The sequence below is a fragment of the Pristis pectinata genome, chromosome 9 (genome assembly GCF_009764475.1).
Source record: "Pristis pectinata isolate sPriPec2 chromosome 9, sPriPec2.1.pri, whole genome shotgun sequence".
Taxonomy (NCBI): Eukaryota; Metazoa; Chordata; class Chondrichthyes; order Rhinopristiformes; family Pristidae; genus Pristis; species Pristis pectinata.
The window spans coordinates 66,889,529-67,033,707 of record NC_067413.1 but is presented as its reverse complement, the minus strand read 5'-3'; the positions used below and the strand labels follow the sequence as shown (position 1 = coordinate 67,033,707).

The 144,179-nt window shown below is 39.8% G+C and overlaps 1 protein-coding gene across 2 annotated transcripts; it reads left to right on the top strand.

Moving 5' to 3' along the window:
• The first annotated feature begins 38,909 nt into the window (after positions 1-38,909).
• Positions 38,910-136,489, top strand: adcy8 (adenylate cyclase 8 (brain)). 2 transcript variants are annotated; one of them, XM_052023381.1, is made up of 18 exons: positions 38,910-40,290; positions 42,067-42,216; positions 53,662-53,792; positions 54,339-54,450; positions 64,968-65,095; positions 70,735-70,893; positions 71,028-71,298; positions 95,735-95,932; positions 96,428-96,528; positions 101,108-101,309; positions 106,538-106,627; positions 114,476-114,648; positions 116,293-116,374; positions 124,240-124,398; positions 126,606-126,752; positions 129,608-129,700; positions 129,797-129,911; positions 136,002-136,489. In XM_052023381.1, the coding sequence occupies exons 1-18, from the start codon at positions 39,433-39,435 to the stop codon at positions 136,487-136,489; spliced, it is 3,657 nt and encodes a 1,218-aa protein (XP_051879341.1). In that variant the 5' UTR covers positions 38,910-39,432. The 2 variants fall into 2 exon arrangements, with proteins under 2 accessions (XP_051879341.1, XP_051879342.1); XM_052023382.1 differs by lacking the exon at positions 95,735-95,932.
• Positions 136,490-144,179: the final 7,690 nt, after the last annotated feature.

The following is a 144,179-nucleotide window of genomic DNA, read 5'->3' as shown; positions in this document are numbered from 1 at the left end:
CCTCCAGTTACAAAACACCTCTCCCCTATCTCCACTTTATTCATCAAGACTTCCAACACATTTTTCAATACTCTTGGTTCTCAATCTCTCCTACGTCATGTCATGAGTCTTTTGGCAGGCTGCAATCATGTCCATAATAAGCACTGCCACCTACTGCAGCCGCAACACACACCACCCCTTTAGAAAACATAGTCAGGCATCAAGCAATGTAGGCTAGAATGAACTAGTAATAGTCACCCGCAAAACTGGGATGATTTCTCGTATTCATATTTCATAATGACAGAGGCCATTTGGTCCATTGAGTCTTTGCTGGCTGTGAGATCATTTTCATTAATTCTACTGCCCCACTTATTGTCCCTGTACCCTATTCTCTCTCAGATTCCCGTCAACTCTCCTCAATTCTCATGGCACCTACCAACTATAGTGATAATTTACAGTATTCTATTAACCTATCTGCACGTCTTTGGGATGTGGGAAGAAACCAGAGCCACCCTGGGGAAATACATGGCAGTCACAGGGATAACGTGCAAACTCTATACAGGCAACAGTGAAGTCAGGAGTGGAACCCGGACTCTGGAGCCTTATGGCAGTAGCACTAACTGCTCTGTCACTGTGTGTGATAATGCAAATAGAATTGTAGATAGCATTGATTGGACGCTAAAATCATTGCAATGAACAGACAGCAAAAATGTGTTGTGCTCTCTGCAACAGGTTAAGGAGACACAGTTTAATTGTTAATCATGATCCCTATATCCATTGGGGCCTACCCATTATGATCGTCACCATGTCAAGACCACTGTCAATGACCTAACTAAAACAACAGATGCAGTATGTTGTCACGTTGCTTCGATTTAAAAGACAGTGCTTCACATTACAATTCTTACCGATATTAACAAGCATTAGAAGTTGTTGCTATACACTATTTATATAAACATCGGTTCCAGTTTGAGAGCTAATGGTCCAGGGTATTGCAACTGCTAATCTAAAAAAGTACAATATATAAATCCATTTTTAATATTAGGTAACTAAGTAACATGTGCAGCTGGTGACAACTGTAAAAGGGCAATACCTCATGAATTTGACCTAGCTCAATCTGGAAGGAATGAGAGTAATTATCCTGGATCCCCATAGATTCACTTCCAGACATGCTTTATTGCTGTATTTCATAAATGGATCAATTATGTACAGTTCCAGTAAAGATTATTTTACAGCATCACACATTTAACTTGGTCAAATGTTAGCTTAACACAGGGCCAAATGAACATTGCAGAATTTTTGAATTAGTGTTCAACTCCACAATTTATGATTTGCAATATGAACTGTGCATAAGCTTCAAATCACCATCTTTCAACTTGGCATGCGAGAGTGGTATAAAAAAACAGAAATAACACCTCATTATCAAGCAACAGCTGAGCATCAGAAATTGAGTGTGAAATATACAGCGATTGACTGCAATTCTACGGTTAGTGTTGCGTTATGAATGTCTGGAGGAGATTAAACCTGTTGTGCATACTCCTGGTGCCATTTCCCCCATGGGTCTATAGTTTTTCCAGTCACTTTTAATTATGAGGCATCTGACCTATTTTTTCATTCCTCATTGTGGAGACATAATTTGAATTAACAGGTGTCAAGTATTTATGTATTAGTCATATTGATTTTTTTGACACTTTAGAAAGTACAGAAACCTCTTTGCATGTTTCACATTGACACAGTTAGAAAATAATAAGCCTGCACTTAAAAAATGAAAACAAACTTTAATGTAGAAAGCTATTTCAATGGTGTTAGAGATTCATACCCAAGACTTTATGAAATAAAAAGATATATTTTGGTTGTTGCTTTCTTAAGCTTCATCTTTGAGGTAAATAGATCTTAGCATTCCTCCAATTAACATCATTTCTTGTCCACTGGTGATTTTTTTTCATCTTTAACATTAATATTAATGCAAACTTATCTATGATGATGTCAGTTTCCCATCTCTCAAATGACTTAATTGCTGCTTAGCTAATGATGGTACTAACAGTCAATGTTAGCACAGCAGAGGACAGCACAGCTTCAGGGCTGTGAAATTTCTAAGAGTAGCATTCAAACTTATTTTACAGACAGGTCATGATTGGCGTTTGTTTGCTGATGAAATCCCACTCCAAGGTCAATCCCATGGATAAAACAGCAATTTCAGTGTATCTGCATTCACTAAGACAGAATATTTGCTTCTTTCATGTTCTGCCATCAAGAATATCACATTGGCTCTTATTTATGATGCTCCATATACTTTCTTCGCAGGTGAAGGATTAAGAAATCTGGAGACCAACCATGCCCAGGAACAAAAAGTTTTCCCACACAGAGACACCATCTGAACTAGTTAGCCATGTATCAGAGGCATTCATGTGGAGAGAATAACAGGCAAGGGGAGTAAAATTGTTCAGAAGCCACCACTGAAATGCTTCAGCAAGTGGACCTCTCAGCGCAAAAGATTGATGGAATTTTGGACATTAAGGGAATCATCAGGTATGTAGTACAAGAAAGTGGTGCTGAGGTAAAAGATCTCGATCTTATTTCATGGTAGAGTAGGCACAAGAGGCCAAACAGCCGATTCCTGCTTTTCCTTCTTATGTTCCTTTGTTCATAAGCTCAAACAGAAAAGGTTAGTCCATTCATAAATAAACACTGTATGGCTACTCAATTTTACACCGAAACAAGACTTTAAATCAACTGAGGATAATTCCATTCTAACCTGCCCAGATCAAGTTTTACTCACTGCTTGATTTTACTTTCCATCAAATGGGGAGGGTCAACATAATATGGACAGCTAATTCAATCCAATCCAATCAGTTTCTTGCCTCACTGTATCCCAGATCCAATGCAGTTTAATGACGCAACTAAAGGCATTGTGAATATGAGTTCTAAGGGACAGTAAATGTTACAAATACCACTTATAACAGCTTCAGAAGCCCAGTGCCTGCATTTCATATGCTGCAGTAGAAGCTTGGCATAAAACAGTGAGTGTCGTCAACCATTCTCCAGAGCTCAACTGTAGACTAGTCTTCCAGAGTAATTAGATGACCTCTTACAGTTGCATTGTTCTTTGTGCATCCTTACCTAGCCTATGCTTGATAGAACGATACATAACTGCAATCAGGGGTTGACAACTGACCTTCATGTTGAGGTAAGCAAGTGTCAATGGAATAGACTTCTGAAACATTGGACGTATGACATATTGCTTTCAAGAAGTTTCTGGGCTGATGCTTGCAATATGCCAAGAATCTCATTGGGGTAGTTCACAGCACAGGCCTCCGCACCAGCCACTGGTGGTAGATTGAAGACTCAGCACCAGTAAGCCCACAAGAAAGAGAAAGACTTGCATGTATTACTAACTTTCACATCATTGCAAAGCTCTTTATAACCAATGAATTACTTTTGACATGTAGTCACTAATGTAATACAGGAAACAAAGCAGCCAATTTGTGCCCAGCTAAGTTCCACAAACAGCAATGTATTTATGATCTGATAATCTGTTTAAGTAACATGGATTGACTAGGTCTTCAGAAATAACCTGTGCTCTTCTTCAAATTTGTGCCACAGGTTCTTTCACATCCAATTCAGACAGCAGACAGGGCTCATTAACATTCATTTTAAAGATAGCAGATCCAACAGTGCCCCACTCAGTACTGCGTTGTATTGTTAGCCCAGATTCTTGTGCTCAAGTCTCTAGATTTGGGCTTCTGACTCACTGAGGCAGAACCACTGAACCACTGAACCACAGCAGACACTTGTCCACATGTGCCACAGAAACTCTGCACACAAAAAAAAAACAACCTTTTAGATCAGCACAGTTCTGCACATTCAGTCTTTAATAGTAATAGGCACAGTAAGTACAGACATCTGCACAGTAATGCATAATAAATGTTGCCACTAATTGAAATATCATGCTGTCTGAGCCTGTGCTGTGGAGGCCAAGTGATATCAGCACATACTCATTAGTGACCATAATGGTTCAGATGTAAAGCAGCAATAATTACAGCAGTTATGTTCACCAGAAGGATATTTACCTTTGCCATTGATAAACTAACAGAGCAAGAGGACTGTTGAAAGTTCACTTCACCCAAAGGAATACAGCTTCAGACAGTGCTAGTGGCTCTGGACAACCATTTAATTAGTATTAATTAACAGTGGGTGATAAATTAGCAGCAGAACATTCCAGGGTTCCTGAAGTAAATTGTCACGGTACAAAAACAAGTGATAGGGCCACAACTTCAGCTGCTGCAGCCATCATTATTTCTACAAGAACTCGCTTACAATTTCAATGGAAATATAAGAACAGATGAAATCTTCTCTAACATATTTACCATGCTGCTAACACTCAGTCAGAGGACTGCTCACTCTAATCAGTGGTTTTGTTAGCATTGAGTGGACTTCAGGTTCAAGTGGCCTCACAGTGCAATGAGACTGCTTGTCTGTTCACAGTATTGGTTTAATTTTGTTCTCCATTTTAGGCAGTCCCGCAGAATCAAAGACGAATTCCTTCCACTCCAGTTCAGTGGGTTCTGAGCTGGCTGACGGAACTAATATGAGATCCTCAGACCCTGCCGTGGGTGAGGCAGGAGATGCTTGATGCAGTAGGTGAGTGGTAGTTTGGGGTGGTGAATTCCTTCTACCATTTAAGCTGGTCTTCTGGGTATTCCCAATGTATGACTCAAGATTCTCAGAGCTCCTTCACCATTTTCACTGATCACGAGCTTCCTACAAAGGATTCCCATGAGTCAGTGGGGATTTTGCACTTTTCCCAAGGAGGCTTTAAGGACACCATGAACCTTTTCCAGTGTCTGCCTGGTAATCACCTGCCGTGACAGAGCTTGGAATAGAGTGACTGCTTCGGCACTCTGGTATTCGGTACGTGATGATGTGGCCTGCCCAATGGAACCACTTGAGTGTAAATAGAGCTTCAGTGGCAGGATCTTGGCTGGGTGGAGGACACTTATCCTGCCAATGGATTAACAGGATTTTGCAGAGAGAGAATTGGTGGTCCCTCTTCACTGTTTCGAGGAGCCTGATGCTGGTATTCCAAATCTCAAAAGGATATAGGAGGGTGAGGATTATTACTGCCCAGTAGATGATGAACTTTGTGCCAGGTTTGAGGTCTTGATCTTCAAGCAAACACTTTTTTACCTCACATGGCCAAAGGCAATGCTAGTGCATTGAAGCCAAAAGTGAATCATAACAGTCTGTCTTCAGTGAGAAATGGCTCCAGGGATATGGGCATAAGTTCACTGCCTCCAAGGTGTCATTGTGGACTATCATAAAGCAATGTTGCACAGCGGGCCAGGGCCCAGGTTGTTAAAGGACGTCTGCTTTAGGCAGATGGTAAGAGTAAAACCAACTCTCTAATGTGCTTCAGTGATGAGTTGACAATGACTTGGAACTCAGCCTTTCAACATGTGAGCCAGAGGGGAGACGTCCAGGTAACCCTGTTCGAGGGCGAAGGGAATTCAGCGAGTGCGACCAAAAGTGTTTTGGCACTGCAGCACAGTGACTGAAGTTGGAGTGACCAAGAGTTGACGTAGGTTAAACAGTTGCTCATTTGTCCCGTGGATTAACTTCACTACAGTTTGTTGGAGGTGAGGTGTAGGGCTGAAGCAAAAGAGGTTGTAAATAGTTTTAGGGCATTGACACAGTCTTGCTTGACACTAGTCTGCACTGAGATTGGATCTTCTGTGAATGTGTTGGTTAAAATCACAAGTTGCACACCATCATGAAGCAGATACAGGTGGGAATGAATTTCTGCAGACAGCCAACTTTGAGAAGGATGCTCCCGATTGAAGGAGTTAAAGGCTTTACTGTGGTCATAATTGACCATGGAGAGTGGTTGGGGCCTCTCCCTGCAATGCTCTTGGAATTGACAGTGGTGACAATCATGAACATTGTACTTCTAGATGGACGAAATCCATACTGTGATTCAAAAAGAAGCTGTTCAATCAATGGGAGGAGGCAGTTGAGGAGGACCCTGGTGATGACTTCCCCTGTGGCAGAAGCTTCTGTAGTTAATCGGATCGTCATGTCCATGGTGTCACTGAGATCCCTTAGCATGTCCTCGTCTTCCCAGACCTGAGAGATGAGGTTGTAGATTTGTGACTGAAGTGTCCTTCTGACAAGTTTTAGAATTTTAGCAGGTGTACTGATGGCACCCAAAACTATGATTTTCGATTGCAATTTGGCCACTTAATTTAATATTATTCACAATGATTTCTACCACTGTTATTACTTATTCTCTAAATTGCACTAAATGACAACATCGTCAGGTGTAATTTAATTTTTCTGTGGATATATTGCCATGGATATGAAGCCTTACGGATGTTGGCTCCAGTATAGTCACAAATCTAAATAGTGATCTGACTTCTGAGCTGAACTGCAGATTTTAAATCAGTGTGCATCCATTGAAACAAGCCCAAAGCCCAAATACCCAAAGCCTCATAGTTGCCCCAAAGATTCCATTCCACTAACACTCCAGATTATACCTCACTGAAATATTAAACTGGATTTTCCTGAAAAACGCCAGCAGTTCATATGAAACTGTCGTGTCAGGAATTCAAGATTTCCGCACAAATCCTGAAGACTCATTCATGCTGATATGGTTTCAATGAAATATTGATGCTGAATCAGCTTAACCTACTGTCAAATAATTCTAAACTCAGCATGCCTTGAGAATTACATCTGGAAGGCCCCGCACTGTGCAAGATCTCCCTGATGAAGATCAAGGTAGCTTCTACTGGACGTTTGACACCAGACAATCCCTGCAAAGGAAATGCAAGTGGTATGCATTTGCCAAGAAATTATGGTCTGTTGTTCCCTTTTACTGTAAACAAAAATCTAGGCTTTGCATTTAGGTATTTAATGTGTGTTGCCCTGCACACACAACTACAGTTATGTCTTCCACAAAACCACAGAAATTGTCTAAGAACAGCAGCTCTCTCAGTAAACAAACTACAAATGTTATACTTATGAAGATCATCAAAGTTTGGATTAAGACGCTGTACTTTACTAACCATTTTTCTCCTCAGATTCTAAAATGGAGTATATTATTTCATTAGTTGTGATCAGAACAAAGCTAAGAAAACAACATGAAATAAAATGAAATTGAACAGTGAGGTTTCCCTTTGTGAAACAATTTTTAAATGACTTCACTAAATCTCATTTACATGCTTGTGTATTGTGCCATCATTATCATTTGCCTTTGCTGGGTGAATCCATGTGTAATGAAGTAATCTTTATATTCACATCTTGAAGTCCTCCCAAGATGCATGCAGTTATGCCACAGAGGCTTCAATACAGCAATAGTAAATAGATGCAAAGTTAATTTAGAATTGAAGATTGAGTCAGATACATGAATGTCTCACTTGTGCTACATCCCTATTGTTTCAAAGTAATAAATAACATCTGCTTTATTAAAACCAAAACAATTTGATAATGAATAATTACAGCTTTAACCTAACAAGGCCACAACTTGAGATCAAATATCAACCATTACCACCACTTTATTCCAAACTTCCATAGCAACCTTGCAGACACTCTTAGAAACTTGAATACAGTTTCATCTTCCAGATTCTTTACTTAATTAATGCAATATTTGGAAGTGATCCATACAAAATAAATTTGTGTTGGTTGGTAAGTATGAGGGCAGCTGGCAAACATGCTGATCTTTCACCCAAGTCCTGACACTGATTCCAGAACAGACTGGTGGCATAAATTTGCATCATGCTTAGTTTATAAATGAACTGAATTTGATACCATCTCATCTCAGTTTCTAGTGGGTGTAAATCAATGCCAGAGCTCCCCACCATTGAGCTCTTATGGTTTTCTCTATCTTTTCTACTTCTAGTTCCCAAAACATTCAAAACATCTCAGTCTTTTTCAGGTGTATTAATATAATTATTCATCATGAAAAATCTCACATGTTCTGCTGGTAACAATCTTACGCTGTATTTCAAGAGAAATATCATTGAAAAAGAGGAAGGGTGAAAGTAAAGGCATGAAAGGCAAATGCCTGAATTCTCAATATTTTCTTCAAGTGACCAAAACCTAGGTTTAGGAATGCAAGTTCACAAACTTGCCCCTGATGTTGCAAATATGACACGATAGTTGAAATGAATCTATAAAAATTCAATAGGTATGTAGAGCCTTTCATTTACAAACTATTCAACCATAAATCATCATAAATATACCCATAGAGAAAATAATAAGTATTTAATAAGAGAGGTGACTTTCAGTAACTTAAGGACAAATTTTATATGGACAAGAAATATGTAGACCCATTGTCATTCAAATCCTGCATTTTAAACAATAGAAATAAACATACATACATTGAACATAATTTGAGTGATTGGATTTAGAAATCGTAAATTCTCTGGAGGTTAAATTAGATAACTCCCTCCAAAACAGGCAGATGCATGGTTAACCAAACCCATTTGCCCTGTTCCAGGAACCAGATTTGTGCTGCCTGATTATTAGAATGATCTCAATAAATAGCTGGCACAAACTATGCTGCTCATTGATTTATTGAAGAGTTGCACAATGCTTTTATGAGGAAGACTAGATTTGTAATCCAGGCCACTTTTCAGACCAAAATAAACCTCGGGCTATCAGTCCATTTCATGAGAAAGAGGTTTTACATTAACCATATGTAACTGAGTAATCACATTTAAAGGCACAAAAGCCATAGTTCTCTACTCTGGGCATTGCCTCCTTGCTTCCTTATTGTTCACTTGCCATCTCCTCAGCGTCACTTCATTTGCTGCCACTTTATCATCCTCTCTCTCTTCCTTCTTGTTCCACTCAATATATCACTGGTGTTCCTTTCCATCTTCCCAATGACACCAGAATCTCCATGATCTTTTCAAAGTGCTTAAACCTCCCTCTAATATATATTGAGCAAGTTTTTTATCTGAATAGTCCAATCACAAATCGGCAGTCACTAGGACCTTGAGCTCCCAAGTCTATGTGTTGTATGCACTACAATTTCACAGTGATAGCACCTCCTCCTGATTGGATCGCTCAGTGGAACTCATCCTTCAACCAATCAAGATTGAAAAGTTAACACCATAATATTAGGCAGAGGCAACCAATATAGCAAGTGCAGGCAGGCATCCAAGTGGATCAGAAGCAAACTTCACTAGGCTGTAGGGATGGTGAGGATGATTAGAGCAGGGAGGGCCAGACCAACCTTTTCCATAGCCCTATGCCCCTGAGGCATATAGCCTCAGCAGGGGATTCAGGATTGTACTACTAACTCCAGAAGTGGGTATCCTAGTGTCGTTGTAGCAGGTGATCTTATGAGCTCTGGAACTGAACCTGGACTGGAGTAACATGGCAGTTCACAAAGGAGGATGGACTCCACAGCTTTCCACTGCTGAGCTGGAAGTCTTGGTGGAGGAAGAGAGCAAAAGAAATGTTCTGATTCCACATGAAGTCCCTCCAGATACAAACAGGAGACAATGAGAGGAGATATAGTTAATGTCATGAGTCAAGTCCTAAGGACCTGGAGAGCATGTCAGATGAGGTTAATTGATCTCACATGCTTTGTTAAGCTCAGTCTTTGAATCTTCAAAGGCCATACCCCACCAACTATACCATGAGCCTTACAAAGTTCTCATTGCACTGCACCCATTGCTCAGCCACTAGCAATTTACATTATCAGAGAAGGCAATTCCAATGTTGTATATTCACTTTGAAACACAATGCATTGTCAGATAGCCAATATCTCAGCTTTCAATGCAACACAAAGTTGTGATGTTGCAATGGAATCTCGGGCTGCTGCCATCAGAATTGTTGATACCAGTGCTCAGTGAAACGTATAGGATGTCACAGCAGTACAGCAATCCATCCTCCAGCAGACTACTAGAATTTCTAAGGTTTCATCCCAAGGAAGTGTCTCCATGGAGCGTGAACCTGTTGTCCTCTGTCAAGATCACATTATTCCACCATTCCACCAGCACCTGGGAGCTAGACTACGTTGTTGCCATCATGCCACAAAGATGCAATCCTTCTGCACCCATAGTTGCCCTGCAATACCACCTTCTGTATCCTCTACTGTATCTCAGCAGCCAGCCAGAATCCATGCTATATCCAGTGGTGTCATACAGTAAAGAAAAACTAGGATGGGCAAGGATGAGAGGAAGACAGAGTGATAAGTTAATGTTTGCATGCATCTCATCAAGTTTTGATATATAAATTTGTTTTGGAATCTTTATTTTGTTCAGTCCTTTAATTTGCCTTTTGGGAAGTAGATGTGGCCTTGGTCCACATCTGATATTACAACATAGAACATTACAGCACAGTACAGGACCTTCGGCCCGCGATGTACCAACATTTTATCCTGCTCTAATATCTATCTAACCCTCCCCTCCCAATTGGTGCCCCATTTCTCTATCATTCATGTGGCTATCTAAGAGTCTCTTAAGTCCCTAACGTATCTGCCTCCACAACCTCAACGGGTAGTGCGTTCCACGCACCCACCACTTGCTGTGTGTAAAAAACTTTCCTCTGACATCCCCCTTATACCTTCCTCCCATCACCTTAAAATTATGCCCCCTCATGTTAGCCATTTTCATCCTGGGAAAATGTCTCTGACTGTCCACTTGATCTATGCCTCTTATCATCTTGTACACCTCTATCAAGTCACCTCTCATCTTCCTTCTCTCCAATGAGAAAAGCCCTAGCTCACTCAACCTATCCTCATGAGACATGCTCTCCAATCCAGGCAACATCCTGGTAAATCTCCTCTGCACCCTCTCTAAAGCTTCCACATCCTTCCTATAATGAGGCGACCAGAACTGAACACAATATTCTAAGTGTGGTCCACCCAGAGTTCTATAGAGCTGCAACATTACCTCACAGCTCTTGAACTCAGTCCCCTGACTAATGAAGGCCAACACACCATATGCCTTCTTAACAACCCTATTGACCTGCGCGGCAACTGATATTTGAGATCCACTCTGCCAAGCACTGCTGGACTCCTGCAAAGAGGCCTACCAATGAAATCTAGCACCCTAACGTTCATTGCTTACACATTACTCACCTGTTCATGGGTTGGATTATCGAGTCAAGACCCATGTCATTAGAAAGATACCCCTTATCACCCAGTGTGATGATATTGAGTGTGTCCGTTCTGGAGTCCTAAACTTAAGCCAAGACCTTAAGTCTTATAGTTATAGGTCTCTATCAGTATCCTCACTTTAGGGAGATTATACTGTATCAACTTACAGTTCAAAGACTAATTTACTTTAGTCTTTTTTCTGAAGGGGTTTAGCTGTCAATAATTGCCATTTCGAGCAGTGAGACCCCTTCCCAAACAGCTAACGAAACCGATTAAACATAGTTATTTTATTTTAAATGAAGCACCTTTATTTTGAGGGGTAGTTTCTAACAGAGATTATAATTCTACAAAGGATTTCCAAACACAAGTACAATTCTTACAAACTAGAAATACCAATAAGTTGCAAATGAACAAGTCGTCCATCACAGAAAGAAGGCTCTGGGAAGAGGTCCTTCTTGGGTCGAGGCCGAGGAGCGGACTCCATGTCTTCACCTCTGTAACTCCGCCCCACCCTTACTGTCTTCTAATATTTATATATATTTTTTTGCCAGTCATCTAGTGATGACCTCATCTGCATGAGATGTTTTCACAACTGCAATGATCAGGTCAGATGGCAGGAGCCTTAGGTTAACACAGACCATGTTGTTTTTTCTGATTAGGTTTCAGTTTCATATAGTCAACAATGGGCTTCCTAAGCCTGGACAGTATTGTTTCTCAAGAAGATAGGTAAATAGTACTAATTAAAGATTAACAGGAACATCTTGAACCTTAGACAGTTTCTTCTGCTGTGCTAAAAAGCTGAGTATAGCAAAAAGCATCCTGACCCTAGATAGTGAATATCCATCACACCAGTAGATCCCTGTTTAATTGGGATGGCTTAATTGCAGATAGCAGAGTGGTTTACTGCAGAAGGTAGGCACATATTCACACTCCAGATGAATAACATCAAGCTCGAATCCTTTCTGAACATGATACATCTTCAAGTTGACATGTGGTGCCAACAAAGTGCATGCAGCAAATAATATACTGCATCATGGGGAAGCCTACAATTGTCAAAAAGCCATATAATCATTCTTTTGGCTGGCTTCAGGCAAGAGGGGGTGAAATATACTCAGCACTCATGCAATAGAGCTTCTTAGATGACTGCATTCAGGAGTATCATTCCTGGTTAATGCAGAATGACATTTGGCTGTCTTTGTTCACACACTAAATGCAGACCACACCATCACCTAATGGGCACAATAATCCCCTGGATCAAGCTACCCAAGTAACTTTCCACCTCCCAATAGTTGAAGGGATGTTTCCATTGTTGAAGAAGTCCAGGGTTGTAAATATGTAAATATAATAAATCTAATTTAAAAAAATAAGGGAAACCTTCTGCCCAGAGAGTGATTGGGTGGAGTCAAAACAAAGATGCAACCAAAGCAAATAGCAGAAATCCCTTACTGAGCAAACTACAGGAGGTAAAAAATAATTGAAGGATGCACAATATGGATGAATAGCTAGGGTGGAAGGAGGCACGAGCAGGAACACAAACCACTTGGGGCATTTGGCCAGTTTCCATTCTATATAGTCTCTGTAATTGCATGTAAAAATCTCTTTATTTCATAAGAATAGTTTACTACATAATATTAGAATTCCAGCAAGACATTAATTGGCACCAACATTAGTATCAGCTTGAGAAACACTGGTTGGTGTGAGCCTGACATAAAGCTAAGAAATCAAATAACAAAATGAAATCAACTCATCAATCAGCAGCCACACAAATGCCAGTGCCTGTGCTAATGAATGAATTCAAACAATCCCAGTCAGATCAGCTTTACAAAGGTTAAAACAGATCCACAGAATATTTCATTACAGTTGTCAAGAAGCACAAATTATGTTGTATCTTCTGCTTTGCAATATTAAAAATCTAATAAGAGAGTAAAAGGACAATTAAGCCTGAGGATTTTTTCTCCTTTCTCATGCACTCCTCATTTTCTCCTGAAGGTGTCAACCTACTGCTGGAGTATGACCCCAGTAGGTCAGTCCTCCTCGAGTATCTCACCCGAGTGCAATGAAAGCCAGCAACCTCTTCAACTTTCGGAGGCGCAAAAGAGAGGCTGAAAGCTGTTCTTTGGCAACGTCATTCTTGGCAACATCTATATATTTCCAGAAGAATTGGTGATCAGAAGCATGAATCCTAACTGATTTCCCTCCCTTATTTAGGGTTGAGGTCATCTGCAATTTCTCTGCTGATATCCTGGCTGAGATTACTGATTTTAGCACAAACTGGAAGTTGAATTTGGGAACTTGTCTGCAGACAGAAGTGGAGATTGTACTCCAATGAAGAAAATTATACCAGTTTAACAAATTATAGTGGATTGGCAACATTAGGGTGAGTGATATTTGCTTTGGAGCTTGGCAGGGAAGAGGGAGGGAATTCTCAATTAAGCAAGTGTGCTGGGGATTAGTAAATAGTATTATTCTGGAATACTGCTCCAAGATTTCCCATGAGGAGATTAGAGGGAGTAGCTTTCTCGATAGATTAGATTATACAACACTGATAGAGAGAGTGGGTCAAACAGGGCAATGAGCTTTACTCATTTCTAATGGTTTTATGAGAAACAAATTTGCTGCTATTTTAAGCCAAGAAGTAAATTTGACATTGTATCAATGTTCTGGGTTCAATATTAAAGTACTTTAACCTTGTAAATCTCAGACTGTTCCCAAAGCTCCTACCAAAAATATTCTGTTGAAAACATTCTGACGTTTGGGGACTTTTCCTCTGCTGACAATTCAGGCAAATTTCTAAAAGTCCTATATTTTCTAAACAATTATAATGGATTTGGCCCAAACAAGAATAAACCAAATAAATTATCTGACATATGTTGCCATGTGAAAAGCACTTTCTGCAGCACTTCCAAGATCAGATGAGCACTAGTTTGGATAATCCATGTTTGTAATTTAGTATGCTTCAAAGGATTAAAATCTGTGACTTTGTCATGTTCCCCAGTTCACTGACTGTGCCACATAAAAAGAGAACTCTGCACATCTGAGGGTTTACATAATCCTGAATGCACTTTTGTCATAATCTCTCCAGTGTGATTTGTGTTTTATCTTTTTAAGCCTCTGGACAGGCTTGCATACAACATTTTTCTATGAAATCCTCTCTTCAGTGTTAATGGAAATTACAATTGACTGCAAGCAGTGCAATAAATTCAATAACCAATTCAACGTGTATTAAGTGAAGGAAATCCCATGCCAATCAATTTTTATTTGATATAACACAGTTCTTTTCTAATACGGCTCTTATCGCTGTTTCATTTTTTAAAATGATTTTATGGTGAATGAAATATAGGGATAGATGTGCATCTTAACGAATGGGTATTAATTTTTACAGAGCAAAAAAAACAACTGTTATAAAGCCTACCCACCACTTGTACCATGAGTCTTAGTTTGGTTTCTGTATTTGTCTGGTACCAATGAGAAAGCACTTCATTCTTCTGCTGTTTTCATCCTTTACAGCAGAGCCACTGTCTTGGTCATTAGCACCTTGTCACCTTGTATAAAATTTGCTGCTTCACCTTCTCCTCTGGGCACTAATCTTGGCTCAGTGGTAGAATTCTTGCTTCAGAGTCTGAATAATATGGGTTCAAGCCTTACTCTAAAGATTGAAACACCTATCCCAGCTGAGTTCAGTTCATCAATGGCTGTTATCCAATCCTACTTTAGGATAGTGACCCAGATCACTATTTCTTGCTCTGCCCTCCAATTCATCCACTTCTTCATCTTCATCTGTAGCCAATAATAACGATCCTCTTTGCAGGGCAAGGTTATGCAGGATGCAGCACACCAGCATTACCTAGGACACTCTTCAGGTCTTTGCTCTGGAGAAATCTCAAATCAGGCTAGGCAGTAAAATCATTGGGCAGATTGTAGGTTGCATAAAGGGACAGAGGTCCTCTAATTTTTCTTTTGTTAAGTTCCCACTATCAGCCTGATTGTCAGATGGAAAGCAAGATTCACAAGACCATCACTTGCAAGGGTACATCGGTGGGGGTGAGAGAGAGATCACCGAGAGGAGGGATGATTTTGAAATATATGAGAGGCTCCGTTTCCGTTGGTTCAGGAATTCTCAATATTGGGGTGCAGTAGCTATTTCCCAGTGTTTGTGCCTCAATTAACAAGTGTAGGGAAAGCTCTGATCAGTCAATTGTAATTTCTGTTAACACTGAAGAACTGTAGGGAAAGTTCCATCTTTAAAGGTGGAAGGACAGCATACAGTGGCATGTAAAAGTTTGGGCACCCCTGGTCAAAATTTCTGTTACTGTGAATAGCTAAGCGAGTAAAAGATCACCAGATTTCCAAAAGGCATAAAGTTAAAGATGACACATTTCTTCAATACTTTAAGCAAGATTACTTTTTTATTTCCACCTTTTACAGTTTCAAAATAACAAAAAAGGAAAAGGGCCCAAAGCAAAAGTTTGGGCACCCTGCATGGTCAGTACTTAGTAACACCCCCTTTGGCAAGTATCACAGCTTGTAAACACTTTCTGTAGCCAGCTAAGAGTCTTTCGATTCTTATTTGGGGGATTTTCGCCCATTCTTCCTTGCAAAAGGCTTCTAGTTCTGTGAGATTCTTGGGCCGTCTTGCATGCACTGCTCTTTTGAGGTCTATCCACAGATTTTCTATGATGTTTAGGTTGGGAGACTGTGAGGCCCATGGCAAAACCTTCAGCTTGTGCCTCTTGAGATAGTCCATTGTGGATTTTGAGGTGTGTTTAGGATCATTATCCTGTTGTAGAAGCCATCTTCTTTTCATCTTCAGCTTTTTTACAGATGGTGTGATGTTTGCTTCCAGAATTTGCTGGTATTTAATTGAATTCATTCTTCCCTCTACCAGTGAAATGTTCCCCGTGCCACTGGCTGCAACACAAGCCTAAAGCATGATCGATCCACCCCTGTGCTTAACAGTTGGAGAGGTGTTCTTTTCATGAAATTCTGCACCCTTTTTTTTCTCCAAACATACCTTTGCTCACTGCGGCCAAAAAGTTCTATTTTAACTTCATCAGTCCACAGGACTTGTTTCCAAAATGCATCAGGCTTGTTTATTTGTTCCTTTGCAAACTTCTGACGCTGAATTTTGTGGTGAAGGTGCAGGAAAGGTTTTCTTCTGATGACTCTTCCATGAAGGTCATATTTATGCAGGTGTCGCTGCACAGTAGAACAGTGCACCACTACTCCAGAGTCTGCTAAATCTTCCTGAAGGTCTTTTGCAGTCAGACGGGGGTTTTGATTTGCCTTTCTAGCAATTCTACGAGTAGTTCTCTCGGAAAGTTTTCTTGGTCTTCCAGACCTCAACTTGACTTCCACTGTTCCTGTTAACTGCCATTTCTTAATTACATTATGAACTGAGGAAATAGCTACCTGAAAACACTTTGCTATCTTCTTATAGCCTTCTCCTGCTTTGTGAGCATCATTTATTTTAATTTTCAGAGTACTAGACAGCTGCTTAGAGGAGTCCATGGCTGCTGATTGTTGGGACAAGGTTTGAGGAGTCAGGGTATTTATAAAGCTTTGAAATTTGCATCACCTGGCCTTTCCTAATGATGACTGTGAACAAACCATAGCCCTAACAAGCTAATGAAGGTCTGAGACCTTGGTAAAAGTTATCTGAGAGCTCAAATCTCTTGGGGGTGCCCAAATTTTTGCATGGTGCTCCTTTCCTTTTTTCACTCTAAAATTGTACAAAACAAAAATAATACACTAATCTTGCTTAAAATGTTGAAAAGAATGTTTCATCTTTAACTTTATGACTTTTGGAGATCAGTTCATCTTCTACTCACTTAACTATTCACAGTAACAGAAATTTTGACCAGGGGTGCCCAAATTTTTGCATGCCACTGTATGATAAAGGGGCTTTCCAGTTACTAAAGAAACAAAGGACTGCAGATGCTGGAATCTAGATCATCTAGATTCATCTAGGTGAATTTTTTCATCTAGATTCCAGCATCTGCAGTCCTTTCTTTCTCCAGTACTACTGCTCTACTGTGAAGTCTCTTCAAGGATGCCCATTTTGAAGAAGTTTTCTTCCAGTCCTGAAGAAGGGTCCTGACCCGAAACGTTAACTGCCTGCTTTTCTCCACAGATGCTGCCTGGCCTGCTGAGTTCCTCCAGCATCATCATGTTTTCCTAGTTACTACATGTGTGCAATGATTCTGGGGAGTGCTGGAAGGGGGTGGGTTTTAATGGCGGAGGGTGCATGATGGTCGGAGTGAAGGGATAGGTTATGGGATTCTCATCGTGACTGAGGCGACCAGACACATGATGAATGATGGATTACTGGGTAATGCTGGGCTTGGTAGAAGTATACTTGAGGTCTCAGAATAGGCAACTGGCAGGTGTGGGAGTGAAGGGCGGCCAGCAATGTTCACAGTTACAAAGTGGATTTAGGAGGTCGCCAGTCCTCAGCCTCCCCCAACTCACAAGGTGCCAAAAACAACTTCTTAATCCTTTCACCCTGCCAACTTCCCACCACTGGGTTTTCATTTCCTAGAAAAGCAAAACTACTTTCACCCTAATTGGGTTCTCAATGAACAGTTATCACCATCCCATACTTGCCCTCAATCACAAGCCTTCACATTACATAGCTTGGTGAAAAAAAATGAAGGACTCCAGTGAACTTGTTTGAAATGTTGAAAATATTTGCAGCTTTCTTTGTGATGAGATAATTATTGCAATGGTGCAACCAGCTTTACAGCCAAAGTTTTTAAATGTATAGCTGAGTGCTATAAAAGTTTCCACTTGTTATTAATTTACCATTGCTCGCCTTCGTATGTTATTCTTTTTGCTCTGAGCCATTTATTATGACAAGAAAAATAGTTCAAATAACCATCATTAAATCTGACCAGTTACCCTGTGATGCACATGGCAACTAATCATGATTCAAATGAAACCATTTCAATTGGTTTTTATGAATGAAAATCAAAATATCCAATTTCATTCTTTTCCCACAGTGTAATATTTGTCTTACAAAGTGAAGCTTTCGTTCATCCTTTCATCTTCCTGTCACAGCCTGCCGATGCCATTTTAGTTTCACAATTACAGTGCCATCCACTTATTTCAATCTCACATAAATTGAGATCCGACCATTGTCCACCACACCATAAAATCTCAATCCATCTCTCCAACCACCTTTACAATTTTTACACCTCGCTTTCTCAATGTCAATGTAGGTAATCTGAAAGGTCAACAAGAAGTCTTTGTACTGGCCCAATATGGTAATAACAAGCACACTTCAACATCTTACACACATAATGTTTCATCCCATGAAGTTATTACAGTTGTAGTAGGCATTGAATATGTGGAATAGGCTTGGGTGCTTGGGGTAATTTCAATAGAATGCATTAGTGTCAGCTTCAGTTTACATAAGCCAAGTATTTCAGGGAGCTACAGAGTTATCCCTTAAAGTCTACTTGAAAATTATGTCTAACCATGGTGAAAAAACTATTTGTTCTTCCAAGAACTGGAAACCAAGTACAAGGCATTGAAGGCTTGTGATGAAAGAAGAACACACAAAGAAATAACAGCCAAATGTGGTCAAATATAATACACAATAGTCCCTGGATAAATAAAAACACTGAAAAAAGTTAAAAAAAAAGAATGCAATGCTAATACCAAAGAGACGTGACTCACAAAAGAAGTGGGATTGGAGAAAGTCTTTCTTGCTTGGTCTGATCTATACAGTCAAAGCCAACCCAAGCATTACTTTAACAAAGGAAGATTTTGAGGAGAAAGACAAACATTTTGCAAAGGAAATAGATGTTGATAATTTTAGTCACAGTAAGAGCTGGTTTTTACAGTTTAAATTGCAACATAATTTTCTCTACAAGCAGCTTTGTGGAAGGTTTGTCCACAGACCCTTCAGACACAGCATGTTCAAGTATTTATTCAAGAATTTAATACAGGTAAAACTGCCTTATTCCACTAATGCAGAACCAGAGAACCATTCCTATTCACCTTGTCCAGACACCCCACAGTTCTGCTTTGTTTGAAAGAAAACCCAGGACAGATAGTCTCTCCTTATAGCTATAATTCTCTAACCTTGGTAACAGCCTCATCAATTTGCTCTTCACCATATCCTTCAGGTAGTTTGGTGACCAGAACAGTACACAGTACAAAAACTTCATACAGTTCTAGAATGACCTTCCTATTCTGAGGTTTTATTTGGTCCATTTGCTTTATTCATCATTTTATCAACCTGACTGATAATTCCAAGGTTATTTGGAGATGCACACCAAGACCCCTCTATTTCTCCGTATTTCCTGGTATCCTCCCAGCCATCATCTATTCCCTTGTTTTGTTTGTCTTCCCAGATTCATTATCTAATATTTTCCAAATTTGATTCTAATTGCCATATTTACATCCCCAGGGAAACTTGGCTGTATGGATTCAGAATTGGCTCACCCATAGAAGACAGAGAGTGGTGGTAGATGGAGCATATTCTGCTTGGAGGTCAGTGACCAGTGGTATTCTGCAGGGATCTGTTCTGGGACTCCTGTTCTTTGTGATTTTTATAAATAACCGATGAGGATGTGGAAGGGTGGGTTAGTAAATTTGTTGATGACGCGAAGGTTGGTGATGTTGTGGATAATGTAGAAGGTTGCTGTAGGTTACAAAAGGACATTGACAAGGTGCAGAGCTGGGCTGAGAAGTGGCAGATGGAGTTCAACCCAGAAAAGTGTGAAGGGATACACTTTGGAAAATCAAATTTGAAAGCAGAATACAAAGTTAATGGCAGGACTCTTAGCAGTGTGAAGGAACAGAGGGATCTTGGGGTCAACATCCATAGGTCCTTCAAGGTTGCCACACAGGTTGATAGGGTCGTTAAGAAGGCATATGGTATGTTGGCCTTCATCAGTGGGGGTATTGAGTTCAAGAGCCACGAGGTAACATTGCAGCTCTATAAAACTCTAGTTAGACCACACTTGGAGTATTGTGTTCAGTTCTGGTCACCTCATTATAGGAAGGATGTGGAAGCTTTAGAGAGGGTGCAGAGGAGATTTACCAGGATGCTGCCCAGATTGGAGAGCATGTCTAATGAGGATAGGTTGAGTGAGCTAGGGCTTTTCTCATTGGAGAGAAGGAGGATGAGAGGTGACATGATAGAGTTGTACAAGATGATAAGAGGAATGGATTGAGTGGACAGTCAAAGACTTTTTCCCAGGCCAAAAATGGCTAACATGAGGGGGCGTAATTTTAAGGTGATTGGAGGAATGTATAGTGGGGATGTCAGAGGTAAGTCTTTTACACAGAGAGTGGTGGGTGCATGGAACGCACTGCCAGCAGAGGTTGTGAAGGCAGATACAGTAGGGACATTTAAGAGACTCTTAGATAGTCACATGAATGACAAGAAAATGGAGGACTATGTGGGAGGGAAGGGTTAGATAGATCTTAGAGCAGAATAAAATGTCAGCACAACATCGTGGGCTAAAGGGCCTTTCCTGTGCTGTAATGTTCTATGTTCTAACCAATCCATTGATACCTTTATGAAGATTAGAACTTTCTTCATCGCTGTCAACCAAACTGCCAATTTTGGTATCATTAACAATTTTATAATTATGGCCACTGCACTTGCCAAATCATTGAATTTTAGTACAAAAAGCAGGACCCTGCACAGAGTCCCTCAGTCACTAAAGTTCCCATTGACTCGAATCCTTTCTTTCCTCCCATTAAGCCAATTTTAGACTAATTTGCCACTTCTGTGTGGATCCCAGGGCTTTTATTTTCTAGATCAATCTGCCATTGAGACCTTGTCAAATACCTTGCTAAAACCCAGATATGTTACATTAATGTACTAGCCTCATCAACGTTCTTTGTTTGAAAAATTCACTTATATTAACAATCTTCCCAAAGACATGATTAAACTGGAAAGAGTGCAGAGAAGATATACAAGGATGCTGCCAGGTCTCGAGGAACTGAGTTATAGGGAGAGGTTAGGCAGGCTAGGACTTTATTCTTTGGAACATAGGAGATTAAGGGGTGACCTTATAGAGGTGTATAAAATCATGAGGGGTATAGATAGGGTGAACACAGTCTTTTTTCCCAGGAAAAGGGAACTAAAAACTAGAGGTTTAAGGTGAGAGGTTAAAGATTTAAAAGGGACCTGAGGGGCAACTTCTTCACACAGAGGATGGTTCAAATATGGAATGAGCTGCCAGGGAACGTAGTTGAGGCAGGTACAATAACAACATTTAAAAAACATTTGGATAAGTACATTGTTAGGAGAGGTTAAGAGGGATATAGGCCAAATGCAATCAACTGGGAGTAGCTTGGGACTAGCGCCATGGTCAGCATGGACAAATTGCGCTGAAGGGACCGTTCCGATGTTGTGTTACTCTATGACTCTATCAGGTTTTTGTTGACTGTACTTGATTACTCCATGCCTCTGAAAGCAGACTTTTATCATTTCTCAGAATTTTTTCCAACATTTTTCCTACTGTTGATGTTAAGTTGAATAGTATGTAGTTTATCTATCCCTTTCTCCCTCTTTAAACAACAGTATAACATCAGCAAGCTTCAAGTCCTCTGGCACCACCTGCAGCTAAAGACAACTGGAAAATTATATTCAGAGCCTGAGCTACTTCTTCCTTTGTTCTTTTAAGAGCCTAGAGTATGTTTCATCCAGGCCTGGTGACATATCCATTTTTAAAGCAGTGTATCCTTCTGTGTTAACCATTTCCAGCATTTTGCATTCATCCTCCTTGATGTCTATGCCTATATTATCCCCATTGATAGATGACAGATGCAACGAATAAATTCAGAACATTACACAAATCTTCTGCCTCCATTCTCAGATTATGGTTTTAAAATCTAATATGATCTATTCTTTCCATTCTAGTAATTTTAGATCACTTTGGGGAGAGGGGGGTTTCCTGGAATTTGCCTGCCAATAGTATCTCCTCTGCTACCTTGTCTTCCTACTTTCCTTCTTAATTGTTCCCCTGAACCTTCTATACTCCACCAGGCTGCCTGTATCATTGGACCCTTAGTATCTGCCATTTGCTTCCCATTTTTGCTGTTTCCTGTCCTGTAAATTCCTCGACATCTGTGGGGCTCTGAAACAGGGAACTCTTGTTTTCTTTTAATGGGAACATACTAGTTCTGAACCCAGACTATCTCCTTGAATATCCTCCTCTCTTCTGACACTGATTTACCTTCGAATAATGTTATATTAACTGACCTTTTGTTTTAATTATTTTCCACAGATTCAGTCTCCCAGACCACTCCTGTAGGGGAGTCTTTGTTGATGTGGAGTGCACCTCTTTCTGCTCAATAATTTGTGGTGATTTCAAGAAGAAAACAGAAAATCTCCATTGCTGTATTTCAGCAGCTGGCATACCGTGTGCCGGCACATGATTTCCTTTGACCTTGCAGAATGGTAAAGTATACACCTTGCCAGAATGCGGCTTAGGCTAAAAACTGCAAGCAGGTTTACTAAATAATAAATGGATGTGAACTAAACTGATGACACATTGAAGATCCTGGCTTAACTAACCCTCTTTGTAGAAAGAGAAAACAACAGAGTTGTACCAATTACACTGAACTGCAAAGCAAACTCAACTTATCATATTGGCCTCAAAATGCCCTGGAGGACAGTCGCAATGGTTGCTCTAAGATCATGCTGACAAAGGCCTTCTGATATTGATGCTCACCAGAGTCAGCAGGTCCAGTACAAGCAACTGGCAAGAGCATGTTCTTTTTCTGATTCTTATCAACCCCACAGGTGAGGAAATAAGGGTAGCTTCACTGCCCAAAAAGTGCCCTTCTGCTTCAAGTGTTGAAGGTTTTAACAATAGCTGCTTGAGGCCCACATCTAATAAGCTTGACTCACTGTAAAGTAGGCAGGAAGGACCTGGAAAATAGGATCTTTTATGCGCTGGCTCCAAAAGTCCTCAAATATTCTACCAAATTTCCTCTGAAATTCTGGCAAAGGCCCAGCACAAACCAGCAGAGAACAGAGGAGCAAACTTGATGGATCAGGCACAATGGCAAAAATAACCCATCCTTGTTACAAGATTCCCATAACATTTCATCAGCTAGCAACAGAATTCAAATTTAATGTTCTCATAACAAAACAAGAAAAATAACACAACATGCAGGTTTAGCAGTTAAGAATTCAGACATGATTTTCCTAGCAGATACATATAAGAGGGCTGTGGGGTCATGGCAGGGTCAGGGAGAGATAGTGAAATGTGGGGACCCTCCCCCCCCCCCCCTCTTTGTGGTTCAAAGATCAGATTTTCAGTTTGCATGGGGCAGATGACAGCAGAAATGGACAGAGCCACCTGCTCTGTAGGAATTAAGTCCCTTTCCACAGACTTTGTAAACTGCATTTAAAATTGGATGTGGCTGTAGGACTTTTTCATTTACTTCCACTGGAATCCATGAGTGGTGTACCTTACATTCTTTAATACCAGGGAGTTAATACCATTAACCTGAAAGGAGGTTAGTCATAAAAATAGCAATGTTCTCTTGGGATCCTCTTTGTCCTAGGACCATTCTGCATTTATGGCTTTCAATTGCTCCCCCCAGTGACAGCTTCAAAGTTGTCTTTCTAAACTATTTTTTAATTAAAAGCTGAAAAGCATTGAAATTATATGCAAAAATTCCCAAAGTAAACTCCCTGTAGGCATTAGTCCTTACTCGGAGCACTTCTCAACCAAATTATCTCTGAAATGTGTTAACGCTTGTGGAGATCGAGCAAGTAATTTAAATAAAAGTTCCCCCGTGGCTCCTTTGGTTTCTCTCTGTAACTCTGGGAAAAGAGCAAGAAAGACCCAATGGAAAACAGTAACACACTGAGCAAAACAAAATCCAGTTGGCTGAGCAGGATCTTCAGATGGGTAGGAATTTCAAACCTTTTTGTATATGGAACAATGAGATGACAAAAATCCATTACCTTCCTTATCTTGAATTGCAGGAGACTGAAAAAGAACAAGAGGAGGTAGAACCTAAAAGAATGAAGTGTCTGCTTCTCTAGCATTCCACTGTTGGTCTCTCCCTTTCCCTTCACACCTCTCTAAAGTTTCAGTTCAGTTTTCTTATTTCCTCCTCATTTCTGATTCTCTCCATTGTGTGGTGGAAGATTCTTCTTTTTCTTATATCCGTGCAATCTTAATTTTGTTTTCTTTGTTTACATTTTATATCTATTTTCTTTATAACACGCACCCTTTTACTTCTTCATGTATCTCAAAGAAAAGATAATTATTTTCAATCCTAATTTACCCTTTCTCCCAATCGCAGTTCTTTTCTTGAGCTGGCAAAATCCCTGGTCTTAATATTCCCAGATTCCTGTTCATCCAGAAGTGCATCCTCCTCCTTTTCACTATCCTTTGTTCTGGCCCCTCTGCAAGGATTCACTTCTGTTCTGGCTTATCTTTCTCCTTTGATGGTAGCTCAGTTTCTGCTAGATCACCTCATATGAAAGCAACCTGCCCCTGCCACGGAAGGCGTAACACCTCTCCTTTCACCTCCCTCTTCACCATCATCCAGGGACATAAACAGCCCTTCCAGGTGAACCAAAGGTCCACCTGCACTTCTTCTAACCTGGTCCACTGTATTCGGTGCTCGCAATGTGGCCTCCTCTAAGTTGGTGAAACCGTGCATAGACTAGGGAAACAAAGGACTGTAGATGCTGGAATCTAGATGAAAAACACTATGATGCTGGAGGAACTCAGCAGGCCAGGCAGCCTCTGTGGAGAAAAGCAGGCGGTCAATGTTTCGGGCCAGGACCCTTCCTCAGGACTGAAGGTAGGAAAAGGGGAAGCCCAATATATAGGAGGGGAAATCAGAGCACTGATAGGTGGACAAAAGAGGGGAGGCGGGGTGGGCACAAGGTGGTGATAGGTGGATGCAGGTGAGAGATAGTGGTAAGAGATCTTACCTTTTACCCATCACCCGGTGGATCTGCTCTCCCCTCCCCCACAGTGGCCTATCACTATCTCTTACCTGCATCTACCTACCACCTCCCTGTGCCCACCCCGCCTCCCCTCTTTTGTCCACCTATCACTGCTCTGCTTTTCCCTCCTATATATTGGGCTTCCCCTTTTCCTATCTTTAGCCCTGAGGAAGGGTCCTGGCCCAAAACGTTGACCACCTGCTTTTCTCCACGGCTGCTGCCTGGCCTGCTGAATTCCTCCAGCTTCATAGTGTTTTTCATGCATAGACTAGGCAACCATTTTCCAGAGCACCTATGCTCTGTCCACAATTGCTATCTTGAGCTTCAAATGGCATGTCATTTTAATTCCACTTCCTATTTCCACACCGACATACCTGTCTTTGGCCTTCCCCATTGCTGCAGAGAGGCCTAACACAAATTAGAAGAACAATATCTCATATTCTGCTTGGGTACCTTTCAATCCTATGATATGAATATTGAATTTTCCAGTTTCAGGTAAGCCACACCCCTGGGATTCTCCTCCCACACACACTCACCTGTCCACCTAGATTTCTTCTCTCTTTGTTCATCCCTCCATTCCCCACCCACCCACCCACCCCCCCCCAACCTGGTTCCATGTACCCATCATCCCCTCCCCATCTGGTTCCACCTGTCATCTACTAGACTCCATCCCAGTCCCCTAGGTACTGCTATATACTGGCAATCTTTGCTCTTCCTCCTCAGTCCTGATACAGCATCTTGACCCGAAACATTGAAACATAGAACCATAGAACAGTACAGCACAATACAGGCCCTTTGGCTCACCATGTTGTGCTGGCCTTTAAACCACGCCTCAGACTATCTAACCTCTTCCTCCCACATATCCCTCTATTTTAAATTCCTCCATATGCTTATCTAACAATCTCTTGAATTTGACCAACGTAACTGCCTCCACCATTACCCCAGGCAGCGCACTCCATGTACCAACCACTCTCTGGGTGAAAAACCTCCCTCTGATCTCTCCCTGGAACTTCCCACCCATTACTTTAAAGCCATGCCCTCTTGTATTGAGCATTGGTGCCCTGGGAAAGAGGCGCTTATACCTTTTGCCACTGCAGATGCTGCCTGATCCTGGATTCTTCCAGCATTTTGTTATTGTTGTTAAAGCAACTAGTGTTGAGGTCTGGCTACCTCAGCCCTGGACAGTTTCTCTCTAAGAACATTCAACTCAACAGAGGACTTCTTCTATAAAAAAAATGAGCCAAATCATGTCACTGGGTTGAGAATGAAAAATGCTTTATGTCTCTCTATTGATCTTTTTTTTAATACTGAAACAATGACAACATTGATTTTCTTACCAGACTAACTACTTGGTTTCATTGGAAAGCACCTGTACAGACCACAATACAATAATAGTAGATTGGTCCTGGAATGGACATATAAAGAGAACTCCATTAATTGTATGGTCGTTCCTAAAGCATGAAAAGTAGCTGCAATGATGAGTCAGCAAGTTCATCCCTAAATGCCTGAACCATGAAAGAAAGGAATGTCCCAAAGTTGATATCCCTTTCATCCATCTAAGATAACTTATCTGGTCCAAATACAGACATACTGTATATGTGGGGTCCTTTCAAATATGGTGATCCCTGGCTGAGGCACACTTAGTCACATTGGAAGGTTTTGTCTGTAAGGTGGCATCAAAATAGTTGTTAGAGTCTGTGACCATAAAATGGAGGTAGAGAAGTTAAAGGAGAGATGGATTAGAAATGGACTATGTGAAGATGACTGAAGGATGGAAGTTGACAGCAAAAGTGATGAAATATTTTATTTTAATGCAAGAGTAGACAGTGGCACCAATATCGTCCTCAATGCACCATAAAATGAATAAACATCTCCAGGGTATATCCAAGAACACTGTGGGAGGCTAGAGAAGAAATTGCGGGAGCCCTGGCTGTGATTTTTACGCCATCATTAGCCAAGAGTGAGGTGCCGGTAGACAGGAGGATAGTAAATGTTGTGCCTTTATTTAAGAAGGGCAGCAAAGAAAAACCTGGGAACTATAGGCGAGTAAATCTAACATCTGTGGTAGGTAAGTAACTGGAGAGGATTCTGAGGATAAGATTTACATACATCTGGAAAGACAGGGGTTGACTAGGGTTAGTTGGCAGGGCTTTGTGAGTGGGTGATTATGTCTTACGAACGATTGAGTTTTTTGATGATGTGGCCAAGAAAGTTGATGAGGAGAGGGCAACAGACATGGTTTATGTGGACTTCAGTAAGGCCTGTGATAAGGTTCCACATGGTAGGTTGCTCTGGAAGGTTAGATCATAGGGAATCCTGGGAGAGCTACCTAACTGGATACACAATTGGTTTGATGGTACAAAGCAGAGGGTGATAGTGGAAGGTTGCTTCTCGGACTGGAGGCCCGTGACTGGCGATGTGCCTCAGGGGTCAGTGCTGGGCCCATTGTTGTTTGTCATCTATATCAACAATTTGGATAAAAATGTATAAGGCATGATTAGTAAGTTTGCAGATATCATGAAAATAGGTGGTCTGGTGGACAATGAAGAAGGTTATCAAAAATTACAGGGGGATCTTGACCAGCTGAATAAGTGGGCCCAGGAATGGCAAATTGAGTTTAATTCAGTTAAGTGCGAGGTGTTGCATTTTGGAAAGTCAAATCCAGGTAGGACTTTCGCAATGAACAGCAGGGCCCTGTGGAGTGTTGTAGAACAGAGGGACCTTGGAGTACAAGTACGTGGTTCACTGAAAGTGAAGTCACAGGTAGGTAGGGTGATGAAGAAGGCTTTTGGCACACTGGCCTTCATAAGTCAGGGCATTGAGTATAAAAGTTGGGAGGTCATGGTGCAGTGGTACAGGATGCTGGTGAGGCCACACTTGGAGTATTGTGTTCATTTTTCATCATCCTTCTACAGGAAAGATGTTATTAAACTGGAAAGAGTGCAGAAAATATTTACAAGGATGTTACCAGGACTTGAAGGACTGAGTTATAGGGAGAGGTTGGACAGGCTAGGACTTTATTCTTTGGAGTGTTGAAGACTGAGAGGTGATCTTATAGAAGGTTATAAAATCATGAGGGGCATAGTTAGTGCGAATGTGCTCAGTCTTTTTCCCAGGGTTGAGAATCAAGAACTAGAGGGCATAGGTTTAATGTGAGAGGTTTAAAGTAAGAAGATTTAAGAGGAACTTGAGGGGCAACTTTTTTACACAAAGGGTGGTATCTATGTGGAATCAGCTGCCAAAGGAAGTGGTTGAGGAAGGTACAATATGGAGGTACATGGAGGTCCTCTCCATGGACTCTGTCCATACCTCTCGCTGCCTTGGTGAAGCAGCCAGCATAATCAAAGACCCCACCCACCCGGATCATTCTCTCTTCTCTCCTCTCCCATCAGGCAGAAGATACAGGACCCTGAGGGAACATACCACCAGGCTCAAGGACAGTTTCTATCCCACCTTGATAAGACTATTCAACGGTTCCCTTATACAATGAGATGGACTCTTGACCTCACAATCTACCTTGTTTGACCTTGCACCTTATTGTCTACCTGCAATGCACTTCCCTGTAGCTGTAACACTTTACTCTGTATTCTGCTATTGTTTTTACCCTGTACTACCTCAATGCTCTCTGTACTACCTCAATACACTGTGTAATGAATTGATCTGTACAAATGGTATACAAGTTTTTTTTACTGTACCTCGGTACAAGTGACAATAATAAACCAATACCAATACCAATAACAACACTTAAAAGCCAGTTGCACAGGTACATAGACAGAAAGGTTCAGAAGGTTATGGGCCAAATGCTGGCAGATGGGATGAGCTTGGATGGGGCATTTTGTTCGGCATGGAGCAGTTGGGCTGAAGGGTCTGTTTCCGTGCTGTATAACTCTATCACTCTATCTGGTGTTGAGTAAAGGAGAGTGTTGGTTGTCATAATGGCTTTTAATCTGTTGACTGGAGAAAGGAACTTGGTCATGGTTCCCAGTCTCTAATAACCACTAAGAGCAGAATTTAGTTGGCATCAGGAGCACTGGAATTAGAAACAGGTCCAGGGCATACAGCACCTCCAGCCAATTCCACAATTTAACTGGATCTGTAACTCCATCTCCATACCATCTCCTCACAACCATTCACACTCTTGCCTGACAAAATTCATTTAATCTCAGTTCTGAAATGCTTAAATGACCTAGCATTAACAGCATTTTGGAGGAAGCAGTAGGAGATGTCTCAGCCTCTCATGTGAAGAAAGGTTTTATGAAATCACTCCTAGGTGGCCAAGCTGCAATTTTAAGGTTAACCCTTGTTCTTGATTCTCCCACAAAAGGAAATAGTTTTTCTCTACCTAGTCCATTAAATCCTTTAATCACCTTAAGCACCTCAATTAGATCAGCCCTTAATCCTCTACATTCAAGAGAATACAAGCCTACTCAAGGCAACCTGTCCTCATAATTTAACTCATTTAGCACTAGTATCATTCTACTGAATCTATGTCATGTGCACACCAAGATTTATATTTCCTTCTTAAGGAATGGTGCCCAGAGCTGAATGCAATATTCAAGGTGTGGTCTAACCAGAGCTCCAGACAACTGTAACATAATTTTATATTTTTGAGATGAATTACTGCAGTCCATTAGGTTTTGAATGAATTAAGACAAATCTTCACTCTCTTTTAATGATTTCTGTATTTGACTTTTAAAATTTCTATGCTCATTCACGGTTCCCAACTTCTCTACCTTTAGAAAATACTATACCTACAGTACACTCCAAGTTCCACAAATTTACCCTCTCACTATAGGTAGAGAAAGGGGTGAAGTCTGCAGAGTGAATATAGGGAGCTAAGGAAGAAGTTAAAAAGCAGGACCTTGAGGGTAGTAACCTCTGGATTATTTCCAGTGCCATGTGTTAGTGAGGGTAAGAATAGGAGGAGATGGCAAATGAATGCATAGCTGAAGAGTTGGTGCAGGGAGAAATGATTCAGATTTTTGGACCATTGGGATCTCTTCTGGGGCAGAGGTGACCTGTACAAGAGGGACAAGTTGCACCTGAACTGGAGGGAGACCAATATCCATGAAATCCAGGGAGAGTTGCCTAATTGGATACCCAATTAGCTTGATGGTAGAAAGCAGAGGGTGATGGTGGAAGGTTGTTTCTCAGTCTGGAGGCCCATGACTAATGGTGTGCCTCAGGGGTCAGTGCTGGGCCCATTGTTGCTTGTCATCTATATCAATAATTTGGATAAGAATGTATAAGGCATGGTTAGTAAGCCTGCAGATAACACAAAAATAAGTGGTAGAGTGGACAATGAAGAAGGTTATCAAAAATTAAAGGGGGATCTTGATCAGCTGAGTAAGTGGGCCCAGGAATGACAAATGGAATTTAATTCAGATAAGTGCAAGGTGTTGCATTTTGGAAAGTCAAATCCAGGTAGGACTTTCACAATGAACAGCAGGGCCCTGGGGAGTGTTGTAGAACAGAGGGACCTTGGAGTACAAATACATGGTTTACTGAAAGTGGAGTCACAGGTAGACAGGATGGTGAAGAAGGCTTTTGCCACACTGGCTTCATGTCAGGGCATTGAGTATAAAAGTTGGGAGGTCATGGTGCAGTCGTACAGGATGCTGGTGAGGCCGCACTTGGAGAATTGTGTTCAGTTTTGGTCACCCTTTATAGGAAAGATGTTATTAAACTGGAAAGAGTGCAGAAAAGATTTACAGGGATGTTACCAGGACTTGAAGGACTGTGTTATAGGGAGAGTTTAGACAGGCTAGGACTTAATCCTTTGGAGTGTAGGAGACAAGGTGATCTTATAGGGGGTATAAAATCATGAGTGGCATAGATTGGGTGAATGCACTCAGTCTTTTTCCCAGGGTTTGGGGAATCAAGAACTAGAGGGCATAGGTTTAAAGTGAGAGGGGAAAGATTTAATAAGAACTTAAGAGGCAACTTTTTTACATAAAGGGTGGTGTGTTTGTCGAATAAGCTGCCAGAGGAAGTGGTTGAGGCAGGTACAATAACAACTTTTAAAATAAGTTGGACAGGTATATTTATTGGAAAGATTTAGAAGGCTATGGGTCAAACACTGGCAAATGGGACGAGCTTGGATGGGCCATTTTTTTCGGCATGGACCAGTTGGGCCAATGGGCCTGTTTCTGTGCTGTATAACTGTGTGAAATCGGTGTTCCTTTGCAACACTCTGCCCCATCTACACTATTTGCTGTGACAAGCCACTGAGAGTAAACTTAGATACATAGTTTTCTATTCCTTCATTAGAGTCATTTATAAATATGGTGAAATGCCAAGGCTACTGGGAGACACCATACATCATGTTCCATCACTTTGAATTGATACCTAATTCTCCTTCTACCTCCTAGCTAACTTCCTTACCAAGCTAATAGGTTGTCTCCAATTCCATACCTTCTCTTTTATGCTACAAGCTCATATGTTGAAGCTTGCCAGATATCTTCTGGATGTCCATGTAAATAATCCCCATTATGCTTCCTTCTCTTCCTTGAATGTTAATTCTTCAAAGATTTGGTTTATTAGACATGTTATCCCTTATAAGTCCACGCTGGCTCTCTCTAGTTAAAATACCGATCCAAATGCTCAATCATTTGTCATTTTGACAGATTGTACCAAATACTGATGTTAGACAAATGGCCTATGATATCCTAGATTATTTCCTCTTCTCTGAAAGATTACCGATCTGAGTACCCAGTGCCCTCCCACCTGCCCATGGTTGAATTGATTTTTTATACTCTCACAGTTCAATTTGATTAATGATTAGTTTGTCAAGGTGCTGAGTGGTTTTTGAATTCTACTTAAAATCTCATTCCCATTTTGATTATTGCTTTATCTCCAGAGCTTGTATCAGGCAGAATCTTGCCTTAGTAAAATTAACCCTTAAGACACAAGTACAAACTGGTCTTTGATTATTTTAGCTGGTAATCTCTGTACTATTCTGCGCTGTGCTGCTCTGCTCTGCTCTGCTTCTGAGCTCAAGCTAATTTAGATGTTTAAAACAGCTCTGTGCGATTCCTTTAAATAATTCATTAATATTCCTAGTCTCAAGATATTTACCAAACACTTTCAATGACTAAAACTGCTGCCCAGAATAAGTTTAAAGTGTCATATCTGATCCCATATATGGTAACTCCTATCATTTGAGCATTCTGTTAAAGGCTGGGGCATTTTATTTTAATTGACAATTTGGAAGCACTGCCAATAGTGTCACTGCACAATATGTCCATCAACTGTAATTCAAATTCTAACATTTTTACATTCTACACTAATACTCATAAAAGTCAAACAATTAAGGAACTGAAAGATTAGAAAGTACATTCCTCCTGAAGGAGCCTTTAAGTTCACTTAAATAGTCACACCTGCATTTTTGCAGCATCTTATAGCATAGAATGATCTCAGAGGTCTCCAACAAAATGTCTATTTCTTGAAGCATAGTGATTGTAACACTTGGTAACAATTCACAACTAACAGTGAGGTTGTTTTGTTTTTGGGCCCTGGGGAGATAATGGGAAAACAATCACACTGCAACTACTACACTCCATTAGCACGAACAGATTAGGTTGCTAAACTTCCTAGCAGGTGTCACCTCCTGTCTCCTTGATCAGGCTTTATAAATTTTAAACATAGCAGATCACTGGCAATGATTAACAAACTCTGAAAATCCACATAAATCCCTCTAACCCCTAACTTGTTACTATTACATATGGGGACCTGTCCCAAGCCTTTGCAGTCCCAGCAGGACCACTAACAGCTTTCCGTCAACCTTAGGTAACATTTCAAATCTGTTAAAACCTTTACATTGCTTGTGTTGTTTCGTCCAGCCTTATTTCAGGAACTACTGTTCAGTCAAATATTTCTTTAAAGAATTCAATGAATTGAAACAAATCTCTTTATATTACAATGAAAGGAACCCCAGGAGAAATATCTTCATCTGAATTAAGCATTAGCTTGGCCTACTGTTAGTACTTTGCCCTTTATGTTAGGAAGTTGCGGATTCAGAACCCCACTCCAATAAGGACAGTTGGGGCTGACAGTTCAGTGTAGTACTGAAGGAGTCCTGCATTATCAGAAGTGCCATCTTTTAGATGAGAAGTTAACCTGATACTACACACTCTCCATTTGTGTGTGCAAAAGATTCCATGACAGTAATTTTGAAAAAGAGGAAGGAGTTCTCCAAGCAAAGGCCAATATTCATCCTACAACTAACTGTACCAAAAGAAGTAAAATTGGTCATTAGTTCTCTTCTTTTTTCATGGTTCTTTCTTTTAACAATTGGTTGGCATACTTATCCAGAGAATAATAATGGCATGATTGTGGTGGATCCATTAAGGTGCAACAAGGCCTAAGCAACAAACAAGCATCAGGGGGTTGTATCGTTGAAGTCCCACCACCAGGGCACCCTAATAGCTCTTAAAAGGAGGCAAAGCAGGAGCAGGGTTTTCTCTTGACAGAGCCTCTTAAGGTATTGTAAAAGTTTAAAACGTCTCACATACTTAGAGACATTTAAAAACTATCAAGGTTTCTTCAAAAGAAATTTTAAAATATAAAAAACTAAAATAAAGCTCATTAAAACCATGAATTAATTAAAATATTGAAATGAATAAAAGATAATATCTGAACTTGCTTTACTCACCTTTTCCCAAACTCTCTACAGGGGCAGGAATCACCGTCTAAGTCAATTGGATTGCTGATGCTATGTCAGGTCTAGCTGATGTAGGATAGGAGTGGGTGCAGATTCACTGGCATAATGCGGGGGAATCCCAGCTCCACCACTGAAGCTCAGCAACAGACTGGAGTGACAGATGTACCAGCAGCTGTCACTCAATATATCCCACATTTAGCGTAGGTGTGTGCAAGTCTAGGACCTACTCACCTGGGAACAGCTGAACATCCAGAGTTTTGAGGGCAGCCTGATTTGGCCCAGTGCCTGCATGTCAAAAATACTTAAGTGCTTATTAGTCATTTAGAACAGTATGAGATGTGAAAAGTGCTCTATAATTGCAAGTCTTCTTCTATTACAGCCTGATTGGTTAAAGTAAAACAAAAATTATGATCAGCTGACATTGAAAAGTGTTGCTTGCACCATGTATTCTTATATTTGATTCCATTCTTAACAATATTCTTTTTGTCATTAAATAATAACTAGCTCCTGTATGTTTCAGAAGTGTTGACCTTTCTTGGTCCTATGCTTATCCATGGTTTTGATTAATCGAGTCATTGTGGCTTGTATTGTTATTGTTACAACATCCACATATTCAATACATGAAGTGCAATTTGAAGAATACTTGCATAAGTGAACTGGCCTGGCACCTTTGTTTGACACTGTTATGAATGTTCATAAATTGAAGTAATCTCTATAATTAGAAATATGCCCCCAGTCCTATATTGTATATTGTCATTTCAAGCACCAGCTTTGTTCTTACACCCATAAATTATCTTCTATTTATTTTCAGGTTGATGAGCAAAGCGACTTGTATTTTACATGGTGCACAGTAATTTGTACACAGTTATGTTAAAGTGGCATCCAGAGCAATTATGTTGTCAAACAATCTCTGCATGTCAACATCTAAATATTGCAAAAGCAGTAAAATAGATTAATACAGAAAAGAAACATGGTGCTCTCAGGTTCACATACACACAACACATTTTCCTGTTTGGATTAAGAAGATGTTTGCTGTCAAGTCTGAAAACAGATAGTACTCTCTAGGCTATTCAACACTATTGTTTATAGTTGTTCTATATTGCTCTATAAAATTGTCATTTATGCAGAAAACCAGTGCATTTTTTTTATTTCTTGTTATCTTTAGGGCACAATTTGTAGAAAAGGGTAAAAATGCTAAAAGTTTACCTCTACTGCATATTGCAATAAAGGGAGTCATCAATTCTGCTCATTTTTAATACTTAAGTTCATTACAATATTTTTAATATTTTTCCTCATCAATTATCCATCATCCTTTCTGAAATACAACTTCATAGATATGAGATACCTTGCAGTTCTTCACCCAAGGTAACATTATTCGTAAGTGTGCCTTAATGATAGGTGTGGGCTGGCCATTTGATATCTATTGCATTCTTCAACCATTCCTCTGTGCAAGCACATTTTCAGTAGCAACAGGTAGACAGCTGGAATTGAATCTTGAGCTTTGAAACACCAAGGCCAATTGATGTCGTTGGTGACATAAATGTGAATTAACTAACCAACACTGTTGATTAAACATGAAACTGTCCTACACTGAGTCATCACATAAATTCACAGAGGCACCAGGGAGAGCGGCACAGATCATTTCTCTCTGAAATTTAGGCTGACCTAGTGCAGACAGTCAAACTTTTATTCGAGTCTTTATCAGAGCTAGTATGGTCAAGCACCTTGAACCTGTTTTGCCTTGCAGTTAGGTGACAACTGATCTACACCTTATCATATTTGCCTGCATTTGACATGTTTACTAAGAACGAACTATTAGTTTCAATCTTGAAAAATTTCAAGTGACTTAATGTCCAGTCTTTTGGGGAGATTCTGGCTTTCTGCATGGAAAATCACACCTCACAAATCTGCTTGAGTTTTTTGAAGAGGTGACCAAGACAATAGACAAGGGCAGAGTGGTGGATGTCATTCACATGGACTTTAGCAAGATCTTTGATTATGTACCACATCATAAGTTGGTTCAGAAAGTTAGATCACATGGGATCCAGGGTGAACTAGCCAATTGGATACAAAATTGGCTTGGTGTTAGGAGGCAAAGGGTGGTAGTGGAGGGTTGTTTTTTTTAAATTGGAGGCCTGTGACCAGTGTTATGCCACAGGGATCGGTGTTGGGTCTCCTGTTATTTGTCATACTTGTTAATGATTTAGATGAGAATGTAGGGGCATGATTAGTAAGTTTGGCGATAACACCAAAATGGCGGCACAGTGGACAATGGAGAAGATTGTCTGAGGTTACAATAGGATTTAGATCCAAGTGGGCAGATGAAATTTAACTCAGACAAGCACAACGTGATGCATTTTGGGAAGTTTAACTAGGGCAGGACATACAAAGTAAATGGCATAGAAAGGATGGCATTAAGCTGAACAGCTTGCAAAAAGGACTCACAAGGATATTGCTGGGACTGGATGCCTTGAGATTTAAGGAGAGACTGGATAGGCTGTGGGTGTTTTGCCTGGAATGAAGGGGGCCTTGTAGAGCTTTATAAAATCATGGGGGCCATAGATAGGGTAGACAGTCATGGGCTTTTCTCCCGGGTTGGGGAGTCTAAAATCAGAATCAGAATCAGGCTTATTATCACTGACATATGTGGTGAAATGCGTTGTTTTGGGGCAGCAGTACAGTGCAAGACATGAAGACATAAAAATTACCATAAGTTATGAAAATAAATAAGAAATACAAAAGAGAAATAACGAAGTAATATTCCAGAGGGAATAAAACTGGAGGCACTAAGCCTAAGGTGAGAAGGGAAAGATTTAAATGGGAGCTGGGGGACAGGTTTTCACATAGAGGGTGGTGTTTACATGGAACAAGAAGCAAGAGGAGGTGATAGAGACGGGTACAATTACAATATTTAAAAGACACTTGGACAGGTACGAAGATGGGAAAAGTTGCCCGCAAATTGGAATGGCTCAGGAAGGCACCTTAGTTGGCATGAACGAGTTGGGCTGAAGGGCCTATTTCTAATTATCTAATCATCACTTTGATGTTTGTCCGACTTTACTATGGGAAAATTGATTGATGTAATCCTTTATGTGCAACGGCAAGAATATTTCAAACGTATTTTGTTGGACGTGATATGCCTTGCTTTAGATGTGAACCATGCGTAAATGCATTCTTTTAATTGCTGGATTGCAGCATTTGGTGTCTACCAACCAGGGTCAAGATATCGTTCGAAGGTTTCACTTCACATGCCTGCGAGGAGCAATTAGCTTGCCATGTTATGGATTCAAATTACTGTCCATATCCTAGAAGCAAAAGCTGATTTTGATGCAGAGCTCAAAGTCCGCTCTTTGGAAACAAAATAATCGATACTGAGAGCTGAGGTGACATCGTGACGTCAATTGATACATTCAACTACAAACTGCTACCTTTTGTTAATATGTATTTGCGGAAATTTTATCAAGAAAACGCGTCATCTTTGGAAGTTAAAGAATAAACCGCCTTCGATGAAATCTCTCCATTCATCCTGTGCCGGGTTTGCTTCTGATGAAGCTTCCTCTGATGAAATAGTTGGCCTGAAATTGCAGGCATCTTACTGAACCTTTCGCAACTGATCTGCTTTGGAAAATGTTCAGTGTGTGTCTCAGTTGTCGAATCAGTGACCCTGGAAAGATTGATGAACGACCTTTACTGAATCAGGTTTTCAGAGCCTGGAAAATACTGTTGATAAGAGCTTTCCAATTTTCGTGCACCCGCGTTATTTTTTTGTGAAGTACCTAAAGGCAGCTTCGTGAAGCTTGTTTCCCATTAAGACAACAATCCTGTCACCTATCATTTGCTCCCATTGTATGAGACCGCCAACCTTTCACACCACAGAGAAGGGAAAGAGGTTGGAAACACCAATAAATATAGCCACTGATGTTTGAGTGCTTGATTGAATCCAAGTACGTTAATGGCCTGCACAATGTAAAAACAACTGCGTGAACAAGGCCATGATGCTTAAATATATTCATATTAATCTGTGCGTACAGTAGATACGCAAATGCACTTACTTTGTAATTGTGCGACGAGCTGAAGGTATATGTGCCATATGTATGCTCACAATCCAAAAGTGAACTTTCTCTCTTTGTAAGTACCCGTGCAATGTGTTTAAAATGCTTATATGTCACGAAAACATATAAGTACACTACAAATATGCACTGAACGCCCAAGTAGATAAAAACGCTTAGAACACACGCGCACGCATTTTCTATATAATTACCTATTTAGTATACATAATTATACATATACAAACATACATGTAATTTTAAACGCAAATGCCTGGCCATTGTCATATCGGTAAACATATGCACCATATATACACAATTGCCTATTAAGAATATAATTCAAATGCAAGTGTTTATCCTTTTTTCAATGCCCCCTCTAAACCATGGTTCTCTCTGGTTTCCACTGTCTTACCGATTTAATACTGCCCCTTGTTTCTGTCTCAGACTGCGGGAGATCACACTCTGGGTTTACATTCCCATTACGTTTATCTTTTCACTTGCCCTCACTCTCTCGCTCTTTCTTGTTCAACGCCTCAGCTCTTTCCCCGTTCTTCCCCTTAACCCTTTCTGTATCACTCCACCTCTCCACTTACCTCTCCGGTGCAATTTAGAACCCCCTCCTGGCCGGAACCTTCCGTCATCCTTTGATCTCTCCCTCTGCTCTCAAGTATTACCCGGGCGCTCTCATTCTGTTTCACCTCCACTCGTCTCCTCCCGCTTTCCCCCCCTACTCCCCAACCCATATCTAACGTTTATCCTGTTCATTCACAACTCGATTTAAATGCAAACTCTACAGCCCTGTGCCATGTGCTGGTGACTCCCCATGTCTGCCCCTCTCCCCACCACACTCTAACTTCCAGTGCCATCGTCAGTTTAGCCCCTCTCCGGATCTTCCGCCGTCCCTCTCTTCGGGACCCTGGTTTCCCTGTTTCTCTCTGTCACTGCATCCGCCACTTACTCTGTATTTCCCTCCCATTCGCCTGCCTATTTGTAGCCGCTGCTATATTTCTTTAACGTCTTTAACTCCTACTCCACATTTGCCTCCTCTCCTCTCTCTCTTTGCTGCTTCACACACCTTCCACCCCCACCCCCTTGTACATTTGCTGAGAGCAGTTGACGTCATCACCCCCCCCCCCCACACACACACACACACAATCCCAGCGTTTCTCTGTCAGCCTGTGTACGCGATTTAATCCATTCTATAACCGGCACCGATACCAGCAGCAAGACAGATGCCAGCAGTAAGACTCGCACGGACCGCTCGGCTGCCTGCGCTCGCTCGCTGTTGTCAGCCCGCTTGCCCACTGGAGACGAGGCTCGGCTCCAACAGAAAACTCCTTGATCCCGGGCACTTTTATCACCGTCCTGACCTCGTGGGATGCCTGCCCCTTTTGTGCTTTGTTTCATTTGCTCCTGATGGGAATCCAGCTTCTCTCATGATCCGCAGTCAGGCGGAGGCGAGAACCGAGAAGTGAAGCTCCCCATCCCACACTCTACTCTCCGGGTTCGAGCTATCTGGGCTCCAGACTGAAGGATGCGATAGTTAAATGCAAGGAAAGCAGCTATCGTGAGTATGCTCGTGAGGCGTACAAGCTTTGACTACTGGCTAATCTCTGTTGCAAAGTATTCTTGGCTAAATATGGAAGATGAAAGGACGCTCCAGGTAATATTATAGCGCAGTGTTACTAAGAAGGAAATCATGGAATTATCGGAGGTTAGGTGTTCCAGCGCCAGCGATGAACTCTATACCATTAACAAGACTCCAGGAACTAGACCTAAAAGACTACTTTGGCAAAATGCTGTTCGGCACATCACCGAGCAGAGGTTCATGAACGAGCAAACCAGCGCCAAAACCATCTCATCCTCGGAAGACTCATGGAGCCCCAACAGAAGGAAGCAATCTGCTGGCAAGACCTCTATAAGTGGGCATAACAACGGGAGCACCAAGGTGTTCCCTGAGCGCACCAGCAACGATCTGGGATTCCTGCACCTTGACTGCGCTCCCAGTAATTCCGACTTCTTTCTCAACTGGGGCTACACCTACCGAGGGGTGATCTTTCCAACTCTGAAGAACTCCTTCAAGTCCCGGGATTTGGAGCGACTCTACCAGCGCTATTTCCTGGGTCAGAGGCGCAAGTCGGTGGTGGTGATGAACATCCTGGACGTGCTGACTAAACTGACCGTTCTGATCCTGCACCTGACCTTGGCTTCCACCCCCATGGACCTAGTCAAAGGCATCTTGCTGGGACTTTTCACCGGCATCGAAGTGGTCATCTGTGCCTTAGTGGTGGTGAAGAAGGACACGACTTCGCACAGTTACCTGCAGTACAGCGGCTTGGTGACTTGGGTTGTCATGGCCACTCAGATTCTGGCCACTGGCCTCGGCCACGGACTCTTGGGAGATGGCATCGGTTACGTGCTTTTTACGCTTTTTGCCACTTACAGCATGCTTCCTCTGCCCTTGATCTGGGCGATCTTGGCCGGCTTCCTGACCTCCGCCCTTCACGTTGTGGTACAGTTACTCATTCCCCGAGCTGCAACCCCAACCACCAACCAGGTAGACACGTAGATCTTTACCGGGCAGCATGTGAACCAACTCATACAATGCGGCACCACACTTCGGACAGACCAATCCAGCAGGAGGATTTGTAATTTCGATGTAGAATAAACATAGTCAAACATATTTTGTTTAGTCTCGTTTACCCCGTCAATCCACGCTCCCCCTTTTGACGTGGTTTTGTTTATTCGTATTTGTAAAGTGAGGTGTTTACGTAGCTGTACCTGAAATTAACTGGAACTGCCTTTAGATCCATAATCTCTCATCTTTCCACACATATCGTCAGCGGTCTTTGTCTTCATCTTTGCTTCACCCGGTTCTGATATCTGACTAATGTAACTGACGGTGATAAATGATGGTGTGGTGGTGTGGTAGTGTGTAATGGTAGCTGGACGTTGTGGGGATTATGTCTCCTCGGGTCACCGTGTAGCATTTCATTCAGGTCTGACGGGTTAAAGATGTACCTGCAAATTCCGAGCACCAGCCGTTGGCAACCTGCCATTCCGATGGCAGTGCCTCGTACACAAGTTCATAAGCAATTTACATGGAGTTTTGTTTTAATTTAATTGCTGATTTTGCGCAGTGTGGACATTGCACTGCGGTAGCGCAGTCCGTCTCACTTTTCGACTGGAAGTTGGCGAGGTGGTGGGCTCAGGTATCCCAAAGTTGCTCAGTCGATAAGCAAGGCTGTATTGCTGATAAAAGTCCTTGCAGTCAAAAGGAAAACGTTTTTTTTTACTTCCCGCACCGTCACCATTTTAATGAGGATGGAATAAGGGTCTCATGAAAGCCAATTCCCAGCCTCTTACCCCAGGGTTTTTCTTTCACCGCCGCACAGTCGAAGCCCAACCTTCAAACGGAGGCTGTTGGTCAGACCGCTGGGACTAAGCTCCCTCTAGCGACGGGGCTCACATTTCAAGACTCCTAGTTTTCCCAACGCATGTCCCGAAAACCGTCCAAGGGGCGTCTGTAAAGAATGTTCTTATCGCTGGGGATGGAATTTAATTGTGATCCTCAAAACAATCGAAGTTTACTGCTTTCCAACCAGTCAGATTGGTTATAACCCAATAAATCTAAATCGTGTCACTAAATTGTTCCGACGCATGAACTCTGCAAGGAAGTCCAAGATTTTAAGGGTCTTTGGTATTTGCTTTACTCTGCAGTAATTCCTCTGGAGTTGAGTGGTCGGGCGTTTTGGAGAGGAGCCACTTGCAATTAATGCTCGGCAGGTCTGACCATACATCATTCCAGCACAGTAAATCCATAAACAGTGACCACTTGCTATTGTACCTTGAAGTCATTTTAAGTCTGTCAACTACTTGACATGTTGCTACAGATCACCCTAACGTATAATAGGAATGGAACAAAACATCAAATACGTTACTATATCAGTATTTTTGCATTAAACTGTTATATTTAGATAATTGCAACGTAATTGAAAATGAATTTGAATTATGTGATAAATTAGTGGAGGTATTTTCGAATAAGGCACGTTAAGAAGATGTATGTTGAGCATCTGATTATTCTGAGGAGGCGTCTTGGCGTTAAGACATTGCCCTGCCGTTTCTCTTTAAAAATATTGACCAACATATATTTCCGGCAAGTTTAAGTGGCTGTAATAGAAATGCGAATCGATAGTTTCTTCTCTAAAGATAACAATAGTATTGATCAGACTGGTCATTTTGAGGTGGTATTATCTTGCATAAACTAGACGGCGCCGAAGAATAATGAAATAATTCTGGAGGGAAAATGAAGTGTTGGTCTTTACCGTTTCAGGTGATAGCCCAGTCGGTATTATTCATGTGCATGAACACGGCTGGGATATTTATCAGTTACCTGGCTGACCGAGCGCAGCGCCAGGCGTTCCTGGAAACCAGGAGATGTATAGAAGCCAGACTTCGACTGGAAACCGAGAATCAGAGGCAGGTAAGGACAGATTTTGAGACACAGGTGGAACTGGGTTGAGAACCGTAACGAAATCCATTACTAATAGTATTTTTAAAAAATTAAGTTGTAAGTGAAAGCATATATAAAAAGTTTCTTGCCACATAAAATTTATACTTTAAGCACTACCGTATCAGTAACTACTGCTTTAACTTTGAACTTTCTTGGACAGCAGGAGGGCACATTAATATTGTCCCAAATAACTAGTCTTCACATGGAATGAAAGGAGCAAACAGTGCTGCAAATTCAAACTGAAGTATATTGGCATAGCGGCCAAAACTGAGGTGTGACTATTAAATGGCAGGACTGTGAGTTAAAACACCAGATTTTAAATTGTACAGGAAAGCTAGGGAAATGGGAGAGGAGTACAAATCTTGGTGTAGTTAAGGATAAAATTACATCAGTGACTAAAAAGAGAATAGAACATGAGGTAAGCAGGGGATGGAGAATTTATGCTAGAATTAAGAAAATGAAGCAGCACTTAAAGTTGTGATGAGAGTTGTGTTTAAGCCTCTTAATCTTAACTATGGATGCTTGTATGTGAGACTAAAGAGGCCAGGAACAGATGCAGCAAAGACAATGAATGCATTTTCAGCAGGAGATTTAACACAGATTGGGAAATGAAAACCCAGCTCATGTCCGAAAGGTGTTAAGTTTCCTGAGTGTGTTCAGAGTATTCCTATGTGTCCTAAAGACAAAAAGCAGCAGACCATTATGTATTTAGTAATAGGTAATAAGGCAGATTTAGTGAATAGCGTATTGTTGCATGAACGTTAATTTTGATATTCAAAAGGGATGAGTGCAAAACAATTACTAAAACTTTAGATTGCGAAGAAGTTGACTATCATGCAATGTGGCACTGATAACCTGGGTGAATCAATGGGTAAAACAAAAGGAAATAAGTGGACAGCCTTTAGAAATTAATGTGATATCGAACAAGGGAAGAGAGTTCTGCCTCTCAAAAATAACCATGCAAGTAAATTTGAAAGAGACAAAATAAAATTGCAAAAGCATTCAAACAGGAGAAAGCTGGCAATGGTCTTAGGGAGAGGAGAAATACAAAGACAGCAAAAGGTGAAAGAACAGACAGTAAGAGCTATAAAACTAGAATATGAAAATAACTTGTAAGATATGACAATATCAATGCAAAAACCTATAAAAATTGTGTCTAGGAAAAGAGGCTGATTGGAGACATGTGAGCCCTTCAAAACTGATAGGTGTGAGTTTATAAATGAAGGCAAGGAAATGACAGCGGTCAAATAAGTACTTTGTGTCAGTATTTAGTGCAGAGAAACAAAACAGCATGCCAAATATTCTAAGAAAATTAAAATTGAATTAGGGATGGGGAACTCGGAAGCAGTGTAAATGGGAACATTATAAGCAAAGTCAAATTAATGAAGAAAGTAATGACACTAAATAATGACAAATAGCCATTACCAAATGTTTCCCATTTCAGAGTTTTAAAGGAAGTAGATGAAGAGATTTTAGTTGAACTAACTACTATATCACAAAATCCTCTTGATTCAGGAATCATTCCTTTAGAATGGAAAGTGATGCCTTCCCTTGCTTTTTGAAGAAGCTGAGAGAGAAATAAAATAAGCAATCTTACGGCTGTTAATGTAAAATCTTTTGGTGAGGTATTACTGAATGCTATTTGAAAAAGGCCCCACATGAATTTTTGCCAGCTAAATTGAAAGTCATAGAACAAAGGGGATAAATTGGAATTGGTTTACTATTGACACATGTACTGAGGTACAGTGAAAAACGTGTCTTGCATGCCATCCATGCAGATCAATTCATTACAACAGTGCATTGAGGTAGTACAAGGACAATAACAAAACACAGAATAAAGTGTTACAGTTACAGAGAAAGTGCAGTGCAAGTAGACAGTAGGCTACAAGGCCGTAACAAGGTAAATTGTGAGATCAGGAGTCCATCTTATAGTACTAGGGGATCGTTCAATAGTTTTAAAACAGTGGGATAGAAGCTGTCCTTGAGCCTGGTGGTACTTGCTTTCAGGCTTTTGTATCCTCTGCCTGATGGCAGGGGGGAGAAGAGAGAATGTCCGGGTTGGGTGGGGTCTTTGACTATGCTGGCTGCTTTACCAAAGCTGCGAGAAGTATAGACAGCTCCATGGAGGGGAGTCTGATTTCCGTAATGTGCTGAGCTGTGTCCACAACTCTCTGAAGTTTCTTGCGGTCACAGGCAGAGCAGTTGCCAAACCAAGCCATGATTCATCCAGATAAGATGCTTTCTAGGGTGCATCAATAATAATTGGTGAGGGTCAAATGGGACATGCCAAATTTCTTTAACCCCTGAGGAAGTAAAGGCGCTGGTGAGCTTTCTTGGCCATGGCATCTACGTGCTGGATCAGGACAGGCTATTGGTGATGATAATATTGACCTGGTTGGGATATTGGTTGAGTGGCAGAAAGCAAATAATAGGCAGGTACTTAAATTGGAAAGTTGTGATTAGTGCATATTCCAAGGAACTCTGTTGTGTCCACATCTATGCACTAACTCTATAAACCTCATAGGTGATGGATTAGAGAGCCACATGGATAGGCAGTATTGTATGTAATGTAAATGGAAACATGAAATTATGGACTATTATTAATAGATTAAGCACCTGAGTGAAACTGTACAGAAAATATTATAATACTGGCAGATGTGCATCTAAAAATAGTATAACAAAGTACTGATTAAACAGCAAAAAAGTTAGAAGTACTGGATATCCAAAGAGATTTAGGAAAGCATTCACATGGATCATTAAAATATTTATCCCTTGAAAGCTAGATACCAGGAGATTTGAGTAATGTTATATAAAGCAGTAGGATTTCCAACTTAGAAAGAATATATTGGCCCTGGAGGGGAGTACAGCCAAGATTTACCAGAATGACAGTTGGATTTTAATTATATAGAGCAATTACACCAACTAGGTTTGAATTCCTTGGAGTTAGGGGATAAAGATTTAAGGTAAAATTTGTTCAAAGTTTTTTTTTAAATGTTAGGAGAAACTGGTAAAGTTAATGGAGAGATTTCTGCTGGTTGGGAGTCTATGATTTACATTAGAGCTAGACATTTCAGCAAGTTCTGTAACTTCAGAATGATTATGAAATAGAGGAATCTGTCGGTGTATAGACATTATTACAATATCCTTTATGAGCACTTCAACATTGCATTCATGGGCACTCTTGTCAGTATTATATAAAATTGTAACTTAATTTGATATAATATATTTCAACCATCCTCATTGACGTTTCTGAAACTAAGGACGCTGCATTTTTTTTAATAAAACTACAATTAGATAATGGCAGACAAAACCAGACATCAATAAATGCCAGAAGTGAATTACTTTATTCACTAAATAAATATTTATTTTTCAATTAGCACTTAATCAAAAATTATAAAAATACAATTAACAGAAATACTAATTTCAATCCTATTATTCAGCAGTACAATAAGTTCCTGGTCTTTTGCCATTTACATGGGAAGTGTAAATTATATGTATGTAATAACTACTTGATTCTCCTTGTCTTACTCATGCTTTCTGATATATTCCTATCATGACTTCTCAAAAATATTGTGTTATTATTTTGTTTCTAAATTTTATAAGAAGATTAATTTACTCTTTGTGGTATTTGCCGAAGAGATTTCATTGAATTCTGCCTTTCAGAAAACCATCTTCCATTCAATTGTCACAAATATATGACGAGCACTAATTTCCCTTCAAAACATTTCCAGGTGTATAGAAAACAAAAAAATAGTGGTCTAAAGTCTTGATCCACTTTTGTAAGAGAGCTGACTGAACTTCCAATCCCATACTTTGAGGATGTTCTCAAATTCATTGCACAATAATTTTGTATTAATCAAGCAACAATAAAATTACACAGAAGTTAATTGTATATACTAGGTATCAGTGTTTCCGAGTCAAGTTTTGATTCTGAAACTCATAACCCAATCTGTGCATAGTATCACAAACTTGGTCTTTAAAATATTAGTAAAATTCAGCTTTTCATTTAAACGTTTGGCAATATTTACACTTCAGAGTTTTTTTAATCTGAAATTGGAGTTGAATAAATCCAATCCCAGAATGTGCAGATGTTTTCTGACTTTGTCTTAAACACCAGTAGAGTGCTTAAATAATAAAAGGGTTTCCTAGTTCATAAATGGTTTACTTTAATAGCTTAGCACTGCAAGCTCAGCAGAAGATTTTACACTGAGAAATAGAGTAAGAATAGAATGCAATACTATGTCAAAATGTGTGGCGTCACAAACATTTAATAATTGGCTCTTTCTCTATCAAAGCATCATTTTGAGTTTTTCAGAACAAAATGGCTGGTTTTACAAACTCTCCAAAGTTATTGCTGATATCTTTATATGGTACCTTTCAGGAATTACATGCTGTATGTATGTCAACAATGGAATGGAAGCAGGTTAATAAGCAAAATATCCTGTGATCATATCCCTAAAACTGCTTCCCTAAATCTATTCTCTGACATTCTATGTGACATTCTGTGTATCACATGGAACCCCTTTCCCACACAGCTAGAGAAATTATGCATGAATGATTTCTAATAAGCAACATTCAATTATGCTGTGTTTGAAAAGCTCCTTTAACATGGTATTCCTGTCCAAATAATGTTAAGCAGCCTGCTTTAAATAAAGCCTTTTTATTTTGGGCAGCGTCTTTAATGCCTTTTCAGTGATATGAACAATTTTCTGGCTGAAAGGGTCATAGGCAAACTGCTCACAGCCTTCTGCTGATATCTGCAGGCTCAACAACAAAATATGCTTTGCATCATCAGGAAATTGCTGAGTGCAAAATTGTAATCTATAATTCTGCCACATAATGTGTTGTACTAATCCCAGTACTGAAGGTACCAATACTCAAGGGGAGAATTGTTTCAGTTTTTGGAGGAATGATTCTAATTATATTTATTCTATGTTCTGTTTTACTTGGAAATTAGAAATTAGGAATTCTTATCCCATCTGCTTTAGCAGAATACAGTGGTGAAGAGATAGTGAGTGTAAATTGGAATATAATTTCATGTTGACTGGTTGTATAAATTGAGAGGTAATGAATTAGGAGCCCATTTCACTCTTATTTTAGCTTAGTTTGTTGCTTACATTGAAAGCAATGGAATAGAAATGAGATCAAATTTAGTATTTTGTATGACTACCCAAGCTATACCCTGTTGTTCTAACGCACTGTATCACCCAGTTCACAGTTATTTTGCTCCAGGCTTTCGTTTTTATTCAAACTGAAAATAAAACATACTGTAAATTATATCACACATATAAAGATATAAATAGGCAGTGCGCATTAGGCAAACAAATGTTTTGAATAAGGACTTGTAGCTGCAAATTTCTCTGGTACCCTTTGGAAGAGGCTTCCATGGTGCACTATTCTTGTGCGTAGAGGAAAATCGATATCATTGCCAAAGATCTGTGTATGGGTCATGGGGAGAGAGAGTCCAGAGGTGACAGGGCTGGTGGTGAATGATTGGGATGTCAATGTGGGGAGACCATTCTCTCAAGGGTCAGGTCTTCTGGTGTGTCAGGCAAGGAGTATGGGAGTGAGTGGGGATTGGGTTAGAGGTTGATTAGCGGTTGAATGAGTGACCAGTGGCAGCGGGCAAGAGATCAACAGAAGGCTCAGGAGAGAGTTTATGGGCGATTAGGGGAGGGGGTGCAGTTGAAGGACTGATAATGGGGTCAAAGAGAATCATCTGGGGGGGGCAGGGTTCGGCAAGATTGTGAGGGGGAAGTTGGGAAAATGATTGGATCCACTGGAGTTAGATTAGGGAGAGTTCATTGATGGGGTTGGCTAAGGGAGGTCATGGTAGCAGGAAGAGGACGAGAGAAATATTGAGAGTAGTTGGACAAGGGATTATGGGGAGATCAAGATGAAGTTCAGTGGAGATTGATTGAAGGGGTCAGGTGAGAGATTATAGGGATTTGGCCAAGACATTGCTTGGAGGGCGGTGGGAACGTGACTGGAAGGATTGGTTGCACAGTGCATGGGAGAATTTCACTTAAATCCGAACTCAACAGCTGAGACCTCTTCTGGCAACTCTCCCTTGTGAAAGACTTTTTTAAAAATGCAATTAAATCTCATGGTGCGTTAATGTATCGCTCTCACAATCCAATTTCTAGGCCATGAAATATTGAGGTGCTTTATGGCATTAGCACTACTCAAAAGTTGATATTTTCAAATGCAAATGAATGAAAAAAGATGACGTAATCTCGTCACCAGATGTCATTAACATTTGCAGATAGAAACCTCTTAAAAATGATCTGTAATTTGTGAAGGTCAAATAAAAGTGTATCTGTTATATTTTGTGGCTGAAAAGATAAATTCACTGCTGGTGCTCGCATATTCTTCTCTCTAATCACACCAGATGTAGATGCATTCATAAGGTACATCAGAGTTAATGAGGCATTCTGCTGAATCTATTTTGTCTTCAATTAAAATTGCAGCAAAATATAAGGATAAGAAGTCTACATATTTTATTGGAAGTACAACTGTGCTTTTCTTCTCATTTAATCTATAATGCAAGGAGAATTATTTAGCTGAGATACGATCAATACTATCTTCACTTTGAAATGCAAATTGATGTGCATATTGGTGTATTAAGAACTTTATTTATGGAAGCTACATGTCAATAGCAAATCCATTCATTTCTACCTCTGTTACACTGCCTCTCTTAGCCTCTGTCTAAGCTCATCAGATATGATGAAATCCTCATCTATATCTTTGTTACTTCTAGATTTGACTATTCCAACTCATTTCTGGCTTTTAACTCTTTATCCTCTGTAAACTTGAGATCTTCAAATTTCTGCTGTCCAAGTTTTAGCTCACACTCATTCCCAATCACTCCTTCACTCATTACCCATGTTTGCTGACCTCCATTAGACCCCTGTGAGGCATACATCAGTTTTAATATTCTCATCCCTGTTTTCAAATCCCTGCATGGTTTCACCTCTCTTTTTCTCACTAAGCTCTGCCAGTCCTCTGTGGGCAGCACAGCGGCACAATTAGCAGAGCTACTGCCTCACAGTGACCAGGGTTCAATCCTGACCATCTGTGTAGAGTTTGCGTGTTCCCCCTCTGACTGCATGGTTTTCCCCAGGGGGGCTTTAGTTTCTTCCCACATTCCAAAGATGTATGGGTCGGTAGGTCAATTAACCACTGCAAGTTGTCTCCAGTGTATGGGTGAGGATGGTGTAGTGGTATTAGTATAAATTAGGGTCAGTAGGGGGGTGGTTGATGGGATAAAATGGAATTAGTGCAGGATTAATGTAAATGGCTGCATGATAGTTGACCTGTACTTGATGGGCCATGAGCCAAAGGGCCTTTTCCCATGCTGTATAACTCTAAGGCACCTCCATTTGTCCAAAATTTTTGCTCCTCCAATTCTGACCTGCAGAGCAGCCCAGTTCGAATTGCTTTGCAATTGATGGCCAAAACTTCAGCTACCAAATTTCTGAAATTACCTCTCTGAGCTTCACCATCTCTTTACCTCCATTCCCTCCTACAAGCCCTCCAATCCCACTCCACAACCTATTTTTCTGATCAAACCTTTGATTATCTCCCTTAATTTTATCTGATAATTATCCAATGAAGTGGGATATCTTACTGTATCAAAGTTACTAAGTAAGAGAATTTTAAAGAAGTAGCATCAGGATATACTGCAACTTAGCCTATTTTATAATATTCTACAGTATTAACAATAACACTCTTAATCCAGGGAAGGTGGATGCTATTTTTGATCCCAAATAGGAACCATAAGACCCACAATGCATCATTTACAAATAATTCTGGATAAGAACATGCTGGAATAGTGATGTAGTAGCATAAATAATAGATACAGAGCATCTTGACCTGAGTGATATAGAATTGCCAATAACTGCACAGAATATAAAACAGTACAGCACAGGAACAGTCCCTTCAGTTCAGCATGTCTATGCCGACTACAATCCCATATCCCTCCATTCCCTGTAATATTGTGTATGTCACTATTGCACCCCATGATCTCTTTTTACATCAATGGTCCTAAGGGTCCTGACATTTGCTGTACACTTTCCCTTAACATGTGACCTCCCAAAGTGCAACACCTTGCACTTGTCTGGACTAAACATCATCTGCCATACCCATATCTCCAACTAATAACTGCTAGGTTCTTTGACAACCTTCTTCACTATCCAGAACTCCCCTTAAATATCCCTATTGTAATCCACTTCCACCAATTCCTCTCCTAATTCTCCCTAATCCTGGTGAACCTCTTCTGCATCTGCTCCAAAGCCTCCACATCCTTCCTGTAATGGGGTAATCAGAATTGGACACAGCTCTCCAAAAGTGGTCTAACCAAAGTTTTTAAAAGCTGCAACTTGATTTCCCGACTTTTTTACTCATTGCCCCAACTAATAAAGGCAAGTATGCCATATGCCCTCTTTACCATCATATGTTGTGACTTTCATGGAGCTATGGACTTGCATTCCAAGATCCTTCTGTACATCAATGCTCCTAAGGGCCCTGCCATTTACTGTGTACTTTCCTTTTACATTTGACAAGCTTCTTCGCTATCCAGAACTCCACTAATTTTTGTGTCATCTGCAAGCTTACTAATCAGCCCATCTACATTTTTGTTCAAATCATTTATACATATCACAAACAACAGAGATCCCAGCATTGATCCTTGCAGAATACCACCGGTGATTGCAGCCTACAATGAATGTTACTATTTAACATCCCCAATTTCACATTATTGTCTAAAATTACTTTATCTTAATCCATGTGGAAGTCAAAGGCTTTCCTATAATGCGGGATGACACTAAGCACTTAATCACAATTATAACAGCATCTCTTTCTTTTCTACAAGGAAATATCAAGGCTTGGGTTACCAAAAGAGAGCAAGAGAGACACCATGTTAACAAAGCAAGTGGTGATTAAAATGGAATCAATCATTGTGTAGTAAACTGAAAATTGTGGAAATACTCAGCAGGTTAGGCAGCATTGGTGAAGAAAGAGGCAGAATTAATGCTTCAGGTTAATGTCCTTTGAATGGAAAGGAAAAGACTTTGAAATTAAATATTGGAATATTAAATTAAATAATGAAAAAAAAATCAGGTTGCAGAGAAGCGGAAGGATGGAAACCAGGAAAGAATGAGTGCCACAAGTGATGTGGTGCTGGCTGAGGGAGGTGGAGAGGACTTGTTAATCACCACAGCTCTGTCTGGAGCAGATATAGATAGGAACAAAATTAGTACAGAAAAGGAGAAAGGAAAAGTGCTATACCTATGAGATACAAAACACTGCAGATGCTGGAAATTTGAAATAAAGCAAATAGGTTTGAAATGCTCAGCACGTAAAGCCAGTTCTGGTACAAACCGACAAGGTTGGTTATCTGAAATTGTTGAATTCAGTGTTCAGTCCTGAGGGGTGTAATGTGCCTAGTCAGAAGGTGAGATGCTGTTCCTTGAGGTTATGCTATGCTTTGTTGGAACAGTGAAGGAGGACAGAGAGCACGCGGTCAGAGTGGGAGTGGAATGGAGAATGAAAGTGAAAGGCAATTAAAGGCTCAGAGTCATCTTACAGACTGAACAATGGTGTTGTGCAAAACAGCATCCAATGTATGTTTGGTTTCTCCAATGTGGAGGAGCCCACTGAGTACAGTAAACTAAATAGTAAGAAATGTAAGTCAATCAATGGTTCTCTCAGAAAAAAGTAGTTGAGTAGTGGGAAGAGGCGAAAAATGATGTGCTGCACATTTTGAAATTCATGGAGTAACACAGAAAATGCTGAAACCACTCAGGTGATCATGTCAGTCCTGTTCAATTCTGGAGAGGCAGAATGGATGTACAGTGAGAAGGGGGGTGGGTCTCAGTGGTGACTGAAGAGTGAATCAGGGAATCATGGAGGAAGCAATTTTTTTAGAATACTAAGGGTGGGGGGAAGATGTGGCTGGTGATGGCAACACATTGAAAGTAGCAAAATTGCTGAGGATGGTCCTTTGACTATTGAACCTAGTGGAGGGTGGGGGTCGGAATGTGAACACAAGGAGAATTCTTACTCTGAGTCTGAGGGAAGGGGATGAGAGCAGATGGAGCAAACACATTTAAAAGTCCTGTCAACTACAGTGGTGGGGAAGCTGAGCTTGAGGAAACAGGAAAATAACTTGGAAGTCTGGATGTGGAAGGTGTAATCATCAGAATAGATACAACAGAGCTGGGAAAATTGGAAGAATGAGGAGCTGGAGGAAGTTTGGTCATAACTGCTAAGGTCGCCTGTGGGCTTGTGAAGGATATTGTTTGCTAATCCAACCCTTGTGATAAAGTTAAAGAAGTTGAGAGAAGGAAAGGAAGAATTGGAGACCAGGTGAAACTGAGAATGGGGTGGAAATTTGCAGCAAAGGCACTGAAATGTTTGGGTTTTATATGCGAGCAGGAAGCAGCACCAATGAATTGAGGGAGGAGGCCTGACTAGAACTGAAACAAGGACTGTTCTACAGGGATAAGCATAGCTTGTGTGTTCCCATGGCCATACTTGCAAGTTGAAGGAAATGAGTGAGCTAAAGAAGTTGGTCAATGTGGGAACAAGTTCAGCCAGTGAAAAGAAGGTGATGGTAGAGACGGATTTGTTGGGCCTCTGTTCAAGAATAAAGAAAATGATCCTCAAGAAATCCTGGTGCAGTAAAGGGATTGAGCATTCATGATCAGGATGCACCATTTGGTACCAGGTAACTGTCAAAGGGGTGAAGGCATCAGAAGTGTCACTGATTTTCAAGGGGAGAAATGAGAATCAAGGCAGAAAGTAAATTGTCAATGTTTGTCTCATAGTTCGAGTGTTTGTTTCTTTTCTCCTGTTTTTTTCATTCATCTTCCACTTGCATCTCCTCCAGGTAGATCAGCTATGATTAACAAGCAATCACTACCCTCTCTCAGCTGGCACCATTAGCACTTACTCTCTCTTGTTCTATCATCCATCCTATCACACACATTCCCTTTGTTCTCTCCATTCCTCCCTCTTCTCTGTAATTAAGACATATTTGATTTCCAACCTATTCAGGTTTGGATTAAATGTCATCAACCTGAAACTTTAGATCTTTTGTCTCTCTACAGATTTTCTATGTGACTTGCTGAGTATTTTCAGCAGCTTCTGTTTTGATTTCAGATTTCCAGCATCTTTGTTTTTTGTTTACTGAAATTATCAGATTTATCTTGAGTGAAAGAAAAGCAGAGTTTAATCATTGTAAGAAAGTTCAAGAAACAGCCTTTTGAGCCAAAATTAACTTTCAGGAAAAAGGGTAGCGAAATATTAATGTGGACGTAGCTAGTACATTTCCTCCAAATCTAAAGGATCCACCTTGAATATATTGCCTACTATTGCTAATGATATCCACATGTTCTTTTTTACATAATTAAGGAGAGGCTGGTTCTTTCAGTTTTGCCACGGTTTGTTGTATTGGAGATGATTAATGACATGTCAAATGTGGAAGATGAACATTTACAGCACCAGTTTCATAAAATCTACATACATCGATATGAAAATGTAAGGTGAGAAATCTATTTGCTATTAATATCTTTGATAAAACAAATCTTGCCCCAAAGAAGTCATCTTCTATTCAGGAATATAATTAGAAATTTTTGTTCATTTACCTTTTAAAATGATCCACAAAGGAGTTGAAATGCTTCAAAGATGGTCAGACTTTTAATATCTGTCAAATATATCATTGAAACTTGCATGACTTGGATGATACTTTATTTTCCAGACTTGCTTAAACAGTTAAGTAGGCCTGTCAATGTGATGGAAATTGTTGCTCTTTGTTCTCTTCACTTTAATTATGCAATGAATGATAAAACCTGCAAACCCAGTTACCAGCTCTGCCAGCTGTATGTTCACACCAATAGAGATAGAATTCTCTAGAATAAAAGCAAATTTTGAGACGGATGCAGTTTTGAAAGGAAACTCTGAGAAAATTGAAATGCTGCCTGGTGGTAACAAAATGTGAATACAATAAGCAGACAGTATTAAATGTTGAAATGTAGCACCTGTAACTGAACAAAGAAATATTAATGCAATATTTTCCATATTTTATTTAGCATTCTCTTTGCAGACGTGAAAGGTTTTACCAACCTCTCTACAACCCTGTCTGCACAGGAACTAGTGGGGATGCTGAATGAACTGTTTGCAAGATTTGATCGGCTTGCACATGTAAGTTAAGCTAAGCACGTATACAATGGGTAGACTGTGTAATTGAATTTGACAGGTAAAACCTGACACCACATTGATTTAGAAAAATTAAGGGCTTAAGCCCATAATAATATTCTGCCAGAAGTAATAAAGCGCATTCTGATTATTGTCTTCAAGTAGGTATGCTTCATTTTTATTGCATTTGTCCTCACTTCATTACAATTATTTCTTAATTGATGGATAGTTTAAAATGATAGATGGCATGAAAGTTTCGTGAATGGTGCTGTTTTCTAAATAAACTGAGTATACTTACATGCCAGGGATGTTTTTACAGTAATGCAGAATTCACTCTGATGATTAAATGTAGCAAAGAAGTCGAGTTCATAATGTGCTGAATTTATTGTATGTCTAACAGAAATGAAAAAGTTCCCTATATGAATGAAGTTATATATTAACTGTTGAGACCATGTTTATATTTAAGTCTGAAGATAAAGAATAGAGGAGAAATTTTCAATGGCAAACTGCCTCCAAAAACAGGGGCTGGCAGGAGAAAATCCGAGAAGTGTCTAGACTGTACTATTGATAGCCAAAGCTTAACTTATGCAAGTTTCAAATGGAGCTTTCAATGGGCAACAGTCCAATGTCCACCTGAAACAATGTAAGGCTGTTTAAGTATGTAAATTAGGTTCCCACACCGATGGTCATTTTTAAGTGTAATGCCACCGCCCCACTTGCCTTCCCCCCCACCCTGCCCCCCCCCCCCCCCACCTCCACAACCACAGGTCCAACCTTCCAACTTGCTCTTTGATGGAACCAATCTTTCTGCTAGCTTGATCAAGCATGATTTGAATTTCCCAACAGTAGTTTCAGGAAGCTGGATTCATGCCAACTGTGGATGAAAGGCCATTTACCCTTCCCTGTACATTCAATTATTTAAAATCTTTGAGAAACTTAAACAAAATTTATAAATGCTGGAAATTTGAACAAAAAGAAAAGATACTGAAAATACAGAGTGGGCAAGTCAATGCCTGAAAAGGGAAGACAGATGAACATATTCTAGATATGATGAAAATTAAAGTGAAGTTGCCAATGGTCAATGAAATGCAGTTGGTTACTTTAACAAGTGAGGATATTGTATCAGACTGCATCAGGTGTATAGCTAAAAGCTGAAAATCAATTAGTTAGTTCAGTGATAGCATTTTATGCTCCTCAGTTTAAGCTTCACTGCATGACCAGGGTATATTTTCCAGACTTAGATTTCAATGAAATACAGAGAGATTACTGTATTTTCAGAGTTCTATCAATCTAGTCTTGAATATAATTCAACAGCTGTGGTTGCTCTGTCATTGAATACATTCCAGATGGAGAGCGATAGATTTTTGAACATTAAGAGAATTAAGGGATATGGGGATCAGGCAGCCAAGTGGACGTGAGGTGAAGGATCAGTTATGCTCTTATTGAAATGTAGAGCAGGCTTACAACCAACTCCTGCTTCAACTTATAACATTCTCATGTTCTTATTCAGATGAGACTTTAAATCCATCTGCTTGCCTACTCAAGCACAAAATACCCTGTGTCCTTTTTCCCAATTTCCTGGCCAAATTTGTGTAAAACCAAAATCAAGTCATCTGCTATTTTTCCATTGTTGCATTTGTGTGTTTGTTACATCCTCAAAGAGGTCTAGTAAATTTGCCAAACATCATTTTCCTTTCATTAAGCCATATTGACTCTGCTTGATTGACAAATTGTTTTCTGAGTTATCTTCTATTACTGCTTTAATTATGCATGCCAAGATTTTTCCAATGACAGATGGTAGGTTAATCAGCTTAAAGTTTCCTGCTTTCTGACTTCTTCCTTCCTTGAATAATAGTGTTACATTTTCAGTTTTCTGATCCTCTGGGCACTCTCCAGGATCATTGGTCGATGATATCCAATGCATCCACCATCTCTGCAGCCCCTTCCAAGACCCTAGGATGTTGATCTCTGGTTTGCCTTTTTCTGCAGCTATACAGATTGTTTTAAGTTCCTCTTTCCCTATACCCTCTTGATTTACTATTATTTTTGGAATATTTTCTGTGTCTTCTACTGTGAAGACTGATCCAAGATAATTGTTTAGAATCTCTGCTACTTTTCTACCTTCCTTTTGATGTAACTATAGAAGTTCTTGCTATCTGAATTTACATTATTTGCTTGTTTATTCTCAAACTCTTCTCCCTCTTTATAATTTTTATAATCTTTCTATCTGATTTCTAAAATTGGACCAAGTTCATTGTATGATTTTCCTTTCAATTCACTCCCATTCTTAACTTATTTAGTCAGCTATGGAAGATGCTTCTTTCCTACTTTCCTTCTTTCTCACTGGTATATACCTTTGTTGATATCTATGAAAAATATCCTTAAATGTCTGCCGTTACTGATCTACAATTTTAGCCTTTAATCTAAGCTTCTGGTCTATGTTAGCCAACTCTTTCCTCATGAGATTATGGCCAATCTCCCATCTTCCATCTGGCATGAAATTCAGCTCTTCCAAAACTCTGTTGTCAGTATCCTAACATAGATCAAGTCCAGATCACCCATCATCCTTGTGCCAGATGCCTGCAGGAGGTCCCAATCTGATAATACCTTGAACTTAAAATTCTCACCCCAACATTCAAATTCCCTCATGACTTCATCTCTCCCAACTCTGTAACTTCCTCGTGCCCTACAATGCAGAGATCTCTTCTCTCCAGTTCTGGGCTCATATCCATCCCTGCTTTATCCATTGCCCCATTATCGGCAGCCAGGCCTTCTGTAGCTTAGGCTCTAGGTTCTGGATTTGCCACCACCTCCTGCTCCAACCCCCAAACTTCTCCATCCCTCTCTCCTCCTTTAAACTTCACCTAAAACCTATACCAGCCACATTTCCTAATGTCCCTTTATGCCACTTGACTTCAGATTTTATTCAATAGTACTTGGTTCAGGCCAATAAAGGCAAAATAGAAAGACAGTTCTTGTTGTTAGTTTTAACATTGAGATTTGAGCTAATAAAGTACATGCATGTTCAAACTCATTGAACTTTCCATTGTATCATTGAAGCAAAGTGGTTTCAATTATTTATAGCCATAACAAGGCCCACATAATTGTAAGATCAATTCATACTCCAGAGATTACTTCAATGAAATGGAAGGACTCCAGATCCCTCATAAGCTATTACTTTTTATTTTGGCTTGGTAGAATGTGATGCAAAGCTCTGTTCAAAAAGTATTTAGATTATCTGTTGGACTCGTGGGCACAATTAGTACTAACCGCAATGTCTTTTGACTTCTATAAAAAAGCATATGTCTCTGCCTGCATTCTCAAAACATACCAGTAGAGAGACTGTATCCCTATGAAAGCAAGTGTACACAGATTTCATACACAACATATACTATGTATTGCTCAAGCGTGAGTAGTTTCTGGTGATGAAGGAAAAGGCTTGATGAGGGCTGTGCAGTTCGTGTTATGTTGATGTACACATAAACTTTCAAAAGCCTTCTGATAAAATATCACTTAATGGGCTTTTTAACAACTTTGAATCCAAGCGATTAAAGGCTATACGGATACAAAAATAGTTAAGGGCCAGAAAACAGAGAGTAGTGGTGAATAGTTCTTTATTGCTCAGAAGAGTGGAGTGGATGGGTCTACAACTCTTTTTGATACTAACAACCTCCAAACTGAGGAGCATAATCTCAAAATCTGATGACATAAAAGAATTTTAAGGCACAGCAAGGAGGATGGTTTACAACTTTATTCGTAGATGAACAGAAGCTGAGATAATGTTTCAGGATAATTATTCTCAGAAGATCCTTCACCTGAAACGCTAACCCTGGTTCTTTCTCCACAGGTTCCGCCTAACCTACAGAGTATTCCTAGTGTTTTCTGTTTTTGTTTCAGATTTCCAGCATCTGGATTTTTTTTGTTATGCTATATTAGCTAGAACCCAGCTGTAATGCTGTATCCATTTTGTGCACCAAACCTTTGGAAGTTTATCTTACAGGGATGCAAAGGAGTTTGGCAGAAGGAATAAAATCATTTTTCTGGAAAAAAACAGGATTGTTCTCAGAAGAGGTGATGCCATAAAAGTATAGCAAGGGCTTGGAGGGAGGAAGTTAGTAGAAATTGCTTTCACTCAGCTAATCCCCACAAGGAAAAAATTCTTAGCTTTTAATAATAGCTTTTATGCGAATATATTTTGATAGTGCTTCATAATTGCTGTATATAATTTTAACAGATTACTTCAAGATTGAAATTCAGTTCACAGTTATCTGAGAATGACATCAAATAGGAAGAGTGGTAAATACCATGAAGTATCATTACAAATTCAGAAAATTAATTGGTTTATGGAAAATATGTAAATAAAATGATGAGATCAGGCAAGAAACATGGATTTATATACTCATTGGGAAGACAACAGATAGATCAGAGCCAGAAGAAAATCTCAGAATATTGGTGGAGTTCAGAAACATAATTAACCTTGTATTTTGAGATTAAAAAGAAAATAAACAAAGTTCTTGGCTAAGAGCAAAGGAATTAACATTTATGTTAAAAAAAATACCTCTATTAAAATGCTTCCTTAAAGTGATATTATTTGAAGTATTGTAAAGAAGTCTTATCAATTACAAGGGTTCAAAATGGACAATATCAGATCAATCACCAATCATGCATAGAACATAGAACAGTACAGCACAGGAACAGGCCCTTCAGCCCATGATGTTGTGCTGAACTAAGTAAACTAGTAATTAACTAGAGATGCACTCTTGGAAGTTTCTGCACTGACTTCAGTGGAAAGAAAACTCAGGAGATATGGTGGCTGAATTTCAAAGTACCTAAAAGTCTGTGTGGGTCAAAATTGATACCGCATTATTAGAAAGGTTTCAGCAAAGACTGCAAGTTTGTTAGAAGCAATTTGATGGGAGTATTTTAAGGGTTAATTGATATTAGTGTAGCTGTTGATCATGGTCACCTTATAATCTGGAAGGACATATTTAACTGTCACAGTCCTCTAATCATTAAATAAATAAACAAATAGCCAATGGATGTCTTAAAAAGGTAATGGAACTAATGTAACAATTACTTTGAAAGGTAATGAAAGTTAAGTTAATTAACATGACATTTATAGCCAAACGTTGCAAAATATATATTATTCAGCTGGAATTCATGCAGATAATTACCAAAGTAGATAATTAAACTGCTTGAGATTTAAAAAAAACAAATTTCATTAATATAGTACCTTTAACATTACAAAATATACCTGGTTACTTCACAAAATGTTAGCAATTATTATTATATATATAATATATGCATGTGTGTGTCTATATATATATGAACAGTATGCAAGATACGTTTTCCACTGTACCTTGGTACATGTGACAATAATAAACCAATTTACAAACCTGAAATGGATATTTGAACAGTTGGTCAATGAGGTGAGCTTCAAGGAATATGTTAAAGGAGGAAAGAGAAGTAGAGATGACCAAAATATTTGCTAAAATATGCAACACAGATAGGAACACCAGCTGGTCCACCAAACAAGCTGGATTTTGACACAGTGCAAGTTCCATTCCCATTCCCCCTCAGCCCCAATACATATTCCCACAGCCATGTAAACTTCTATGAAAGCAAATACAACTCAACATCCCATATCCTTAGATGACCTCACCTCCTCCCAACTGTCCAAGAAAGAATGCTTCGGCTTAATCAGAAAAAAAAGTGTGCAATTTGTCTCTGCACTTTGAAATTGATCAAACATGTTCCTGGAGACTAAAATGATTGTGTAACAAACTTCCAGTAACCCACCTTCCTTCTATTTGTAGGCACATTAGACACTCTTGGGAACTCAGCCAGCATCCTTTTTAATATTTCAGGCAAATCTCCACTTACTGCCTGTGTTGGGAATTATTCTAGAGGTCAATGAGTCTGCCAAGAGAAATAACTCTGAACAACTAACCCTGTATCTATGCTTTAAAACCTTGTGCATTTTCTCTGCTGCACTCTACCTAATAATTCAAATAATTTAGTTTTTCACTATATTTCAGTTACTAATGGCCCCTAGTCTGTCTATTAATTCAATGGCCTTTATCTGACCCTTTTCATTGCTTTCTGTCCCTATGTTGCCAACTATTAATAGTCCTGGTAAGACATCCTAATGCCCTGTTGGTCTGTATAATAGTCTTGTGGCACTGGTCACAAACCCTCACTGACCCAAGCTATCTAACCCATTGTACTTTCCAAGCTCTGCAGCTTTGAGCAAGCCCATCCAGTATGATGTACATATGTTACTCAAGTTCCTGATATTCCATTCATCGATATTAAAAGACATCACGAGTCTATTCCTCCTATTGCATCTGTATTAGCCTCATCTATTTTCATTACCTATGGTCTTTGCACCTCCAATTGTCTTCCTGTCATATGTGGTATCATGAAAAGTTTTGTTATGCAGAATCCTGATCATTGTTAAAGATGGATAATAACAGATGAATTGGTCAAAGGCTCTTCAAAAATCTAAATATGTTGAGGCTTAAAATATATAGTACTGTAAAGTATGCCTTTGGATCATAATGTGGAATTTGGTCTGTGCCTGTTCAACTATGAAATCTGTGCTACCTGCTTATTAACTGGATTTCAACTGTTCCATTACCTTAATAAATCACAGTAGCATCCACTTCATCAATGGCTGGTATCAGTTGAAACTAGCTTGAACTGATCAAAGCCAGTCTGCTCCCTTTAAAGAGTAACTGTATTGTAGCTGGTACAAGGTGGTGAAGGACATTCCAAAGGTCTTTGCACCTTGCTAGAAGAGGTCACAGAACACCAGTGAGAGCAGGTACCACAATTTTAATGCAGCATTGGAGGCCTTGATTGATGAGGTGAAAAGGCAAGAAGTATTCGCTCTGCGAGGGGTCAGTAGGCTCTCTGAAGTGGCAATGGGAGGAGACAGAAATGGTGTATGTAAGGACCTGGACATAATGCACCCAAAGTTTAATGTGCTCACTCAAGTTCAGTGAATACATTTTTAAAATGCCATGTCCTATTAGTCTCACTGCCACACCAGCCTCACATGGTATTCACCTCCCAAGAATGTCTCTAATCCAGGAAAGGAGCCTAACTCTCAATTGTCCCACCATACCCTGGCTGAATCTGCATGTGGTGAATCGTCAGGCACAAGTGGACTGCAGCCAGGGCAGGGGAAGAGTAGTACAGGAGCCAGCTTCTTGAGGATACAAATGGTCCAGCCAGCAAGAAAAGATAGTTGGGTCTGCACAATGAAAAGCTTAGTGCAGTGCATTGGCAGCCCTGCCTTAAATCTTTTGTACATCCAGAAGTGAGGCAGCATCCAGCTCCAAACTTCTGCAAATATTTATGCAGATTTTAGAAACCATCATTTCCAATTTGGAAGCTGTAGCTAACTCCACCTCAGTGTTTGTGGACCCATCCTCTGCAGCACCTGAAGGCAGCTTTCACTGCAGTATAACCAGAAACTGTTTAGCAGTTCAGCACTGCAGTGAAAGCTCAGACAGCTACCATTACAATTGTCGGTACCAAGGCTTGCAGAGATTCAGAGCAACACAGCACTTCACAAGAATCTGTCCTCCAGCAGATGATTAGGATCATTGAGGCATTATCCTGTAGTAGAGGCAGTGACTTTGTGAAGCACAAATCTGCTCCTATCTTTCAAGGTGACAGTATATATGATGTCATCGCTGTAATTACCTCAGTGCCCTTGCCGACCTGTCAATCAGACAGCTCTGATTACTGCCCTACATGGTGAGAATATGCAGTCCGAAGCTTGGCTGTCTAGGCCTGGAATTTCTCAAGTCATCCTCCAATGCCATCTCCAATCTTTTTCAATGAAAGGCAACAGCTTTACACAGCCTATGGTGCAACCACTGAGAGTAATGAATACAGGCACACGTGTGAAGGTTAGGCATTAAGGGATTCAATATGGGTGATTAGTTCATTTTTCTATAAATTTTGTCATGGTTGGATACTCTTATCATTATAATCTTATGGTCGTTGTAGTGATCTGAATCAGAGGAAACATAAGATCAAGACTATTGTGGGATAGAGAATTGGAACTGTACTCATTGAAAGTTGAGTCTGATGTGTTGGTCTATGCCAGGCCAGGAATGTGCCTCTTTCTTCTCCTCTCATTCCTATTTTCCCTCTTTCTCCCCTTCCCTATTAGCTTCCTGCTCCTTCCTTTATACCGCAATGCCTGGCAAGAGATGAGCCCAAACAATTGCCGGGTAGTGCAACATGAAACAAACAAACCACAAGGAATTTTAAGATCCATTCCACCGCACAATGCAAGGCATCTTGAGGATTACTTGAGGATTACTGCTGCACAATGCAGGGCATCTTGAGGAGTACATCTCAAGTATTACTTGAGGATGTGAGTTTGTTAGTGACAGCATAGCTTTCATTATTGACACATTACCCTTTTGCACAATGAATTTAGAAATCAGGTGGTTAAGGGATAGCTATTGCCTGCCATGAGCTCTAGTATGCTTTGGTGTGGTGGGTCATAAACAGAGAATGCAACAAACCGTGGTGAATGAATGTTTCACAACCATTTCTTGGCACTGACCATCATGCTTCAGTGGCCTCAGATGCAGCCAGCTGACTGTTCAGGGAGTGAGAAAAATCGCCTGTTCTTATAGTATATCTAGAATTCATACTTGGTACTCTCAAAGCATCATAACTGTGGTCAATGTCACTCTGCACTATCAGGAAGCTCAAACTCCTCTGGAATCCATGTGCTCACAGTGCCTGCTGTTCTTTGACAATGCAGAATAAAACAAAGTGCACTGTCTTAGAGCAAAGTGTCTCTGTAACCTCCATCACACAACAGTGTGCAGCAAGCCGCAAAGTATTGTAGATGTAATCAGAAGCAATAAGACTGATGACCACCATGACCTTAACAGCCACCGGCAACATGTTCCTGATCCTGCTCTGTAACAGTAGAAACGGTAACAGCACTTTAGTTAGGAGAATGCTAACAATGCGGTAGCTGTGGGTCAATGTTTAGTGCTTCTGAATGGGGGAAAACCACAACATGATATTTTTTTAAAGCACGTATGTTCCAATTTTGTGATTATTTGGTTAACTCCCAATAAATTATCCTTCAACTTAATCAGGAAGTTATTTAGTGTTTTTTTTACCTGAAACCTCTCTGTTAATCATGGGACTTGCATTATTTCAGCTAGGGATGTTCTTTTAAAAGGATTCCATTTGTTTTCTTTCTTTTTCAGTAGAATCGCTTGATGAATTTTACTCAAGTTATTTCCCATCAATGTAAATTTCAACTTTTTTTTATAATCCAATTGCAGATTAATTTTCAGATGGCTTGTTTAAATGTTTTCATTCTATTATGATGACTGTAACTCAGGTGTCTTTTTATTACTAGTTTTCAATTGCCATGTTTAATCAGAAAACAATTGCTTATATTATCCATAGATTTTTCAGCTTTTTGACATGTAGTAAATAATCATTTTCTTTGCCTTTTCATACCAATTTATTCATAGCATTTTGCATCACTGACTAGGATACATACCATTTCTGAAGCTAATTGGATCATATTGTATCCTTTAGAACTCAACAACTCAGCATAAGGAGACACAAACGTCACATAATATTTTATGCAGTGCTATTTTCTGGGGAGAATGATAAGATAAAATATAAGATATTTATTTATTAGTCACATGTACACCGAAACACACAGTGAAATGCATCTTTTTGCGTTACTGAGGATGAGCTGGGGGCAGTCCACAAGTGTCGCCATGCTTCCAGCACCAACATAGCATGCTTACAACTCCTAACCTGTACGTCTTTTGGAATGTGGGAGGAAACCGGAGAACCCAGAGGAAACCCACGCAAGCACACAGGGAGAATGCACAAACTCCTTACAGGCAGAGGCGGGAATTGAACCCGGGTCGCTGGTGCTGTAATAACGTTACGCTAACCGCTACACTACCGCTGTGGTGTGCTATTACACCACATTGTTCAACAAAGTATTAAATATAAACCAGATCCAGACGAAGGGTTTCGACCCAAAACGTTGACTGTCCATTTGCCTCTACAGACGCTGCCATCATCTGTTGTGTTACTCCAGCATCTTGTTTGTTGCTCTAGATTCCAGCATCTGCAGTATCATGTGTCTCCTATTAAGTATATACATATTTTAAGTGCATATGTGCCCAATAATTCTAGACATGCTTTGATATTTAACATATTCTTGAGCTTGCCTATTAAAAATGCCCCAAATGTTTTCCCAGACACTAATCTTCTAAGGGAAATGGCTATTTTGTGTTTCCCCAACAAATATAATTGTCAGAAGTTTCAATAAATATGAAACTATGAAAAGCAACAATATTTACTTCATTATAAATGTACAGCAAATAGCAGTTATATTTCTTTGTGTATAGCAGTGAATATTTTGTTGAATTCGGCATGCAGAAGGTTCCATCTAATACAATTATCAAAGTCAGTATATTAATTAATGTATTTTAATAATGTTTTAGGAACATCACTGTCTTAGAATTAAGATCCTGGGAGATTGCTATTACTGCGTATCTGGACTCCCTGAGCCACGTCAAGACCATGCACACTGCTGTGTTGAAATGGGCCTTAGCATGATCAAGACAATAAGGTAAACTCATCACTACTCTGCGAGTGTGCCTCAGCTCATTAAAAATCTAACTTTAAAACAGTAAGCGTACATAATACACTTAAAATTATACATTTAATAATTAAAATTAAAACCATTAAGCATACTAATTATGAATATTATTGCCAGAGATTGAAATGGATTTTTTTCTTTTTTCAGAAGCTGTGTCTTCATTAACTTTTATGAATCATTCTGTTTGTAATGAAACTGGTATGTGGTATTGTTTAAATACAAGGTCAATCCTGAACAACTTTTGTTCCCTTGTTTTACATTCCTAAGCAGAATATGTCAGGGGCAAATTTAGTTGCAATTCCCAATTGTTACTTTATGAAAGAAACACCAAGATTTGTTTCTATGACATAAGGTTATTGGACCAATAAAACTTGCTTTACTGCCTTTCACATATATCTATATTTATTGTAGGTTTTTGTTCCTAATTCAGAAGACTGGAGATTTAAGCCCATCCTTGATATTTCAGTGCAATACTGAGATTAAGATATGTCAAAGCAATACTGAGGCTTTGCTGTACTGTTGAACTTAATGCTTTTTGTCTGAGGTATTAATCAACCTGTCCTCACAGGCTGATATAAAATATCCCTCTGTATCACTTGAAGACAATCATGGAAGCTCTCCCAATACTGGACCCAACATTTATTCCTCATCCAAAATCACTGAAACAAAAAACTGATTCTTTGGTTGTTTTTCTCATTGTTGTTGGTGAGGTTTTGCAAGTTGATTAATGGATTTCCCACCAACATGACAGTATTTGAGGTTTCAGTTTCAATGAAACACTTCAAAATATCTTAGAATCATAAAAAACACATTACATTTGAAAATATATCTAACAATTTTATGAAGTTTCACTGGATGTGTAAGCAAAATTAGTAAGCATTCATAGTGTGCTATCCTTGGTTATTGAAATTGAGTTTTAATGAACACTAGCTTTAAAGTTTATTTTAACCAACTGCGATTTTTATATTCCAAGACATTAAGTTATTTAGTTTATGAGGTTTATTTTGCATCTACCTACAGCTTTGTTTCTTTAAAGCCTGTTGAACCTAACAAGAACTGCCAAACAGGTACTCTCCTATATTCCTAACCCAAGTCTATCTGCATTGTCAGGAATTTTCTGGACTGGGCCTCTTGGTTTGAGAAATGAATAATGTTTCAGACCTTGAAATTTTGAAATTTTGTTTTCAAAAGTATTATTTCTCATTATTTTGATTATCAGGTGCTCAAGTTAAGCTTTTGGCTGGCTATATATGTATATCATCTACTTGTTTCTCCTGTCCTTCCAATACCTATGCTACAGAATCTTCGCCAATCTTGCCCTTATTTTCTGCAACTCCCTGCCTGACAGGATTTCGCACATGACCTTTCTTCTCCAACATTTTCTCCAGGACTCAGTGTCCATTATTTTCTTTCTGTATGAATTACAGGGATTTTCTTTGGTGTTTAAAGATAGTTTGTACAAGTAAGTTACAAAGAAAAAACTAGAAAGGCCTCAATAACATGGGTAACCATCTGAGTTACCATCTGAGCTCTGAGACTGGAAATTGCTTAAGTAAATGATAAACTATTGGTTGTATGGATAGCATGCTCCAATTTAGGCAAAGGAAAATTAATTGACAGATGTTAAATATTTTTTATTCCAGTTTTATCCTCTGGTATCATCACTAAAGCCTTATTTATGCATAATCTGTGCAAAGGTTCACCAATTTTTTTGCTGTGCCCCAATTTAAAGAATTTATTTTGTTCTGGTCCCCATCCCATCTTACCCTATTCTCCCCCCCCCCACAGTCCCAACCAAAACCCCATTATTCTCCACTCTGATTCTAAACAATGCATAAAAACTATTTTTATAATTGTGTCTCCTTCTAAACTGTCAGCCAAACGTTGGTTTGAATTTCTGCATCCTGCTGTTAACAATGTCCTGTAGTGCACTAGTCCACTCTCCAAACATTTAGACAATTGCTGTTAATTATTCTTCAGGTTCAACTAATAGATATTTCTGCAGAGTTTACTTTCACCAAACTTGACCACACCTTTGTCACTTTTATCAAAGACTGAATATGTGCTTCTGAGCAGCTGGTGCTGTGATTGTTTGATTAACAGTGGGTGGGGGGGGAACGCGTAGGGGGTGCTGGACACCAGGTTGGGTGTACTGGTGAGTCATGGCAGTTGTCTTGAACATGTTCTTTATAGGGTTTATTGTTTGACTTGTAGCCATGTTCTCTTGAGAAAGGTTTTGCACTTAACATGCAGTAAAATGCTTGTTGGATGAAAGTTCCTTTGAAAGATAATTGACTTGTGTTTAGTTACATGTGTGGACATATTGCAACACTGTTTTTAGATAAGATAAGATATCTTTATTAGTCACATGTACATGAAAACACCAGTGAAACGCATCTTTTGCGTAGACTGTTTAGGGGGCAGCCTGCAAGTGTCGCCACGCTTCCGGAACCAACATAGCATGCCCACAACTTCCTAACCCCTACCTCTTTGGAATGTGGGAGGAAATTGGAGCACCCAGAGGAAAACCACACAGTAACGGGGAGAACATACAAACTCCTTAGAGACAGTGGCCGGAATTGAACCTGGGTCGCTGACACTGTAATAGCGTTACACTAACCGCTACACTACCGTGCTTGCCCTAAAAATCAGCCTTAGAGTAAGGTGATGTTGCCTGCTTCATAATAATGCAGCATTGACTGGAACAACATGTATACAGGTTAAGAGTTCTACCTTGCAAATAAAATGCAACTTTCTTTTATCTGCCTATACTATAATGTGAAAACATTACAAATTGCAGAAAGGATGGGATCTCAGGTAGTTTTTCTTCAGGGTCATTGAAGGACACTAATTGCCCTCACTTGACAAGTTTTGTAGCACCAGAATCAATTCTTTTCCATAATTTTCCAATAACACTTGCATGGAATCTTGTTTACCATAGCCATCCATAATGTACCAACGAGAGCACATAGGACAGCAAACCACAGTGGCAGGGGACAGTGATATTAGTTTAGCACTGGACTATCATACACCAAACTGCCTGTGTCACAGTTGAAAAGGATTGTGTCATGATTTCTCTGACAGGCTACATAGGGACCCTCAGGATTTATAACAAAGGTCATGAACTGTTCAGCTTATACATTGAATGAATGGATATGTTCTTCAAAACAAATAATATTCTAGAGGTTACAGGAGAAAATCATATCATGAGACCCGAAAAACTTGAGTTATGCAAGCATAATAAAGTAACACTCTTGACAGAAATTGGGCCAGAAGCATGCAGAACATTGGTATATCCTCCTGTGAAAAATGTCTTGTTCAGTGATGTACAGAAACTTCAATACAAGGCCCCTAGTACTTGCTGATAGCTGCATATGTTGAAAAAGGAGACAGAAGAAGAGCAAGATCATTATGAATATGTTGTTTCATTAATGAATTCATCCTTGCATTACAATTGTCCTGCATTTTCAGATAGTACCAACATTATAAGTTTGTATGTCAACTCATAGATGAAGAAATTCAATCAAAGCTTTCATACAGGCAAAACCAGTCACTCAAACTTGCACGTAAATTGTTGTGGCAATGGAAATAGCATCTAAGAATGTTTGGAAAATTTCATCCACCATAAACAACTGACATGGCTGAAATCCACAGATGGAGAGCCATACCAAAGTCTGAAACTACAAAATGGAATCTTAAACATATCATTTGAGTCAGCTGTTGTTCCAATGGTAAACATGCACCAGTGTCTTGTCAGGTTAGAACAACCAGGTGTTTCAGTTGTCAAAAGGTGGCTCACGTTTTGACAGCCTCCAGATTCAGTGCTAAGACAAGCCACAGCAGCAATTTCCATTGGAGTTCAAAGTGAAAACAGAAAGCAAAGTTTAATTATTTGTAAATCCATTCAGACAATGAAGAACATCAGTTGTACTGCATCTATGCATCAAGTAGTAATTGCAGCAAACAGACAGATTTTCAAGTAAAGGTATTCATTAATGAACATGTGTGAGTTGGTATTTCCACAGACTGTTTAATAATAGCTCAAGACATTTCATCCAGCAATTTTAACAAGATTTCATTGACAGAAAGCACCATAAAAGTGAAAACCTTCTCTGGTGATGTTTCACCCTTATTAGAGCACATGGAGTAAACAGTGCATCGCAGCAGAAAGTGAATACAATTCCCATTATTGTAGCCAATAATGAAAACAAGCTGACTTAAATGTAGAGGAACTGGCTGATACAGATCAAGCCATTCTGGAAGAATGTTTTCAGCATTGCCACTTCAAAGTCAGCATTAACACATTGCTGGAAAGCGATGGCAATATGTTCAAAGACAGCTCCAATGCCATAACAGGAGCACAATGTGCACATTCTCATCAAACCAGATGCAAAGAAGATTTATTACAAGCCTAGACCATCCTCTGCAGAGTTGGGAAATGGACAGGCTAGAAAAAAAGTGTGCTTATACAAGAAACAACAGCAGATGGGCCATGCCAATAGTGGCTGTGCTTAAGGCAGACAAAACAATGCAGTTGTATGGAGACTACAAGGCCATACTGAACTAAACTGTAGATGATGAACAATATTCACTCTTCATTTCAAAAGAATTGCATGCAGAGTTAGCAGAATCAAAGGATTCGCAAAATTGGACACCACACATACTTACGCACATTTAAATGCTGACCAAGATAATCAGCTGATCAACAACATGCATGCAGGATCATTCTTGTAAACAAGGAATCCCATGGAATCAAGACCTTGCCCAAGAGTTTCCTGGCCATAAAGGATAAAATCTTGCAGGTGTGGACCACTGCTTGTGTATCCAAATTGATTTGTTGATTTTCATGAACATAGAAGAAAGTCCAGTTTTGGAGGAATTGCTCAGGAGATTGGAGGAACACAATGCAAGGTTGAAGTGATGTAATGTGCATTTTTGCAATGAAAATGAGAGTCCCTGGCTTAAAGTTCACTGTCTGTCAACCAATGAAGGAAAATGCAGTGGCCATCACAAATGTGCCAAAACCTTAAAGTATAACAGACCTCAGGTTGCTCCCAGAGATGATGCAATACTACACATGAATCCTTCCATTCTTCTTGCAAAAATACTCGGCCCTATTACATCACTTGTTGAAAAGGGATATGGAGCAAGGAGCAGCAAAGTGTAAATTACATGTGCAAGAAAAGCTAAGCAAATAAAGCTCTCCTTATTCAGAGTGATGCTACATGCCAGTTGAAGGTGGCCTATAATGCATGAAGCTATGGTGTAAATATTACGCACTTTTTAATATGCCTTTTTAATGTTTTTTTTAAAAAGAGAAACATACCTTCAAAATAACTGGAGTTAAGTGTAAATGTTATGCTGCTGTGTTTCCCATGGTATTCAAATGGGGTATATTCCTACTGGATGGAATGTAAACTGGGAAATCACAATGGAGTCAGAACTATGCTGTGTGAATATTAGCACATTAAAACTTAAAATATCCCTCTAACCTTTCTTTTAATGAAGATGTTAACCTGTTTCTATTTGCACAATATCTTATGACAATTACAACAAGCAGCAAGTCTTAATGTTTGAAAACCCGTAATGATTGTTTTTTTTCCTGATAGATATGTGAGAGTACATACAAAACATGAGATTGACATGCGTATAGGTATCCACTCTGGATCTGTACTTTGTGGAGTGCTCGGGCTTCGGAAATGGCAATTTGACGTCTGGTCCTGGGATGTTGATATTGCAAACAAACTGGAGTCTGGTGGAATCCCTGGGTAAATATCTTGACCTTTACACAAGCCATAAGCAATTTAATCTTCATCTGATGATAAATTCAAAACAAATGCCCTTGTTATTAAGGTTTCTGGGGGAGCTATTCCATGAACATGTTTTATTTGGTGTTTTGCAGGAGGATTCACATTTCCAAGGCAACACTAGATTGTCTAAATGATGATTATGAGGTGGAAGAAGGGCACGGAAAAGAGAGAAATGAGTTTCTGAGAAAACATAACATTGAAACATATCTGATAAAACAGCCAGAAGAAAGCCTACTAACTCTTCCTGAAGACATTATGAAAGAATCCAGTACATCCTGTGACACAAAAAATACCACTGCAACATTTACCGAAGGTTCCTGGAGTCCCGAGCTTCCTTTTGATAATATTGTTGGAAAACAGAACGTAAGACAACTTTTATCTGATGAAATTTCTCAGGTGTTATGGTTTATTGCAATTCATGTATTATAGTTGTTTGCAGATCATAAAAGCAAAACCTTTCTCTTGAAATCCTGCAACCTTCATTTGCTTGTCTATTGTGCAAAGACTTGCGCACCTTATCGCTTGTCACTGCTTCGAGATTGAGACCTGACTTTGCCCATAAAAACATTTTCTTCTGCACTTTCTGCAGTCCCTTTATTACACATATTTTAGGTGGAGATGGACACTAAGGAATGCATTGCTGAGAAATTGGATCAAGTAGCACTGGGTTCCTGTGCAATATGAAATTTCACTTCAATGAAAAATAAAAAGGAAAATCAGGGATTTACAGCAAACTGCTTAGTCCATGGTTCTTATCCTGGGTCTCCTGTGTGTCAGAGAAGTGAACACACAGGGGAATCTGAATATGTGGAGGGACCTTCACTAGTGTGCCAGAACACCATTTCCCTGCTGCTCACCCCACCTACACACCACATGTGATGCCCATGGGCACTAATCTGGAAGCTTGTGAGGCTGGATCCAACTTTACTTGAAGGCAACTTGCCTAGAATCTAGCACAGGGAACCCGACTCAGGTAGCCTTCCACTATGAGCCCTGACCTCTGAGGTCATAACTATCACCCTCCCCACCCCACAATCACCGATCTAACTGCCACCATGACCACAGATCCTGCCGCCTTACCACAATCCCCAGCAGCAGACCCAAACCTGAACTCTTCTAACAATTCCCTACCCCTCTCTACCTTTATCCTTCTGAATCAGGCTCAACCCTTCTAATGATCTTGGCCTTACCCTACTGTTTTGATCCTAGCCTAAACCCCACACTTCCAATCCATGTCTGGTGACCATTTTTCTGATCCCTGACCCTCCCCACAATCATGGACCTCTCCTATGGACCTCTCCTATGGACCTCTCCTATGGACCTCTCCTATGGCACTTTACCTTTGATGACCATTGTGTGTTCTGGAATAGCGTCTGAAAGAAAGGCCTTTTACTGATGTTAGGCCTATTCATTGACACCTTGAGTCTGAAAAACTGGATATCTCCACAGCAGTTCAATGCATCTAAACTGGTCCATTCAATTTCCAGGTATATATGCTGTGGTGCACAAGGCATTGTCAAGAGGCATAAGCTGGATGGGCTGCAGGACCTTTAACTATCTATTGGTGTCATACATTCCTGTGACATTTCCCTTACAGTCCAGCGCAGGCTTGTAATGCAAGTTTCACTGAAGACCCCTTCACTGGAGCACATGGACAAATATGAGGTGTCAATGTTCAGTATAGGCATAATTCTCCTCACGATCTCTAGGAAAACTTTGAAACATTAGGGCAATGTAAAAGGATACAAAGCCAAGGCAGAATATACTGTATGTCTGTGGAATTATCAGCAGGAACTTTTCCACTCGTTTTCAAGGAAATATCTCCAGAAAACAAAGCAATAAAGAACCCTGATTAAATTGTAGAATTGCCATAATGGCCTTGTACGTAATCATTCAATATTATGGGTGGACACAGCTGTGGAGCTTGACAATTTAACCTTCAGGAAAATTGGAGAAATAGGTTTTCACCAGGTACTGCAAACTTTATTAGCGGGATATGATAAACACTTGTCATCTCCCTATCTGAATGACTATGAGGTGAACAAGTCCATGACCCCAAACCCCAGTGTGTACCACAGGTTGTACAGAGGGATCAGAAAAGCCATGGTGGATGAAGATCAGAGGCTGTGGTTGAGGAGGAAATTGGAGATGGATGTCTTTGAAGAATGGAGGCTGCTGCCAGAGGCTGCGGGGAGGACTGTGAGTGGGTGAGGTGGTGGAAATTGAGAGGAAGGTAGAAAGGGAAGGACCTTCTGAGGGGTGGTATCAATAATGGAGCAGCAGTAAAGAGATTTTGAGGAAATCTGAGGTCACAACCAGGTAGCACAGAAGAAGGTGATAGGCATGAAGATAAGATAGACTGGGTGGGGTAATCAAAGGCCAGATTAGGAGGATAACATGGCTCCAGAGAGAATGCACAGCAGTGAGTGAAAGTCCGTTATGGGGAAGCAGGTTAGCTTGGAGAGTCAGAGCTAAACTTTCCCCTTCCAGGCACACAAGTAATGTTGGAAAAGCAATACCCTATCAATGCTGCCTCCCTTTGTCTTTGGGGTTTCTTGTTGGCCAGGTCTAAATCAGAAAGGGAGGGAAAAAATAACTGACACGTGCAGATGCAATAAAATATTTAAATAGGGTCCATGCCTTTTATGAGTGGATCAGCAGCCCATCCCAACCATTCTGTCATCATTAAAACCAAAAGGAGGAGTGAGATTGAAGATTGTTTGGGCTCTAATCTGAAAACATCATTTTACTATCCCACCAAACCATGACCACTTGGTTTTGACTCCGGTAACATTGATAGATATCAAGTTTAATGTGGATAAATGTTAATCGATTAGAACTGAAAATTAACAAGCTGTAGATGCTGAAAATCTAAAAACAGAAAATGCTGGAAACACTCAGCAGGTCAGGCAGTCTATGTGGAGAGAGAAATAGAGTTAATGTTTCATGTCAGAACTTTAACTCTGCTTCTCTTTCCACCAATGCTGTCTGACCTGCTGAGTGTTTCCAGCCTTTCCTATTTGGTAGATTATGATTCAGCTTTCTTGTGCCTATTAACCAAATCAAAACTAAGCATTTTATTCTTGAAAATGGCATATGGCCAGTAAACTCTATGAAGAAACTTGTGACCCTGGAGCATCTGCTAGTTACTCTGCTTCCAAAACTGTTACCTAAGAAAGAATTTGCGTGTGAATACACATAGTGAAGGGCACTGAGGTTTTGTTCCCAGGTTTGACTGATTTAAGTTTCCACAGTGAGTGGTAGGAGTTCTCATCTCAGCTACCTGGAATTTCGGAAAGGAAAATGAGTTGTAATTGGGTCATTTCCCAAATCCAGATCTACTTTCTGGCAGATCAACTATGATTTCCCCATCCTATGAAAGTGTAAAGTAGATAAGATCATAATAATGAATAACTTGAGTAGAGAAAACAGAAGGAATATATACAAGAAAAAGAGTGGCTTAGCAGTAATAAGCTAGAAATTATTCATATTTAAGTTGATCATTTGAGATGACATATTAATTTGAAAAATATATGGAGGCTCTGTCATTATTCCCAAACAGAGAAAACTCATAAAAACCTGGAAGCTATTTTGAAGAAAGTCCTTGTCAAGTTACAATTAAATTGACTGCACAGGAGAATATTTGTGGATATGATATTAATGTTAAAATAACTATCGACGATGTACTACGCTCTGTAATGACCTCATTTGTGTATTTATATCACATATATAACTTTCACATAATAAGAAGATTCAAAGAAAATTATAGATGGAGGGCTCCATTTGTCTCATCTAGCTCAATGTTTCCTTGAAACCGGGTGACTCACAACTTTGTGTCCAGCTGCATCTAAGGCATTCCATTTGATATGTTATATAAAAGTGAAAAACGTGCAAGTAGTTAACAATTGAAGGATCTTAGCTGAAGAGATATTTCCAAAATGATCCCCAACGTTGCAATCTTTCATCTTCCAAAATTTGAAAATCTGATTTTTATATGGTCAAAATTAATTAAGATGAACAATTTTTTTCCTACTTACTGGTTAAAATTGCTGCTGCCATTATGTGTATATAACAGAAATCAACATGTTCACTATTGGTGACAGAAATCCACTGAACTAGTGATTCATAGAGTTAAACAGCATGGAAACGGGTCCTTCAGCCCAACTTGTCCATGTCTACTGAGATGTCTTTCTGAGCCAGTCCTAGTTGCCTGTGTTTGGCCCATTTCCTCCCCAAGCCTTTTCTATTCTGCCTCTACAGCTTCCTCTTGCAACTTGTTCCATATACCCACCCCACCCTCTGTGTGAAAAAGGTGCCTTTTAAATCTTTCCCCTCTCACCTTAAATCTGTGTCCTCTGGTTTTAGACCCACCCACCCTGGGAGAAAGACTGTGACCATCCACCTTTTCTACAGCCTTCATGACTTTATATACACAGTCACCAAGAAGTCCCAGCCTATCCAGCCTCTCCTTATAATTTAAGTCTTCCAATCCCTGTAACATCCCTGTGAATCTTTCCTCTCCAGCTTAATGACATCCTTCCTATAGCTGGGTGACCAAACTGCACACAATACTCCATGTGTGGTCTCACCAAAGACTTGTAAAGCTGTAACGTGACCTCACAATCCCTGTATGCAATGCCCTGACCAATGAAGGCGGGTGTACCAACCACCTTCTTTGCCACCCTGTCTACCTGTGTTGCCACTTTCAGGGGACTATGTACTCTGTATCCCTTGGTCTCTCTGTTCTACAACACTCCCCTGGGCCCTACCATTTACTGTGTAATTCCTGCCCTGGTTTAACTGACCAAAATGCAACACCTCGCACTTCTCCGAGTTAAATTCCATCTGCCATTCCTTGGCCCACTTCCCCAGATCATCCAGATCCTGTTGTAGTCTTAGATATCCTTCTTCATTGTCCACTACATCACCAATTTTGGTGTCATCCACAAACTTAATACCCACGTTAACAAGATTATCATCCAAACCGTTAATATAGATAACAAACAACTGTGGACCCAGCACCGATCCCTGCAGCACACCAGTGGTTACAGGCCTCCAATCCGAATAACAATCCTCCACTACCACTCTCTGTCTCCTTCCTCCAAAGCAATTTTCAGGTCAATGGCTTTTCACTAGAACTGGAAAAGTAAGAGAACAACCATGTTTAAATTGTAGAGAAGGAGGAGGGTGGAGAGCACAGGGAATGTCTGCAATGAGGTGGAGACCAGGAGAATCCGGAAGAGGCAAATGTTGTTGGTGCCACCTAAGACAGGGTCATGAATGCTTACTAACTCTAGTGAATCTACCTGGAGGTGTTGTAAACAGAGGGAGATGAATGAGGGCAGAGGGAAGGGAAAAAAGCAAACAAACAATGCTGGAACTAGGAGACAGAGGCACAGCCTTTGCTGGAAATCTGAAATAAAAGAGAAGGGCAATACTCAGCAGGTCAGGTATCATCTGTGGTTAAAGAAATATGAAGGTATCTCAAAAACACCAGTGTAGAAATCTCATTGTCAGAACAGATACAACAGAGCCAGAGTACCTAGAAAATGGAGTCCTTACAGGAAGCAGCGAATAGAAGATGTAGGCAAGATGGCTGTGGGAGTTGGTAGGCTTGTAATTGATATTAGTGCTTACCTGTTCCCTGAAATCGAGAGAGGGAGGTCAAAAAAGAGAAGGGAAGACTCAGCGATGAACCATGTGAACTTGTCAATTCATTCGTAAAACTATGATAGTGTTCCTGTAATAATGTGAGTTGGTCTGTTATCTTTGACAAGCAATCTTACCAATGGATGAATAAGAGGATAATACAGCTTTGTAAATAGATTTTCTTACAAAAAAAGCAAGTTCTTTTTCAAGTGATGAGTAATTCAGTGTAAAATTTCACCCATTCTTAGAACTAGCTTGTATCTATTACCCTTCACTTGTTACACAACAGAAGCTACACTCCAATGTATCACACCTTGTTACAAAAAGAAAGCAAGCCTTTGACTTGCAGCTTAAAATCTGCAAGCAATTTACTGATCTCTAGTTAACTCACCTCTGACTGCCTAGAATTACAAAACGTTATAATTACCTGATTATCCTTGAAATTTAAAACATAAAAATATGTACTTTCTGTCATCTTTTGCTTTTATAAATTGCTATTCCATATTTATAATGCAAACCCCAGCCAAACTGCAATTGCACCCTCCAGCCATTGGCAGTACATCATCTAAGTTTTGGGTCTCCTGATTCCAAAGCCTGTGCTACAGAAGAGAACCTTTGCTGTAATCAACTATTTGTCTGATTCCCACATTACTGTAAGCCTTACTATTTCACTGTGAGGTGGATTTTCCTTCACCAGCAAATCTAACGGGAAATAGATGGGCTCATGGCTCAGTGTTACCTTGGAGCTATTTTGCACACCTCTAACTCTGTTCTCTACTTATGTTCTCTAAGCTTAATCTTCAAGTTAGATGGTGCTAATGATTATTCAACCACAAAGCCTTGTAGGTCCATCTCTGGGATAGATGGAGCTATGGTGCTCCTTGCATCCTTCCTGTTGCCTATCTCCTGCAATTACCACCTACCAATATAGTCCTTACCACAACTGAGAATTGATTCAATGTTTAAAGTCAGTACAGTTAACTTCAAACCAGAGGAAATAAATAATACAGGCTTCTAAAATTTATTGCACAGGAAATAAATTCTACCCCTCCTCGAACTCAACTATCCCAAATAAGTATCTTTTGTCTCTCCGCTCTCTTCTGGTACCTCTCATTGGTCCCATCCTCACACCAAACACCATGTGTTTCTATTGCCAGTGTTCCCTGAGATCACCTGCAACCCTTCTTTGTAATGCTCTTCCTAATTGTCCCAGTCACTGCCAGATCCTTCCCAGTGCTCCAGGGTCTGAGGCTTGGCTCCCACTCCAACCATACCCCAGGATACTATCACACATTCCCTCCCCACCAATTATTATTCAGGTCACATCCAGTTCTCAGAGCTGTCAATCATCACAACATTTCCAAGCACTTTCTTATGCCCAGAAGTCTGCACACAAACCACAGGACCACACTCCTACTTTTTTTTAAAGTTTGACCTTGAGATGCCGATGTTACAGGCCAAGCTATATGTATGGCTAATTTCATCGGGGCATAATTTCAAAGTATATGACCTCTCTCGTAAGACAGAAATGAGGAGAAATTTCTTTTCTTAGAAGGACATGAACATTTGGAGTTCTTTACTCCTCAAGTTAAAGTCATTGAAAATATCCAATATTGAGATGGATTCTTGGAATCAAGAATTATGAGGAACAGGCAGGAAGGTGGAGTTGAGGTCATGATCAGACCAGCCATGGTCTTACTGAATAGTGGAGTAGTCTCAACAGGTCAAATGACCTGTTTCTGCTCCCATTCTTTGGTACTTAATTGTCCTGAGAGTGAATGATGATTTTTTTTCCTGAAAGCCTGCAGTCATTGAAGTGAAGTTGGTTAGCGATTTGCAGAATGCTGATCCAATGAAAATGAAAGAATCACAGAGTCTAGGTTTGGAATATGTGTAACTTGGAAGTAGCGGTGTTATGGAAGAAGTTATGATCACCGTTGTCAAGACTAATAGGTTCTTGAGGATAAAAAAATATACAGCCAGAGTCTATTGCTCACATGCAGTAAATAAGCCATATACTAGTGGCTGGCATTATAATCCAGTTCCAAAATCTAGTGCTATTGATCTCAAAAGAACCCAATTTTAAATGCAGAGGACAATGTGTTTGTACTGCCACATCACGTATTTAGTGCATGGAGCTAGGAATTAGCTTAATCCTTTGTAATCTAGGATCAATTATTTCAATGTCCTCAGACAAGAGCCTTCTTTTTCTTCTAAAACTTCCTTTTGAATTTCTCTCCATTCCTTATCTTGATAATCTTGGGTTTCATCTTCAGTTTTCTGTTGGCACAATTTCTCAACTTGAACATTGCAACTAGTGGCTACTTATCACTGTTGTTTTCTGAACGATAACAGTGGGCCAGCTTTGGCATGAACTGGCCAGCAGTATGAGAGAGCATCATAGAAATCAAGATTCCAATAGCTTAGATCTCAGCCCAGGCTTTGAGTTTTTAACAGGACCTAGTTGGAGCAGAATAGCTAGCAATCCTAAACATGATCCATTATGTCAGAGAAGGCATGGCAGAAGAATTTAATTATAAATTGGAATATTTAACTCTATTATAAAATAATAGCATTAAACATTCCAATTAATAATTAAATGTAATAATTCATTAAAGTAATTTTAATATATATTTGAAGTTGTAACAAAATTATTGAAAACAATTAATAATACATTGTTTAATACAACTTATTAATAAAAAAAGAGTCCATATTCTAAGAATTGTCAAAGGATTCAGCAGGATATAAACCAGTTGGAAACTTGGGCAGAGAAATGTCAGATGGAGTTTAATCCAGAGAAGTGTGAGGTGTTGCACTTTGGGAGGTCAAATGTTAGAGGCAAGTATACAATAACTGGCAGGACCCTTAGAAGCATTGATGTACAGAGAGATCTTGGGAATGCAAGTCTATATCTCCATGCAAGTTGAAACACAAGTAGATAGGTTGGTAAAGAAGGCATACAGCATGCTTGCCTTCGTCAGTTGGGTGTTGAGTATAAAAGACGGGAAGTCATGCTGCAGCTGTATAAAACCTTAGACAGGCCTCTTTACGGTATAGTGTGTGCAACCCTGCATTACAGGAAGGATGCGGAGGCTTTGGAGAGTGTGCAGAAGAGGTTCACCAGGATGTTGCCTGGATTAGGGAGTATTAGCTATAAGGAGAGGTTGGACAAACTTAGATTGTTTGCGCTGGAGCATTGGAGACTGATTGGAGACCTGATAGAAGTATATAAAATTATGAGAGATGCAGACAGGGTAAAGAGTCAGAGTCGTTTCCCAGGGTGGAAATGTCAAATACTAGAGGGCATAGATTTAACATGAGAGGAGGAAAGATTAAAGGAAATTTACATGGCAAGTTTTTTTATACAGCAAGTGGTAACTGCCTGGAACGTGCTGCCAGGGAAAGTGGTAGAAGCAGATATGATAGCAACATTTAAAAGGCATTTAGACAGGCACATGAACAGGCAGGGAATTGAGGGGTATAGGCCTTGTTCAGGCAGAAGTGCAATTTAAATTGGCATTATGGCCAGCACAGATATCGTAGGCCGACAGGTCTGTTCCTGTGCTGTACTGTTCTACGTTCTATGTTCTATGTAACATTAAATATTTTGATTGCCCAGATTGCCTTATATAAGATCTGATGTTTATTTTGTGTATTGTAATTCAAGTAATGGAATCTTCAAAGCAATTCAATAGATGATCAATTAGCAAAATTTGATAGACAATGGCAAGAAGCAAAAGAAATCAGACAAGGGAATGACGGGAAGATTTCAAAATGTGAAGCACAGTAGCAATCAGGAATAGAAACATAGAAAACCTACAGCACATTTCAGGCCCTTAGGCCCACAAAGCTGTGCCGAGCATGTCCCTACCTCAGAAATTACAAGGCTTGCCTATAGCCCTCTATTTTTCTCAGCTCCATGTACCTATCCAAAAGTCTCTTAAAAGACCCTATCATTTCCACCTCCACCACCGTTGCCGGCAGCCCATTCCACGCACTCACCACTCTCTGAGTAAAAAACTTACCCCTGACATCTCCTCTATACCTACTCCCCAGCACCTTAAACCTGTGTCCTCTTGTGGTAACCATTTCAGCCCTGGGGAACAGCCTCTGACTATCTACCCGATCAATGCCTCTCATCATCTTATACACCTCCAACAGGTCCCCTCGCATCCTCCGTCGCTCCAAGGAGAAAAGGCCAAGTTCCCTCAACCTGCTTTCATAAGGCATGCTCCGCATTCCAGGCAGCATCCTTGTAAATCTCCTCTGCACCCTTTCTATGGCTTCCACATCCTTCCTGTAGTGAGGCAACCAGAACTGAGCACAGTACTCCAAGTGGGGTCTGACCAGGGTCCTATATAGCTGCAACAATACCTCTTGGCTCCTAAATGCAATTCCCCGATTGATGAAGGACAATACACCATATGCCTTCTTAACCCCAGAGTCAACCTTGCAGCTGCTTTGAGCGTCCTATGGACTCGGACCCCAAGATCCCTCTGATCCTCCACACTGCCAAGAGTCCTACCATTAATATTATACTCTGCCATCATATTTGACCTACCAAACTGAACCACTTCACACTTATCTGGGTTGAACTGCATCTGCCACTCCTCAGCCCAACTTTGCATCCTATCTATGTCCCACTGTAACCTCTGACAGCCCTCTATACTATCCACTACACATCCAACTTTTGTGTCATCTGCAAACTTACTAACCCATCCCTCCACTTTCTCATCCAGGGCGTTTATAAAAATCACAAAGAGTAAGGGTCCCAGGACAGATCCCTGAGGTACACCACTGGTCACCGATGACCACGCAGAATACGACCCTTCAACAACCACTCGATGATGCAAAGATCATCGCCAGAGGCTCCACAATCTCCTCCCTCACCTCCCACAGCAGCCTGGGGTACATCTCATCTGGTCCCGGCGACTTGTCCAACTTGATGCTTTCCAAAAGTTCTAGCAACTCCTCTTTCCTAATATCTACATGCTCAGGCTTTTCAGCCTGCTGCAAGTCCTCACAACACTCGCCCAGATCTTTTTCCATAGTGAATACTGATGTAAAGTATTCATTAAGTACCTCCGCTATTTCTTCCGAATCCATACACACTTTCCCACTGCTGCACTTGATAGGCCCTATTCTTTCACATCTTATCCTCTTGCCCTTCACCTACTTGTAGAATGCCTTGGGGTTTTCCTTAATCCTGCCCACCAAGGCCTTCTCATGTCCCCTTCTGGCTCTCCTAATTTCCTTCTTAAGCTCCTTCCTGTTATCCTTATACTCTTCCAGATCTCTAACATTACCTAGTTCTCTGTACCTTTTGTAAGCTTTTCTTTTTGACTAGATTTATTATAGCCTTTGTAGACCACAGTTCCTGTATCCTCTCATGACTCCCCTGTCTCATTGGATCGTGCCTATGCAGAACTCCACCCAAATATCCCCTGAATATTTGCCACGTTTCTTTCGTACTTTTCCCTGAGAACATCTGTTCCCAATTTAAGCTTCCAATTTCCTGCCTGAGAGCCTCTTAATTCCCTTTAATCTAAGTAAACAACTTTCTAGTCTGTCTGTTCCTATCTCTCTCCAATGCTATCGTAAAGGAGATAGAATTATGATCACTATCTCCAAAATGCTCTCCCACTGAGAGATCTGACACCTGACCAGGTTCATTTCCCAATACCAAATCAAGCACAGCCTCTCCTCTTGTAGGCTTATCTATATATTGTGTCAAGAATCCTTCCTGAACACACTTACACTCAAACCCATCTACGCCCCTCACTGTATGGAGATGCCAATCAACGTTTTGGAAATTAAAGTCTCCCATCACAACAACTCTGTTATTATCACACTTTCTAGGATCTGCTTTCTTATCTGCTCCTCAATATCCCTGTTACTACTGGGCGGCCTATAAAAAACACCCAGTAAAGTTATTGACCCCTTCCTGTTCCTAACCTCCACCCACAGAGACTCTGTAGACAGTCCCTCCATGACATCCACCTTTTCTGCAGCTGTGACACTATCTCTGATCAAGAGTGCCATTCCCCCACCTCTTTTGCCTCCCTCCCTGTCCTTTCTGAAACATCTAAAACCTGGCACTTGAAGTAACCATTCCAGTCCCTGAGCCATCTAAGTCTCTGTAATGGCCACCACATCATATTTCCAAGTATTTATCCAAGCTCTAAGCTCACCCGCCTTGTCCACAATACTCCTTGCATTAAAATAGACACATCTCAAACCGGTCTGAACACGTCCCTTCTCTGTCACCTGCCTATCCTCCCTCTTGTACCTACTACTAGCTTTCTCTATTTGAGAGCCAAACACCTCTTCCCCAGTCTCTCCAGTTTGAATCCCACTCCCCAACAATTCTAGTTTAAACTCCCCACAGTAGCCTTAGCAAACCTCCCCACCAGGCTATTGGTCCCCCTGGGATTCAAGTACAACCAGTCCTCTTTGTACAGGTCATACCTGCCCCAAAAGAGGCCCCAATGATCCAGAAATCAGGATAATTTGCTGAATAATAGAAGTACAACAAGTCAGGATGTTAGGATACAGAATGTTAGGATAGGGGATGAGGTATATAGGAACATGTCTAAGGTAGTATGTAGTGAAGATGGTAAGAAGGATAGACAGGTGTAAAGCCAGGATAATCTGCTGAACAATAGAAGTACAACAAAATTAATAGCAGATACCGAACTAAACGTACTGTATTTAAATGCACGTAGCATTAGGAATAAAGTAGATGACCTAGTGGCACAACTACAGGTTAATAAATACGACATTGTGGCAATCACCGAGTCATGGCTTTATGACGGATGTGATTGGGAACTGAATGTCCAGGGGTACACAGGGGTGTATAGGAAGGATAGGCGGGTAGGCAGAGGGGGGAGGTGTGGCCATGATGGTTAGTAGTGATATAAAATCGATAGAAAGGAAGGATATTGGGTCAGAGGAGGTGGAATCCTTGTGGGTGGAGCTAAGGAATAGCAAGGGTAAAAGGACAATAGTAGCAGTCATATATAGGCCCCCTAATAGCAGTCAGCAAGTGGACCATAAGTTGCAGTTTGAGATAGAAAAAGCATGCCAGAGTGACAATGTGAAGATAATTATGGGGGATTTTAACATGAAGGTGGATTGGGAAATCCAGAATGGCGGTAGTACTCAGGAGAGGGAGTTTGTGGAATGTCTAAGGAATGTTTTTCTAGAGCAACTTGTTGAAGAGCCCACCAGGGGATCGGCTGTTTTGGATTGGGTGCTGTGTAATGAACCAGAGGTGATTAGGGAACTAAAGGTAAAGGAACCACTGGGAACCAGTGATCACAATATGATTGAGTTCAGTTTCAAGTTTGAGAAGGAGAAACTGATAACTGGTGTTTCGATATTTCAGTGGAACAAAGGAAATTACAATGGTATGAGAGAGGAGTTGGCCCTAATTGATTGGAAGAGTAAGCTGGCTGGAGGGACAGCAGAGGAGAAATGGAAGGAATTTCTACAGGAAATAAGGAAATTGCAGGATAGATATATTCCAAGAAAAAAGGTTTTTAATGGAAAGAAGGCACAAATGTGGATAACGAGAGAGGTAAAGGCTAAAATAAAAGCAAAAGGGGCGGCGTACAAAGAAGCAAAAATTAGTGGGAAAACAGAAGACTGGGAATCTTTTAAAAACCTGCAGAGAGAAACTAAGAAGGTCATTAGGAAAGAAAAGATGAATTATGAAAGGAAGTTGGAGGATAACATTCGAAAGGATACTAAGAGTTTTTTTAAATACATAAGGTGTAAAAGAGAGACACGGGTTGATATAGGACCAATTGATAACGGTGCAGGAGCTATTATAATGGACGATAGAGAGATGGCAGAGGAATTGAATGAATATTTTGCATCGGTCTTCACCATGGAGGACATCAGCAATGTGCCGGTTAGTCAGGAGTCTCACGAAATGGAATTGAGTTCAGTTAAGATTACTAGGGAGAAGGTGCTAGGAAAACTAAATGGACTAAAGACTGATAAGTCTCCCGGACCGGATGAGGTGCATCCCCGGGTTCTGAAGGAGGTGGCTTTAGAGATAGCGGAGGCATTGGCGATTATTTTCCAGAAATCGATAGATTCCGGCAAGGTTCCGGAGGACTGGAGGGTCGCAAATGTAGTTCCGTTGTATAAGAAAGGTGGGAGGCAGCATAAAGGAAATTACAGACCTATTAGTCTGACGTCAGTGGTGGGAAAGTTATTGGAATCTATCCTCAAAGACGGGGTTACGGAATACCTAGAGGCGCAGGGCAGGTTAGGTCCTAGCCAACATGGTTTTGTGAAGGGAAGATCCTGCCTGACCAACCTATTGGAGTTTTTTGAAGAAATCACAGGTAAGGTGGATAAGGGAGAGGCGGTAGATGTTGTGTATTTAGACTTTCAAAAGGCCTTTGATAAGGTGCCTCACAAGAGACTGATTAATAAGATGAGAGGTCATGGAATTACGGGTAGGATAACAGAATGGGTGGAGCATTGGCTGGTTGACAGGAAGCAAAGAGTGGAAATAAAAGGATCTCGTTCTGGTTGGTTACCGGTTACTAGTGGTGTGCCGCAGGGGTCGGTGTTGGGACCGCTCCTTTTTACCTTGTACATTAATGCTTTGGATGATGGAATAAATGGTTTTGTGGCTAAGTTTGCGGATGACACCAAGATAGGTGGAGGAGTAGGGAGTATTGAAGAGATAGGAAGGTTGCAGAGGGACCTAGACAGTTTAGGAGAATGGGCAAGGAAATGGCAGATGAGATTCAATGTAGGGAAATGTGCAGTTGTACACTTTGGAAGCAGAAATAAGCGGGCAGATTATTATCTAGGAGGAGAGAAAATCCAAAGCACGGAAGTACAATGGGACTTGGGGGTACTCGTGCAGGATACCTTAAAGGTTAACCACCAGGTCGGATCGGTGGTAAAGAAAACGAATGCTATGTTGGCATTCATTTCGAGAGGTATAGTGTATAAAAGTAAGGAAGTGTTGATGAGGCTCTACGGGGCACTAGTGAGGCCTCATTTGGAATATTGTGCGCCGTTTTGGGCCCCACATCTTAGGAAGGATGTGTTGACGTTGGAGAGGGTTTAGAGGAGATTTACGAGGATGATTCCAGGAATGAAAGGGCTTACGTATGAGGAGCGTTTGTCGGCTCTTGGACTGTACTCGCTGGAGTACAGAAGGATGAGAGGGGACCTCATAGCGACATTTAAAATATTGATAGGAAAGGACAGAGTAAATGTGGCTAGGCTGTTTCCCTTGGTGGGTGAGTCCAGGACCAGAGGGCACAATCTTAGAATTAGAGGGTACAGTTTCAAAACAGAGATGAGGAAAAATTTCTTTAGCCAGAGGGTGGTGAATTTGTGGAACTCCTTGCCACGTACAGCAGTGGAAGCCAGATCAGTGGGGGCGTTCAAGGAGGAGATAGATAGATATCTAAATAGTCAGGATATCAAGGGATATGGGGATAAGGCCGGTAATTGGGATTAGAGTAGTTTTTTTTTTCTTCTTCTTCCCCCATTTCTCATTTCTATTTCCCTTTCCTTGGAGCAGACTCGATGGGCCGAATGGCCTGCTTCTGCTCCCTTGTCTTGTGATCTTGTGAATCTGAATCCCTGCCCCTTACTCCAATCCCTCAGCCACGCATTTAACCTCCACCTCATTCTATTCCTATACCCACTGTCACGTGGCACCGGCAGTAATCCTGAAATTACTACCTTTGGGATCCTGCTTCTCATCTTCCTTCCTAACTCCCTATAGTCTTTTTTCAGGACTTCATCCCTTTTCCTACCTATGTCATTGGTACCAATATGTACCACGACCTCTGGCTGTTCTCCCTCCCTCTGCAGGATATCTTGGACACGATCTGAAACATCCCAGACCCTGGCACCTAGGAGGCAAACTACCATCCGAGTTTCTTTCCTGCATCCACAGAATCGCTTGTCTGCCCACATAACTATAGAGTCCCCTATCACTACTGCCCTCCTCTCCCCTTCCCTACCCTTCTGAGCCACAGAGCCGGACTCTGTGCCAGAGACACCGCCACTGTTGCTTCCCCCAGGTAGGCTGTCTCCCCCAACAGCACTCAAGCAGGAGTACTTATTGTCAAGGGGCACAGCCACAGGGGTACTCTCTAGTACCTGACTCTTCCCCTTCCCCCTCCTGACTGTGACCCACTTGCCTGACTCCCATGGCCCCGGTGTGACCACCTGCCTATAACTCCTGTCTATCACCTCCTCATTCTCCCTGACCATGAGTTCAGGTTCTCTAACACGGTCCCTTAGGAGCTGCAGCTCGACACACCAGGTGCAGGTGTAGCCCTCCCGGAGGCAGGGAGACTCCGGGAACTCCCACATCTGACACCGAGCACAGAAAACCGCACTCATACTCTTTCCTTTACTCAAAACACCTACCTCTCCTCGCTCCTTTACGCCTAAGTCCCTTGAGCCAATGGTTGGGAATACTCCATGAGGATGTCCCTGGTTACTGAGCAAAGACCTAAGCCATTTAGCTGAATAATCCTGGGACAGTAATACCAAACCACAAAGGCATAGAGTTACACAGCGTGGAAAGAGGCTCTTTGGCTCAACTCGTCCATGCCGACCAAATTGCCTACCTGAGCTAGTCCCATTTGCCTGCATTTGCCCCATATCTCCAAACCTTTCCTACCCATATACCTGTCTAAATGTCTTTTAAACATTGTAATTGTACGTGCCTCTACCGCTTCCTCTGGCAGCCCATTCCACATACCCATCATCATTTGTGTGAAAAAGTTGCCCCTCAGGTCCCCTTTAAATCTTTCCCCTCTCATTTGAAATCTATGCCCTCTGGTTTTAGACTCCCCTACCCTTGGAAAATGATTGTAATCATTCACCTCATCTCTGCCCCTCATGACATTATATACCTCTAACAGGTCACCCCTCAGCCTCCCACCCTCCAGAGAAAATAGCCCCAGCCTATCCTGTCTCTCCTTATAACTCAAGCCCTCCAGTCCCAGTAATAGCCTTGTGAATCTTTTCAGCACCCTTTTCAGCTTAATAACATCCTTTCATGGCCGGGCAACCAGAACTGCACACAATACCCCCTGTGGTTTCACCAATGTCTTTTACAGTTGTAACATGATGTGCCAACTCTTACACTCAATGCCCTGACTGATGAAGGCAAGCATACCATACATCTACCGGTGTTGTCATTTTCAGGGAACCATGTACTTGTACCCTTAGGTCCCTCCAGTCTACAACATTCTCCAGCGTTCTCTTCAACTCCAATTGCAGAGTTGAATTGCTTCCATCCCATATTCACTGATGGAGCGGGCTGATGTTCACCCATACTAACAGCAAAAGTGGCTCGGACCTTGAGGGTCTGGACTCAGTTGAAATGAGCTGAGGAGCCGCTGCTGTCAAGTATGAACATCATATAACACAGTGCTCTTTGGTCTCAGGAATGACGACTCGTGCAACCTGGGCAGATATTCCGTGCGTAGCTGCTGGGAATGCGGGTGGGACACGGAATGGATTTTTCTCCTTTTGGTGAGCGTGGAGTGGGGGTGGAAGGGTGGGGGTAATTCAGAATGGACTCTTCTCATAAACCAAAACCTGCGGATGATTGAAATCTGAAATCAAAACAGAAAGTGCGGAAATACTCAGCAGGTCAGGCAGTATGTTTGGAGAGAGAACCAGAATGTTTCAGATCAATGACCCTTTTCCTTTGGTTTCATTTCCTTGGAGTGAAGAAGTAGCACAAAACCAACTCTCCTAGACTCCTCAGTCCTTCCAAGGTTCTCTTCTGTTTACTACTTGTGCATTGTCCTTAACCAGTTTATCGAATATTTTGAAATTTCCTCTTTATAGGTGCCAACCTTACATCACCTTCAAATACTAAACCTGCCTTCCTTCTTCCCCGCAATGGAAAATAAATTTTCTACAGTCCTACTAATAAGAGTGCTCCTGAAAAAGATCTCCGAGGTTCAGTCATCCATTCCCCACAATTTATTTATTCTGGCTCTTTATAATCATGCATCAGTTCCTTTTACTGATAGATGAGTTTACACATCCTGCTTCCTCTGAAGTACATTAGATGATGTATTGGAAGCGGCTGTCATTTCTTGTCAAGCCACTGGCATCATCACATGTATTCAGGTTTTATCTTACCAGCACAAACCTTAAATCACAATTCATTCCACATTCGGAATATTCTTCACCCATTGGCACTTTCTGAGTTGACACCCTTGTCACCATTTTGTTACTTACGGCCTGCTTATGAGATGATTTCCCTCCAGGTATCTCTCCCTTCCCAGTTCATCCAGACATCCATTGACTGTTCTTGCCCTATGTGCATTTTCCCCTCTTTGAAATGCCTCTCCCTTTCCTCCCAATCCCCTGTATCTCCCTCCCTCTCTCATCCACCCCTTTCCGCTTTTTCCTTTTTCTCTTTCCCTTTCCTATTTCCTTTTCGTCTTGGACTGTCTCTTCACACCCTCCCCTCCTCTCTTCCTTTGTTCTTTCCTCCTTTCTTATTTCTATTCACCTGCCCTCTGCTACCTCTTCACCCCACCCTTCCCCTTGTCCTCTTTTGTCATCTTTCCCTCTCTCCCTTCCTTTCTTCCCATTTCCTCTTCCTGCTTCAGCCAGAATCAGTCACAAAAGTAACGTTCACTGAGTCAACATGATACTTTGGATTTTAGCAGGACTAGATGAAAGCATATTAATTTCTGAGACATGCATTTTTTTTCTAGCAAATGATCCTTACAGTTCTTGCATCTTAAATCCTGCAGTGGATTTAATCCTCTGAGAACCAAAGAATCCCAGGGACTTGGTGGTGATAGAATGAGAGGTTTTTAGCAATTACTGATTCATCTACCCTGTTTCACCTACCAAACTGATTTACAGAAATGTTTTCCAGTAGCTGTTGTGTCTGTAAATGAAGAAAGAGAGGGGAAAATGACTTTAACCTTTTGCTGAAAACTACAGGCAGTGGCTATTTTGCTATTATTACAAGCAGTCTATTATTTCCATGTAATCAAGTCAAATATACTGTCAGAGTGCCATAAGCAGATTAAAAGCAGCTCTTTGGTGATTGGCATTAAAGTATAAGACCTTTTTATTCTTCAGTCCTGAGGTACTCTTTCTGAATGCTGTTCAAATAATTTAGACAGGGTTATTCACTTACAATTCAGCTGCTGATATATTCACTCAATCAACATTAATTTCCCATCTGACATTTGATAATGTCAAAACATGGTCATAATAAAAGAAAAACTGCAAGTGCTAAAATCTAAAATAGAAGATATCTGAAGTGTGCCAATCAAGCAGCAACTTAAAGGGATTTTAAAAATGGAATTTGGATGGGCACTCATTAGTCGGTAGAATAGAATCTAGGTTGTGGGGCTGTATTATTGGGTGACTATGGAAGTATGCTGCAGAATAATAACAGAAGTATGTTGCAAAGCTAACTACCTTTGTTAATGAGGGTGAAGTACTAATTATGTGTGACATCAAAACTTGCATTAAGCTGTTATATTCCATGGTATTTTTCTGAAGGGAGGGTTAATTTGAGTTATAAGGAGGAAAAGAAGAAATAATTGAAAAGAGAGCAGAATTTCAGTTCATATTGCTCATGATAGTTTGATCATAAAGCAGTGTCAGTACTGCATGTGAAGATACACAGTATTAGCATGCTGGTCTCTGTTTAGAAGGATACAGCTCGATACAGTTCCTGCTTTTTTAACATGGCCATGCACATGTACCATTTTCAGTAAATATAATTGGTCAATAATCAATCAGCTACGTATAATGAATGAAATATCTGCATTGTTTATAATTCTGCATGTCTTTGAGTTTATTATTTCTGTTATATAGTGCCTGACACTGTACAACTATGCAATTGATTATTACAACAGTAAGAATAATCATCTAGTGATGCATGTCTACAAAATTATCAACAATGAACAATATTATGTAGTAGTGATAATTAACATAAATGTACCCTGTAGAAATTTTAAGTTGGCTTGTTATATGGGCATTATACTTTTTGTAAGAAGTTTTTAAAGGACGTGAACAACTGCATTATCTCTTTTGTTGCTGTTTGCAAAGTGGTTTATGAGTAACGCCATTTTAAACTCATACTTGATTAGTTAGTCTATCCTTGTCAAGCATTTTTTGCAAGAAAAATGGAGCTTAAGTGCCAAGGGTGAGGTAGTTCTCTCCTTTATAATTCCTGTGAATATTTCTCAGCTATGTAGCACTCCTCTGATCACAGTTCTCCATGATCAATTGAACATTAAACTAGCTCTTTATTATTTAACAAAACAAAACACTGACAGTTAAAGTGTGGGCTGCTGAATCATATTTTCCTTTCATCTTACAGGCTTGGGTTTGACTTCCTTGTAATGTTATTAAAGTGCAGGAAATCACCCTTGACTTATGAATTGTAATTAGCCCATTAATGGCATTTGATAACACACTCTACCTCTTGGATTTCTATCTCCTGTGGAATCCCTGCCCCATGGATTTACTCTTATTAAGTGATTAAAGTGATGTCATTCTGACTCTACACAGGATCTGTTGTGACACTTAACCATAGTCCATAGCAAGAAAACAATATCCTAGAAATACAGGTAATCTAAATAAGTGGTCATACAGTGCATCTATCAGAAGGATAAGAATCAGCTGAGAAACATTCACAATAATCAAATGGAGAGCAACGGGAGTAATTTAATAAAAGGAATGACTTCACCACTGGAGCTTTATTCCACCTTGGTAAGTTTTCTGTTGCCTTAATATTTTGTTACATTTCTACTCCCCCATGTAATGTTTCATAATTAAACTTCACACTTGGTAAACCACACTGCAAGACCTGCCATGTCACTGGTTAAATAGCCTCGATCCATAGTTTCTTCCCTCCAATAGCATGTCCCATTTTTAACTTCAGAAAGACTTTTACTTCAGTAGAATTACACTTTCATTCCCACACTCTCTCTGTTTTTATCACTTCTGAACAAGACTACTGGATGAACTTAAAAGAAATCTAGATCTGAAACCATTTTTATGCCTTGGGTATATTATCCACAAGAAGTTCAATTTAGATTCAGTTAAGGTAGTCTGCAGCAGCCAAATGGGCAGTTTTTGCTGGACTGGAATCAAACACAAAGCCTGGAGATGAAATGATTTTGTTCTGCTTTATCAGCCTCTAGAGATGTCACAGCATTTGTATATCCTAGAGATTATGGTAGTCTCCATCTTTCACAGGTGCTGTAGAACGTTTAACCAGCAAACCCATTTCTACAAACCCGTGAAAAGGGATATTGCAGCTTCAACCTTTAGTTTATGTTCCACAATTTGCAGACATAACTAAGTTTGTAAAGTGCATGTTTGCTAAACATTGTAACATGCTTAAAGGTCATTTGACAAGGTTTTCCACTGGTAATCTGAATTTTTGAAGGGGGGCTCTGTGTGCGCGTGCTTGTGTGAGGGTGTGTCTGCTCTTATCCTCTTGACCATAAATTAAGCAAAGCTACTTTGGAAAAAGAGAAATGAATATATTTTCATTTTCTTTCTGTCTTACTCCATTGAGGATATGGCCAATGTTGTACATTATCGGAGATTTAACTCCTTGCTGTTAAATACATGGCATTTAGTGTTTGGCTTTATTGATGTAAAAGAAAGTCATTGGTCTGGACCAGTCAAAATGCTAGGTTCACATCAACATTACAAGTAATTCACTAAAATGTTTAATTTTAATACTGAAGTATAATTACAAAGTAAATCTAAAGGAGGAGGCAGTGCTTAATATTACTTTATTTTAATAATGGGAGGGCAGGAACATAGGGTTAATTGACCATGAAGTATTAATTCCTCCTTTTTACAAAGCTGCAACATAACTTCCTGACTTTTGAACTCAGTTCCTCAACTAGTAAAGGCAAGCATGCCATATGCCTTCTTTACCACCCTATCAACCTGTGTAGCCGCTTTCAGGGAGCTATGGACTTGGACCCCAAGATCCTGCTGCACATCAACACTGTTAAGGGTCTTGCCATTAACAGTGTCCTGTCCCTTTACATTTGATCTCCCAAAATACACTTCACATTTGGCCGGGTTAAACTCCACCTGCCATTTCTCCACCCAAATCTGCAACTGATCTATATCTTGCTGTGTCCTTTGCCAGTCTTCTACACTATCCACAACACCACCAATCTTCGTATCATCTGCAAACTTACTAACCCACCCATCTACATTTTTATCCAGGTTATTTATATACAACACAAACACAGAGATCCCTGTATGGATCACTGTGGAACACCACTAGTCACGGACCTCCAGCCAGAATAAGTCCCATCGACCAATCCCTCTGTCTTCTATGAGCAAGCCAGTTCTGAATCCAAATGGCCAAGTCACCGTGGATCCCATGCATCTTAATCTTCTGAATGAGCCTCCCATGAGGCACCTTGTCAAATGCCTTACTAAAACCCATGTAGACAATATCCACAGCTCCACCTTCATCAATTACCCTTGTCACCTCGTCAAAAATCTCAATCAAGTTAGTAAGATATGTTTTGCCCTGCATAAAGCCGTGCTGACTGTCCCTAATTAGGCCATGGTTTTCCAAATGCTCATAAATCCAATTCCAGTAACTTCCTTACCGCTGACATGAGACTCACCGGTCTATAGTTTCCAGGATAATCCCTATTTATTTTCCTGAATAATGGAACAATATTAGCTACTCGTCAGTCCTCAGGGACCTCACCTGTGGCTAGAGAAGATACAAAGATATCGGTCAAGTCCCCAGCAATCTCATCTCTAGACTCTCTCAATAACCTGGGGTATAGCTCATCAGGCCCTGGGGACTCATTCACCTTAATGTTCTTTAAGAGACCCAACACTACCTCCTTCTTTATCTCGAAATGCCCTAGAATATTAGTATGCTCCACACTGATCTCCTTATCTTCCATGTCCTTCTCCTTGGTAAATACTGATGCAAAGTACTGATTTAGGACCTTTCCCATATCCTCTGCCTCCAAGCACAGGTTCCCTCCTTTATCCTTGAGTAGTCCTACCTTCTCCCTAGTTATCCTCTTGCACTCAATGTATGTGTAGAATGCCTTGGATTTCTCTTTAATCCTACTTGCGAAGGACTTTTCATGGCCCCTCCTGGCTCTCCTAATTCCCTTCTTGAGTTCTTTCCAGGCTTCTTTATAATCCTCAAGGGCTCTGTTTGATTTCCTTTTCCTTCTTAACTAAATTCACTACCTCCCTCATCATCCAATGTTCCCTTACCTTGCTCTCCTTGCCCTTCCTTCTTACTGGAACACATCTGTCCTGTACTCTGTGCATGCAGTTTGTCTTTAAACACTCTCCACATGTCAGATGTGGACTTGCCCAAAAACAGCTGTTCCCAATTAATTCTCCCCAGTTCCTGCCTAATACTCTGATAATTTGGCCTGCTCCAATTTAATACTCTCCTGCAAGATCCAAACTCATCCTTATCTATGGCTATCTTAAAACTTAGGGAGTTGTGGTCACTGTTCCATAACTGTTCTCCCATTGACAGGTCAGTCACCTGGCCAGACTCATTACCCAACAACAGGATCGGTATGGCCCCTCCTCTTGTTGGACTATCGACATATTGATTTAAGAAACCCTCCTGGACGCACCTAACAAATTCTACCCTGTCTAAACCTCTTGCACTAAGGATGTCCCAGTCTATATTAGGGTAGCTGAAGTCACCCACTACAGTAGGTTGTTTTTACACCTTTCCCTATTCTGCCTGCGTATCTGTTCCTCAATGTCCCGATGGCTACTGGGGGGATCTGTAGTATAATCCCATCAGAGTGATTGCACCTTTCTTATTTTTGAGTTCTACCCATATAGACTCAGTGGATGAGTCCTCCCTTATGTCCCCTCTGAATGCAGCTGTGATATTGTCCCTGATTAATAGCGCAACTCCCCCCTCTTTTACCTCCTTCTCTTTCTTTTCTAAAACATCGGTACCCTGTCTCTTTTGCTGTCTTTGAAAATAGTGATGAGAAAAGTAAATGATTTCAACCAGAGAGCATAAAGGAAAAGAAAAGGGTAGGCAGTGTAGAATATACTGATGATTTGCTGCTGTCTATTTTGTGCATTCACCAAAGATCAAATTTCGTCCATATAAAAACACTTAATACTAACTACAAACAGATAATGTTTACTCTCATGATAAAGCTTTCCTGAATATGTTTCAATTGTTACTTTTTTCATTACTAATCTTTAAATGTTTCATCAATCTGACCAATCTATACTCAAATTTGATTTGCATCAACTATAACTTAAATAAAAGACACAGGGATTTCCCTCCTTTTTATCTTGTTTTGTTTCGTGATAGGAGTATACAACCTCCACCATCATACCACCTTCCCATCCCTGTTCCCATTGGTGCTTATTATTTAACTTCCAAACCTTTGAGTTATGATGGATTATTATCCATTTCAAATCAACCATTAATTGTGCTTTTACTGATGTTCACCAAAAATGATTTATGTACTTTTCTAACAATAAATATGGAAAATAAGATTATAGAAGCAAAATCAACTTTTATTATTAAAGTTATTATGCAAAATTAGCAACAAACTCTTAAGGTACCTGTATAATTTTTCTCTAGATAACACTTCAGAAGCAGCATTAATCTAATAAATTAAAGTGGTTCCTTTGTGTTAACAAGATGCGAAGGAACATCTCTTCCCCTCTAAGAGAAGCATTTGCTACTAATCTTCTCTATCATAATCTCTAGTTCATACGTCTCAGGTTGGAGAAGGAAGGAGAATACCTAAGAAAAAATGGAGTTTCTCTAGTTTAAGGTTTGACATTGAAATGCTTTTGTGTCCCTGAAGAATTAAAATAACCTATTGGGTTCACAATGACTTATTGCATGGTATTTGTGGTTTGGTGGATAAATGGCAGATGTGCTTTTGTAGTTATTAAGTCAAAATATTAAGAATGCAATACCAGTAGACAGACTTGAAAGTAAAAAGCGTAAAAGAAAATTAATGGTTTTTTTCTTCTTGATTCAATAACAGATAATCTCCACCTTGTCACATGTCCTTTAACTATTCACTCTAATGCAATTGAACAGAGGTCTAGAGGGGTTTATTCTCTTTGCATGTGCTTTCCCTAGACTCTGGCTGCCCTAACAAGAAATTCAATAAACCTGCTTCCAAACCACCTTGCACAAGCTTTGCATGTCCAGTCTGGGCCTGAGGAAATTAACAAGCGAATAGAACATACCATCGACTTAAGGAGTGGGGATAAGTTAAGAAGAGAGCATATCAAGCCTTTCTCACTGATGTTTAAAGACTCCAGCCTGGAGGAAAAGGTAGCTGGGCCACAAATACACATTTTGGCAGCCTTAGCAAAAAAGGACACATTAAATGATACCAAAGATATAAACACTTTAATGGAAAAAGATGCAATTGCAATTTTTGAAATTTTAACAGTAAAGACATATTATTATATACCTTTTCCATGATGAAGCTTTATACTGGCTAATAAAATGAATGGAGACATGATTAAACTATGAAAGGAAAACTCATTTTAAAAAAAGCGTTGTTAGTCAAAACAAATTATTTTCATAGTTCATCCATTGGATTTGGTTAAGTATCAGATTATTTTTTTGAAAACACTCCCTGTAAAGTAACACAAATAATACCATTAGAAACTCAATAGATTTTTTGTGAATTGGCACTTCCCATTCTGATAGGCAAAATCTTGCTAATTTCCCAGAACTCCCATAGAGACAGATAAATCACAGCAAAGGACTGTGGGATCTATGAGACCTGACCTGTTGATGTTCTGTGCTTCTTTCTTACAGTATTCACAGATGCGAGATGAAGTTTTCAAGTCAAATCTGGTGTGTGCTTTTATTGTTCTAATATTTATCACAGCAATACAAAGTTTACTTCCTATATCAAGGTAAGTATTAAAAATTGTCCTTGTTCTTGAAAGACCAATTGTGTATCTTTTTAACCACGTGGTGTACTATAGCATGAAATGTTTCATGATATCTGGGGGAAAGATTTGTTATTCATTTACTTTTACATTGTACAGCAGCAAATTTATTTAAAATGGTTTTTGCATCAGAGCAGTTTTAACAAAAGGGTCACAAAAATGGAGACAAGCATAAACAAAGGAAGAGTTTCAGTAGAGAAAGGGAAGTGATCTAGAGACAAAAGGAACTGTCAAAGTGAATGTAGTTTTACCGTCAGGCTAGCTGGGATAAAAACTAAAGGCAGTTCTAACAATCCATTTATAAAGTACCATTATCCCCTGTGTTACCACCACATAACATAACTTCCCAGACTGACACATCCTTTTTTCCCATTCATTACCACCTCATCAGAAGTGTAGAGGTTCTGGAATAATACTGTATATATTTTGTAATGTGCCATCAATTTACTAACTCTTGAGCAGTGTTGTAGACATGTTAAAAACCAAAGACACTGGGCTATAAATGGATCTACATGCTGTTATACTGGACTGGATCTGGTAAGTATTCAGAAACAACAGGTTAGAGCAAATCTCTGAAGGCTTATCAAATCCAGTCAAGAATGCTGGTGGACAGCTAGTGAAATAATTGGATGTGGCATTGCTAAATCTTCATTTTGTCAGCTATAGTTCAGCCCAGTGTTTGAATTTAAAGTACAAGATTGAAATATTCACATTTTAAGATTAAAGTGGCACTGATTTTTCAATTTAGTTCATTTCATGTGGCATTAAAATGAAACTGACTGCACTGGTAAGGGCAAATGAACCTGATAATATCCTGATAGATTTTATTTTATTATTCAATTTGTTTTCAAAATGGGGCCATTGCTAGCAAGGCCAATATTTCTTGCCCGTTCCTAATTGCCCTTGAGAGGTGGTGGTGAGCCACACCCTTGAACTGCTGCAGTCCTGGTAAGGTACTCCAACAGTGCTTTTGGAGAAGGAGTTCTGGGATTCAGATCCTATGATGATTAAGTCTGGAGTGTAGAAGGGAACCTGAAGCTGGTAGTGCTCCCATGTACTCACTGCCCTTGTCCTTCTTAGTGGTAGAAATTATGGGTTTGGGAGGTGCTCTCTGAATACACAGGGTAAATGCCTGCAGTGTATTTCGTAGATGCTGCACACTGTAGCCACTGTGCAGCATAGTGAATGAATGTTCAGGGTGGTTTAGGGACTGCTAGTCAAGCAGGCTGTTTTTTTCCTGGATGGGCAGCACAGTAGCGTAGCAGTTAGCTTAACGCTATTACAGCACCAGCAATCAGGGTTCAATCCCACTGCCATCTGTAAGGAGTTTATACGTTCTCCCTGTGTCTGCGTGGGTTTCCTCCAGGTGCTCCGGTTTCCTCCCACATTCCAAAGACGTACAGATTAGTAGGTTAACGTGGGTGTCATTTGGCGGCATGGGCTCGCTGGGCCAGAAGGGCTTTTTACCGTGCTGTATAAGTAAAGTTTAAAGTTTGAAAAAAAAAATGGTTTTGAGCTTCTTGTAAGATGTTGAAGTAAAGAGTATCCCATAACACTCCTGATTTGTGGCTTGACAATGTTTGAAAGGCTTTGAGTATTAGGAGCTGAGTCACTCAGCACATGATACCCAGTCTCAGACCTCCTCTTGGAGCCACTGTTGTTAGTTGCTGGTCCAGTTTAGTTTCAGATCAATGGGGACCCCAGGATATTGATGGTAGGGAACTTAGAACTGGTAATGCTATTGAATATCAAGGGTAGGTGGTTAGACTCTCTCTTGTTGGAGGTAGTCATTACCTGGCACTTTTGTGGCATGTATATTAGTTGCCACTTATCAGTGCTTGCCCTAATGTTGTCTAGTCTTGCTGCATACAGGCCAGTGCTGCTTTATTTGCTAAGAATGAAATTGAATATTGTGTAATAGTCTGCAAATATCCCCACTTCTGACCTTATAATGGATGAAAGGTCGTTGATGAAACAGTTGAAGACAATTGGGTCTAGGACACTGCCCCGAGGTACTCCATGATGTCCTGGGGCTGGGATGATTGACTTCTTACAACCACAACCATCTTTCTTTCTGCAAAGTCTCTTATCAGCCATTGGAGTGTTTGCACTTGAGACTCATTGGCCTCAGTTTGACCAGGGTTCCTCAGTGCTGCATTCAGTCAAATGCTGCCTTGAATTCAAAGCCAATCATTCTCACCTCACCTCACCTCTGGAATTCAGCTCTTTAATCCATATTTGGATCCTGATGACATCTGGAGCCAAGTGGTTGTGGCAAAACTCAAACCGGGCTTCAGTGAGCAGGTTATTGTTGAGTAAGTGCACTTGACAGTACTGTTAATAATACCTTCCGTCATTTTGCTGATAATTGAGGGTAGACTGATTGAGCAGTAATTAGATGGATTGGATTGGTCTGGTCCTGCTGTATATATGTACACTAAAGCAACTTAGTCAGCTAGTCAAGCTGTTCCACTTGAGCTATGATCTGGCAACAATTCAGTTCTAATTGTCATAAAAGCCTTAATTTCACAAGACACATGGGAGGCGCAACATAAAAGTAGCTTCTGCATACTAAAGAAAAACAGCCCTGACAATGCTGAGGACAAAAGGAAAATAATTCATTGACTGGAGTCATATCTTCCCCAACAGTTTCTCCTAATCTAATCATCATAGCTCAGGGAAAAATTTACAGGAGTTTCTCTAGAAATCACCCTCAGCCCTATCGTTAGCAGCTGCTTTAATATAACATCCAGCAGGATAGTTGCTGATGGCTCCACAGCTTAATTCACAGTTTCTTTAATAATCTAGCCACCCATACCAGTTTGCAAAAGACTTTCAGTTACATTCAACTGCTATGCCTGGTGGTACTCACCTCTTTGCATCCTTGCAACAGAAAACATCCCTCAGTCCCCTCCGAGCTTCAGCCAAGAAACTATCCATTAAGATATTTTGAGCACTGCTAGCCAGAACCGAAATGGATCAGTCACGTAAACACCCTAATTGAAATATTGGTTCATTTCCTTAAAGTCCCACAACCATCAAAATACCTCCAGTTAGGATTTGATGAAATGCTCAACATATTCTTTTAAATAAGACTTCAAGCAACTCAAAACCATCCTAGAAAATGAAATTTGCTTCATTGCCATACCTGCCATTGGATGCAGCCTCCACCATTACCACACTGTGGTAGCAGTATGTATGGTCAATGGAGTTCACCACTGCAAAATTCCAAACTTACTTTTAAATAATTCCCTCTACTACAACCAGAGAACAGAGACACATTGTCATCCAATTTACAGCAGATGTAGATTCTTTTTCTGATAGAAATTCATGATTGAAAACTAGGCTCAATCTGGATTAAGATACTGAGGCTACAAACCCTTTGTTCCAATCCGAGGTCATTACCATTGAGGATGATCAAGTCTGTGACATGGCTATTGTTTGTCCTGAAACAAAATACAGCAGATGCTGGAAGTCTGAAATAAAACAAAAATGCTGGAAATGCTCAACAGGTCAGGCAACATTCATGGAGAGAGAAACAGAACTAGTATTTCATATCAATGACTTTTCATCAGAATTGGTGATTTTCTGTTTTATTTCAAAGTCGAAGTCAAACTTGAGTTTATTGTCATATGCACAAGTACATGTATGCACAGGTGCAATGAAAAACTTAACTGCAGCAGGATCACAGGCACATAGCATCATATTAGCAGCATTCACAAGAAAAACATAAACACTATTTTTGCAAGAAAAACACAATTAGAACAAAAAAAATGTCCATTTTAGTGCAAAGTACAACATTTCAGGTTAGTGTTTGTGGCAGGAGGCCACTGAATTTGCCTTCCTAATGCAAGGAACAGGAATTGTAAACAGTCAATTCACGGGAAAGGCAAGGACTGCCATTGAAGTGTATAAATGCATTAGCTTCAGTATGAAGCATTAAAACATTGCTGCTTGGTGCACCCATGACAACTCAGCTCAATGCATCAGGATCTGAGACTATCTGGTTATTTCATGACTTCCATGTGGAGTTGTAACTATAGCTATAACTGATAGGGGGAAACAATTGCAAAAGAAGGATTTGAAGGAAGTAGCAGGGCAGAAAAATTCTGGTGCCAGGATGCATATTCAAATACCTTTGAAAGCATTTGTCTTTACTGGCATTTTAAATTGTATATCAAGGGATTCTGATTTTCAAACAACATGTCAACCCTTGCCTGAAATAAGCAGGCACCAAGGCCATCCATGTGGAGACCCCAAACAAAATGACAGGAATTTGATCAAGCATGGTAACGTTAATTCTATGAATTGAGAATGCTGGTACCATGCTCCTACCCAGTGAAAATGTGAAAGGAATCCCCACTATTTTTCTATTTCTACAGTGAAAAGTGTAGCACGTCATGCCATATTGTCAGGCCAGACCAACAACTACTAAGACATCATCCAGGATTAATTGTTCTTGTAAACAAATGAAAGATTAATCAGAGTGATAATTTACCTGCAAGCAATTAAACATAATAACTATATTATGTTTTCTCTTTAGAATGATGCCAATGGTGATCCAGTTTACCATTTTGATCATGTTGCACGCTGCACTGGTATTAATTACTACTGCAGAGGATTATAAATGTCTGCCTTTAGTTCTTCGGAAATCATGCTGCTGGATCAACGAAACTCATTTCGCAAGGAATGTCATCATATTTGCCTCCATTATGATAAACTTCCTTGGTGCTATAATAAATATAGTACGTATTACATTGTTTTCTGCTCTTTTAGGGAGATATGTCTTCATAAATCATCAATGAGCTTTAAATATAAAACCATTGGATATCATGCAGTTATAAATGTTGTAGTCCTGTTAAAGTAGTCTAATCTAATTTCCAACCTTCAGGCAAATAGTAAACAATACCAGCAATGTAATTCCAACATTTAGTTGTAGTATTTGTTTCTGTATTAAAAACAGAAAATATTGGAAACAGTGAGCAGGTCAGGTAGCATCTGTGTAGAAAGAAGTAAAATTACTATTTCAGTCAACGACTTTTCAACCTGGAACATCAGACCATTTCTTCTTAGCTATTGATGGCATTTTCAATTAGCACAGCTAGAAGGCTAAATCTGCCTCTTCATTCAGTTGCTGACGGTCAAGTAACAGAGTAAGGCACTGCTAGGACTGCAAAGCATCTCCCTCTCAGAGAATCATATCTCAGAACATGTCACAGTAGATCTGGCACAGGATTTAATTGGGGATTGTAAGGCAAAAGATTAGATAAAGGGAGGTGAGTTACATTTTTTTTTACTTATTTTACTTTCATGATTTAAAATATTTATGTGTTTTAGGTTCTTTTCCTTAACGTTCTACAACCCTATCCCAAATTTTTAATGATTTATAAGTTTTCTGAATTGTATCAATTTTAAGTGTTTTTAAATGTCTCCAAATTACAGGGGTATTTAAAACTTATTAATAACACCTACAGCTTTTACAATGGCAAACACCCATCCTGAGATTAGCAGCCTGACAAATGCCATCAGTGTTTTTTTCAGGGCAGTACCTCCTCACTGCATTGCTCCAGTTCCTGAGACCATGCTGCTGGATTTTGGAATGCAGAGGGCCAATGCGATAGGCCCTCCTCTTCTGGACAAGCCATATGCAGGCATAGGATGGGGGGTGGTGGGAGAGGGGCTGCAGCATACAGCACTTCTAGACATTGGGAATCTGATCCCATAACTTTTTTTTCTCTGCAGATGCCACCTAACCTTGCTATGTATTCCCAAAATTTTCTGTTCTTAGGTTTCCTGAATCATTATTATTTTGCTTTTGTATTTAGCTTTGTACCATCGTTACAAAGGAAAACAAGAGTAGCTCAATCTAGGAATCCTCATGAATAGTAACAACCAACAACTGGGCATAATGTTTGCATTGACTGCCCGTCAGATGTACTTTTAATAATCAGCAAACTAAAGCAATTATTTACAAAGGCAGAGAAACATCACTACCATCAGATTTCCCGAAGAGTTTGAGCCACTTAGAATTAGAGCATATTTATTATAAAAGACTTGAGGCCAAGTCTTTCATAATTATATGCACTGTTATTCTGACCCATATTGTCTTACTTTGGTATACCATTTGGATTACATTTAATGTTTATCTAGTTTAAATGACAGTTTAATTTCCCAATGAAGTCAATTGCTTCTTGAACCTAATTCTTGCAAACTTGTGCATACTCCACATTTTGTATCTCAGTTATTGGGCTGTACACCACCCTCACACCATTTCAGAATCTTACTGAGGAGAGGAAGGAACTTTCATGTAAACCTCATTGCCTCATATCAAGGGAATTGCCTCCAAGGTAAACTGTGTTTTTCAGAGGTAACCACATTAATTCCCTTGTGTAATGTTTCCATGTCATACATAATTTGGGCATGAAAGGCAAAACTATCACTTTTTCAATGGTGTGTAATGCTACCTCCCTGTTTTTTTTAATCTCTCCTTCCAGAGAAGTATTGACAGCTGATCCTATTTTTATATCTAAGTTATTGAAGTATAACTCTCAATTGACTTCAATGAGAGTTCGAGTTCGAAAGTCATTCTTTCCAATCATAATGATGCCCTGAATGCAACTGGCTATTACAAATTTTATCCATAGGTATATGCATAAGTTAGTTTTTTATACCATTGTAGGCAATTTGGCCCCGAAATATAAATTTATAGAGTACTGCAGTTTTCCCCAGCCCTACCTCCACTGAAGGCCAAAATGCAAGAATGCTATGTGTCTTTACAAATACAGCAAAGAGCAGGCAAAGACAAGCTGATCCATCCAGCTCACCCTCTCAAAGCCACGTACTCTCCTGGGGGAAGCAAACTACAAAGACAGAGAACAAAACCCTAAGAAAATTTGGGACAAGGAATTATGACAAACTGCTGCTTGACCCACAAACGCGATCAAGCAAATTGCCAGGAGACTGCAATGCAAATGAACTCTCACCTCACTAATAATCTACAATTCAAGGTGCTTCTCCCTCATTGGAACCCAACCAGCACCCTTTTGAAGATACAAAGCTTGTGGCAGGGGACAGTGGGGAGGTGAGTCGTGAGGAGTATTCAGAGAGGTGATTTAGACAAGTTGGATGAGTAGGCAAATGCATACAGATGCAATTTAACTTGGATAAATGTAAAGTTAACCACTTTGGTTTTGAAAACACAAAGTCATTATCTGAGTGAAGGGAGACTGGGTAAAAGCAAGGTGCGGCAAGACCTGGCTGTCCTTGTCCACTTGAAACTAAAACAAGCATTTAGGTGTAGCAATTAATTAGGAAGACAAATAGTATTTTGGCCTTCAGTGGAAGAGGATTTGAGTACAGAAGCAAGGATATCTTGCTGCAGTTGTACAGAGCCTTGGTGAGCCCCTTCTATAGTTTTGTATTCAATTTTGACCGCCTTACCTGAGAAAGGGTGTTCTTGCCATGGACGGAGTGCAATGAATATCTACTAGACTGATTCTCGGAATGGCAGGATTAATGTATAAAGAGAGCTTAGGATGGTTAAGCCTATGTTTGCTAGGGTATAGGAGATTGAGAGGGAATCTCATAGAAACCTATAAAACTGTAACATTTTCACAGACCCAATACTGGGAGGATGTTCCTGATGGCTGGAGGGTCTACAACTCGGAGTTCCAATCTCAGGTTATGGGGTATGCCATTTAGAACTGAGATCAGGAGGAATTTCTACATCCTGACAATGGTGAACGTGTGGAATTCTCTGCCACGGGAGGCATTGGAAGCCAAGTCATTGAATGTATTCAAGAAGGAGATAGATATATTTCTTAATGCTAAAGGGATCAAGGGACATGGGGATGCAGCGTACAGAATTGGATGATCCACCGTGCTTGTTCAAATAGTGAAACAGGCCAGAAGGATTGAATGGCCAAGTCCTGCTCTTAGTTTCTATGTTTCTGTGTTTCTCTCACGCACTCCCTTAGTGCACTTCCTGGCAATCTGTTCTTGGTATCAAAAAGAATGACTTCCAGGCAATTAACCTAACATTGTAGGTAAGATTGTGCTGGACACAGTGCATGACCTGGCCCGATAGCTCTCTGCTCCTGCCCACCAGAACTTACCTTTTCCGGAGGTTGAGAGTCAAATGAGCCAACCCTCCACATCTGAGGGATGTCCTCAGAGGTTGAGCAACAGGTCTTCCAGCGATGTATTGCTACAGCCCTGCCCTGGGATACACTGACAGCCTTTGACAGCTCCTTGCTTTTAGTCAAAGGCATTTAAAACAAGTCCAAGCAGATTTAAATGAGAAAACATTTAAAACATAACTAATTTTAATTAAAAACACCTTAAAACAATGAAACAAAATTGAAAACATACAACTAATTTTTAACAAGTGAAATAACTTAAGTACTTGATTTCTCCCACAAGTTTGGCAACCCTATTGGAATGAATGGGGTTACCATCTGTATGGCAGCAAACCCAGGTGTTAAGCTGAGGGGTTGGATGTTAAGGGCATCTGGCCACTCTACAGTGTGTTAGCATTACACTGCTGGGTACAATAGTAAATCCAGCAATGGGGAAGGAAGTCAGAAGAATAGTGTTTGCCTTTGTAAACATCTGTTTACTTTTGTAATTAGTAAAACTATATCTAAGAGTGAAGCAAGATGCACCAGTATCTGACCTCCAAATCATTTTGGACTTTTGTGTTTGGCTGAGCATGCACAGAAATCCAAGATGAACTGAGCTGTGAATGAATGACAGTGGTGGTTCTCCACCAAATCAATAGTTGTTAACCAGTGCAATTCAGGCCCACACTTTCTAATGACCTTGAGCTCTTCCATCCCTTTTTAGCTCAAATAGCCTAGTAAGGTGAACTATAACTACTTCCCTCATCTTCTTAAAGACTGACATGTCCCTGAAGATCTTTATTTCTCCAATGAATTGAAGCTCCTGTTGCCTCATCCCAGTGACTAAGGACTAAGACCAGTAAGAATGGAATGGGAATTTCATCAGATAGGATTCCCATCCTCTAATGCTGTAAATGCTTCAGAAATGTGATAGAAATCCCATTTATTCACATTCACAGGTTTTGAACTTTCCATCCAATGAAATCACAGATTAAGCTATTCTGAGGAAACTCCCAACCGAGGTATAATTCTTATGCATTGCCAACCCCACTTTCCCAATATTTACTTAGGAATCATCAGACAATATACTCTCATAGACTGGGAAATAGGAAGTACCATTCACACCTAATTATCTTGTAATCTATAAATGAAGAATTAAAGGTTGAGGAAAATGGTTTTAGATGTTTGGCTGGCATGAAAAATCTTTAAGTATAGACAGATAACATTTAATTCATTCAACACTTAAGAGAAAAATATTACAATGCCACAGGACAAGAGATGGGTAATGGGTCAGACAGGATTGCTCTTGCAAAGAGGTGTTGTGATGAATGACCTCCTCCAAAGCTTTAACAATTCTATGATTCTATGAATGATGCATTAAATTACACACCTGTAGATTATTTTTCAAAGATACATTTCAATATTGCTATGTGGGTGGCACTGTGGCACAGTTAGTAGAGCTGCTAACTTACAGCTCCAATGACTCGGGTTCAATCCTGACCTCCGGTGTGGCAATTGCATGTTCTCTCCGTTACCATAGTTTCCTCCCAGATCCCAAAGATGTGCTGACTGTTTAATTTAACACTTTAAATTGCCCCTAATGTGTAAGTGAGTGGTAGGAACCGAAGTGAATTTATGGAAATATGATGAGAATAAAATGGGATTGGTGTAAAGTTAGTGTAAATGGGCACTCGATAATTGGTGTGGACTCGGGCTGAAAGGCCTGTTTTCACATTGCATGAATCTATATTCCCAAAACATTTAAATCATATCCATTTCAAAATAACTGAATGGAATTGTGATAAATGTGAAAATTAAATATATTTTATCTAATTTTTGAGCTTCTTTTTCAGTTTTGGTGTGACTCTGATAAATCAACAACTGATAAGAACCAAACATTCAACTCCACTGCCAAGTGTACAGATATATGCTTCTATCCTGAGGTACTTAAACACTCTCTTATCTGCATGCTTGACTTTAATCTTTTAAGTATACCAGAGCTTTTTTTGATCAATCTTAACAGTCTGACTGTATGCATTATTATTGAAAAATAACATGCACCAGGGCCTTTTGCACATTCAGACACAAACAATTACTCACTGGTACCAAATCATTCTTGAGTAAATTAATGAAAGTATTCATTGCTTGGGAATTCATTCCTTTCTGTGGCTTAGGTTAAAATTTTCTTAGCTTTCTTTAGACAGGTTTTTTTTGACCTAACAAGATGAGTTATATTGATGTTAGGGGATGAAACTCTTAGCCAAAGTTGTCTCCAGCAATAATCCAACATAAAATACTGCAGATGCTGGAAATCTGAAATAAAAACAGGCAATGCTGGAAATACTCACTAAGTCAGAAAGTACCTTAAGAGAGAAAAACAGAATCAAGATGACAAGTTGACGATCTTTCACCAGAATTGGGAACAATTAGACACAAAATAAATTTTAAACTGCAGGAAAAGCAGAGAGGTAGGAGGGCAGGGAGCAATGGAGAGAATAGAGGCCAGGAGAGATTGAATGTCACAAATGGGGGTGATGCCAGCTGAAAGAGAGTGGTGCATAACATAAAATATATCTGAGGGAGGGATGTAAATAGTAGGAGACGTGTTCTTCTGATACCATCAGAAGAACATTAAACCATGAATGCTAGAAATGTTAGGTGCACGGTTGGCATGACTTATTATCCTATATTATTAGATTGGATATTGAGTCAGAAGGATGTATATAAAGTGCCAAATCAGGAGGTGTGGTAGAGCTCCTCAGTCTTTATTGAAGCAGGAGGAGGCCAAATACTGGGAGGTCAGAGTTGAAGTGGGATGGACTATTAAAGTAATAGCCACCTGAATTCTCAGGATCGGCCTTACAGAGCTCTGAATGCAGAGTAATCAATAGGAAGATGTCATTTTTTCACCTGCTAAGAATGTTTGGGAGTCTCGGTGGCAGGAAGAGGGGATATTAAGGGTTAAGAGACTTTTTCCCAGGGTGAAAATGGCTAACACGAGGGGACATAATTTTAAGGTGATTGGAGGAAGGTATAAAGGGGGATGTCAGGGGTAAGTTTTTTACACAGAGAGTGGTAGGTGCGTGGAACGCACTGCCAGCAGAGGTTGTGGGGGCAGATACATTAGGGACATTTAAGAGACTCTTAGATAGACAGATGAATGATAGGGAAATGGGGAGCTATGTGGAAGGGAGGGGTTAGATAGATAGGTAGATAGATAGATAGATCTTAGAGCAGGATAAGATGTCGGCACAACATTGTGGGCTGAAGGGCTGTACACAATTGCTGATTCTTCACCACCCCTACCTGACTCCATCCACACCACAACCTATTCTTTCAATCACCACTTCCACAATTCCCTCCTGCCACTCCACTCATCTCTAGGCCATCCCAAGTGCAATTTTCCTTAGGATCAGGTAATCAGGTAGGATCCTCCAAGGTTGCACACAATGTAATTCACAATAAGAGGCTGGCTAGGAGGTGAGTGGAGTTGGTGCTATTTGTTTGAAGGTTTACCATAGGAGTAAAGTATAATGGCTTTGATTCTTTCTACATTTAACAGAAGGAAATGGCAATTCCTCCATATTTCAGTGTTAATATAGAAGTGGTGGAGGCATCAAGAGAGGTGATGATAAATTGGAGTAAGGAATCATAGGATAATATGGGGTCTGGCTCCATGTCTTCAGCTGTTCCTGGTGCACAAGGAACAGAGAAGAGGATCTGGGATATATCTTTGGGGACCTCACTGCTAGCTGAAAAGAAGAACTATTATGGAAAATTCTTTGGCTATGAATGGATCAGTAGGAGGGGAAGCAATTGAATGCTGCCACTGAGCTGGACAATATCACAGACACCAGAGGGTGGTTCATTATTTCAAAGATCATAGAAAGGTTGGGCAGGCCAAGGATGGATAGTGCACCATCGCTATAGTCACAGAGAATGTAATTTCTGTATTGATCTGTATTGCTTTGTGGCATGGGAATACAAGCGTGTTGAGAAAATTAGGCATAGATTTGTGAGTCAGTTACACTTTCAAGTACTTTTCAGAGAATCAGAAGGTTGAAGGTGAGGCAATTTGCTGGAACAGAGGGTTAAAGAAACTTCTTTAACAATTTTGTAAAAAGTAGAAGACAGTATCTGAGAAGTGGGAACCAATTATAATGTTAAATAGCCTTGGTTCAAGGAAGAGAGCTAAACAAAAGCTACTCTGTGATTTAGATTAAAATTTATTGACAATTGGATTGAAATCACCAACTCAATTCAAACCAGACTCTTATAGCTAGAAAAATGAAGTTCTCAGCATCTTGGTCATTTAAATTTGTTGTGTATTGCTTGTATTTCATGAGGTATATGTTATCACTCTGAGGTTGCTTTGATAATTTCTGATCCACATGAATGATGTCATAATGGAAAACTAACAGTATCCTACAGAGCTAGCTGAAGAATTCAGATGATGCCACATTCAGCAAATACACCTTTCCTACAACATGCATCTCATCCTAAAATAAACTTCTAGTTAATTATTTATTTTAATAGATTATTTAAATTTAGATAAGCCTGGAACTTGCTTTGAGCTTAAAGCATTGACTTCAAATTCTTCTCTCCTTTATTTTAATGAGGTATTAACCCATTTAAAATTAATTAGTTAATGCTTCTGTTGAAATAATGGACCAAAGAAGTTAATGCAGCTGTGTTGAGCAATGCTATAATAGTGTAGTTATTTCCAGGCTCCAATGTTCAAAGCCAGTGGAACTGATCAATTACATTGAAATAATCATTCAATTCAATAATCTCTGAATATTACATTTGCTTATTGATTGAATCTCTGTTACAAAGCCTGGAGATTTCTTTAACATCTCAGAGCCTGAAATAAATTGCACCCATGAGGATTAGTAGAGAGACACATGAGAAATGTATTTAAACTCTAAGAATGAAATATTATTTAGATGGTATTTTATCATACCTCCAGGATACATCAAAGCACTTTACAACTAAGGTAAAAGTCTCCTCTAATACTAGTTACTAATGACTGTGAGGCAGATTCTGTACTGAGGTCACTGCTGCAGCAACTCTTGAGATAATTTAAATAAATCCATTCGCTTAAGATTTATATGGGTAAAGTCAATTCAGTCCTGAGTGCAGATGTCACAGGGGACAACAATGTTATTCATATAATTGTTAAACAGTTCAGTCAGCAATGCTAACTTAGCACTAATTTATTAATAGGTAACCACATCAACTGTGAATGAAGTTAACATAACATTTTTGTCTTCCAATCCATTGTCTTCATGTTAAACTTCTTTACAAAGCTTCAGCCTAATCATACAACTGATGTTAGTGAAGCATTGATTAAGCGTCTGTAATAAGTCATAATCAATTCCACCTAAACAGGTTTTGGGTTTGAGGTTCATTGTATGCCAGGAGCATGTGACTTAGGTTGACAATTTAACATGGTGCTAAGGAGATGCTGGATTTTCAGTGATGTTATTTTGCAGGTGCAATATTTAAGACCCTTCTGCCTGTTTGGTCAAGAAACAAATCCCTCCATGTCCTTTTATTGTCAAACCTGAGGGATGTCTACACTCTGACAGTTCTGTTCTCTTGCAAAATGCTGATTTATAAGATTTCCATCACTCTACCAGTCATGGCAAAGCTATCAACTGCCAAGGTTCCAAGATCTGAAATTTCCCTTTCCCTTCCACTTCCCCTTCTCCAACAAAGCATTGCACCTTTCCATCTCTCTCCTCTTTTAAGAAGCTCTTTAAAACCTAGCTCTCATACTAAGCTCTTGCTCACCTCTCCCGGTATCTCGCTGTGTGGTTCAGTATCAAATTGTTCTTGATGGGGCTCTTACGAAGCTTCTTGGGATGTTGCCCACATAAAAGGGGCTCCAGAAATGTTTAATCAGATTTATTGATAATTCTTCTGATTCATTCGTTGTAAGACTTCAAAGTGTACAATTTTCTGCAAATTTTTGCCTTCATTACAGTAAAGACTACAAGTTTAAAACTAAGTCAAAAACAATGTAACTTAGATCCTGTAATGCAGATAAAGGCACTTTAAAGCAGTTGTCACTGCATGTGAGTTGAATTACAAATCTGGGAAGCCTTGCTACAGGGTGTTGATGAGAACGCTTCTGGAATACCGTGTACTGTGTACAGTTTCGGTACCCCTATATAATGAAGGACATACTTGTCGTGGAATAGTGCAAATTTTGGGATGTAGGACTCGTCTTAATGAGGAAAAAAGATGACTAGATTGAGTCTGTACTTTGTGTTGTTTAGAAGAGTGAGCTTCTGAGGGGGCTTGATTGGGGAGATGTGAGTCTGATTCCTCTGGTAGTGGCATCTGAAACTAGGGCTATTTTTGAATAAAGGGATGTTCATTTAAGTCTGAGATGAAGAGGAGTTTCTTCTCTCAGAGTCTTGTGTATCTTTGGAATTCTTTACCCCAGAGAGCTGAAAATTCTGACTTAGTAAGCACATACAAGATTAAGATAGATTTGGACAGTAGGGGACTTGAGGATTCAGTAGTGGAGCAACCTCATGGGACAATGTGATTTTCTCCTGCTCTTATTTCCTATGGAATATTCTTCCTAAGATATGGATTCTAAGCCAAAGGAAATATGACCAACTGCTTTGTAAAAGAGAGAGGATTTACAGAGATACAAAAATAAGGAGAGAGATAATACAAGTGTGGAGTCTAAATGTTTGACGGTATAGCTGCCAGTTACGGAATAAAGGAAGAAAGAATGCAGTAGGGACCATTGCCAGAGGAACAGAAACCAGAGGATTACAGATATAGTTGATGAAGCAAAATAAAAATGGAATATCTTTACTCTCCAGTATGATCCTAGAGTATAGGACCCAGCAAATCTGATGTTCTCCAGTGAGATAGAGCATTGGATGTCTAAGTCAACTGTGTGCCAGGTATATTCAAGCTTCATCATTTGGACTGGAGACCATCCTTGAGGACTGTGCAAAGGGGATTGGCTAGGATGGGAGAAAGTTATAGTTTGAAGAAGGGAAGAGCTTGCATTTATATAATGCCTTTCATATTCTTGTAACATCCAAATACACTTTCAATATACTTTTTTGCAGTTGCCTCATGCAGCAACCAATTCATGCATAACAAGGTCCCCAAAGCAGCACTAAGGCATTTTAAAGTTATTTTAGTGGCACTGGTGGATAAATGTTGGTCAGATAATAGTTGGGGAATTTTCCTGTTCTTCTTTGAATGGCCTTTTGAGCAAACATATAGGGCTCGCTTTTATATCTCATCTAAAGTATAGTGTTTCTGAAAGTGCAAAACTCTGTGAGTTGTACTAAAGTGTCAGCCTTGATCAACTCAAGTTTTGTGAGGAACAAAGATGTCAGGGGGAAAAGTGAGGCTGAAGCTGAGAAAGTCAGCAGCTGTAGAAAATCATTGAATGGAGGAGTAAAACCTGGGGCAACATAGTTTGAAGGAATTATAAGAGAATTGGAATGTACATTTCGCAAAGGTTGTAAAATACCTAGAAGCAAGATGGTCTCCCTACTCCCATGGTAAAATGAGAAGTATGAGGGGGAGAACAGTGTGAAAAGTTCATGGAGGCAAATGGTGTGGCCGGAGACAAGGAGTGACTTTATAATAATTTTCACATTTCTGCTACAGCTACTTTCATGAAAGTGGTGGTGAGAAGTGTTGCAAGCCAAATTTAGGAGGAACCAAAGAATGTAAGTTTGTTACCTAAAAGTGGAGGGACCATGGGAGTAGGGAGGCCATGGGAGTAGGGAGGCCATGGGAGTAGGGAGACGATGGGAGTAGAGACCATGGGAGTTAGGGACACCATGGGTGTAGAGAGAGACCCTGGGAGTAGGAAGACCCTGGGAGCTAATAAGATTAGCTGACGTAGATGGGTAGATGACTTTACGTGGAGTGAAATGTTTGAAGAGAAGAGTAGGGCAACAAATTCAATAAAGAGTGCTGTGATGAAGATGGAAATAACTGAGGTAAAACTGTAGAAGCTAAACAAGGAAAGATACCTTAAGAAGTAATTGATGGTGGGTTGATGAAACATTGGATAATGAAGATTTAAAATGAGACATATGAGGGGAAGAACAGTGTGAAAACTTAATGGAGGTGAATGGTGTGGGCAGAGATCAAGGAGTAACTTTATTGTAACTTTCACATTTCTGCTGCAGCTATTTACATGAAAGTGGTGGTGAGAAGTGTTGTGAGCCAAATTTAAATCAAGTCTGGGATGTTAATGCAAGCAGTTCCAAGTGAATGAACATTCTGAAGGGAAATGCAGAACATGATGACAATTATTAATCCATGCAAGGAAACGGTGGAGTTGGTGAGGAGATCAGGAAAGTGGTGTGAGGTTAACTCAAACTGGATGTAGTTGGCAAGAAGATGAACAAGAGCGAAGGGGAGCATTGCTCAATCTGAAGCATGACCTGAAATATCAATGTGCCCTCCAGAGAATGTTAGCAAAAATGCAAGGAGGCATACAATGTAAAGTGATAGGAGAAACAAAAGTAATTGCTAAGGTCAATAAGCTTTGAGCAAAAATATTATCTCTGCTTCTCTCTCCACAGGTGCTGCCTGACCTTCTAGCATTTCCAGCAGTTTTTTTTTGTTTCAAATTTCTAGCATGCTGACTATTTTCCTTTTATTTGGCAGTGATGCTGAGCTGGAATAGATCAAAGGTTGAATAATAGCATAGGCTACTAACAGGGAGCCAAAGAGAGCAGAGAAGGGTCCAAGAGCAGCTAAGGCACAAATTGTGAGATACCGTTAAATTTCCTGAGAATGCAATAGATTGCCACATGACAGGAGTAATGGCATTTTGAATGTACTTTATTGTACTCTGGGTTGCCCTGGGATCATGAAAAAGCAGTCTATAGTTTCATGTCCTTTCATTTCTTTTGATAAATGTCAGGGATTTCTTTTAATAATCCTTCAAAGGATTTTAATAATTTCTGTAATAAATTGTTACAGTGGTATCTGACAAGGGGGACTCTTTATTGTGGGAGTCAGATGTTAAATAAAGCTGGCAACACTTTCCAACAATGTTGCAATGATAATCATATGGCACACTCCTTGATTCACCAGCTTAAACTAAATTACCCTTGCAGTCAGTTAATGTCATAATCTAATACACCATAGTTTCTCAAAGCTTTAAAATAAGGGAAAATATCTTCAGAATGAGGAAAGAACACTCTACTTATACTATAAACAACAGTGGATTCTTTTTTGAAGTTCTGCTTAGTTGGCCTAGGATGGAGGTATTACAAACCTGTGGACCATGCAGCACAAGATGCAGAATATATTCCCATTATAAGAGATGAACAATATTTTACAGCTCCTTTTGAAATAAAATGAATGCATATTTTGATTATTTATAACTTGTACTAATTGACTGGCAACCCAGTGAATAATGCATTGGTACGTTATCATTCTGAGTCATAGAAAATGAAAGCTGATGTCATGATCCTTTCATACATCCACTCCATTACCTAGAGTGGTAATGGTAGGGAACAAGTCCAGAAATGAGACTGAATGGGAACAAATTTCACTGAGGCATTAAGGGTACCTTATGCAGCTCATTATGGGTAAATACATTGCCACGGTGAAGTGTAAAGTGACAGACAGTATGGTGTTTTATTGGAAGCCCTAAAGTCCACAGAGCATTTAGTAAAGTAACTTAGTTCTTAAAACTCCTGTAATAAATTCACAGAATATCTGAAGCACTGTCTGTTGCAGAGTTGAAGCTCTAACCTAACCCTTGTGTGTTATCTGTCTAGTATTTTGTGTTTACTGGAGTGCTAGCGATGGTGACCTGTGCAGTGTTTCTCCGTCTGAATTCCATCTTGAAACTTGCTGTTTTACTGATAATGATTGCAGTTTACTCACTGCTGACTGAAACCATCTACAGCTCGCTCTTTGTTAGATATGACAACTTCTATCACAGTGGAGAGTAAGTGTTTAATGTTCTATTGCACTCAATACCAATTGCATTACTTAGACATGGCAGTATGGCAGTTTTTTTAGTTCTGATGCAGGAATGCTTAATGTCCAGGAGCAAGAATGGACAAGGCTCAAATCCTACTCCTATCAGTTCGTAGTCTGGATCTCAATGCATGCCAAAGTTCCACACAGTTCCAAGGTATGTCCCAATAGCCTACAGGGAAATTTTAAGGAGATATGTGATCTGTCTCTGTTACCCTCTAGATCCCACCTGTAATGACAATGACAGCAAGCTGGCATCCTTTCAGTGACATAAGTGTCAAGTTAGGTGAGTGAAGAAGGACAAAATAGAGTTTTTGAAAATCAAGGGTCTTGCCAAAATAACTACAAAAAAATACAAATCTATTGCTCTAGCTGAGATGAGGATATGCAGCACAGAAAGAGGTCATATGTGGGCCTTCCAGGACCATGTGCACATTTCTTGGTTTTTTTTCCATAACAGGACAAAGAAGAGACAATCATGATGTTGTTAAAGATCGAGGAGAGTAACACTTGTGCTCCTGACACAAAATATTTGCCACAGTATCAGCTACCTATTGTACTCTTCATCTGAATTTTGGTTCCATTCATGGAATACATATCTAGTAAAGATATGTTTCTCTTCCCTATAATTTCTTTTTCCATTTCAAAACCTTCTACAGGAAACAAGTTCTAAGGTGACAGAATCAAAGCTTCAGGAAACTATAATATATAATATGACTGATATAATATGAAACAGAGGAAGCAACAGTTTTCCAATTCTATGTACTTGTAAGGAATAAATGTTTATTATAAATATTCCTGATTCATGACAATAAAAGATGAAGGGGATAATTTAGATCTGTCATCTCCTTATTTTGTGCCTGAATCTGGCAATTGAAAATTTCTGGGACTGTGAAGAACATGGATATCCAACCCTTGGCTGGTGCAGTTGTCTAACCATCCTATATGTGGCTAGGCAGGCTACTGTCAGCCTTACTCCACAAATCACACTCCTTCACGTGTCATTCATGGATGAACCATATGTACAAACCCCAAAATTGTCCTGGCCGCCTGTTGTCAGCTTCAAGCAATGGTGGGCAGAACTCTTAGATGAATTCTTGGAGGAGTCTTTGCATGATAGAGGAATAGCAGCATGGAAATTAGAATAACTTGTAAAGAATTGATGGTCAAATCTTATCCAATTGTAACCTTTGTAATTATGTTTACCTGATCTGGCCCCATTTATCTTATACCTTTAAAGTCCTGTCAACCTCCACAGACATAACAGGGTTTTGACTGAGCTACTGGAACATGATCTTAAGGCATATTGAGACATTTGCCTTGCTCCTACCATCTGATTACATTAGCCTTCTAAGAGCCAGGCCTTTACCTGGCAAGCAAACAGTTCTCTCCTACTTTCCTGCCAATCTCCATGGCATTACAGCAGGAGACTGGAGAAACTTTCTCCAATGTGAATCTCAAAGCTTAACCTTTGCTGATGTCTTTTGTAGTTATCTGCATTTAGGTTCGAAAACCTTACTATTTAAAATATGAAAGGTGTTACAGCTATAATGACAATAACATCTCTCAAGCATATTGTTTAAAAAAGGTGTACTATTTTGTTCTTTTTTAGCAGAGACTTCTTAGGCACGAAGGAAACTTCGCTGCTACTCATGGCAATGTTCCTTTTGGCTGTATTTTATCATGGACAACAGGTAATTTCCAGCTTTAAAGATCCACTATCTGTGAAATTACATTGAATTGAAAGATTGACTTAATAATTTCATTTATTCCTAATCATAACTTTCTTCTTCTGACTTATCTAAACAAGGATTGCTACTCAGGTCCCAGCTTTCCACAATCTATAATGCTGTTTTGGTTGAGGGGGGGTAAAATGATATGTATCCAAGTGTGCTGAAGAGACAGAAGTGGGGACTGTAAGGAAAGGATGCATAGGGGCTTCATGAGTATGCAGGCAGGTTAAGTGAATGGCAAAGGACATGACAAATGAAATGCAATGTGGATGTGAGTTCACCAACTTTAGTTAAAAAAAGAAAGGTGCTTTTTTATTATAAGTAGTGGAAGTTCGAGAGGAGCTAGTTTTCTCCTTGTTTCCTCTTTCTCTTCTCTCCACACTGCTCCCCTACTTCAGGCTGGTGCCAAAGACTGAGTGATTTGATGCTGATAACTGTACGTAGATCAGTGTAAGCAATCAGAAGGGGAAACAGTATGATGGCCTTTATTGCAAGAGGAGTTAAAGACAAGGTTTGAGACTTCTTGCTCCAATTATATAGGGCTGTGATGAAACTGCCCCTGGACTATTGTTTACAGGTTTGATAGCCCTACCTAAGGAAGGATAGGAAGGATAATATACTTGTGATCAGGATAATACAATTAAGGTTCACTAGATTGATTTCTGTAATAGAGGTTTTGCCGCATGAAAATGGAATATGCAGACTGGGCCTGTACTCTCTCAAATTTAGAAGTATGAAATGTGATCTCATTGAACTGAACAAAGATCTTTTAAGGGCAGACGCAGAGTTTTCCCTAGCTGGGGCACCAGCTTGCTATGTCCCTTGCCATATCAAGGGATATGGGGCTAGTGTTGATGAGGTAGAAGATCTCTCATGACCTTATAGAATGGCAGAACAGACACGAGAGGTAGAACAGCCTACTCCTGCTCCCATTTCTTACATTTTTATATTCAAACAGTTTCACATTTGCTCTCAGAGTTTCCATAACTTCAGTTCTCCTTTGTGATCAGTCCAAAGATGACTTCTTCGGGTAGCAGTAAGTGTAGGATCCTGGCTTCAACTATCATCTCAAAACAGAGTATTTCACTAAAATGGTTTAACTACCACTCTCTCCACTAAAAAAAATTGAGGGTTATGTTAAATAGTGTGTATATAAAAAAAAATCTGAATTCAAATCCCATCCACCCCCAACCCACCAATTAAATGTTGGAGTATATTAACCACATTTTAAATCTGATCCTGACTGGCTGGCTTTACTTGGCCTTTGGAAGTCAGTTAACTAAGGGGAGGCTAGAAGAGCTGGACCTAGAGCTTCTCAACTACCTGTTGGATCCAGTTTACCTGCTTCATCTGCTCCCCACAATGTCACTATGAACTGTCCTGTGATCCTGATCCCCAACTTTATACTCTTTTTTTTATCTCCCCTAGGCTTCTAATTTTCTCCATTAACCTCCCCCCCCCACACACACACACACACACACACACTACCTAGTAAGGTCTCCAACTTAGTCATAGTCATAGACATAGAGTGATAGAGCGATACAGCACAGAAACAGGCCCTTTTGCCCAACAAGTCTGCACTGATCAAGTTTCCTAACTGAGCTAATCCCATTTGCCTGCATTTGGCCCATATCCCTCTAAACCTTTCCTATTCATGTAACTTCTTCCAATATGAACTTTTCTAATTTCCCCACAGCACCCAATTGTGTTCTCCCTCCTCTCCACCCTGTTCCCTTGCTGCAGCCGGTGCCAAAAGCTCAAAGACTTGATGCTGTTTTGTTGCTGATTCTGTTCTGATGCTGTTTCGCAGCCACAGCCAAACACGACAATAAATATTAATCCATAATTCCAAGCTTTTTGAATTCAAACAGCTTCCCTCCCTCCATCCCTGCCTTCAAGTTAATATTAGACTCTAACCTTGAATTGATTCCATTTAATGTGATTTTAATTGGATACAATGGATGTATGCAGGAATTTTTTCAGGAGTGACATTGAAGAGGGGAGAAATGAAACTCAAAGTAAATCAAAAGCTATTAATCATTTGTTTAATTACTTTTACCTGATGGTGCAAAAGAACACCTTTATTAGGATATTGTATCATGGAGTCATGGAGTCATTGAGAGATACAGCATGGAAACAGGCCCATCAGCTCACTGAATCCATGTGAACCCACTTACACTAATCCTATACCAATCTCATTTTATCCTCCCCATGTTATCATCAGGTCTTCAGATTCTACCACTCACATGTATACTAGAGGTGATTTACAGAGGCCAACATACCTACCAACCCCCATATCTTTGAGATGTGGTAGGAAGCAAGTACCCGGAGAAAACCCACACAGTCACAGGGAGAACATGCAAACTCCACATAGACATCCCCCAAGGACAGGATTGAGCCTGTGTCTCTGGGACAGTGAGGCAGCAGCTCTATGAGCTGCACTACTCTGCAGACCAGTCTCAGAAGCACTGCCCATCCACCCTCTGAAGATCAGTGCGTCTTTAGCTTCTGCATCGCAGAAGTCAAGAATGCATTGACATCAGATGCCAGTTCATCTGCCCTCCTGCTCTGACACTGGACTCATCACCAAGTCCAAGGTCAGCTCCAGTAACTTTCATCAGAATGGGCTTAATAATCCTCATTAAAAGATAAGGTTTTTTTATTTATTTTTCTACATTTCAGTTAATATTTATGCTGAATTGTACTGTAACCTATTTTTAACCACGTGTGATATTTTTCTCATTTCATCATCTCAAACCATTTTTAAAAATTATTTAAATCCATTTAAATGTTGTTGAATACCAGAGACATTATAATACAGAGAGAAAAGCCTCTGAGACCAGTGAGCTGTAAAAAGATTGTCAGGGCCATGGAGCAGGACATCAGACTTACCACCAAAGATCACTCACAGCTTGCTCCACCTCACTGGAAGGGTCAAGGAGTGGTAGCATCAGCTGGGCTCATCCCACGGGTGCCATGGCATGTAAATGCAAGTGTTGCATCAGTGCAGAGCCCAAGTCAAAGTGAAAGTCGAGTTTATTATCATATGCACAAGTACATGTATGCACAGGTGCAATTGAAAACTTATTTGCAGCAGCATCACAGGCATATAGTATCATATAAGCAGCATTCGCAAGAAAAACATAAATTAAACATAAATTATACACAATTTTTGCAAGAAAGAACACAAATAGAACAAAACAAAACAAAATCCATTTTAATGCAAAGCGGGCAAAGTGGTCATAGTGTTGCTATACTGAGGTAGAGATTAGGGTTGTGCCCGTTGGTTCAAGAACTAAATGGTTGAAGGGGAGTAGCTGTTCTTGAAACTAATGGTGTGGGACTTCAGGCTTCTGCACCTCCTGCCCAATGGTAGCTGCGAAAAGATGGCAGGGCCCAGATGGTGGGGATTTTTGATGACAGATCTTGACTTCTTGAGGCAGTGCTTCAATGTAGATACTACCGATGGTGGAGAGAGATCTGCCTGTGATGTATTGGGCTGAGTCCACTACTCTCTGCAGCTTCTTATATTCTGCTCATTCAAATTGCCATGCCAGACCATGATGCAAACAGTCAGGATATTTCCAACAGTACATCTGTAGTACAGGCAAGGAGTGGGATTGAGCCTGATCCAGCCCGATCAGTAGCTCTTAAATCAAGTACTTTACATTTTTCTCCCACTTTAAATAATCTGTTGGTTTCTCAGTAAGTTTCAATGTGCTTTTTCTTCATTCATTTTTGAGATCTGGGCATCGCTGGCAAGCCCATCATTTATTGCCCACCCCTAATTGCCCTTGTAAAGATGGTGTTGAGCCACCTTCTTGAAATACTGCAGTCCTTGTGAAGGTACTCCCATAGAACTGTTGGGGTGGGAGTTCCAGCATTGAAACCCAGTGACGATGAAGGTGGTATGTTTCCAAGTCACAATGATGTGCAAGGGGAACCTGCAGGTGGTGGTGTCCCCATGCATCTGCTGCTCTTGTCCTTCTTGGTGAGATAGGTCAGGGGTTTGGGAAATAGCCTAGACCAGTAACTGCAGTGCATTTTGTAGATATAGACACTGCAGCCATTGTGTTCTGGCAGCATAGGGAATGAATGTTTAGGGTGGTTGATAGGTTAACAACTGTCAAAATAATCTGTGTTTCCCAGTATGGACAGAATCATCCTTGGATATGCATCGGAAGTCTCTTTGCAATAATATATGAATTGGCCTAAAGCTAATGTGCATTCCCCTCAACCTTCTTTGATATCAGTCATATCTGGGATTATTATGTTTCCTCAAATTGTATTCCCTCATGAAATTTAGCATCAGTTCTACTTCCTTCTACATCACAGCAATTATATCCTAACAATATTAAAGGGACAACACACAGTAAAGGATGCATTTTGGTTAGGTAACTCTCGCATGCTGTTATGTCTTTAAATAGATGTTTGAAAGTACTGCCTGTGTTCATTGCAGAGGGAGACCATTATTTTCACCTTAATATATTAGGGATGTTTACCAAGTGTCTAAAGGTTCATGACACTGGAAAATATGTGATAGTGGGAGTATTTTAAAGTTATTGTCCATTAAACAAAATACCAATTTGATAGCAGTGAGGTACACATCGGTGTTAAAATTCTGTGCCTGCTTTTCACATCCTTTGTATCCATGTGTAGTGCTCTCTGTGCCTATCGGTGCAGTGCTGTTTGGGTACAACTGTGAAAATGTTTGCATATGTATCTGTGTCTATTCTCAGTAGTCCACAATTTTATGTAAGTTTTTTTTGTTTATTACAACAAAGATGGGTTGTATTACTTGTAAAAAGATTACAATAAGGCCATTGGTGAAAATCTGTTTTCACTGTCATCAAAGCTTTTGTTCACTATCCAGCAACTCCTGCTGGTAATGCACTGTTATGTCCGGTCAGAAAAGATACAGAACATGTTGGAAATACTCAGCAAGTCAAGCAGCACCTATGGAGTTCAAAACATATAAAAAGTCATCAACCTGAAACATTAACGGTTTCTCTTTTGACAGATTCACAGCTGCTGCCTAAATTGCTGGATATTTCCAGCATTTTCTGCCTTTATTTTGGATTTTCAGCATCTGCGGCTTTTCTTTGCTTTTGAAGAATAAATTCAGGCTTCCTGAGGTGTCTTCCATGGTTGCTTAGTCACCAGGCAACACTCACTATTCAGGATCACTTTAAGCACAGTCATTTAATGAGGTTAAAGGTTTCCATTAGGACTCATTGAATGGCTTGTGATTTAGTATGTGTTGCAATTTTCAGAGTTTCAGCCATGAAGGTAAATGTGCCTGATTCACAACCTGCTTTATGTTATGTCCATTAACACTAATAGTAGGAAAATCACATGGGCTATGAGTAGAGTGCATTAATACCTAGGCAAATATCAATTAATTGTTTTCCCACGTAAGCAAAAGGCAGGATTTCAAGAAAAAGCTTTAAGTCCTCTGACTGAAAAAAGTACCAATTCATCCTTTTCTAAAAGGAGGGAAATATTGAAGAAATAGAAGATGTATATTCAAAATAATTAAGGGCCAGGATGCATATAATGAAAAATATTTGCATAATGCAATTTTGAGGGATGATAGAAATTTAGTACCCAATAAAAACAGATGTTAACATGGTAATGTGTGGTGGACCCAAAGCAATTCTGCCCAGTACAGTTAGAATGCTTGCATAGTCGTGTGCTGAGCAGGAACCCATCATAGTGTTTTCTTCATTCGGGCAAGTACGTATAATTTCAGGAGCACCATGTACCTGCTGAAACCATTGACTGCTAGTTTATGGTATGCCTGTGCCTCTTAAAGGGGAGGTGATTATTGAATCCATCCAACATTGTAAAGGATTATGCTCCTTAAGTAGTACTGATAACTGCAGTGGTAACCCTGGCACAAGGTGAGCACACTATTTCACAGATGCTCGCTATGAGATTCAGGGGCAAGTGGACAACTGCACAAGAATCTGCACATTAGGAGACCCTGAGAGCCACTAAAGGCAGAAATGAAGGACCAGTGGAAGGAGGTGGGGAGAGATCAGTACCCACAGTTATGCTCTGAGGACTGTCCAGTGCCATGACATTGCACATCAGGTCAATTCATTCTACTAACTTCTGTACACTTCTCGCCATTTGTACATCTCACATCTCACAAGCATTTCGAGCTCCAACACTGTGAATGGATGAGCAAAGAGGGGAGAGGTAATAGATTTTCATGAGAGGATTTCCAAATAAGATGTTAAAATAGTCAAGTGATATGCATCTTTGTAGATGCATAAACTGGGCTAAGCAAAGTTTCTTTTTCTTGCTACCTACAAGGGAATTGCAGATGTGTGGATAGTCAATGGGAAATTTGGTTGATGTTCAAACTGTAGAATGGCCACCTGGTTGAAAAACTCACATGACTGGGTGATGTAGGGTGAGGTTCTCCTTGTAACAAAAAATTAGACTTCATATGTTGCTGCCTTCCTGTTGAAAAGTGGTGTATACTATAAGGACTGTGGCAATGTTGCACCATAATAAAAAATCAGTTTGTTTCCCCCCAAATCCCATCCTCTGCTGCAGTGATGAAACGTGGTGGGAGCAAGAGACAGCTGAGAAAAAAGAAGTGTTTATTTGTTAGTGATCACAGTAAATCTGTGCATTGTGAGGGAGAAGTGACCATTGTGGTTCACGAAGGGTTCCGTATGCACACATGGAGCCCAGAGTACCTCAAGAGTACAGTGGTTCAATCCTTGAACCTTCTGAAAATACACAATCTCAGCAAATCTATCTGTTCACTGTGCCTGCAGATCTCTACTTAAGAAGAAGATGAATTCCCCTCTCTGTCAGTAGAATGCCTTTATACAAATACAATTCTGGGTGGCAAACTGGAAAATGTGGCATGTATGCCAGTGCTGTTTGGTACAATATGAATGATAAGCAGTTCAGGGTGTAATGAACTTCAGATCTAAAGGCAAGAATGAGTGGTTGGCCTTCCCTGCAGAAGGTATCTGATTTCTGCCACTTTTGACCTAGAAAACCATTCCCTCCTGATGCTTTGCTCCCTGGACAACTTAAAAAAGGCCCTTGGGTGATCCTCAGCAGAGTCTCAGCCTTCAGTCTCCCCAAACAAGTTACCCTTGCCTTTGGCCTTTCCCTTTCTGCTTCTGTGGACCTTGTGGGTTCAATCTAACTACTGGTAATGTAGCTCTCTTTGCAGCAAGAAAAGCCAATGTTCTCTCAATATTAGTCCAAGATGTCCACGTGTAGCTGTCAGCCACATTTTATGTGGTGTGTTCTACTCCAACTCAATCTCCAATAAACCTGCATGTAGTTGAAGGTCCTTTAACACCGGTGCAGGGTTCGTTAAGATTTTCTTCCCTCTGAGTATCCTACTGTGAGTGTTTAATTTCATGGTTGTGATTCAAATTATTATCAATCAACTTCACAGCATCAAACATGTTGCATGTTATGTGTGTAGGTGTATCCCACGTTTGAAAGCTTGGATCAAGTATTAGTGTCGTTCACTGTAGTGTCAACTTTAAGCTACAAGTTAGCTTATAAAAATATAAGCAATTGTATTTTTATCCTACAATATTCATAATACTATATATTTCTCTATCTACATTAAGCCAGCATCGTAGAAATTTGCAGAACATTGATCTGAATGATATAAGATGAAAGGAAAGGAACACGATAGATTATGCTCTCTTTGCAAAGGTTTGAAGGATGGATTCCTTTTAAAAAAAGTGTAAATTCTATTTGACAAAATTTGAGGAAATTAACATTTTTCAATAAAATAAACACAAAGAAATTACATTATTTTTCAAATAACTCTATAGCTGGAATACACAGCGAGACTGGATTTCCTTTGGCGTGTTCAAGCAAAAGAGGAAGTTAATGAAATGAAAGAGCTTCGAGAACATAATGAGAATATGCTCCGGAATATTCTACCAAGTCATGTTGCACGTCATTTCTTGGAAAAGGAAAGAGACAATGATGTAAGTTCATTACATGATAGTAAATTTAAAACTAATCAAATCAATTACCAAGGTTCCTGACCCTTGCATTCAGCAATTTTTTTTGCATTCACTTTAATGAATGGAAAAATCGTTAATTGCAAGTATTCCCACAGTCTATTGCAATCACTTCCCTTATTATCACATAGTATCATCCATAAAAATACTAGATTAACCATCTAAAATAAATATTGTTTGATGATGTTAACTTCCTCTTCCACAAAAATCCATGTGACAGGGTTAAAATTGTAGCAATGTGCTTCCTGCCATGCTTCCCTTCTGCCAACATAGTCCTTTCAGTATTTTCATAGAACATAGAACAGTACAGCACAATACAGTCCCTTGGGCCCACAATATTGTGCCGACCTTTAAACCTCGCCTAATGCTATCTAACCCCTTCCTCCCACATATCCCTTTATTTTAAATTCCTCCATATGCTTATCTAGTAATCTCCTGAATTTGACCAATGTACCTGCCTCCACCACTGCTCTAGGCAGCGCATTCCATGCCCCAACCACTCTCTGGGTAAAAAACCTTCCTCTGATATCTCCCTTGAACTTCCCACCCATTACTTTAAAGCCACGTCCTCTTGTATTGAGCATTGGTGCCCTGGGAAAGAGGCATTGGCTGTCTACTCTATCTATTCCTCTTAATATTTTGTATACCTCTATCATGTCTCCTCTCATCCTCCTTCTCTCCAAAGAGTAAAGCCCTAGATCCCTTAGTCTCTCCTCATAAATGCATACTCTCTAAACCAGGCAGCATCCTGGTAAATCTCCTCTGCACCCTTTCCAATGCTTCCACATCCTTCCTATAATGAGGCGACCAGAAATGGACACAGTACTCTAAGTGTGGTCCAACCAGAGTTTTATAGAGCTGCATCATTACCTCGTGGCTCTTAAACTCGATCCCTCACTTACAAAAGCTAACGCCCCTTAAGCTTTCTTAACTACCCTATCCACCTGTGTGGCACCATTCAGGGATCTGTGGATATGGACCCCCAGATCCCTCTGCTACTCCACGCTTTCAAGAATCCTGCCATTAACTTTGTATTCTGCCTTGGAGTTTGTCCTTCCAAAGTGTACCACCTCACACTTCTCTGGGTTGGACTCCATCTGCCACTCCTCAGCCCAGCTCTGCATCCTATCAATATCCCTCTGCAATCATTGACAATCCTCTACACTATCCACACCACCGCCAACCTCTGTGCATCTGCAAACTTGCCAATCCACCCTTCTACCCCCTCACCCAAGTTATTAATAAAAATCACCAAAAAAACAGAGGTCCCAGAACCAATCCTTGTGGGACACGGCTAGTCACAGACCTCCAATCTGAATGCACTCCCTCCACCACAACCCTCTGCTTTCTACAAGCAAGCCAAGGATGTTCAAGATTTCCACTGGAATTGGATGGGAACTTCATGAATTCATACAAATCTAGTAACACATTTTATCACCTTTCAACAATCTATTAGCCAGACCATCTTCCATAGTCAGTGTGCCCAATAGAACCTATCATGAAAGAAAAAGGTAATGCAAAGAAGTCAAATTATTTCTGTCTGGTGAAATATGAATGCTCTACATGAAAAATCGACACAGTTATTGTCCCAGACTGCTGATTCTCTTCACAATACATGATCCTAGCAGCTGGGATGAACACTTGGCTGCCAGAGAGTGCACTAGTCCAGACTGTCAAGCTGCCGATAGATGCCCTTTCATGGTATAGCTGACACAAGGATATTAATGACCCTCAGCTCTACAATCTTTGACATGGAAAGTGAACTGGGTTGATTTCATCATTGAAGTCAAATTTGGAAAATATATATGCTAGGTAAAAATGGTTCATTTCCATATGTTCTCACAACACTAATCATGTGATTTTTAATTGGCTTCAATGAAATCAAATTTTGGAGGTGGTATATAACACACAGACACAACCATATTCCATGTTTCTTGCTTCTCAACCCAAGGAATAATTTCCAGACAAATATAATTACTTAACTTAATTAAAAGTTGTTAAATTCAGATTTTTATCACTGAACCTCCATGTTGCTTAATACAACTTATTGATTAATTCATTCTTTTACACACAAAACAACTTTAAATTATGAGAAATTAACTGTGACTCTAACAACCAGGTGGTTGATTGCTCATGTCCTTTATTACCATTATTGTTCTTTTTTGCACCAGGAGCTTTATTCACAGTCTTACGAGTCTGTGGCTGTGATGTTTGCCTCAATTCCAGGATTTGCAGACTTCTATTCCCAAACTGAAATGAATAACCAAGGAGTAGAATGTTTACGTTTGCTAAATGAAATAATAGCGGATTTTGATGAGGTAACTTGGCACTTCATGGCTTGGGCTTGTATTTCCTTTGCTGGATGTTTAAGTATAATGGGTACTGTCTTCATAGTAAAGCATGTGAGAAACCATTCTTGCTTTGCCAAAGGATAGTAACTACAATTCATTTTTCTGTTTTTGGCTGTGGTAAATGTGGTTTTAAATGCAGGCTGCACATTGTATTTCCGACTATCACGTCACTATGTTGGGGAGTGGGAGAGGGGCATAGAATTCAAGAGAGCATTGTCCCCACCTTGCAGAACAGATAATTTGCAGAACAGATAAAGGGCAAACCAATTGATGTGGTGCGTTTGGATTTTCAGAAAGACTTTCATAAAGTATCACACAGAGATTATTGAACAAAATTAGAGGGCACAATACTAAGGGTAATATAATGGCATGGATGAAAGATTAAATAACAGACAGAAAACAGAGAAGGAATAAACAGATCATGTTTGGGTTGGGATGCTGTGACCAGTGCAATGCCATGGGGATCAGTGGAGCCCAGCTGTTCACAATCTATATTAGTGGCCTGGATGAGGAGATCAAGTGTAATATATTCATGTCTGGCTGATGATACAAAACTAGGTGTGGGTTGTGAGATGGATGCAGAGAGTCTTCAAAGGATATAGACAGACAAAGTGAATTGGCAAGGACATGGTAAATGGAATATAATGTTGAAAAATGTAAGCTCATCCACTTTGGTAGAAAAAATAGAGAGGTGGAGTATTTTCTTTCAAATGGTGAGAGATTGAAATGTGTTGGTGTTCGGAGGACCTAGGAGTCCTTGCACACAAATAACTGAAAGCTACTTCACAGATTCAGCAAGCAATTTTAAAACAAGTGATAAGCTGACCTTTACTGCAAGAGGATTTGAGTACATTTTGTTCCAATTATATAGGCCATGTGGAGACTGCATCCAGAATAGTGTGTACCGGTCTGGTCTCTAAGGAAGGATGTACTTACAATAGAAGGAGTACAATGAAAGATCACCAGATTGATTTCTAGGATGGTGGATTTGTTGTATAAAGAGAGATGTAGCTAACTAGGCCTTGGCTAGACTAGACTAGGCTCTCTAGACTAACTAGACTAGGCTGTCTTGAATTTAGAGGAATGACAAGTGATCCCATTAAAGTGTACCAAATTCATAAGGGACTTTACAGGATAGATGCAGAGTTGATGCCTCCCCTGGTTGGGGAGGTTAATCATTGCCCAGTATGATGCTGGTAGAGTACAGAGAGAAGATTGTCCAACTGCTACATTGAAATAGTAGGGTGATCCATGCACTCAGATTTTAGTTTTGGTACAGAAACTCTACTGCAGTCTGTTAACTCCAGAATAACCCCTAACACAGTCCACAAAGGGTTTAAACATAATCAGATCAGTGCATCCTCATAAGTAACATTATTCATTTTAGGAGCCACAGAAAGTTTACATCCACATTCACAATAATTAATATAAAAACAGATATTGATTTTCTGATTTACTTGAGAAATGAGCCATAAAATTTACATTTTCCAAAGCCCTAGACCTCTAAAATTCAAAACTCAAGTGTCATTGCCAACACTTTTAATGAACCGTGCAATTAGTCCCACTCTCCAATATTTTCCACATAGTCTAGCATTTATTTTCCATTTCATGTGGTTCTGCAATTTCCATTTTAATTTTATTGTTGAATCTACTGTCACAATCATTTCAGACGATGTGTCCCAGTTTCTTATTTGCTATCAAAACGTTTCTTGATTTTAAACATGTCTGTGAAATTTCCTCATAACCTCTTTGTTTACTCCCAGTTCATCAAGACTCTCCATTTAACTGAGGTCTTTCATGTGTGGTGCCATTCCATTAAATCTCTTATGCACCTTGTCCAAAAGATAGTGGCAAGAATTGAACACAAAATTTCAGGTGTGGACTAATCAGTTATTTGCTTTTATACACAGTCTCTACTTATAAAGCCATATGCCTTTTTAACAATCTTCCCAACTTGTCCTGTCACTCTTACTGGCAATTTACAGACACTTTTAATGCAAACAATACCCAGATTTCTCTATTACCCCTTTTAAAATTGTAACTTCTAGTTTATCTTTTATCTTTTACACCAAAATGAATCATTTCACATAGCTCTGCATTAAACTTTGTTTGCTACTTTCTTACTTCTAAGTTTTGAGTCAATTGCAAATGTTGAAATTGTGCTATATATACTGGTCCAGGTCATTAATATATTTTGACCCAAAATCAATCCATATTTTCACACCATTCCAATGTGAAACCCAACCATTCAAAACTGCTTACAGCTTTCATTCCCATCACTAATTTATATCCTGTTGAACCATTGCCCTTTTAATTCCATGGACATCAATCCTTAGCCACTCACTGTATTGTTTCAGCAAAGAATCAAGTTGGTTAAACACAGTTTGCCTTTGACAAGGCTTGATGGCTTTTCTTCACTAACCAATATTTCTACAAGTGCCAAATGAATTTGTCTTCGATTAATGTTTCTAAAATGTTCCTGCCACTGACATTAGGGTGACTGGTTCATAATTCCCTATTTTATCCCTCTCCTATTTTTTTTGAATGAGAAATATTAGGACTTTATTCAAACATATGGACCTTAAGGAATAACTTGAAGGAGGAGAGGGAAGTAGTGGAAGAGATTTGGGGAGGAAAGTCTAAAATGGGAAAAGGCAAAGCTGTCAAAATCAGGGATGAACATGAGCCCAGAATTAGAGGAATTGGAGTTATTGGAGAATTGAAGAACAGGGAAAGGCTAAAGAGATATGGAGGTGATTTTTGGGATAGTGCACTTTCTCAATTCTGTTCAGCTGCTTTATCTGTTTTGATACCTCTTGCAGTTGTTGGGTGAAGAGCGATTTCAAGACATTGAAAAAATTAAAACTATTGGAAGTACTTATATGGCTGTGTCTGGATTGTCTCCTGAAAAGCAGGTAAAAAAAAATAAACAATTTATACAGAGTGCATTATTTATCACATGTATGTTATAGATGTCATCAAAATTTACTTCTATTAATTACCACATACAGCAATGTGAAGAGAAATGGGGCCATCTGTGTGCTCTGGCAGACTTTACCATTGCTTTAAATGAAAGCATACAAGAAATAAACAAACATTCCTTCAATAACTTTGAACTTCGGGTTGGTGAGTATAACTTGATTATGCATGTTAATTCAAGGTTTTATTTGTTCTGGAAAATTCTAATTTTTTAAACTAGTATTTAAATGTTAAATACAGTTGCCTCGATATTTAATTTTGTCCATTTTTGGTACATCAGTTGGGTGTAACATATTGTCCTAAAACCAAATCAGAAAACACCAAAAAAATTGCTAAATTAGGAAATTCTTGTTTTAAGAAATTGCTTTTGTAGTTGTCTCCCATTTAAAAGCATTAGAAGACAGTATGTGCCTTCACACACAGCAGGAGCTATGAGACTCAGTGGCTACTGTACTAGAACATGGAACATAGAACATTACAGCACAGTACAGGCCCTTCGGCCCACAATGTTGTGCCGACACTTTATCCTGCTCTAAGATCTATTTAACCCTTCCCTCCCATATGCCCCCCACTTCTCTATCATTCATGTGTCTATCGAAGAGTCTCTTAAAAGTCCCTAATGTATCTGCCCCACAACCTCTGCCAGCAGTGCGTTCCACGCACCCACCACTCTCTGTGTAAAAAAAACTTACCCCGGATATCCCCCTTATATCTTCCTCCAATCATCTTAAAGTTATGTCCCCTCTTAAAATTATGTCCCCAAGGTGTCCCCTCATTTGCTTTCTACCTGCTGGAATGTAGGTCGGTGTTGTTGTCGGTGTCTCTCCAAGTTAGCCATGCAGGCTGCCATAGAGATGAGGAAAAATGGGGTGGTGGAGGTGGAAGAAGGAAAGAAAAAAACAGGGGGAGAAGGAAATCAGTGGGAAGGGATAAATGGGGAAAGGAAAATCAGGAGGAAGGGGTGAACTGGGGGAAGGGGGAAACTGTAGAATTAAGCAGTTCTCCCGTGCTATGGAGCATACCGGTGAGGCCCTTGTCCTCATCAGACCCTGTGGTGCCTGTGAGCTCCATGCCACAATCAGGATCCTGCCATTGTGGCCACAGACTGCAGCGTATAGCAGAGATTTTGGTCAGTGCTTCTATCTGCAAAAGAGCAGCACATGGCAATCAATGAAGGGAGACAATAAAAATAAATGGTGTCCCATCAGGGACCCTTTAATTCATATACGGTTCTCAACTTGCTACATTATGTATTTCTTATTTTACTGTGAGGTCATCAAGGACATTTATGCAGACTTGCAGGGAAAGAGAGCAGCCTTCCAGTCAGCAGATTGCAGCCACACAAGGAAATGGAATTGAAATTAGTTTATTATTGTCACATGTACCGAGAGACAGTGAAAAGCTTTTGTTTGCATGCCATCCAGACAGATCATTCCATACATAAGTAGATTGAGGTAGTAAAAAGGAAAACAGAAGATGGAATATAGTATTATAGTTACAGAGAAAGTGCAGTGCAGGTGGACAAGTAAAGTGCAAGGGCCATAACAAGGTTGATTGGGAGGTCAAGAGTTCATCTTTTAGCATATGAGAGGTCCGTTCAAGAGTCTGATAAGAGCTGACCTTGAGCCTGGTGGTATGTGCTTTCAAGTTTTATATCTTCTACCTGATGGGAGTGGGGGGGAGAAGAGAGAAAGACCAAGGTGGGAGTGGTCCTTGATTATGTTGGCTGCTTTCCCAAGACAGCGGGAAGTGTAGATGGAATCAATAGTGGGGAGACTGGTTTGCATGATGGACTGGGCTGCATTCACAACTCTCTACAATTTCTTGCAGTCTCGGGCAGAGCAGTTGCCATACCAAGCTGTAATGCATCCAGATAGGGTGCTTTCTATGTTGCATCTGTAAAAATTGGAGCGTCATTGAGCGCATGTCAAATTTCGTTAACCTTCTGAGGAAGTAGAGATGTTGGTTTGCTTTCTCGGCCATAGCGTCCATGTAGCTAGACCAGCACAAATTGTTAGTGATATTCATACCTAGGAACTTGAAGCTCTCAACTATCTAGGACAAAGAAGCCCACGTACAAGGCTAATAAACTAGAAAGGCACTAGGATATGAAATTTTACAGACAAATGTCATAATTTCAAATGCTATATTATTTCATATTGCTTTATTTTATAAATAATGTTCAAGACACGTTTATTCAAATGAAACTTAATTTAAGACAAATAACATCGTTTATTGTGAAGGAATAAGTCACAACTGGAGTGGTAGCTGTTGCAGACACTCCATGGCTCACCTTAAAAGATTGCCAATATGCATGTCAGGACCTTGATAGCTGCTAGATATAGGGTGCTGCTTTCCTCTTCAAAATTACTACTTCACTGTAGCAGACCACATAATTGTGCAGTACTCTGACTGATGCCATATTATTCTGGTGGTGATTACATATGACCTCCACTGTGAATTTTTACTATCTTAAGATTCTATCGCCCGCCTATTCAACTCTTACAATAATTTTCATGCTCACCTCTAAGCAGCAGAAAAAGTGAGGACAGTTATATGGTGAGATGAGACATCTGCTCAATATTCGCTGCTCTCTAGAAGCCCCCTCTTTGTAACAGGAATAGGTCAGAAAGTTTAAATGAAAAATAATGTCAGGATTGAACGAAATGCTTCTATCACTGGCGGTGATCAGTTGTGCCTCACTGTGTACGTTGAAATAATGGCTGAAGCGAACCTCATTCAGAATCTCATAAACATTTTCCATTGCAAATTGAGTGTGGACTTCATTGGTTTGAGATATTTGTCCCTCAATGTATCTTCCTACTCAATAGATACCAGCCTGATCAATATGTTATGTAAATTAGTTGTAGCTGTTAGGCTACAATGCTAAATAGCTGCCATTAATGTTGAAAAACAGTCCAAAGATACAAGATTTCAAACAAGGTTTAGGCCTATGGAGAGGAGCTGATCAGAGGAAAGTGTTTTTTGTGCAGAGGTAGGAATTCTTTAAAGTAGGTGCCACTCATCAGGCAAGATGCAGATTTTGTAGAAAGCCATTTACATTACAAGATCAGCAAGTCATTCATTGATGTATTATATTCAGTGCAAATGGACGTACACAGCAGAATATAAGAAAATTTAATGTGTCATCTGGGGTCTCCATTTGATTATTGGTGTACTATGTTGGTTTCAAGGATTGCAATTTGGCGAGGTTCACCTTGGTTTGCACTGCAGACATTTATTTACCAGGCTCCTTGTGTAAATTATCTCTTTAGGAGGGAGTTCATTATAGCTTGTGACTCCTTCCTCTGCACTTTTGGAAGATGCCTTTCGTTCATGTTCAGTTGGAATTTTGCTGTCAGGCTTCCTTGCCTTCCTGCTGCTCTTGTTCTTGCTTCTCTTCGAGCTCTGCTTCATGGCCCTCGGGATGTTCACACCACTGGCTGCTGCCTTCAGTTGGATAGTTTGTGCAACACACTATGATGAAATCATTGTTCCTGGTTGACGTGTACCAGACAAATGCCGGCAGCAGAATGTCGTGTTTTGAGACAAACGGCATTCTCTTCATTCAGTTTGTTATCCTAGAGAAATCTCTGGACTGGGAAGAACTGTGCAGCCCAAACAAAGCACTGGGGAGATAGCAGTTTCCATCATATCCAACAGATGATGAGAGATCACAGGATCTAGGACATCTGCCAACACATGGAGCAACTGCTGCCAGTCCCCAGTAATGCCTGCACTCACCATGGTGTCCAAGGTGCAGCCCTGAGCCCCACATCTCAGTGCTGAGCAGCAGCACCACTCACCCCAGTTCACCCAGCATCAGCACCCACAGGCAGTCATTGCACGTTGCTTCAATGGCCTACTCAGCGTTGAGCCAAGCAGTGATGAAATCAGTTTAATTGTTTCATCACTGCAGGAGCGTCAGCAGAGTCTTCAACTGGGTTCCCAGCACGGCAGCATACAGCACTGTGGAAGGCAGAACTCATGCCAGGGTCCAGTACAGCACCACACTGTGCCAGGAAGGCCAGGGGTTCAACAGGTGTGGAAATAACCTTCATGAAAAATAAACTCACTTGACCACAGTATCCTAACTAATCCTAAAATTCTCTATTGTAACAGTAAGCGCTCCCAGTCTCATTATTTTCCTCAATGGAAAATCTGCGTCACAGATCTCTCGTTTCTCAAATGAATCTGTGCAGGCCATGATCAAAAATTACACAGCCGTGTGCTGTCTTAATTACAAATGCTGTGGCCTTAAACCTATCACTGACCTTCACCAAACTGGTGCACAGGAGAATGGCAGGAATCACGGGACAAGAGATATTGAAGTGGAAACCCCGCTCAGAGTGCTTCCATTTTTTGGCTAATACCCAAGATGGTACCTCAGCTACTTTTACCCGTGTCGTCAGAGGGCTTTAGACAAAAAGCATTACAACAGTCTGGGCAGAGAATTGAGAAGCTTACCTGTACCTCATTTAGAGCCACAGAAGACACATACATGGAAGTAGTAAAAAGTGTAGGTGTAAACTTGGATTGTTTTCACTGGAGCACTGGAGGCTGAGGGGCAACTATAAAATTCTGAGAGACATAGATACGGTACAAAGTCAGTGTCTTTCTCCCAGGTGGAACTGTCAAATATGGAAGACATAGGTTTAAGGTGATAGGGGATAAGTTTAAAGAAGATTGCGAGACAATTTTTATTTACACAGGGAGTGGTAAGTGTCTAGAATGCACTGCCAGGGAAGATGGTGGAAGCATAGATGACAGAAACATTTAGACAGACACATGAACAGTCTAGGACAGAGAGATATGGACCATGTGCAAGCAAGTGAGATTAATTTAGATTGGCTTCATGATCAGTGCATACCTGAGGGGCCAAAGGGGCTGTACCTGTGCCGTACTGTTCTATGTTCTATCCTTTATGTTCTCTGTTTAACCATGCCATTAAGATCAGGTAGCACTTCTAGTTAATTACTTATATTTTTAATAGAAAGCTATCTTCAGATTACTAACTGTTACTTCAACTGGTATTTTTCCTCTGTCCAAAATTAAGGTTATTCTTTTAAGTATCTAATTTCAGCTCACTAATATTTGAAGTAAATATTTATGTCCTTCATTCCATTATTCATTGGCTTAATGGCTGTAAATCTTTTGATCTCCCATTTGGCCCAACACCAGTAGTATACATGAACATGTTAGTGTGCTAATTTTACAAGGATGATATGTTTAAATCATTTATTTATATACTTGATTATTGCCGCCTTATTCTCTCAGTTATGAAGTATTACAATGACACACAGTGGCAGGTAATGTGTACTGCATAAGCCAGCTTTATGACAATAGCAAGATGCTTCTGCAAAAGAATTTTTTTTTGACTTTTGGGGACAGGATTAAGAGGATTCAACTGTAATTACTGCAATATTTTCCAAGATAATACCAATTCAAGATATGGACGTATGGTGCTATGATTAATTTCTTTGTGTGCTCCCAGATGAATATGTTGATATAATTGAAGTCGTTTATCATGAGCTTCAGAGCAGATTCAATCATTAATTCTCAGCAAACTGGTTGTATTTTGTTATTTCATTTTAAAATTAAGCTTAGTCATGACTGGTGTATATAGACTGACAAATTTGCCACTCCTGGTTTGCACTTTTCTTCATTTCAATTCAATTCTTTTATTTGATAACACCCTTGGTAAGCTTTGGTATGTTAATGGCACCATATTATTGGAAGTTTTGCTGTTGTTGTTGAGTTAATAGTTTATGTTCCCATGATAACTCAGTGCAGTCACAATCCTGTATCATAGCTAATCAGTGATCTGTGCCAAATTTTTTAATCCAGAATAGTAAACTGAGGCTTAAAATAAATGAAACCCAATCGCTATTCATGATCAGTATTCACCACCCTCTGCTGGAAAGTTTGTATGAATGTTAAAAAAAAAGATAAAGACCAGATCAAGCTCAGTTGTAATGTGTTATATCTGCTCCATTGTATAGTAACTGCCAAATTCTTTCCCTGGAATCATAAAAAATAACTATTTAGGCAAGATTCTATATCCTATGGGACTTTATTCCATAATAAAAATATATTTTCAAGAAATAACAAAATTTCAAAGTGGAGGGGTTGGTGATTAATGTAATTAGGCTGCCATGGCATCAACTGCCACTTCTGGAGGATTTAATACATTGAAATAGTTGAATAACTTACATGATAATGCACTTCTACTTCCAGGTATTAGCCATGGCTCAGTCGTTGCAGGGGTTATTGGCGCTAAGAAACCTCAATATGACATCTGGGGTAAAACTGTAAATTTAGCAAGCCGCATGGACAGCACAGGCATTAGTGGCAAAATTCAAGTGCCTGAAGATACGTATCTTATCCTGAAGGACAAAGGATTTGCCTTTGAGTACAGAGGTGAGATATATGTCAAAGGGATAAGTGAACAAGAAGGGAAGATTAAAACATATTTTCTTCTGGGAAGAGTGCAGCCAAATCCACTTATCATGCAACCAAGAAAGCTAACCAGTCAATACTCATTAGCTGTTGTTGTCCTTGGACTTGTACAGTCATTAAATAGACAAAAACAGAAACAAATTCTGAATGAAAATAACAACTCTGGCATAATTAAGGGACACTACAACAGAAGGACATTACTTACTTCCAATATACCTGAGACAGTGCCACAAGTTGAAGGCTCAGAAAAAACTGAAATGCCATGATAACATTTTCATTGTGTTGAAATTTTGTATTTCTTTTATATATATATATATATATAGATATACATATAAATATATATAAATAAAAAGGTTTACTTTTTTAAAACTGGTCTAGTGTTTTAAAGTTTGCATCATTATCACTGAGAATAGTCAAAAATACATGACTATCACATGAGTTAATATATTTCACTCATGTAATTACAAAAATTAAATGTTTTTCATGAGTTTGCTACAAATTAGGAACAGTAATACAGTTAATGAAATGAAATTTTAAAAATAAGTTGTCATAATCTGCTTTTGAAAGAATGGACAAATCAGAATTAATAGTATCATTCAAAAGTAAATTGTAAAAATCTTCTGGATATGCCATGAAACAAAGACCCCTTTTACTCACTCTGATGGATGTAAAGGATTATGGCATTATTTGGAAGGACTGCAAGGATTGCTCCTGGTATTCTGGTCGAAAACAATCCTTCAATCAATATGGAAAAGAAGATTATTTGGTTGTCAGGTTACCTTTTGTAGGAACCTGCTACGTGAAAATTGGCTTTGTACCTGAAATGGATGTGAAGATGCTATATAAATGCAACAATTTGCAAAGCTATTAGAAACAAAAAGAAAAGTAGGACTAATTGGATAGATGTTTCAAAAAACTCATAAGGTACAATAAGGATCATTGTGTTAACTATAGCTACAGGCAGTGTCCTATATTTGTGACCTCTGCAATCCCACAATGCAACAGCACTCTCCCAGCCACAGGCGAGTGTGGCTACTTAATTAATAGATACTGCATTGATGATAGGTGGGAGGTGGGAGAGTGTTCTCAGGGATGTCAGAGGCCCCTGGATGGGCTGATGAACAGTACCTGCAGAAGACATATTCCTTATCCAGGGCAGCCATGGAAACCATCTGGGCTCCAGACAGGCACTCCAAGCAGAAGGTTGTCAGGGAGGAGAAATGCCAAACGAATGCAATCTAAAAATGGAGTAATACCAAATGAATGCAGTCTAAGAATACCTGTGCCTTTGGGAAACCTGAAATGCAAATAATGCCACCCCATGCCACCCCCAGTGGTTCAAAGGAAAAGTGGATGAAATATTCTGTCTTTGAGTTTGGTGCTTGAGTGATCTCCATAATGCAGCAGTGAGCAGCAAACTGAGATTGGCAGAAATCTCCAGCAGCAAGCAAGAATGAACCTTACGCTCAGTAGTTTAGAGTGCCAATGACTTTTACCTCTACATGCAAACAGACCAAGTATATGTGTAAGGCCTTGCCTGAAATTACAGGAGGTCACAGATCTCACAAAAATGCATTTTGACATTAGGCTTGTTAAATCACATGGGTTCAGGGTAAATAAAGTTAGTGTGTAAATAAAGTTAGTGTGTAAATAAAGCTGACATTGTTCAAACCAACAAGGTTAAAAATCATGCTGGAGATGAATTCTGGTGATCACACTGTGGTTTACATCATATGAGGGAGATTTCCACTGGAAAAGAGGTACTGGGGCAAATAGAAGTCCAACCAAAAAAAAAATCACATATTAAATTCCCTGACAGGCACCTAGACATCTAGAAATGGGTATAAAGTTGCTTTGCTCAAAGTTAACCCAATTTTCTGTAGCATAGCACTGTTTTCAAAAGAAGATTTTAGCTGCACACCCATACAACATGGTGTTATGAAGAAAATATAAACTTAATTTATATGATGACTTTCACGACCTCAAGACATCTTCTTGTGCTTTATAGCTAGTGAAGTATTTTTTGAAACTTGGGCCTGGTTGCAATAAATGAAAAATGACAACCAATTTGCACACAGCAAGTTCCAGAAGCAGAAGTGTGATTATAAGCAGTTATGTTTCAATTTCTGAGAAGTGGAAAACTAGTGAAGGAAGACAGTTTACATGATATCAGTTCTGCTTGGTTAGCATGGTTTCTAGATGGTTTAATCTATTCCAGTGGAGTGCCAAAGCTCCCCAAGTTTGGAAACTACTGGAATTGTCTGTGATATAGAAAAAGAGTGGGGATTTGGCATGAATGTTTACACTGTTTACACATTAATTGTACAGATTCTCTGGGATTGTTATCAGCCAAATACAGAAAAAAGTTAGGGATAAAATGAGTATAACTGATCAGAAATGGGTGGGGGGGAAGTCATTTATTATGCTAGAATTCGGCCCTCATTGTGTCTTAAAAACTGGAATATTGTGAATGGGTGTATATAAACCTTAAGAGTTGTGGACAAAAACACTGAACTTGCAATGCTGGCTCAGTTGCACATCTATTACAACAAAAAACAGAAGGAAACAAAAGCAACCTGAATCTCAACTAGCTGACAAGCACCCAAACACTTCCATTCATAGAGGAACAACATAGATGAAGTAATAGCTATTGCAAATAAACCATGAAGATTAAGGGAAAGCATTGTAGCAAAGTACATACACTGACATTGCTTGTATATTACACACAGGATATAAATTGCTTTCATTCAATTGTATGTATGTTATTATCTTAATGTACAAAAAAGATGGAGCTTGAGCTTTGTCCTTTGAAAAGTTTATTTGTTTTCTTTCTGAGACTGCTGAGGGCACTTGTCTGCAAACACAACTCTAACATAGATCAATCAAATTAGTGTCTGCCAAAGATCAAAACAGTGCCACAAAATAAGCCACAAAAACATTATGATCCCTGCTGGCCTGGAGGAGGACAGTTGTCAGCTATGGTGAAGAGTCGCAAGGTAAGATTAACTCAGTCTATTGAGTACTGCACGAGCACGTCAGCAGATTGTTGCAAATCCTTTAAACGAACAAGAAATTTTTCTTGAACTTCAGTTCACATCTTTCACAACAATTGGTACAATGGAGCTAGGGGCATTGCTAGATTTGGCCGGAATTTATTATAATAATTCAACAATCCCAGAAGCAACTTCAACCCAATTACATTAATTGGGGCAGAAGCTTTGATAATAATGTATATCTTGTCTTAAAAAGGTATGCAAGGGAATAATTATCAGCTATATACATTAAAGTATGCATTACATTACCACAAACTGCTTTTACAATTGTGCATAATAAAGAACCAGTGGAAAAATAAAATCAAACAACAACAAAGGCATATCTATGTATCTTCATTCATATCTCTTTCAGCATGTCCCAAAACACTTCACAGCCTACTAAATACTTTTGAAGTGTGGTCACTATGATAATGTAAAATGCAGCTGTCAATTGATGCACAGTGAGCTTCTATAAACTTTTGACAAGAACCAAATAATTTGTTTTGAAACATTATTCAAAGAATGTGCGTTAGCATAATTTGGGTATTATTATCTTTATTCCAAATAGTATGATACACCAGAGAGTTTGGACTGAATTTAAATGTGGGTACTTGTACTCATCTAAGGAAATGAACCTTGTTCAACGCTGTGATCTGATGAAATGTGTTGGTCCACCTCAATAATTCTGCATTGGATTCGTATGGGCAGTTTAACAATATTAAGTAGGTACATGGAAACACCACCACCTCAGGTTTCCCTGAGATCTCAGGTTTCAGGTCACATACCATTCTGATTTGGAAATATAAAGCAGTTGTTGGGTCCTGGACCTCTCTACCCAACATAACAATGAAAGTACCTTCAAAGACAATGCCCAGAGCCCAAGAAATGAATACAAAATAGTGGAGGAGAAGTTCGACGTCATTTGCCTGTTTTGGGTTTAAAATGGAGTAAGGAAGGATTAATTCTGAATCACAATCTGTTGCATCTGATCTTACTGATTACTGTCTGTTGGGTACATGCTAGAAATAAACAATTAGTTCCCTGATAATGAAGTGTGTGAACAGATTGCAGGCTTTAAGATTATGATGAAAAATTGGTGATCAATAAGTGCACTGCTCACTTACAGACTCAGAGCAATTTACAGTGATCAATTAACCTACCAACATATGCACTTGACATGTGTCATCCAGTTTAAAAGGGCCTTCTGCCAAATAAGTTGAACATGAAAGGATTACTGAAGACTGCCAGAGAATGCTTTCAATGGGCATGCTAAATTTCTACCTCATTGTAGATTCTGTCAGTTTTTCCCCTTCATTGATGCATCTTTGAAATGATCCTCTCATGAATTCAACAGCATTTATATATCAGCATATCAAAATATTAAGCTTTGTTGCAAGTTTATTTCATGCAGTTATAAAACTTACTGGTGGATTCATCATGGCAATATTTATTCACCAATATTTGTTGATATGAAAAGTAAATTAGAAATGAAATGAAATGCAATACAACCATTTTATTAGCACAAATTTTGATGGGTCAGCATATGTGAATACTATGTAATTGAAAACTGATTTCCAAACTGGGTTTTCTAGTGCATAATAATCTTCAAAAAAATATTTTACCATAATCAGACCATTCAAAGAAAAACATTGAAAAGGCTTTGAAACGGAACATTGATATTCAGATCCCATTCCTTCACAATTCAGTGGATAAATATAGCAGTGTTTGATACTTTCCAAAAGTAAATTTTAAAAGATCAGTAATTTTAGATGCAGAATATTCTAAGCTAATTTTGTTTCAAATGAACTAAGTGAAAAGCTTTGAGCAGCTAAATAAGATTTCAGAAAGTCAGGCCTTGACACCTACTGAAAGGCAAACAATGTGATAGGTGGGCAAACATGACAAGATATGGTCATAAAGGTGTTGTCAGGGTTGTTAGTGAATAATGCCATATAAAAAGGACCATTAGTATGAAAATAAATCAGTGTAATCTGCTAGGTGTAAAAATTAAGGAAAGAAATAGGTTGCCTCGTGTTGGTAGGCATACATGAGAAAAAAAATAGTCATCTCAGTGTGATGTAGAAATTTCATGCATTAAAATCAATTTCTTTTTTTCAACCTTTAGATTCAATTAAACAACAATTAATTTTGGGACATTTGACTTCTTTTGAGAAGCTTAAATGGCCGTAATGCTTAGATTTTTTCATTGATATTCAGGATGTAAGAAGCATCATTGGCAAGGACAGCATTTATTGCTCATCTCAATTGCCCTTGAGAAGGTGATGGTGAACTGTTTTCTTGAACTTTTACAATCCCTGTGGTGAAGGTACTCTAACCAACGTGATTAGGTGGAGAATGCGAGGATTTTAACCTGGGGATGATAAACGAGGGAAAATGAAAATATATTGATAGTGGCAACTTTACATTTTACAATTCACTTGATTAAACAATGAATTCAGATTTTATGAAATGTGGTTATCTACAATTTCTGCTCATTACCAAATTGCATTCTTATAATTTCTTCAGCAGCACCACCGGTACTGAGATGTACATGAAAAGTAGCCATTTGGAATCATGTTACCAAGCTTAAAGTTAATACATTCTTGCCAGGGGTCAGGTGAGCCAGCACTATCACAGGACGTTCCGCTTATTCATTAGTTGAAGACATGTAAGTAGTAGTCTTCAAAGAACCTGTATTCTAGTAGAGGGCAAAAAATAGAAACACCACCAACTCCCACATGCCATTTTCGCATTACACACAATTTCCCAGTGGAACAATTGGGATCAAAAATGATGCCATATTACTGAAATGCAGGTCCTTTTTTAAAATGTATTATATAAATAATATATAAAAATTAAAATATCCCTCAGGCTGAATATTGTGACTTTGAGAGATATTCCTAGAAAAGCATACTCCTTGTTCATGTAAACCAGATGATTAGCCCTTTCTAACCAGGCTCTTTATAAAGCAGGAGTAGAATTTGGATTTGGTTTTGAGCTTTACATGAATCTACATAAAACTGGAACCATTAAACATCATTAGATCCACTTGGAATGCCTGAAATTCCAAAGCACAGGAATGCAAGAGGCTGCAGAGAGTAGTGGACACAGATCAGTCCATCACGGGCACAGTCTTCCCCACCATCCCATTGGCAGCATCTACAGAAGTGCTACCTCAAGAAGGCGGCATCAATCATCAAGGATCCCCACCACCCAGGTCATGCACTCTTCTTGCTGTTACCGTCAGGCAGGGGATACAGAAGTCTGAAGCCCCACACCACAAGGTTTAGAAACAGTTACTTTCCTACAATTATCTGGTTCTTGAACTGACCTGCACAACCCTAACCCTACCTCAGCAATGGAACACTACGGACCACCTCTTGCACTACCATGGACTTGTCTCTGATTGTGTCTATTTTTTTCGCACTAATGTCTTGTTTTTGCATAGTCTTTTATTTCTCTCTCTTCAGTGTCATATAAGTTATGTATAATTTATATTCTATGTGTTGTCTGAACCTACATGCCTGTGATGCTGCTGCAGGTTTTTCAGGGTACTTGTGAACATGACAATAAACTCAATTTGACTTGACTTGACTTGAATGGCCCAGAACATAATTCCAATTCCTATTCCCACCCCCAGCACCACCCAAAACCTGCCTGGTGCCCTGCTCAGCAACTCCTCAGGCATAGGGTAGCAAGCAGATGCCTCTTCTACTGAAAATTAAGGGCAAATATATGATTGGATAGGTAGCCAGCTTACTCCAGAGTCTCCCGTTTCACTTCATCCAACCCTAAGGAAATTTTCTGGGCTATTATTTTATATTTATAATTACATTGTCTTTTTTTGTACTGTGCTGCCTGCATTAGTCAGTTTTGCTGGGCAGATACATTACCCTTTGTTGCTACTGGCATTTAAATTATATTATAAAGTTTAGTGAAAGCAAGTTTGTTGCATGCTGTGGAGGAACTTACTAGAATCAATGCACAATTGTTTTGACACTTTAGATTCACTTTTCTGAGATCTGCATTTGTAACCTTCTGAAAAATCAGCCTAGATATTTATCAGAGAAGACTTGCCCTCCACCTTCACTTCACAAAGGAGGCTGCCACACAGCTGTACCACTTGCTGCTAGATATTCTGCAGATGGCATCAAGAACAAGGATAGTTCTTCACATGGAAAAATTGCCTCAGCTTGAAGTTTGATGACATTGCATTCTTCCAATCCATCAAAGAATAACTGTGAACTCAGACATTTATATAAAACAAAATGACAAGCACTCAAGTTGTCATGCGACCAGGGGCAGAAACAGAAGACAAACCATATGGCTCTTCGTAACATGAGAAGCCTCAACTGCACAGGCTCTATTAATCTCATTCAAGACCAGTAGCAGCACAATAGCCAGCCTATGGGCAAGAGGGGGATTTGAAGTGCCAGTAGCTGCTGCCAGAGACAGAATGAATGGACCCTGGCATTTTTCATTTGGGGAAGGAGTGGGTAGACATTGAAGATAGATGAGGGAAGGCCAGGGTGGCAGATATTTCCTTGAGGTGTTATAGTGGTGTGCAGTAGAGCAGTATTTTTTCTGCAAGAACTTTACGAAAAATTAATCTGTTCCCCCATGTAGAACAAGCTTAAAGCTGCATTCACGCCGTGAGGACCTATTCTGATCCCACTGCCTTCAATTAAATATTCTATAAGGGTAAAATAAGAAGGCCACAGAATCAGAGGTGGTAAGTTGGACCCACTTCAACTTGGTTTCTAATAGGTATGACTTTTCTTTCTGAAAAGGAAACATTTACAGGACATGGCACTAAACCTGACTTCCCTGGCAGTTTGGCACTGCAACAGCTTAAATTGATTTGTATATTTCCATTTAATCCTATACTTCCTCTTTGTTTCTTTCTAAATCCTATTCACATTCT

Excerpts from the sequence above, each read along its gene's own strand:
- adcy8 (XM_052023381.1), top strand. The coding sequence starts at position 39,433 with ATGGAATTATCGGAGGTTAGGTGTTCCAGCGCCAGCGATGAACTCTAT. Across the intron at positions 124,399-126,605 it reads AAAAGGAAAGAGACAATGAT|GAGCTTTATTCACAGTCTTA; the intron begins GTAAGTTCATTA and ends TTTTTGCACCAG. Across the intron at positions 129,912-136,001 it reads TAACTTTGAACTTCGGGTTG|GTATTAGCCATGGCTCAGTC; the intron begins GTGAGTATAACT and ends TTCTACTTCCAG.